The 121,388-nt window shown below is 41.9% G+C and overlaps 4 protein-coding genes across 13 annotated transcripts; 2 read left to right on the top strand and 2 right to left on the bottom strand.

The window, feature by feature from the left end:
* Positions 1-14,109: 14,109 nt before the first annotated feature.
* GUCA1B (guanylate cyclase activator 1B) lies at positions 14,110-37,384 on the bottom strand. Its single transcript, XM_048495861.1, has 4 exons — positions 36,973-37,384; positions 25,290-25,439; positions 15,327-15,441; positions 14,110-14,553 (listed from the first exon to the last, which is right to left on the bottom strand). Exons 1-4 carry the CDS (start codon positions 37,174-37,176, stop codon positions 14,426-14,428), a joined length of 597 nt encoding a protein of 198 aa, XP_048351818.1. The 5' UTR covers positions 37,177-37,384; the 3' UTR covers positions 14,110-14,425.
* An 8,228-nt stretch (positions 37,385-45,612) lies between these two features.
* On the top strand, positions 45,613-65,543 carry IRF6 (interferon regulatory factor 6). 6 transcript variants are annotated; one of them, XM_048498701.1, is made up of 9 exons: positions 48,352-48,500; positions 49,617-49,669; positions 53,940-54,116; positions 57,258-57,462; positions 58,424-58,546; positions 60,546-60,692; positions 61,324-61,716; positions 63,215-63,333; positions 64,715-65,543. In XM_048498701.1, the coding sequence occupies exons 3-9, from the start codon at positions 53,943-53,945 to the stop codon at positions 64,934-64,936; spliced, it is 1,383 nt and encodes a 460-aa protein (XP_048354658.1). In that variant the 5' UTR covers positions 48,352-48,500; positions 49,617-49,669; positions 53,940-53,942; the 3' UTR covers positions 64,937-65,543. The 6 variants fall into 6 exon arrangements, with proteins under 6 accessions (XP_048354661.1, XP_048354659.1, XP_048354658.1 ...); XM_048498700.1 differs by lacking the exon at positions 48,352-48,500 and adding an exon at positions 48,765-49,034; XM_048498704.1 differs by lacking the exons at positions 48,352-48,500; positions 49,617-49,669 and adding an exon at positions 45,613-45,766.
* Positions 65,544-71,429: 5,886 nt separating this feature from the next.
* LG05H1orf74 (linkage group 05 C1orf74 homolog) lies at positions 71,430-76,911 on the top strand. Its single transcript, XM_048498311.1, has 2 exons — positions 71,430-71,528; positions 74,139-76,911. The coding sequence occupies exon 2, from the start codon at positions 74,219-74,221 to the stop codon at positions 75,020-75,022; it is 804 nt and encodes a 267-aa protein (XP_048354268.1). The 5' UTR covers positions 71,430-71,528; positions 74,139-74,218; the 3' UTR covers positions 75,023-76,911.
* TRAF3IP3 (TRAF3 interacting protein 3) lies at positions 75,592-116,960 on the bottom strand. 5 transcript variants are annotated; one of them, XR_007244641.1, is made up of 15 exons: positions 116,704-116,960; positions 106,548-106,956; positions 103,957-104,089; positions 103,569-103,626; positions 102,885-102,909; positions 101,142-101,171; positions 98,370-98,465; positions 93,529-93,600; positions 88,929-89,069; positions 87,102-87,239; positions 85,167-85,302; positions 84,323-84,385; positions 78,689-78,840; positions 76,913-77,021; positions 75,592-75,831 (listed from the first exon to the last, which is right to left on the bottom strand). XR_007244641.1 is itself a non-coding variant. In XM_048498305.1 (15 exons), exons 2-15 carry the CDS (start codon positions 106,893-106,895, stop codon positions 75,742-75,744), a joined length of 1,596 nt encoding a protein of 531 aa, XP_048354262.1. In that variant the 5' UTR covers positions 106,896-106,956; positions 116,704-116,960; the 3' UTR covers positions 75,592-75,741. The 5 variants fall into 5 exon arrangements, 4 of the variants coding, with proteins under 4 accessions (XP_048354262.1, XP_048354263.1, XP_048354264.1 ...); XM_048498305.1 differs by having other exon boundaries at positions 76,913-77,026; XM_048498306.1 differs by having other exon boundaries at positions 76,913-77,026; positions 78,689-78,837.
* Positions 116,961-121,388: the final 4,428 nt, after the last annotated feature.

Genomic DNA, 121,388 nt, shown 5'->3' with positions numbered 1-121,388 from the left:
CAGTTGGGTTGCCAACCTCCAGGTGGTACCTCCTGCTATTAAAATTGATCTCCAGAAAACCAAGTTCTGTTCTCCTGGACAAAATCACTGCTTTAACAGGTGGACACTAATATCTAGAATCTAGAATAATTTATTTACAGTCAATGACCAGTATAAAATCCCATCTTACAATCAATCATCACCATCAATACAGTATTTACATTAATTGAACACTAATATCCTTGCTGACCTCTCTCCCTTCCTCACCTCTCCCCCACCTCAAGGTTCAACACCCCAAATCTCCAGGTGGAGCTCCCCAGTGATCAGTCTGAGACCAACAGAGAGGCTGTTCCACCTTAGTCTCATAGGTTCTTTTGCCCCATTCTGTCACTTCAAGTTGCTTTCTCCTCTGTATGGAAAAAATAATAACCCTATTCCTTCTCCTTCACCATTCCAGTTAAATTTGTAGCTTTTGCCTCCCATAGTGGTATTTCAGGAAGAGGAAGGCCACCAGCATTTTCCAGCTAGCATTTCAACCTTGAAAACTAGGTCCAAATCTTCAGAAACTGGCATGGAGGTCAGTCTTCAGAGATTTTGCTTCCTGACTGGGTCTTTTTTGGCAGCAGTCTTGGCTTCTAATTCAAAATTGCTTGCATTTACATACCTATGGACAGTTCCATCCAACAAGGGTCATTCTAGACTTTGCCCATGTCCATGGTGACATGGGCAGGGTTGAGGGCAGTAGGGTGGAGCCTGGGGGCATCAGGGGGCAGAGCCTGGGGTGGTGGGGGGGGGGGCGCCATTTACTCCTGGCATGCCTCTGCTTACTGTTTCAGTATTTTGGATCTAATTATGTTTTATACTGCATCCCACCTGTGCTTGAACCTTCATATGAGATACTATATGAATAAATGAATATATAGAATTTATTCATCATGGAGATTTGCAAAAGTGCAGAGAAGCCACAGAGAAATTACAGCGAAGAGAGTGAGGGAAGATGGAGGCTGATAAAGTTATAGATTGTGTAGAGAAAGTGGGCAGAGATCTTTTTCTATCTATTGTCTGAACACAGGATCATTCATCACCATATGCTGCTTGCCATACTTACTTTTTAATTGAAATTCATTTCATTTTTAATCTTCCCATAATAGGTCATCCAGTAAAATCTTTTTATTTGCCAAGGCCATCTAAGCTATTTTTAATCCTATTTTGTAATTACTAATATTAGATCAAATGTTACTGTTATTGATTTATTAGCAATAAAGCCTGTTGTGCAAAAACAACAACAACAATGGCCTCCTAGGTCAAGAGGTGTGGACAGGGACTCATCTACAGGAAATGCTGCCCAGGCCAAACACTGAACTTGTGCCCCACAAACATCCCAGTTTTGGCAGGGGAGCAGCAGGGTGTCTGTGAAGGTGGGGAAATTTTTCCCCATCCTTGTAGCCCTCCTCCATTTGGGAAAGCTGGATCCAGGCTTTGCAAAGGGAGGAAAGGAGCCAGCAGGATGACTATGAAGATGAGGTGAGTTCTCCCCATTTCCATAGGCATCCTCCCATTTGTAAAGCTGGATCATGGCTTTGCAAATGGGGGGGGGGGGCAGCAGGGTGCCTGTGAAGATGAATAGAGTTCTCCCCATCTCTCTGGGCACCCCAACTCCCATTGGCAAAGCTGAATCCCAGCTTTGCGAAGACAGGGGGAGCCAGCAGGGTGCCTGTGAAGATTAGGAGAGTTCCCCATCACATAAAGTGGCCAACTATGGTAAAATGCAGCTAGTACACAATTAAGTATAATTGCACATTAGAGTACTCAGTGGGTACTCTAATGTGTAATTATACTTAATTGTGTATTAAATCAATAGACTTCCAATATAATTAAAGGCAAGCAACACACTACAAAAGGCTGAAGAAGTGGACTTACTTCCTTGCAATGGGAGACATATTGACCTGCTTTCTTGTTCTTGGACTCATCTTGATCTCATATTTTCAATTCTTACTTGTTGAACTATTATGCATATTGTTTGGACTTCTGTTTATGGTCTTGTGTTATGCTTTGGCAATAGCATTTGCCTCTAGCTGGGTCTTCTTCTGGCTAGATTCTCATATGGTACATTGCTCTTTAGCCACGTTTGCGGCATTGGTACTCTCTGTGCAGAGTTGTTGTTTTTTAAAGTTCCCTATCTCCATAGGCACCCTTCCCATTTGCAAAGCTAGATCCTAGCTTTGAAGGGATGGGGAGGGGAGCCAGCAGAGTGCCTATGAAGGTAGGGAGAGTTCTTCATATCTCCACAGGCTGTCCTCCCATTTGCAGAACTGGATCATGGCTTTGCAAAGTGTGAAAATTGGCTCAGACAAGGAATAAGATAGTCTTGCAAGGATCCCTACTGGAGAGTTGGCTCAGGCAAGGAATAGGGCAGCCCTGCAAAGATCCCAGAGTTTTAAGAAATGTTACAGTTAAGTGAGAAGGATTGTGGGAGTTGTAGTCCAGTTTGCTCCTCTTTGCTTGAAAATGGTGCCCTCTGGAGTCCTTCACTTTAAGGAGTAGGTTGTCTGAAACATGCTAGCTTTTATATAGTAGGGTTTTAACTTATGTTTATACCTTCTGTAAAACAGTTTTGAACAAGTGCATTAGATGCAAACAAAAAAATTGTCACGCTTTTTGTGACAATTATAAGAATTAATGTTTTTATTCTCAAAAGGGGGGGGGATATGATTGAAGTCTATAAAATTATGCATGGGGTAGAAAATGTTGACAGAGAGAAATTTTTCTCTCTTTCTTACAATACTAGAACCAGGGGGCATTTATTGAAAATGCTGGGGGGAAGAATTAGGACTAATAAAAGGAAACACTTCTTCACGCAACGTGTGATTGGTGTTTGGAATATGCTACCACAGGAGGTGGTGATGGCCACTAACCTGGATAGCTTTAAAAAGGGGAGATTTATGGAGGAGAGGTCGATCTATGGCTACCAATCTTGATCCTCCTTGATCCGAGATTGCAAATGCCTTAGCAGACCAGGTGCTCAGGAGCAGCAGCAGCAGAAGACCATTGCTTTCACATCCTGCATGTGAGCTCCCAAACCCAAAGGCATCTGGTGGACCACTGCGAGTAGCAGAGCTGGACTAGATGGACTCTGGTCTGATCCAGCAGGCTAGTTCTTATGTTCTTATGTTCTTATAGTTACTGGTAGTTAAATCTGCTTCAGTCCAAACAAACTCAGGGCAAATAAATAATGTAAATGATTTATTAAAATTCAGAATGGTGACAAGGTCAAAGGATGCCACTGGTAATCAAAGTACGAGTTGTTGGATTCAGAATTTTGTTAGGTTAATCCAAAAACAAAGAAATTGGTGCCAAATTTTCTAAAAGCAGCAGACATTCCCAAACTGTGAAATTATTCAAGTGCCACTTCCTCCATGGAACCGTCAGAAAGCCTAACCTACTCCAAAGGAGTAGGTTAAAATAGAGGAAAGAAGAGCAATGTAAGCCACTTGGGTCAGGGTTACCAGGTATACCTGGCAACCAGTGTAAGACCATGGGGGACATGCTGGGACAGGCTTTGGCATGACATCACTTCTGCAGAAATCCAGAGATTAAGTCATACCTCTCTAGGAATCTCTAGAAACTCTATTGCCCATATTTCTTTTACTTTGGACTAATCTACCAGAATCCTGTATCCAATACTCAGACTTTGATTACAGATAAAATCCTTTGATCTTGTCACCACTCTGACAACTGAGAAAGCTTCCAATTTTCAGTATAGGTAGAAAAATTACTCTGTCTGGCTCAAAAGAACAGCAATAAAATCATGGCCTTCAGTAAAAATGATTAAAGGCACTATATCCAAAAGCCAAAATATCAACAATGGAAAATAATGCCATACATAGACAACATAAACACACATAAAAAGGGATCCCAAAACATAAAAGATAATGAATCTCTATATAAATAATATCCCTTCAATGCAATCCTTGCAACACAGTTGGAAGCAACAAGCAGACCTCCAGTAATTAATTCAGTCAAGATGAAATGAAACCTTGTCCTTCATCAAAACATCTGAATGTCCAAATAATATGCTGCTAGTTGCTCTGATGACAGAGGCTTGAAGTACTCCAGTTGCCAGATCTCACTTGGATACCATATCAAGAGATAAACTGGCCATATATAAGCATGAACAAATATCAGAAGTTGGAAGTACTCCATTTGCCAGATGTTCAGCTGGATGCCACATCAGGAGATAAGCTGGTCACATGTAAACATCAAATAGATGTAAACATTAAATAGAATAGTAGTGCTAACCCGGGTAAGTTAAAAACTTTGGACTGTAGTCTTCTTCAGCCACAACAAATTATATACAGAAGGTTAAAAGGCATCTAGCCAAAAGTATGACTTCAGAAGATTCCCAAGCCAAATGTATCTAAGGCGAATTCCACAGGGGCCAAAAACAGCGGTATGAAAATTGTGTGAAAACGGCGTAAAATGGTTTAAAGCAGTGTAAAAGGGTTTGCACCATTTTCACACTGCCGTTTTTGGCCCATGCGAAATCCACCATAGCATAATGGATGAAGCATCTCCAATAATTAGTACTAATCTAGCAGCATACTATTTGAACATTCAAATGTTTTGATGAAAGACAAGCTTTCATTTCATCTTGGTTGAACTAATTTCTGGAGGTCTGCTTGTTGCTTACAACTGTACTGTAAGGATTGCACTGAAGGGATATTATTTATATGAAGATTCATTATCTTTTATGTATGTTTTCCCTTTTCTGTGTGTTTATGTTGTCTGTGTATGTATTATTTTCCGTTGTTGATATTTTGGTTATTGGATACACTGCTTTCAGTCATTTCTATTAAAGCTCACGATTTTATTGCTGTTCTTTTGAGCCAGGCAGAGTAATTTTTCCTCTTATACAAAGCTTCCAATTTTCCCCAGAGGTGATGTCAGGAAGTGATAGCGAATTGCCCAGGTGAGAGGCGCAGTGACTGTCACAAAATAGTGAGTCACTAGGTGGTTGCTCCTGGGCCTCGGTACAAGTTTTGTGGTAGTGGTTGCTGTCGGGCCTGGCCACAACGAATTCACTCTCCAGAGTATGCAAGACAGGAGCAGGCAGACCAAAACAATCCTGGATATGAACTTGCCGCCTCTTGCCTGCCTTTAACTGACAGAAATCAGGACTCAAAGTTGGGCAATATTGTTGTGATTGTCTAGCAATCCCTACATGTCCACATTTGCCACAATATGGGTCAACAAGCAATAATGCTATCAATATTGGAGAATCAATGAGAATCAATATTGGAGATGCATCCAGAATTTTACAGTTTGAGTCCATGCCCTGTATTCAGTAAGGTTTTGCCCAGTCTCAGCAGAAAGGGTGAAATGTTAGCGATGGCCAAAATTTGGCAGAGAAACACTGCATTAATTTGTTCCATCTCTTGATTGAACCCTCTGATCCAAATTGGGATATTATATAATAATTGGGAAATTATTTTGGCCTGAATGATATGTAGGGCTTCTGGAATTGATTTGTTCCTGCTATGATTATGGAACCTAGGTTTAACGGCCATCTTACTCTTTGCTTCGAAGAGTGTTGACAATCTTTGTTTGAACCAGTTGAAGTTTTATTGGAATATGATCCCCAGTTATCTAAAACTTTTTAACCTGCTCAATTTCTTTGTTCTTTATTTCCCATTTCCTCTTCTCAAATGAGAAGCATTTCCCTTTCTCTCCCTTCCTTATTATGCCACTGGGTCATAAGAAACTTCAAGCACCATGGCAAATTTGGAGATTCTATGTTTCTTCTATAAAGTAAGCACGCCACCACCTGGCTGTTGTTGTAATTACTGTGTTTTAGCATTTTGTAGATCACATTTCCAGCTTTAATGCCTCTTCCAAACTCACTCTTACAACATATTTTTAAGAATATTAGCAGTTTACTATATGTTATCCATCGCTTATTCCAAGGAGTTTAGGACAGTGTACAAGTTTCTCCCTTTATTTTTTATACCAACAAAAATTCTGAGATCTAAAATCCTTTCTTGGTGAGGCAATGTTTTCAGAACGAAGGGTAGTTGAATTTCCCAGTAGTTATCTATCATAGTTTTGCTTGTAACTATAAAACCCATGGGGAAATATGATAGGACACCTGAACATGGCACCAACAGTGTACATGTGCCAATAATATGAGCTGGGACAGAACCCCTAGAAAATAGGTGATTCATTTCTTAAGAGGAGTAAAAGAACTCACAAAGAATACTTATAATCCCAAGCACAAACACAGTCTTTTTTTTTTTAATCTGGGAAGGCTATTCTAGACCAAATGAACAAAGGCAGGCCATTAACAATTTGTAACAGGGAACAGGTGAGTTTAGTAAAGATATCCTTCATATAAAAACAGGGGCTTTCCAAGCATCTCCCTATTATATCTTTGGGACCACCTCTCTCCACATACCCCTCAGACAGTACTATGCTCATCTCGTTCCAACCTGTTAGCAACCTCTGGCCTTAAGCATATCCGGCTGTCCTCAACCAGAGCCAGTGCTTTTTCAGCCCTGAGTCCAAACTGGTGGAACTCTCTGTCCAGTGATTCTAGAACCCTGTTAGATTTAGCTCAGTTCTATGAAGCCAGTAAGACAGAGATGTTCCATCAGGCAATAGCATAGCACTCACGGGGCGGGGGCCCAATGCCCCAGCCGGAGCAGCGGTGGAGGCATGGCTGGGCCATCAAGGGGGCATGGCGGGGGACGTGCAACGCTATGGTGGGGCGCAGGGCACGCACATGCCCAGGGTGCAGTTTCCCCTTGCTCTGCCTCTGCCAGCAGGTGTATGTTGAGGACAGAGACTGTTGAATACTATAAACTGGCCTCTCTTTTTCTCCCCCCTCCTCCCTCCTGTGTGGGAAATTGGATCCCCGTTGGTGTATATTGTAGTTTCCAGCTTGATTCCATCTCCCTGATTGAAGTTAGTAGGTGTGGCAATGGTTAGGAAGTGTATTGTTTTATTATATTTATGCTTTTGATTATTTTTATATGCATGCTATCCATTACTGTATAGCTGCCCTGAGCCTGTTGTACCAGGGTAGAGCAGGGTATAAATAAATTTTTTCCTCTCATTCATTCACTATCTGTAAAATGTTGGAAGATATGAAGTACCGTAATAGGGTTGGATCCAGTGCAGCGCTAGAGCTCTTCCATAAACAGGAATGCAATAAAGACCAAGGTAGCCACTTGAACTAAGTCACACTTGTTCAAACTTCACTTGTATTTCCACTAGTGCAAGATTTTTGTAACAAATTTCCAGGCACTATAATAATATATATAGAGGAAACAACTAAGTGTTGCGCAAGATCTTGTGAAAACAGAATTTTGTGAAGTTCATTCATGTTTCAGCTTGTGCATCAAGCCTTTGGCTTGACTCAGCCACTTACCCCATGACAAATAATGGGAGGAGCATTATTGTCTTCCTTCAGAACTCATTATTTTATCTTCATGTACATCTTATTTTAAGCACCATCACAAAGAGGAATTAGAATTTGCTTTGACTAAGCTGTTGATGCCCACCTCCAGGTTTACAAAATTAGCCTGATGAAAAATCAGCTCAAGGCAATCCTTTCTCAGGCTATAAGTCTAGAAAATGGATTACAGAAAACTTTTGACCTGGTCAGAAGTTACCAAATTGGTAGGCAGGTCAGTTTCCTTTTATAGATCTAATTGTAGGACTGGGAAAAAATCCTTATCTAGAATGTATATGTTTATTTTTTTTATCAAAATCCCTATGTCACAAATTTCAGCTGGGAGCTTTTGTTCTGTTCTAGTTTTACTCCTTTGAGAAAATTTCTTTTGGGAAACCAACCTTCAGTTTTGATGAACTTTAGCTCCTGTGGAAGTTGAAAAGTTTTTTGAGGTTCAAAGTTGAAAAACATTTTTTTAAAAAAATTATCTGAATTCTACCCAAAAGGGAAATTTACTTCCTGATCTTCAGCAAGATGGCTTGGATTGGAATTAGGAGAGAGCTAAAGGATACCAACAGCTATAGTCTTGATGCAAATTTTAGAAGATTTGAAAGTGGAATAGTGGTGGTGTATTCTTTTGTCCCAATGTAATATTCTGTGAGAAAAGATTTGCAAGTTTTTGAAACACTTTGAATATGAAGCCTATTAATAAAAACTTGAGGAATGAGTGTGGCTGGCATGAGGTATCATCATAATATTCAACTCTTTGAAAAGCAGTATAACAGGCAGTTGGTGAGGGGGATAATGGTGGGCACTGTGGCAAAGGAGTTAGATGAAATAGGTGAATTGAGAAAAAAATAATTTAATTCCTTCAAAACCGTCCTCCTGGCTATTTCTCCAGGTCCTCCCACATATTCTCGCTACCTTACGTGGGTCCAGTATTTAAAAATCATAAAACACTTTTTTCATGTGAGCATTCCTAAAACAATGTCTTTATATGAAGAGCCAGAGACGTCTTAGCCAATGAACAGCAGGGGCAGGTGCCCCAGGCTTCATTCTTTAGGGGAGTCTGCCCACACGGCCCCACCCCAGGGATGTAGGTATAGATTTTTATGGGGGGGTTCGGGGGTGGGGCCACACCCCCACCCGCCCCTAGGGCATGGCCATGCCTCCTCAAGCCCCGCCCATGGCCTAGCGCTTATAAAAGCAGCTCTCCGAGATCGGGGATGGCAGACTCTCCTGCCCTGCCCTCCCCTGCCCCTCCCCTCTGGGCAGAGGCATAGAGGGAAATCTGAGCCCCCCCCCCGGGAGCCGCTGTGTTGCTGGAATCCACCCCCAAACAGCATCACTTTCAATGGTGTTTAAACTAGAGAGCCCAAATTCTCCTTGTAAATCCACCTGAAAGGGAGAATCTGGGGTCCCTAGTTAAACGACATTGAAAATAATGCTGTTTGGGGGTGGATTATCCCCTGTCCTGAAACAGCATCACTTTCAATGTGGCATAGTGGTTAAGAGCAGGTGCATTCTAATCTGGAGGAACCGGGTTTGATTCCCTCCTCTGCCACTTGAGCTGTGGAGGCTTATCTGGGGAATTCAGATTAGCCTGTGCACTCCCACACACACCAGCTGGGTGACCTTGGGCTAGTCACAGCTTTTTGGAGCTCTCTCAGCCCCACCTACCTCACAGGGTGTTTGTTGTGAGGGAGCAAGGGCAAGGAGATTGTAAGCCCCTTTGAGTCTCCTACAGGAGATAAAGGGGGGATATAAATCCAAACTCTGCTTCTTCTTCTAAACTGAGGATCTCAGAAAAGGAGAATCTGGAGAAATTTGGGGTTGCCTGCTGTCAGGGGTGCAATTGTTAATCTAGAAGCACCAAACTTTCAGGGCATCTTTAGGAGTCTCTCCTACTGATACGACCCAGGTTTGGTGAAGTTTGGTTCGGGGGGTCCAAAATTATGGACCCTCAAAGGTGTAGCCCCATCTCCTATTACCTCCCATTGGAAACAATGGGGGATGGGGGCACCCCCTTTGTAAGTCCATAGCTTTGGACTCCCTGGACCAAACTTCACATAACCTGGGTGGTATCAATAAGAGACTCCCCTGATAGTAAATACCAGGTTTGGTGAAGTTTGGTTCAGGGAGTCCAAAGTTATGGACCCTCAAAGTTGTAGCCCCCATCTTCTATTGGCTCCCATTGGAAACAATGGAGGATGGGGCACCCCTTTTGGGAGTCCATAACTTTGGACCCCCTGAACCAAACTTCACCAAACCCGGGTAGTATCATCAGGAGAGTCTCCCAAACAATCCCTGAAAGTTAGGTGCTGCTAGCTCAAACAAAGCGCCCCCTGCAGGCCAAAAACCGAAAAAGCACTGAAATGTTTTAAAAACCCACAAACGGGTGGGCGGAGCTTCGGACATGAATGGGGGGTGTTCAAACCCGAGAACCTCCCCCCCACTACGTCCATGCCCCACCCCTCACACAAAAAGAAGAAAAACAAGCTCCTGCCTCTTGCATCTGTCACATCCAGGGCTGTGGGTGCTGACTTGCTAGAACAGCCACTCATGCCCACTCCATCCAGAACTCAAGAGCCCGCTGACTAGCAGCTGCTTGTGCAGGCTTTGTTAGAGCCCGGGCAGCTGACCTCTAGAGACAGCTTCCGCCCACTTCACACAGTGCTCTTGACTGGCCCTAGAAGGGAAGACCTGGAGGAGACGGTAATGACTTTTGGGTTTATCCTGGATCTCTCCCAGTTGCCCCAGAATTACTAAGACTGCCCCTGATGAAAAGCCATTCTTTCCTCTAAACAGTCTGTTAAATTCATTCTGACACTGTACTTTAATAAAATAGAAAAGATAGAACAGCATTTTAATTTTTTTATTATCCAAACTTTACAAAACTCTTCAGGTGATTTAATACAACATACAGCAGCATAGGAATTAGCAATATCATTCTTAACCCAGGAGCTGATGAACACTGGAAATTGCGTTGGTTTTTTCTAGCAGTGGAGCTATAAAGAAATACTATATAATCAACAATATGTAATTGCGAAAAAGAGAAGTGGAATAGTAAAGCAAAATGCAAACTTCATCCTTTGTGTTTATATTCTAAAGCTTGTGGCTTGTCGTATTTAAATGTGCATTCCTATTCTGCAGTCATGCCTGGACTGTGGCCAATATGGAATAAGATATTCAATCTACTATCTATTTAGTGAAAACCTTGAGCAGTAGGTTGGCTTCACTAAACTCTGGATTTAATGGATTTTTCCTAGTATAAATCAGGTGTAACTCAAAGAACTAAAGTAGTTTGATATCAGCAAAGTTTCAAATGTGGCCACTGTAAGTGATTAAGCAAAGCACAAGGCGGTGGAGAGCCAGCTCTTTGGTCTCTCCTTTACAGGACATGAATAGGACTAAGGCCATGTTTGCAAAGAGTGTTCTGTGATGCATAATTACAAGCCATTGACATCTACTCTGGGCATTCATGATGCTGTAGCTCTGTCAGGTTTAGGCATAGTATGAGCAAAGTCTATAGTAGTTGAAAGAGGTATTCATGCAGGACTGTTGTGTGAAGCAGGATGGATGAAGGAAACATTTGGTGCCACTTATATTCTTGTGGAACACAACTAACCTTTGGCGCACATGTGGCCTAAGGTAAGGCCAAATCACAACCACAAAAAGGCCAGGTAGGCATCATACAGTGATGAAGTGATTTTTGTTGTTCCATTTCAAGTACTGCATGAACCCACAATTGTAATTCCACTAGTATATTCTGTCTAATACGATATTTTAGAAACCCTTGCTTACAACTTCACACCTGCATGAGTTAATCAGGAGCTCTGATGTTCCACATTCCCCAAATAGGGCAAAGTTATTGTTATGGATAGTTCAAAATGTATTTGATTGTAAGTAGCTGAAAGTAAATAAAGTTGATATATCTGGGGTCACTCTCAAGCATCTCTCCTATTCTGTATCCTTTCCTCAAAACTGTGCTCACTGTAGCAGCATCAGTGCATTGAAATGTGGAGCTTTTACGTATTGAGTGGCTGCCGTCTGGACTTCAGGTATTGGTTTCCACTGAAAGTGGAAAATTTGGGAGTGAATGCCTCTGAATGTAATTTTTTTGCTAATTATATATAGAATAATGACAACTGTTCAAAATGTGAAAGTTCAGAATTTACACATGTGTGAAGTCACTGAAAACCCATATTCTTAAAACTAAGATGACAAAAAAGTGTTGCAAATAAAGTGTGGTATTTACTAAAGAAAAAGCTAAGTTTTACAATGAAAGGCCACGGGAGAAAAATTAAAGCAATTGTTGCAACCTCCTTTATAGGAGGTGTTTTTAAAAAGAAAATTGATTACACTTTACTATATTGTAATTTCAAGTTGGAAATATTTTCCTTCAGTAGACTGACTGCACACTATTGCAAATATAAACTATCTTTGCATTTGGCCCTTCTCCTTATGCAGGTACTTTGCTCTTCTAGTGTTTCCACATTGGCACCAAACTGTAGGTCATGTTGTGCAAAGGCTGAATACCGATGCCTAACTGACCCACAAGATTTATACCACGTTGCAAATGGGTGTTACAGCAAGCTGTGGCATGCAAACAGCTGACAAATGATCACTGGTGTGATAACTCCAAAGCCTACATGGGGCCACATCATTCCATGCTAGTTCTTTATCTTTACAATATCCAAAGGAACTTCCGCTTCTGCTGTATCAGAGATGTGCATGTGAAAGGTGCAGGCACTAGTCTTTTCCATGCACCCTTATATAATCAAATGTCAACAGAACACCCGTCCAATCTATCTTGATCTCATAAGCTTTGTTCTCACAAACAGCAGATTAAGTGGTAAACCTGTGCCTGGGCTATACTATATGAGACTGCAGAAGGCTCATATAATTGACAGTTCCTCCCTATTAAAAAAAAAAAAGAGCCCAGGCCCTTGCACACAGAAAACTAGATGGATTAGAAAGTTTTCTAGCATAGCATTACCTAGGGTTGCCAATCTCCAAGTGGGACCTGGGATCTCCCAGAATTACAAGTGATCTTCAGATGATGGAAATTTGTTTGCCTGGAGACAATGGCTACTTTGAAGAGTGGACTCTGTGGCGTTATGTCCTGCAGAGGTCCCTCCACCAAACTTTGCCCTTTCCAAGCTCCCTCCTCCCTGCCAGTCTCCAGGCAACCCTTACATGCTAGTTTTATCTTTGCAGGGATTGTTGGGTGGGGGGAGGGAATGGAATGTTCCATCATGTGTGTCTACATTTGCAGACTGAAGTAGTGTAGTCCAGTAATAGGTTCTATTGCCTTATTTACTATCTATAAGAATTAGGTCTTATTACTTGAATGTGCATCAGGCCATTCGAATAAAATGAGTTCTCCTGTATTGGAAGGGATTTAGTAACTATAATGATATATCTGAGGCTATACACTAAGAATTAACTGTTGGCTGTTCACCATTCACAAAATGTTTCAGGCTCAGCAACTGTGAAAGATCACCACACATTCATCTATAGCTATTATAAGTAACAATGACAAGACTATATTGAGGATTCACAAATACAGACCTTTGCCCCATAAAATTCTCATTACTGCCTCTTACTCAAGACACAGACCCAATTCAGATGCTACTTTCCAATATTCTAAATATGACAGGCATGTGCATTGGATTCTCTGAACATGACACCTGAACTTAGCAAACTATAGTTAGCTTTGAAACCACAATCTGAAATTTGTAACTCATGTGGGTTTGCAAACCAAGGTTTGGAGGCAACCACCATGAGCATCAACTATAGTTCGCTCAATTTTGACAGCATGGTAAGCTTCCAATTCCAGTACTGGGAGAGGGATCATTGTATGAGATGGGTGGAAGGTGTGTGTGATCATATGGCACATTCCTGATCTTCCAACCATAGTTTGAAGCACCATCTGAATTGTTCCAAAGTTTGCTCAGCTGCATTGGAACTTCTGCAAAGTGAATGGCTCCAACTGAATTCATTATGTGGGGGAAGCTCCCAAAGACAATGAATGAGTGGACAAAGAAAAAAAGTCAGAAATCATTAGTTGCATCCAACCTCAATATCTTGTACTTCATCTACCCAGGCTTTTCAGATTAATTAAATACAATATTTTGCTGTGACCATAATATTTTCAGTGGGACAATTACTGTACACATTTACTTTACACAGTAAACAGGACCATTAGAACACAACCTATATATCAAAACAGTCTAGTTCTCCTTTAAAGACTGTTACAAAAGCACTTCCTTTGTTTCAGTAGACTTATGTCTCTTGCAGTAAACTTACGCCTCCATACTGATCTTGTCACTCACCAGTCACTTTGTGTGTATCCAATGCCACTGAACTTTCAGGTGAAGACTCTTGTAGTTTCATTAATCAGGATGCAACCATAAGTGCAAGCCAATAAGCCAAACAGCAAGTATTCATATGTTCTCCAGTCTATCTGGAGCAGCAGTGGCGTAGTGGTTAAGAGCAGGTGCACTCTAACCTGGAGGAACCAGGTTTGATTCCCTGCTCTGCCGCCTGAGCTGTGGAGGCTTATCTGGGGAATTCAGATTAGCCTGTACACTCCAACACACGCCAGCTGGGTGACCTTGGGCTAGTCATGGTTCTTCAGAGCTCTCTCAGCCCCACCTACCTCACAGGGTGTTTGTTATGAGGGGGAAGGGGTAAGGAGTTTGCAAGCCCCTTTGAGTCTCCTTTAGGAGAGAGAGGGGGGATATAAATCCAACTCTTCTTCTTCTATCTAGTCAGCAGTGGTCTTCAGAAGTTAGCCCTCCACATTGCTTTCAGAATGCATGGGTGGATGCTTGGTTTGTATGGATGCTTGGTTTGTTAGAATTGCCTGAAGTATTGTTCTGGATACTCAGATGATTCTAACATGAAATGATGTGCTCACTTGACGATAACATCTGGAAATGCAGCACTCTGAACCTTTTTCTTGTTACACTTCCCAAGTTATGTAGGCAACTATTCAAACTCTGAATTTTTCTTTTGTGCAACAATCCATCCACCTGGATTCATATCCATATGTAACATCTTCATCACCCACTTGTCTTTCCGCGCTCCATCAATGAATTCATCCAGAGATAACTGCCCTAGAGAATCAATCCAAGAGAAAGGTGGTGTCAGTGTGTCAAAGATGCAAAAGAACAAATAAAATCCTGTATATTCTGAATGTGCACATCAGCGCTTATGCAATACTCTATTGCTGCCAATGCATTAATCAAGATCCTTTCCTCTGTCACCTATCTACATCATTTTCACTGGACAAGAGAGGAAAAGAAGGATGGAGGGTGAGAGTTGACCAAATTCATATGTTGGCAGCATCTACAGATGAAAATTCTTTCATTCTTCATTGGACAACAATTACCAAAATGTCAAGACTGAGTCATTTCAGGTTCTCATCAATCAGAATTGTGAGTACTGAGTGTGAAAAAGATCCAGTTTACTTTTTTATTTTCAGAATCATAACAGTGAACTTTTTGTTTGTTTTTGCACTCCTCTCAATGAGAGAGCTAAAGTGAACCTGAACAGGACAAGCCCAGTGAAGGCTCTACAATCTGAGCCAGAGGAACCACAAAGCACAACTTTTGGATTGATAATCAAAATGCTGTAACATTTGGCCCAGTTCCAAATTGAAAATAATGGATAAAACAAATTTGAAGAACGATATCAGATCATGGTTCAAAAATTTATATTTGGGAACATGCTAAAAATTTCAATGAATTGGTCCTTGCCAGTCTAGAGTTCTAAAATGGAAGAATATTACTTTGTTGATAACAAATTTCAGTGAACCCATTAAAAAATGTGCCAGGCTACAGTGTTCCAAGTAGGGGCACCAATCTCATTCTAACAGCATACAACTTACCATCTCCATTCTGATCCACTAACTGAAATATCCTGTCAACAACTTCCACTGGAGTGAGATGGGGACCCTCTGCTACTTCTTCAGGATGGCATATTTTTTTTAGTTTGTAAATAGCCTGGAAGGAAGAAGACCAGTTATGAAAGAAGTAATGTTAATGGAAAAGCAAACCTAAAAAACGACTGTGTGATTCTGAGGTAAAGCTGTAAAACATAATCAGAAGACTGTACATCACAGACAAAAAGCAACAGGAAAAAACATCCTAGTGTAATTTGTGGTTTCAAGAGAGAAAGGATCCCTACCATGATCAAGGTGGCTTTATACAGGCAAAATTAAGCTTATTTCTTTCTGTGCTATATTCTCTACTCCAGTGATTGGTGTAGAGGTGTATCTAGACAAACTGGAACCTGGGGACAAAATCTGAGTTTGGTGCCCCCCCCCCCCCCGGTATGGGTGGCCACCCTCCCCCACCACGACCAAACAATGATTTTTTGCACCAGCTCACAAAAACACCTCCCACCGCAAGAACATTCCCCATCAACTCTCTTTCCTAATTTTGTCCTCACACCAACGCTATGAGGTAGGTTGTTAGCCTAAGAAACAGCTCCAGGCCAGTGCAAGTGGGTATTAAGCATGTATATCTCTCACAAATCACCCCCAGCAAAACATTTACCAAACAAACATCAGCATCATCTTTCACAAATCATCCCCACCACAACAAAAGATACATGGCTCTCTCCCCACCAACTCTCTTTCCTAATTTTGTCCTCACACCAACCCTATGAGGTAGGTTGTTAGCCTGAGAAACAGCTCCAAGCCAGAGCAAGTGGATATTAAGCATATAAGTCTCTCACAAATCCCCCCAGCAAAACATTTACCAAACAAATGTCAGCATCATCTCTCACTAAACACCTCCAGTGGAATCCACCCCTAAACAGCATCACTTTCAATGGTGGTTAAACTAGGGACCCAGATTCTTCTTTTAAATCCACCTTAAAGGGATAATCTGGGGTTCCCAGTTAAAACAACATTGAACTGAGCTAAATCTAACAGGTTTCTAGCATCACTTTCAATGTTTAAACTGGGGACCTCAGATTCTCCCTTTAAATTCATGCTGAAGGGGTAGATTTAAAAGGAGAATCTGGGGAAATTTGGAGGGTACCTGCTGTCAGGGGTGCAATTGTTAAGCTAGCAGCACCAAGCTTTCAGAGTATCTTTAGGAGATTCTCCTGATGATACCACCCAGGTTTGGTGAAGTCTGGTTCAGGGGGTCCAAAGTTATGGACCCTCAAAAATGTAGCCCCCATCTCCTATTAGCTCCCATTGAAAACAATGGTGATGGGGGCACCCCCTTTGGGAGTCCATAACTTTGGACTCCCTGGACCAAACCTCACCAAACCTGGGTAGTATCATCAGAAGAGTCCTCTGAAAAATCCCTGAAATTCTGGTGCTGCTAGCCTAAAACCTGCGCCCCCTGCAGGCCAATAACTGAAAAAAAAACACTAAAAATACAAAAAACACAAACCTGAAATTTTTGCGCCCCCCTCCATGTGACCGGATGGGGGTGCCCAGGGACATTTGACGTCACATGTCCCCATGGCAGATACGACCCTGGTTTGGTGGGATATCTAAGGGAATTAAATGCTCCTGTTTCTGAGCATTCTGTTTAAGAATTTAGAGATGTGCACAGAAATTGTATTTAGATCATTTTCATTTCATTTCATTTCATTTTTTAGCATTTTTGTTTCTTTTATTATAGTTATTGCAATGGCCCAGATAGTAAGCTAATCAGGTGGGGTCTTCAGTTGCAAGATTACAAGTTCGATGTTGTTCACATCAAGAGAAAGGAAAACACGGGGGCTGACACTTTCTAGAAGGTACACCTAAGGTGTAGGTAACTGGAAAAGTCACATGAAATGTTTTATGAATTGCATATTGTATTAATTGCATATTGAATGTATTTATATATTGTTAATGGTATTTATAATGTGACTTGTTAAGGTAAAAACACACATACACTAGCAGTAAAGTCCACTGTACAAACAAATACAACAGGCTGTGAAAAGCTGCTGATGGGAACAATGCCCTCTGAGGGGAGCAACTTCTGCCTTTCTTTCCTCCCTGGCTCTATGTCACCAGCTCCCTCCTTTTCTTTCTGGAGAAACAGCCTGGCTTCCCTATTCCTCATCTTCACAGGCACCCTGCTGCTGGATCCCAGCATTGCAAAGGGGGTGAGGAACCAGCAGGGTGCCTGTGAATATGGGGAGAATTCTCCCCAAATCCATAAGAATCCCCCCCATTGCAAAGCTGGATCTAGCTGGTGGAGAGAGCCACCACATGGGCAATCCCCCTCTCTGAAGATGTTAGCTACAGATGCAGGTGAAACGTCAGAAGAAAAAGTCAGGAGAAAGGGACTTGATGGGCTTGTACCAGTCCAGGTGGGAGGACAGCTTGCTGCTGCTGCTGCCCCTCCTGGCCCTGCTTCTTCTTTGGGGGGAGGATGGGCAAGGTGAGCTGTGTCAGGCAGGGCAGGGCAAGTTGGTGGGCCAGGTGAGGCAGTGAGCAGTGCAAGGCGGCAAGCGGTGAGCCTGGCAAGGCAGTCTGAGCGAGGAGGCAAGCAGGAGGTAGATGTGGGCTGGTGTCAGGCCAGGCAGGAGGGTGCTTTGTTGCCCTGTGGAGCTCTGCTTGGTTTTTGGGGGGCGAGTGAGCAGGGGACTGGGACACCAGAACACGTGGAAGTGAGTTGTAACTATGCATTTTATCCTTAGCGAATTACGTCTTAGGATGAGGAGCAAACATAGGGTAAAAGAGGTGATAGGCCTGCTGTTGAGTGAAAATGGAGAAACTCTGACAGAGGACAGAGAGAAAACAAACAGGCTCACTGCCTATTTTGCCTCAGGTTTTCCCCCTGAAGAACAGAACAGGTCCATCTAGAGATGGCAGCAGGCAAGACATGATGTCTGGGCTGCTGGTTGGCATGGACAGAGAGGTTTGTTGAGGTTCTTGGCTGCACTGGATGAGTATAAATCTCCTGGTTCAAATGGTGTACACCCAAGAGTGCTCAAAGAACTTTCTAGAGAGCCAACAGAGTCTTTGTCCATCATCTTCAATGCCTCTTAAGGGATAGGAGACTGAAGGAGAGCAAATATTATCCCAACCTTCAAAAACAGGGGGCAAAGATGACCCAAAATTACAGCTGGAGAATAATAGTCTGACCTCTTTCCCCTGGAAAATATTGGAGCAGACTTTCAAGGTCTTTAAGCGTCTGAAGGACAATTTAAGGTCTTTAAGCGTCTGAAGGACAATTTGGTGACCCATGAAAATCAGCACAAATTTTTCCCCAACATGCCCCGCCAGACCAACCTCATTTCCTTTGATTGAGTGAGAGGACTACTGGGTTGTGTATATTCTGTAAACAATGTTTACATTGATTTCAGTAAGCTTTTGACAAGGTTCTCCATGATGTTCTGATAGGTAACCTGGAGGACTGTGGACTGGACTCTAAGGCCCCTTCTGCACACGCAAAATAATGCATTTTCAAACCACTTTCACAACTGTTTGCAAGTGGATTTTGCTATTCCGCACAGCTTCAAAGAGAACTGAAAGCAGTTTGAAAGTGCATTATTCTGCATGTGCGGAATGAGCCTCCAATAGTTAGGAGAAGAAAGTTGGATTTATAGCCCCCTTTCTCTCCTGCAAGGAGAGTCAAAGGGGTTTACAAACTCCTTTCCCTTCCCCCCTCACAACAATCACCCTGTGAGGTAGGTGGGGCTGAGAGAGCTCAGAAGAACTGTGACTAGCCCAAGCTCACCCAGCTGGCATGTGTTGGGAGTGCACAGGCTAATCTGAATTCCAGATAAGCCTCCACAGTTCAAGTGGCAGAGTGAGGAATCAATCCCGGTTCCTCCAGATTCTAGAGTACACCTGCTCTTAGCCACTAAGCCACTGCTGCTTATGTGGACAGGGAACTGATTGGAGTAGCACACTCAAAGAGTAGTTGTCAACGACATTTTATCTGCTAGAGGGAAATATCCAGTGGAGTGCCACAAGACTCAATTCTGGATCTAGTACTTTTCAATTATTTTTAAATGTTCTGAATAAAGGGATGGAAGATTTGCAGATGACACCAAACTGGGAGGAACATCCCCGAATGGAGATAGAATTCAATGAGATCGGAACATACTAGAAAAGTGGGTAGATGTGAACAAGATACAATTCAACAAGAATAAGTGCAGAGTTTTATATCTGAATAACAAAAATGAGTTTCCTTGAGCAGGTCTCTGGAGGGGCAACATATAAATTCCCTAAACAAATAAAATAAATCAGTGTCAACAACAGCTAGACAGATGACTCCAGCAAATCCACAAGCAGAACAATATCCCTTCTTTTTTGTTTTCAGCACATGATATTCCGAGGTACCTCCGTGCTCTACTGAGTTAATAGCCACTGCAAATAGAAGATTGTACACTGATCAATTGTTTAAATCTGTTTCAATTTTTATATTTGCAGAAATTTTCTATTACTTTATTTAATTATTTAATTTAATTATTGATTTATTATTTATTTAAAGCATTTTTATGCCACTTCCCTCCTGCTCTGCTCAGGGCCCACAAGGCAACAAACATAAAAAACGTGGAAACATTTAAAGATACAGTTAAAATTACAAAAAAGTTCAATTAAAACACATAAACAACACTAGAAGGAGGGTCAATAGCCATTATTGGGTATATGCTTGATGAAACAAAAAAGTCTTCACCGTCTAGTGAAAAAGATTGATAAATGAAGACAGATAACTCTCCTCGAGGAAAGAGTTTCAAAGTTCTGGAACCAGACTAATCAAAGGTATATTTCTAAAACTAAATTGGAACTTGCCTCAAGTTCTTTCAGGGAGAAAGGTAGGGAAACATGCTTTTAATTGATTGCTAAAAACCCTAAATACACTTTTTCCTTATAAGTTAATATAATTTAGTCATTGATAGTTGCAATTTCCCTTTTGACCATAAAATCTACTTTATTTTTACTTTCTTTACTATTACATACAAATGACAGTAATCTCTGCATCAAAAGTTTGAGGGATAGATGTGTTTAAAATTAAAAGAGATGAATCCTAGAAGATTAGAATCCAGGTACCAGTATTTCTCTATCTGGGACAGAGAATGGCATAGCAAAATAGAAGACACTAGGTGGAAGAAGCTGCACCCCAAAATACCCACTTTAGGTGAGTTTTGTTTGTGATAATCCTGTCAACAATATCATATTCAGGGCTGGGATAGAAATGTCTCCCTTAGTTCTGTTGGTGTCCTGCTTGCTTAAAACAATTTTTTTGGGGCGTGGCATAAGCACACACGTTTGGAACACTATACTAATGGAAGCTATTAATGTGGGATGGGTGTATGGAGAAGAAAATCAGTGGAAAGTTAGCCATCCTCCCCTTTGCGACTGCTTCTGTCCAAGTCATTCCTCCTTTATTTACTTTTCTAATTTAAACGGTCAATTGGGCTACTGCCTACTGTTACATAAATGTACCTACAGCTTGGGTCATAATGCAATGTGAATTGAGTAGACTGATCTGTGGGAGCATGATGAATGGCTGGGCCTGCTCTTTGACAACAGGTTAGCGTCAATGGCCTCTGAGCTCTTACCCTTCTTAATCCTTCCTACTCCATCACCCACCCATTCTTCAGATACACTTCTCTCTCTCTTGCTTTCTGATCAATACTTCTTACCAGCCTTTTACTAAGTTCCTTGAATAAATTTTTTAGTTAGCATCACGACCATTCAAAGACTTCTGAATTCATCACTTCCCGCTCTCCGCAGGTATGAGGATTCTGTGTCACAGTCTCTTGTTTCCTTTCCTTTCTTCCTTTTGATCGTCTGCTGCTCATAGCAACAGCTATGTTTGGATGTATGTCCCTTTAGCAGACTGTGGGTTGATTCTGCCATGGATAAATCCCTACTGACCTTAAAACTAGGGTTAAATTTACATATAAGCCTGATTATATAGGTCATCAGCTTCTTACACTCCTGATGCTTATGACTCACCCTAAGATGACAGGCTAGCTCAGTAAAGACATTAAGATTTAATTTTAGCTCTGCAGGTGTCTAGGTCAATTTGGGGACAAAGAGAGGGAGGTTGGGTTTGAACATTACAGCTAATTTTGGTGCTCTTTCTAGAGGATGGTTAAACTTAATAATTCTGCTTTTGCCAAGCGTAATCCTTTCTCCTAGGCTTTTAAAAATAATAACTGGGGTAGCAATCTTTGTGAGATATTTTCAGTTGCTTCTTTACACAGTTTGCTGTCTTCACTGAATGTAGGGGCTCTCAAATCACACAGCATTGCTCTTCAAGGCAAACATGTGGCATTGGGCATTGATCTGACAGTCCAGGATTAAGGATGGCTGGGGCAGCCTTCACATGGCAGATGGCTGCAGATGCTTGGATGGTGGCAGCAAAGACTGGGTGGTAGCCACCTAGGCTGGTCTTGAGAAACTTTCCACTGAGGTTCAATGGCATGCTGAACGGGGTAGGAAGTGACTGTCAAGGGATAAATACAGCAGGGCCCAATATCTCATTGGTGATATGCTGGCAGGATAATATTGGTGGTGGGTTCCATTTTGGGGTGAAGTTATTGCTGGTAAGGGTGGAATCAGCACAAGGTAAGCCAATCAGAGTTATAAAAATCCAACCAGCCTGGATCAAGATTCCGCCCTTCCCAAAACCTGCAACCTCCACAAGGGAGGAGGAAGAGGATTTGGTAGAGGATGTTATCAATCTTTTCCTTTTGTGGCTTGAGGTCCCTTCTGAAGGGGCATGGGAGACTTGGCCAGTAGAAGTTCACAAAAAAATAGGATAAGTAACAGCATGCATATGAACACTTCTGCTCTTACAAAATACCCTTGTTCACTTGTGAATACTGGTATCTATCTACAGCATGGACTTTCCAGCATTAGCACAGTTCTAGTGTTTTGGTAGTAGTGCTCATCATCAGGCACTAATTAGTTAAAACCTGTGATGACAACATTATCATTCCTTTTACATTCTATTAAAACCAGTCATTCCCTAAAGATGTTTTGTCTGAGTCTCATTCTTCAGCAGCACTCGACGGCTGGGATCTCTGCACGACCACCTAAGAATCCCACTCAAGGGTGTATCTACAGAAAATGGTGCCTGAGGCAAGCTCTCAACCTTCCCACCCCCCGCCCCACAACCAACCTCCTGAGATCTGAATAGTAGGCACCTATTGATACATACCAAGACTGCATCAGCCTTTTTTGTTGCTATATCACATTGGATGCTCATATTTTACTTACTGTCCACCCACACCCCAAGATCCTAATCATTCACACTGTCACTCAGTAGTATATTCCCCAACCAGAGAAAAAATTGGGGGGGGGGGGAAGGGGGAAAGAGAAAAAAGGGGAAAGAGAGAGATTGGAGGGAAGAGGGAGATTGCCCACATTCCCCTCTGCCACTGTGCACACCGCAAAAAAAAAAGCCTTGAGTTTAAAATTACGCTTAACTTACTTCCAGGAGAGTAGCTTTGTGTCTGGGAAGAGACTGGCGGTAACAGGCCCAGGACAGCATTATTTTTCTAGCCTTGTTTTTGCCCTCACTCTTCTGAGCTCTTGCTTGCCTAGAAGTAGGCTAATTTTAACTAGAGATTTTGGGGTGGGGGGGTGGGAGTGGCAGCAGGGGAAGGAATGAAGGCCATTTTTCTCTTCCCCACCTCAGCCAAAAAAAACCCCCTCTGGTTGCTTTAAGATTAGCATATTTCTAGACAACTAAGCCAGGCTAGATCAATCAGGGTGGGGGCTCTTCCTGCACCCTCCAAGCAGTGTTTGAGGTTCAAGCCCCCTGTCCCCCGATATGCATCTGATCCCACTCCGCTGGCCCAGCCAAGATCAATTCATGTTTCTTAAGGCTATTATGGAAGCAGGGGAGTGCATTCTGATACAACCAAGCAGAAAGGATACCTGAAAAATATGTTATTGGTATTTTGGGGTACATTCAGAATCCCAAAAAATACCAGGGATTTTTTCAGGGTACTAAAAAAAATGGTCCCCAAAATCCCAGAAATATTCAGGATTAATTGGGAAGTTTGGGAACCAGCATTTGCAGGCTCCCAAGCAGGGTTTTTCTCCCTCTCCCTATTTTTCTTTGTTTTTCTTTGTTTCTGTGTTTCCTTGCATTTTTATCAGCTTGCCAAGCTGCCTCCCTGTATTTCTATATTTTGTTTTCTTTGCTAGAGCTGCCTTGTGTCTCCCCCCCCACCTCCCGCTTGGACTTGTTCTGCTATGATTCTCCAGTTTGATATTACTTTTGCACTTCCAGAGTGGCACTGTGTTCTGCTGGACTTGTGCACATTGCCATTGTGTCTGGTGGGCTTGCAAAAGTGCCTCCCCTCACCTGGATTTTCCACTGAAAAGATTATCTGGTTTGATTTTGATTCTGTTTGGATAGGCCCATTGGTTTGTGGTTCTACTAGTTCTACTACTGTATCCTGCAATGGTTCTGGTGGGACTATTGTGCTGGTTCTTCCATAGGAGAAATTTGACCAGTAATTACTGTTTCCAGCTGTAGCTTTGCCCTGAATACAACTTGGAGGTTTTCCCCCTCTCTATAGGAAATAATGGAGGATGGCTGGAAGCACCCTGAGTCCATAGAATTTGGGGGGTTATTTAAATGATAGGCACAAGCAGCATAGCTGCAATTTTGGTGCTTGTACCTTTAAAAACAACCATCACTTACCCAGAAAGTTTTCTCATAGAGAATAATAAACTGAAAAATTTGGAAACTCAAAAAAATAAATAATCTGAATACTATGCCAATATTGGAATTTGGGCAAACTGATTTTTTGTGTGTGTCTAATATACCTAAATCCAAAAATTACATTTTTTGCAAGCCTCTAGTTCTTTCCTCTAGCCAAACCATGTCATCAAACTGTCTAACACTAGAAGAAAACCAGACTACTGCATCATCTGTGTCATACCTATAAACTTTTGGAAAGTGAGGCAATAAAGAAAGATATTTAGGATTACATCCTTTATGTTGAAGCCTCACTGTCACTACTATATAAGTTATGATTCATATAAACCTACTAATAACAGTGCGTGCGTGCGCTCAAGCATGTGTAGATTAAACCATTTACATACTATCATGAAATCAATGTTACTGAGTGAATACAAGCAAAAATATTAAAATTATTCTCATCAAAGTTCATATTTTTATAATAATGTAATTTCAGAAACCTTGGGTGAAATGATCAGAGCAAAGGCATAGTTAAGATATATTTTCAAAAAGGAGGAATGAATTATTTACTTTATGTGCATGCTTTTCTCATTAAAAGCTAAAGAATTAACATGTCTGCTGTACTAAGATCTCATGCCTTCCCATAATTAGATCTTCCATGTCTTTATAAACAGAATACATTTTGCACATTTACTCCAAGCCAAAATGGTTTATATCAGTGGTTCTCAACCTTCCAAACACCGCGACCCTTTAATACAGTTCCTCATGTTGTGATGACTCCCAACCCTAACATTTATCCATTTTACAGATGGAGAACACTGATGCAGAGAGTCTTAGGCGACCCCTGTGAAAGGGTCGTTCAACCACCAAAGGGTTCGTGACCTACAGGTTGAGAACCACTGGTTTATATGCAAACTACCACCCTGGAGCTATGGAACTAGGTGGCATATCCTTATACATAATTGGCTAAGGGATGGAACATCTGATGACGAAACCCCAGCCAATGGGTGTGCAGGACTCATGACATTCCATCCTGTCCCCGCCCACCTTCCCCCAACCCAGGAGCCTCCCCTACCCCAAACAATATGGGCTGCTTTCCTGGAGGGACGAGGAGTGGGGTCCTCCACCCTCCCTCTCCTTCTTCTTGAGCCCACTTTATTTTAATTTCAAATGGGCTTCAGCACTAGTCTAGTAATAAATGATATATTTCTACTTACCTCAACTATTTCTAAAAGTTCAGTTTTGTCTATGCAACCATTCCCATCTTTGTCGTACACTTTGAAGGTCCATCTTAGTTTGTGTTCCAATTTTCCTCGCAAAACAAGATTCAAGGCAGCCACATATTCTAGGAAGTCAATGGTGTTATCCTATGGAGACAAAATAGAAATTTAATTTTGAAAAGCTCAAGTAATTTCTATTTCCTTTAAATGGCATATAGACCAGTGTCCATTTATGGCTTTGATAACCCCATAGAATAAACAATTTGACTATTTTTTTTCTTGGAGAGGAGACAAACTGGTTTTTTTTTATATTCTGTGTTTTTAAAAATTTCTAAAATGATAAACTAACTTGAGCCACAAGTGAAAAAGAATACCTATATTATAATAAGTTAATAAAAAGACTAGTCATAACTAGTTCAGACATTTGTAAATGCTGAATACAATTTACAAATATCTCTGGGGATCAAGCATAGGCAGAGCTGCAATGGGGCGGGGGTGCCACGCCCCAGGCATGTGCCATTGGGGTCATGTCTGCTATACCCCTCCCCCTTCCTGCCCCCCACTTACCTCAGTTTGAGTTTGCTGCTGCCTTAGAAAAAGCACCCTGCTGGGAACTACACTTCCCAGGAGACCTTGCAAGCCCCACAGGAGTTTGGGCTCGCAAGGTCTCCTGGGAAGTGTAGTTCCCACCAGGCTGCTTTTTCTAAGGTAGCAGCAAACTCTTAGCAGCAAACTCATGAATTGCTAGGACATCTAAAGTATTAAGGTGAGTGGGGGGCGGGGCCAGGTGCCATTTTGCCCCAGGCACCATCCCCCCCCCACGGCACTGGGATCAAGCCACAAGAAATCATTCCCAAGTCAACCTTCAATTTGTGAGAGTGCTGCATGTTGTTTGAGCCTCACAAATCACTACTCAGAACAGTGGCAGCATCCATGGAAATGCTAGATCATCTTACATTCTCAATGCAAGTAACTCCTCAAACACACTTGGGAAATGTAATGTATACAGATAGTTAGGCACATTTAGGCAGTAGAATGTTCAGTGCCCACAGGGTTAATCTGGAACTCGCCATGATTGGCTGAGAAAACTGCACAGCATTCTTTAGCATTCATGATTGGTTGAGAAAACTGCACACCAGAGGACAGAGAGTTTTGAAGAAATAACTGAATTGAGATCCAGAGAGAACAGTTATTCTGTTATAGCTCTGTTCTCTGATAACTGAGGGCCAGTTCAAAGTGAGCTGTGCTACTTCAATTAAGGGCCAGGAAGGACAGATTTAAGATATGGAAGGTCCTAGAGTTCACCATAACACTGATTAATCACACTGGAGGCTTGGAAGTTTTCTATGAGGAGAACCCCATTCAGATATAGAGCAAGGAAGCTCCTGAAGGAGGAGTTTTATAGAGAGAGTATTGGAGCTTCCTGAGGGAGACCAGCCATCCTTCTATGAGAAGCACTGTGTGAGAGAGACATTCTAGTAGAGAGACTGTCTTAGAGTTAGTGTTTAAGGAACTGTGTGAGTTACACTTACCTGAGGGTAGAAATTGAGGTTTTTAAATAAAGGGCTAGAAAGCATAACAGAACATTGTAACACCTATATGGCAGTACCTAAATGTTTTTATCTAGAGTTCAAGTGACTGTAACGATAGGAAGGCACTAAGATGGTGACCTCTATGAAAGTTATACCATTTGGAAAAACAGTTATGGAAACAACTTGTAAACAGTAACCTCTCAGCAACCAGCATTCCTTTACCAGTAAAGCTCTTTCACTTGGTTCCTATACTTAAAATCTTCTAATTTAATGGTTCAGCATTACAAGCCTCTGGTGCCAATTTATTATTTCTTATCAGAAACAAAATGGGTTATTTTGGGGTTCATTCAGAGCAGCTCCTATGCCTAACTGAAAAGCGCCATTGATGCACAGCTAAAGAATATTTTGACTGCTTAAGAGAATTATAAATGCGGGAAAACTTAAAAAGTAATCCAAACTGTCAAATACCCTCTCCATATTACTAAAAGTCTGTTCTGACAGAAGGAAAGAGAAAAAAGCAAGCAAGCTGCTCAGTCAGAGCTGTATCGTTCATTACAGTTCTTCTTTCTCTTCTCATTTTTGGAGGGAAAATTCCCTTAAGGCACTGGGCAGGCACTTGAGGGTACCCCTTTTCATATGGGTGTATATGTGATAGAATTCCTCACATATAACAATTTCTTACCATTCAAATAAGCTATAGGACATTGAAAGTCAATGCGATTTACTGTAGCAGTTCGAGTTGCTGGCTTGTTTTATGAATTTGTTTTTACTGCCTGTACACAGGTGTTGTGCAACTTTATGTGCTCAGAATTTGCTGGTAACCGTCCAAAAGGTGGGAAACCATCTAAAAGCAACATTCTGAAGAACTAGCAAGTTTGCTTAACACTTGGCAACATTTAACTTAGTCCTAATAAAAGTTGTTACACTACTGTTGCTTTGGGATTTTTATGTGTCAGTGGGATATCAAAAAGTGAACTCTAGTCCCTGAAGGAATTTCCAAGCAAGGCAGTAATTTCTGGCTAGGCTCAGGAATTCTTGACTCACCTCTCATCTCAGCTTGTGACCTTGTATGGAAGGATGTTGAGTATATTGGGTGGAGATCGTAATTCCACAGAGAAGTATAGGTTTGTGGTTGAAACAGTATTTGATTACTTTCATTGTTCATGCAGACAAAACTCATTTGCCTGGGACAATGCTCCTGGTATAACTGCTTCTGAATCTTGATTGTGTAAGTAAGCTACAGGTTTTTCTTAAATGATCTAAAACATTTCTATCCAGTCTCTCAATAAAATGTCTTGAGATAGTTGACAAAAGCCTCATAAAAATACACATGATTATCAGATCATCAGTTTGAGAAAGGAATACACCCAAGCCACAACAAAAGTAGTTACAGCGACAGATGACAGAATAAAATCCAAAATAATAATTACTTATCATAGAATCTACGAGTTGGAAGCAGCCAAACAGGCCATCTGGTCCAATGCCCTGTTCAACACAGGATTAGCCTAGAGCATTCCTGACAAGTGTTTGTCCAGTCATAAGAACATAAGAAAGAGCCTGCTGGATCAGACCAGAGTCCATCTAGTTCAGCACTCTGCTACTTGCAGTGGCCCACCAGGTGCCTTTGGGAGCTCACATGCACGATGTGAAAGCAATGGCCTTCTGCTGCTGCTGCTCCTGAGCACCTGGTCTGCTAAGGTATTTGCAATCTCAGATCAAAGAGGATCAAGATTGGTAGCCATAGATCGACCTCTCCTCCATAAATCTGTACAAGCCTTTTTTAAAGCTATCCAGATTAGTGGCCATCACCATCTCCTGTGGCATCATATTCCGAACACCAATCACATGTTGCGTGAAGAAGCGTTTCCTTTTATTAGTCCTTATTCTCCCCCCCCCCCCCCCCGCATTTTCAATGTATGCCCCCTGGTTCTAGTATTGTGAGAAAGAGAGAAAAATTTCTCTCTGTCAACATTTTCTACCCCATACATAATTTTAGAGACTTCAATCATATCCCCCCTCAGACGTCTCTTCTCCAAACTATAGTCACTGTAATGGATATAAATTATGGGCAAGATGCTGAGGGGGAACTCACCACTTCACTTGACAGCCGATTCCACTGCTGAGTTACTTTTACTGTAAAAAAATTATTCTTGGAATCCAGTTAGTACCATCCCACCCATAATTTATACCCACTAGTGTGAGTCCTGTCCTCTGCTGTCTACAGAAACAGTTCCCTGCCCTCCTCTAATTGGCAGCCTTTCAAATATTTAAAGAGAGAAATCATGTTCCTCCTCAGTCTTCTCTTTTCCAGACTGAACATTCCCAAGTTATTCAACCGTTCCTTGTGGGCCTTGGTCTTCAGGTCCCTGATCATTCTCATCACTCTCTTCTGCATCAGCTGCATTTTATCCACATCCTCTTTGAAGTGAGGCCTCCAGAACTGAACACAGTACTCTAGTGGGGCCTGATCAATGCAGTATGCAGCACGACTATCTTGAGATTTAGACGTTATGCCTCTGTTGATACACCCTAACGCCCTGTATTAGCCTTTTTTGCCACGTCATCACACTGAATGCTCATATTCAGCTTACAGTCCACCCATACCCTTAGATCTTGTTTACACACACTGCTACCTAGAAGTAGATCCCTCACCCAATATGCATACTTCTCATTTTTATTACCTAAATGTGGAACTATACATGTGTCCTTGTCAAACTGCATCTTGTTCACATCTGACCACTTTTCCAGCATCTTTAGATCTCATTTAATTCTATCTTTATCTTTCAGGGTATTCGCTATTCCTCTCAAATTGTTGTCATCTGCAATTTAATGAGCAGTCCCTCCACCCCATCATTTTAAAAAAATATTAGCAGCATTGCCCATTGTGGGGGGAAATGCAGTGGGTTCTAGAAAAGCAAGGGCAAGCAAGCATTGACTCCCCCAAAATAGGCTTTACTGGTGCATCACCTGCCCCTCGCTCTTCCCTGGGCCAGTCACTTTCCACCTACTTGGGTGTTGAAGGTGGTGAAGGGTGGTGAAGGGTGGTGCTGGAGGGTTGAATGGGGCTGTTTTGTGTGATGGGAGTGTGGCTGGGAATGGGGCTATTTGGGGCTGTTGAAGGGGGGGAATGTTGTTGTTTGTGGGGTATGGAAAGGGGAGGCTTGGGGCAGGGAAAGGGCGGAATGGGAAGGCTTGGTGCAGCGGGAGGGTGGAACAGAGAGGCTTTAGATAAGGAGAGGGTGGAATGGGTTGTCGTAGGGAAGGGTAGAATTGGGAAGTTTGGGCCTGGCTGAGGGAATGCTTCTTGGGGGCTGGGAGATTACAAGTGGGGGAGTGAAAAGCCTAGGGCTTTGGGAGGGGGCAGTGAGTGACAAGGTGGTGCTGGTCACCTCATCATTTGTGTCAGTGGGTGGGGACAGAGAGGCCTTCTGGAACCCCCACGGAGCATCAGCAGATTACCACTGGTGCTCTGAAGGGCCTGGTTTGGTTGTTGGGTGAGCAGGCAGGGGAACAGGGCTTCTGCCCAGGACCTGTGGAGCATCGTCAGTTTACTGCAATTACCATACAGGGGCCAGCTTGGTGGGAGGGAAAATGGTGGGGCTTCTGGCGGGCCCATGGAGCATCGGAGGGTTTCTGCCAGTGCTCTGCAGGGCATGGTTTGGTCATTGGAGGGTGAGAGTGGGTTTGAGATGGAGGGCTTCCACTGGGGCTTGTGGGGTATTGGTGGCTTACTGCCAGTGCTCCACATTGCCTGGATTGTTGTGTTGGGAGGTGCTTGGAGGACAGGTGGAACAACAGGGAGATTGTTGGGGTTGGGGCAACAGGCCCTTAGTTGGAGAGTGGTTGGAGAGCGAGTAGGTCAACATGGAAGTTGTTGTAGGGTGGGGCAGCAAGCCACAAGGAGCCACTTTCCTGTCATGGCTGCTTGGTGTTGGGAGGGGCACTGGAGGGCAAGCAAGGCAACAGGGAGGCTGTTCAGGGGGCAGCAGGGAAGCAGTCCACAAACTGTCGCCTCCCTACCATGGCCACTTGGTTGGGAGGGAGGGTTGGAGGGCAGATGGGGCAACGAGGAGGCTGGCAGGGTGAAGGCCCACAAGGCATTGCTTCCCCACTGCAGCGACTCGTTTTTGAATGTGACGACAAACCCTCAACCAAAGGGTGTTCACTCTGCATGTTACTGAATTATATAGGTAAAAATGGAAACGTAGTAGGCCTAGAACTGAGCCCTGTGGCACCCTACTAGATGAAATGCCATTGAAGATCAGTGCAATTTTATGAGAAGCTATCTTATATTTTAATACCCAAGTTGGGCAAATCTTTGGATACTTCAATCTGGTGACTAGAGCTGAAAACAGGCGAGACATATATCTCTACAAACCTGAAAAGGGATGCAGATTTTCAGAAAAAAACATGAAATCTTTAAAAATGATTTTTAAAGTACTAGTAGCTTTAAGCAATAGATTCTGTCAGTGGCTGTTGCTTGGCAACCACATCAATCCAGCTTTCAGCTGGTATAAGTAAAAGGCATGGGGAGTCCTATTCTAGCCTTGCAGGGAGGAATTACTGGGGCTGGGAAAAGAGTTACCAGCTCCATGTTCAGAATTTTTTTAAAAAAATTTTGTGGTGAAATCTGAAGACAGGGTTTGGGGGAGGAAACAGGCCTCAGCATGGTATAAAACCAGAGAGACCATCTGAAGGCTGGCAACCCTAGGTCCCCTGAGGAAAAAAATGGTTGCTTTGGAGGGTGGAGACTATACTTTTATCCCGCTCTGAAGTCCCTCCCCTCCTCAAACCTCACCCTCCCCAGGTTGTACCCCCCATCTCCAGGTATTTCCTAACCTGGAGTTGGCAACCCTAACTCTTTCCTATTTAACAACCAATCAAATTTAATCTGTTCTTCTCCTCCATTTCTGGCAGCCTCTGCTTAAGAAAACTGTGGCTTAGTTGTGTGGTTCCAGCTACTACGGCAGGCCCACTTGCATTGAGGGAATCTCCAAGGATTTGTGGGGTGGCACCTCACTTCCCCTGTATCACCTTCCCTACCCTATTTCCTGTTTATGGCCTCTCGCTTTTCCTTGCATTATTCTCTTCTCAGCTGTTCACCAACCTACCTTTCATGTGCCACCCATCTTCAACTATAATTTTTGGAAGGATCAGCAATCTTCTTGCAACTTGGCAACCCCAACGATGCCCACCAAACACAGAACACAGTCTCATGAGATCTCACTTACATTTATCGCTTAAACCTACAGATATTTATCCTATTATTTGGGGGGGGGGGGTTCTCCCCTTTCCTTATCTCCTTACCTTTTTCTGTCCCTCCCGCCCCCCTCTTCAGCTTTTTCCTCCTGGCAGCCCCTCCTCTTTTTCTATTCCAGCCCCTCCATTTTTACCCTTCCTCCCTTCTATCATTGACCATTTTTCTTTGTCAGCCCTATGCAGATATTGAAGCTAGGAATCCTCAGCAATGATGGTTGCAGGTTGCTCAGCAATCCAAAAAATGGCCACCAAGATTTCACGAAGTAGTCTCACAGGATTTCAATGGCGCACTTTTCTTGAAGAAACAGACATTACTTTTTGACTTTTGGGATTTTCTACCCCTCCCCCCCAAGTATTTTTTTCATTTATATTTTTCTGCAAATCCCGAGCTTTCCCTTAGGTTTATAAACCACCACCACCCCATATACACACACCATCTGTCCCTGGGCCCATTGGGTGAATTTTTTTATCCACATTTTATGGCCTGGCTCAGAATTATATCTGATTATTATATTTTAGTGACTAGGGATTTCTTCCCAAGTATTAACACACATCTGTTTGTTGATTCTCCTGTCCTTGATACAGAGCACAGCTTCATTGCTTCTTATTTTTGTAATCATTTTTAAAATCCAGAAAGTGTCATTGTACCACCTCTCTTCCTCTCAGCATTCAGTTCTCCTGGCATGTTTTAGAATCTTTGCTGGCTCTCTCAAGTGCAATTGCTACAATGGAATAGGCAAGTAATAGAGGAGGAAGGAGGAGGAGTTTGGATTTATACCCCCCCCCCTTCTTTCCTGTAAGGAGACTCAAAGGGGCTTACAAACTCTTTTCCCTTCCTCTTCCCATAACAGACATCTTATGAGGTAGGTGGGGCTGAGAAAGTTCACAAAGAAATGTGACTAGCCAAGGTCACCCAGCAGGAATGTAGGAGTGGGGAAACAAATCTGGTTTACCGGGAGTGGGAAATCAAATTCATTCCTCCATATTACCGTCCACGTGCTCTTAACCACTACATCATGATGGCTCCCAGGTTGGAAGGTAGTAGTTAAAATCAGAGGCGTAGCTCCAAGGGAATGGGGGGGCGACACACTGGGTGCATGACCCTGTGGGGGTGTGGCGAGGGCATTCTGGGGGGAGGTTGCACCAGTACACCGGACACTTTCCCCCCTTGCTACGCCTCTGGTTAGAATGCTGAACTAGGATCTGAGATCCCCTGATTAAAATTACCACTTTACTCCTGATTCATGACTCACTCTCGCACCATCACTTATTTCATTAGAAAAGATTGGGCAAATAGAACCACGTGCACCACTTTGATTTCCTAGGGGAAAGGGCAACATTCAACGTGATTACATAGACAGCTACAGGATGCTAGACATCTACATGAAACTGCTGGGAGAGATCATTGGGGAGTATAGAATAATGTGCCACTAACGTGCAAATTACACACAGCTCTACTTCTCTTTATCAGCTAAGTCAGATAGGGCTGTGAAAGTCCTGAACAGGTGCCTGGAGATGGTAATGGGTTAAATGAGAGCCAATAAACTGAATCTCAATCCAGACAAGGCTGAGGTTCTGTTGGTTAATGACAAAAAGTGCTTGAGGACTGAGGAGCCAGCCTGACCCAGAGAAGGCTGCACTCCCCTTGCAGGAACATGTTTGTAGGTTGGGGATACTGCTAGATCCTAGCCTAAAGTTGAAGCCCTGCTGGGGGGGTGGGCAGGGCAGTCTGCTGTCCCTGGCCTCAGAGAGCTGCTTTTATAAGCACTGAGGCTGGGGGGGGAGCTTGGGGAGGCGTGGCCACACCCCCAGAGGCGGGTGGGGGTGTGGTCCCACCCCCCGAACCCACCCCATAAAAAATCTATACCTACGTCCCTGGTTTCCAGGCATAATTCAAAATGCTAGTCAGCTTTAAAGCTCTAAATTACTCAGGGTCAGGGGCATTGAAGGTTTTCCTCCCCCCATATTATCCAGCATGTCAGTTAAGAACTGTCTCATGTGCTCTGCTCTCTGTACCCATCTTTTCAGAGGTTAAACAGATGACAATCAGAAGTGGCCTTTTCAGCTGAAGCACCTTGCTTACTGCTTTATTTAAGGCTCTAGGCTAAAACATTTCTGTTCACCTTGTAATTATCAGGGTTAGTCTTTTGATATTATTTTGGTCTGGAAATGGTTATTTTAAATTGTGTTCTCTTTTTATGGTCTACATTTTTAAGCTGGACTGAGTTTTAAATGCAGGATTTTGAGAAATATCTTTAAATGTTATGTATTTGTTATCTTGTAAGCCACCTCAGGCAGGTTGCTGGAAAGGTTGCAAAAATTTTTTTCTAACAAAACGCATGATAGATAGATAAGCAAAGCAGGTTGCATAAAACAGTAATGATTAAACAGTGAAGAGAGAATTATACATACTGCTTCCAAGGAGAAAGGGAGGGACAAAAATACACTAGACAGATAGAAAAACAAAAACTGATAGCATATAATTAAGTTGAAAATTAATTGGCGAAGGCGAGTCTATTTAATTTTTTTCTGTCACTACCTATTAGACTGTGACCACAAGCATCCTAAAATTAGTCAGTGGCTTATTTTGCAATAGCTGTCACAAAACTTGTCAAACAGAACCAAAAACAATCTTGTTGCCATTGTTTCATTTTTCAATACAGCCTTAATATTTCATGTTATGCTTTGCTTTCTTCTTCAGCAATTTGTATTACTTATGTCATGGGTCCCAAGTGTGATGTCCGTGGGTGGCAGGTGCCCACCAGTCGTTTTTCTAGCACTAGCCCAGTGTTTTTACAACGCGAGTGGGACCAAGGAGGGCTTTTCCCCAGCAGGGCTTCGATTGGCTATGGAGATTTGACAGGCTATGCAGATTTTTTTTAAACATTGCTTTGGCAACAGAAGCCACCACTGTACAAGGATCTTTACTGTGTGGCTGAAGGTAAGCTGCAGAAGCCATTTTGTGGCTGGCTGAGCCTCCTGCGGTAGACATATCGTGGTAACCATTTTGAGAATGTACACACCACACTGCGTCAGAATTCCAAAGCTGCCCATGGGCTGAAAATGATTGGAGGCTCTGACTTATACTGCACACATTATGAACTTCTGTTTCCTGCTATAGCTTTTAATTGGTGCAGCTGCCAAATGTCATCTTAAATCTATTTGGTCATTAGTACTAACTAGATATGTACCTGGTCACATGACCTCTGTGAAATATAATGAAATGTCTCCACTACCTTTCTTTTTCTTTGCCATCAAGATACAACTGACATATGGCAACCCTCAGTGGGGTTTTCAAGGCAAGAGACATACAGAGGTGGTTTGCCATTGCCTGCCTCTGCATCATGGCCCTGGTATTCCTTGGAGGTCTCTCATCTGAATACTTGTCAGGGTCAACCCTGTTTAGTTTCTGAGATTTGATGACATTGGACTCCGATAGATATTCTCTTACTTTTTTCCTCATTTTTCTCAAATACTCTTCTAAATAAGTATACTCTGTAACACTCATAGTTGATTGGTGTTCTTTCCAAATTAAATGCCATATTCTCATTACAATCCTGCAGAGACTATCCCTGCAGTAGAAGTTCAAAGTAGGCAGTGCATCACAGACTCCTCTTGGAATTCTCACCAGAAAACTAGCCCAGGAAACCCTCCTACTTACTTGCCTCCCTCCCCCTCTTCCCATTTTCAGCAGGCTTTCAATTGATGAGGACAGCATTTCAGTGAATTTCTGGTGGCTTTCTAATCTATTTCAGACAGCCTCCTGGAATTCTATCCATTGCTGCTACTTCACCATTACACACCTTTGCACTTGAAAGCCCCTCCCTCCTTGGAATTTGCAGCTTAAGGTTTCACAACTAGCCCTTTCTGAAATCATTTTTTTGTTATTCCCATTATTTGCTGTTAGTTTATGGCACACTTAAAAAAAAGAAAATATCTACATTGCAAGTAATAGACATACAACATTAGGAACACATGCTTCTACCGTCTTTTTTATTGTGATCAGTCTTTGAACATAAGAACATAAGAACAAGCCCGCTGGATCAGACCAGAGTCCATCTAGTCCAGCATTCCGCTACTCGCAGTGGCCGACCAGGTGCCATTGGGAGCTCGCATGCAGGATGTTTGAATTAAACATGCCTTGATTTCAGTCAGCTACTTAAAAATAATGACGGGATTGCATTGTATAACATTTTAAAACAATCGAGCACCCAGAAAATCAGAGTCATTATCCTTCTGTGAGTAAGCCCCACTAACTAACATATTTCTAATACACTGGTTTAAGATTCTCTCCACCTTCTGGTAATGATAGGATGTTTCATCAGACAATTAATTGTTGCCCAGTTAGACTATTATATTACTATTACTGTCTGTGATTCACTTTTAGGTGTGTGCACCAAGGCATTACCATTTGTTTTCTTTCAGAATTTCTTTTTGCTGTGGGAACACTATGCATGAAGTTCCCAGAGAAGTTCACTGGGGTTCATGAAAGCTGCTTTTGAAGTGGTGGGGGTGCATAGATGTTTTGGACTGAAGCCATAATGACTTGTGTTCATAAATATTATTGAATCAGATCTACAATTCACAGATCTTTGGTAAAATATCGATTCTTAATATTTGGTAGGCAAATCAGAGGGAAATATTTAGAGGGAAAAAGCTGGCCTCTGCAGGAAAGTTTAACTAAACAACAGCTACTCATTTAGATCTCTCTCCCATTGTATGAAGTACTGGGTAATGTAATCTGTCTCCTGTGACTCGGGAACATTTGTCACTTCTGTTACATAAGAGATCTAATAACATGTTGATCAAAAGGGAAACATCACATTTAGAAGATAAACTGAGCCTTCTACATTAGACACAAGTACTGCTTTAATCTTTTGGATACTTACCCCATTCTTATCAAAAGCTCTGAACATATTCTCCACATACTGCTCAGCCTCGTGATTGTTCTGAACCCCGAAGAAGCGTTTGAATTCATGCATGAAGAGAGTACCACTTGGACACTCCACCACAAACTTTTTGTACCATTCTTGCAGTTCAGCCACATCAATCTCAGTTTGTTCCCCATCTTCATTAGTAAAGTGTTGTCCCATGCTTCCTTTGAAATTGGAAGAGACAGAATGATTTTTTTATTTCAGCTTTGCCTTTTCTTCTTAAGTCACTTTTTCTTCTTTCAGTGAATATTATACATTTATGCTGCGTTATTCCACCACCCCTTTCTTCTTCTTTCTGCCTTTCTGGGCTAAAGCTTCTGCTTACCATCCCAATCTCATACTAGCACAGCCTGTAATGGATTCCCTGGCTTACCCCACAAAGGTTAAGAAAAGCTAAAATCATTAGGAGATTCCCTTGTACACGTCACTGAGACTATCATGTCTCAAAGGATTGCCTCACTTAGAAGTGCTCCTGGAGCGGGGTCAATGGAGTTTCTAATGTAAGTCCAAGAAACTGAAATCCCCTCTTAAGAGCTATCTATAACTGTTTTCTCACTGATTCTGTGTCTGAACCACAATTGAACCCATACCTATTGCTCCAGATTGCCATCAGCAATCCATGTTAAAGGACCTCTTGTCACTGTCCTGTTGCTTGCCACAAATCATGTGTGACAATTGCAGATAAAATTCTAGAGAAAGGGTACATGACACAAAGGGCCAAAGACAAGAATAAATATTGTTACCTCAATTGCTAACACAGGTCTGTTTAGAATCCTTATAAGCACTCCACCTTAGTGTCAGATTGGATCCTCCAGTCTTCCAACTGGGGAGACAAGAATAGTGCAATCCACACAGGCAAGCAAAGGCAAGGCTCCTCAGCCTCAGATGTTCATTGATGCAACCGCCCCCCTCCCCACAAACATGTGCCTACTTATATCATCTTAACAACTCTTCCTTCCTTCTTCAACATTTTCTATCTCCCCAATACAGGGGATGTAAGGTAATAGTGTACAGTCCAGAAGGGGGTGGGGCATCTTGGTGTTATGATGGGACAGTTGTGTACCGCTAATGGGGACATGGGGTATCCCAAGTCCCCAGGCATACACCACTGAACCCTGCCCCAGCCTGGCCTGCAGGGAGGATGGGGGGCGGGGCTCAGCAGCAGGTGGCCCAGGAGCCTAGAAGCTGGCCTGCTGCTGCAGCAACTGTCCGAGCCGTCCCAAGCACCGACCTCCCTGTTAGCTGCCATAAATGGGGCACCGGGGGTGGGGGGCACAGGGAGGTGGTCATGCCTCTGGGTGCCATTTGGGCCTGGTAGACCACTGTGATGGGAGTATATCACCATGATGTCAGTATAATGTCAAGCTGGTGTAATTCACCATTCATGTGCAGGGAGCACAACCATGTTCCCTTTCCAACCATTACCACTCCTGGCCAAACACTGATGACCTCTTTTGCCTTGCAGGATCTGAGCCCCAGAGCTGCCCAAACAGAACCTTCAGACAGAGTTCTGAAGCAAATTCCCACAAAGGGTGGTTTATATTTGGCCCAATTACTACATTATCTTCTCCAACCTGTGGGGAAAATCAAGAGAGTATAAGAATTGGAACATCATACAGGTGCTGCCACTTTCTCAAATCTGTTGCTCACACTATGTGCAGAGTGCTTGAGCCCTCATGCTCTTTTGTTTTGCTACCACTGAACATTACTCATTGCTGTCCATGTATCTCTTTGGCTGTTTCCAGGGAGCCCTCTAACAGATAATCTGACTATGGAATCCACTGTAGTTGCCAGGTTCTATGCTCCTTGGAAGTTGGGTCTTCTTTGGCATTTGTCTTCTCAACAGGATACTAACTAGTTATGTGGGCACTATGCAGCATCCAGATCTTAGGACTGTACTTTGAAAGATACAACATGACTCAAAACAGAATTTGCCAGACATATATGATTATCATTCTATGTTGTGTGAACTTTTACAATAAAGGATAGATCTTTGGTATGTAATGCAGTACAGAGTCATGTCACATTAAAAAAAGAAAGAAAGACAGGACTCCCAGGTTTGTATGTGTTCCAGTTTCTATAGGTCCAAACCAACTGGAAATAAATGACCTGTTGCTATAAATGTGCCTGAGAAATCCTTATACACAGACAGGATTCCATTCTAAGAGGATTAGTGTGGAGTTAGTAAAAACAATAGACCAAATGTTGTAATTATAGAAAAGTGCTAAGGATTAAAATGGGTTTGATTTGCAAGAAGACCATTTTACAAAAGCAAACTGATGGTAACAATTCTAGGTAATACTATACGCTACACAATCATTTGTCCAATCAGATCAAATTTCCACCTAGTGGAGTTTTTCTGGGTTGTGAAACACTTTTATTTCAAACCCCAGAGGATTTTGACCCAGAAAACATTTTGGCCTACTGTGATAAAATGACTCACATTCACATTGCAGATAAAATGACTCACATTCACTCTCAGACACTACAGTAGGACTGGTCCGATCTCAGAATGTTTTCTCCTTAGCAGTTAAGCCCGATGGACCTGTGCAAATCCTTAATAGGTGCCTGAAGATGGTAATGTGGTGGGTGACGACTAGTAAAAGTTCAGTCCAGACAAGTCTGAGGTGCTGCTGCCTGCTGGCCAATAGAGATGCTCCTTAGAGATTGTGGAAACAGCCTGTCTTGAAGGAGACTGCACTCCCCCTGAATGAGCGATTTCATAGATTGGGGGCACTACAAGATGCTGTCCTATGGTTGGAGGCTCAGGTCTTTTCTATGACATGTAGTATCTTCTATCAGTTTTTGCTCGTTCATCAGTTACAACTATTCCCCAAGAAGCGAAGATGTAATGAAAAATGTTAACTTGTAGAGACACATAGAGATATAATACGCATTCAAGAAGAAATTAAATTGGCAAAAAATAGAGGAAAAAGGAAAAGCATCCAATGGCTATTATCCTTTCAAATACTTTAAAGACTAACAGCAGTGGCGTAGGAGGTTAAGAGCTCGTGTATCTAATCTGGAGGAACCGGGTTTGATTCCCAGCTCTGCTGCCTGAGCTGTGGAGGCTTATCTGGGGAATTCAGATTAGCCTGTGCACTCCCACACACGCCAGCTGGGTGACCTTGGGCTAGTCACAGCTTCTCGGAGCTCTCTCAGCCCCACCTACCTCACAGGGTGTTTGTTGTGAGGGGGGAAGGGCAAGGAGATTGTAAGCCCCTTTGAGTCTCCTGCAGGAGAGAAAGGGGGGATATAAATCCAAACTCTTCTTCTTCTTCCAAAAAATTAATACAGCAAGAGGTACAATAAGGGAACTGATAGAATTCAAAAAGGAGATTATGCAACAAAAAGAGATTTTAGACAAATTGATAAACTATTCCTTCAATATGATATGGAAACAAAACAATTGAAAATATCCAGCTTCCCAGTTCATTTACAATATATCTGCCCTTCAAGCCCTGCTATCCATGTCCCCAACTTCCTAATTGAGGCAGGTGGCAACTACAGACTGGGCATGTTCTGTGGTGGAACCTCACCTTTGAATACCTTCATTTGAAGCTTGCCTGGACCCTATTTTTCTTTCTTTTAGGTGCCAGGCTTAAATGCATCTTTTTACCCAGACTTTTAATTAGGGGGTTAACTTGTCAGCTTTTTAATGGTGTGCTGTGTCTGATGGGTAGTTTTTATGCTGCTTACATATAAACAACTGTTTATTCTAATGGCTTACATTTATGGTTTTAAATTGTAAGCTGCCTTGGACAGGACTTTGCAGAGGAGGCATAGAAATATTCTAAATAAATGAATAAGTGTGTGATATTAGGCTTTACGTTTTGGACATATGGGCTCATCCCCCATTCAGAATAATGCACTTTCAAAAACTGCTTTCACTGCTCTTTGAAGCTGTGCGGAATGGCAAAATCCACTTGCAAACAGTTGTGAAAGTGGTTTGAAAATGCATTATTTTGCATGTGCGGAAGGGGCCATGGTGAAAAGGCAGGTGGTATAGAAATCCTCAAATAAATTTAAAAACCAAAGCCAAAGTTGTGTATTTATGGTGTTACTGTATTTATCTTTGGCTCTTTCCCCACAACTTTCTCTTTCCCTGAAAAGATTCTAAATCATGTTTAATAACTCATACCCTTGAAACGATTCCTGGCTGCCATTACATGATTTTTCCCTCTTTTTTGAATTTTGTGTTGAATTGAGACTTCAATGCTTCACAGCCTCATGCTGCATACTACACTCATTGTATACTTGATGCTTTGAAGATTGCCCGCCAAAATAAAAGAACAAACAGAGAAATGCTGCAAATAAACAGGCTGAACTGAGTGAGCTCAGAAAATGATGCTGAGTAGGAAGCTTAGGGAAGCAGAGAAGGGTGAACAAGTGAAGGGTGTTTGATGCAGCAGAGAAATAAACCCTGTTTCAAGATGATCCACATGCTAAAGTGAAGCTGACTTGGAAATGGATCAAAAAACACTGCGGTAGAAATGCTTATGAAAACAACAGAAGAAACATGAAGGGAAAACGTTTCTGGAAACAGGAAAAATATGTGGAACTAAAAGAGGGGGGAAAGTAGCATTTGGCAACAAGAGGGTTATTGCGGACATTGTTTGTTACTGATCGCTGCGTCTTAAATTGTTTTAATGTATTTAAGGGTTATTGTATATATGTGATTTATGTTGTTCACCGCCCAGAGCCCTTCGGGGGTAGGACGGTATACAAAACCCAATAATAAATAAATAAATAAATAAATAAATAAATAAATAAATAAATAAATAAATAAATAAATAAATAAATAAATAATACATACATACATACATACATACATACATACATACATAGTAAATGAACTGTGTGGGAAAGGCCAGTTTTGCCGTAAACACAGCAACTGAAGATGTTTTCAAAATATTTCAGCCAGAGAATTGTCTTAAAAGGGAATGTATTCTAAATGTTTTGAGACTGTAAATAAAACATTTAGGGCAAAAACCATTTGGAACTCCATGGAGGAAACACTTTATTTCCTGCCTCTAAACATTTTAAAAGGTTTATGTGGAAAGGGCCTTCATCTACTTAAAGTAATATTGCCATACAAACTTTCCTCAAGGAAAGGAAAGAAACCATTTTCTCATTGCCACCAGCAATCCATTCCAGAAGGGTGGAGTAATAACACACAAAACATACTCTTGAACAGTGTTATAGTAGATTAAAACTCCTTGTGAGAAGGGACAGAAAGAAGGAGCTGCTGATTAGAATATAGCTGGCATACTGGCTCATACAGGCAAAGAAGGCTTTCAGATAAGTACTACCTACAGAGAGAGAACTTCAGACTTTCTTTTCTTCTCCATGTGTGTGTGTATAAAATGATTTCATGTTGCAACCAAATTATGGTGACTCTGTCGGGTTTTCAAGGCAAGAGACTTGGGTGGTTTGTCACTGCTTTCCTCTGCATAGTAACCCTGGTATTCCTTGGTACTCTCCCATCCAAGAACTAACCAGGACTGACCCTGTTTAGCTTTTGAGATATGACCAGATCAAGCTAGCCTGGACCATCCAGGTTCAGGTCTTTCTTTTCTCTCTATATATATATGCATAACCCTAAGAATGACACAATATATACTTATACTGGTTTTATTCTAGTTTACCATGATTTACCCCAAGAAATTCTGGGAACTGTAGCTTCATTAGAGTGCTGAGAATTCTTCTGGCACTCCTAGTTTCCCTCATAGAACACTGGATTATTTGAAGTTTCTCTGCTGTATTAATAATATTACAGCAGCACTACAGTATTCATCATGGTTTTACAAAACAGCAGTTGTATCAATTGTTAATTTTATGGTGGATGGATAGCAAATTGGGGACAGGCTGTAGCATTCTGAGAGGTGTTGTTTGTTGCTTTTTGGTTGTGTACAAAGATGCAGTATTTTGAAATTCTACAGCTAAACATGTGAACAAGATTCCACACGCCTGGATCATTATTACATCATATGTTTTGCAGCTCTGGATTCCAGAGATTTGTTCCCATGAAGAAAAAAATAGCTCTGTTGTCTTTATTTTGGAAAAAAAGATACCATAACTTGGGTGGTATAATTAATTGCGCTTGCTGATGCCAATTCAACACCTGTCTGGGATTAAAAGCCAATGTAGCTTTTAGACTGAATAGTGTTACAGTTACTCTTCAGGTCTTTCACCCTGTAGATATGACCATGTATATCCCCCTTTCACAGCTTGTAATCATTATGATACAACTAGGGTTTATGAATGGCAGGTGATCTCCTGAATGCAGAGAAGAGCTCCCTGGAGAAAATGACTGCTTTGGAAGGTGGACTGTATGGCATTAGACCTGCTGAAGTCATTCCATTCTCTGAAACCCACCCTCTTCAGGCTCTACCTCCCCCCTCCCCCCCCCCAAACATCCAGTTGTTTCTCAACCCAGAGTTGACAACCTGGTCTGCTGCCCTGTCATTTCATATACTAGATGAATATTGTAAAAAAAAAAAGAAATCCCTTGAGTGGTGCACATATCATTGTCCACTCTGTCTCATTGTGGTCATCAAGGCAAAACGGATTAAAAGAATATAAGACTGCTAACAACAACAAAAAAATGGCAGTTCTGAGTTGACTTTCTCATGTACCCTCTGCAGTGTCTAGAAATCTACTTATCCCATGTCATGATATGCATATGTCCAAATAACAGTTTTTGAGTAGCACTGTCCTCACAGTTACCTGGTCTTAGAAATGATGGGAAACTAAGAAAGTCCTCCTTGCTGGGAAAATATGTAGTTTTCCCACTGTGCTACAAGATGCGAACAAATCAAGATATGAACAAAACTGTTTTGTTACTTACGCTTAACCATAACTTGTTGTAGAAGCAATGTTTTAAACAATGCAGTTTATCACAGCTGAGTTGAATGCACCTTAGGTCAACTCTGTTCATGATACAGGAATTCTGGCTATATTTGCTTGGAAACAGGTTACAATAATACAATGGGATTTACTTCCACCACAAATGTACATATGATTGCAACTTTCCATCTTTCTGTCTGGCACACTTCACGTGAATTTAGTACATATATGGTTGTTGCCTAATTATCTCTTGCAGGTTGGTGAAACAAAATATATTGGCTAAACAGTATGAGAGGACCACATCCATGTAGCATCTGTCTAGTATGATTGTTAACTCCTGGGCAACCAAAGAACAAAGAAACAGATGGCATATATTCACATGCATCTCTAGATGAATCATGCATACTATTATTGCTGATGGAAGTTAAGAAATTTCCCAGCTCAGAGCCTGGGAGGATTCAACAAGGCAGCTTATTCATTTTCCTTGAAACTGCTCACAGAACATGTTCGAACTTGTTAGCTACACGGACATCTGAAAGAAGTGATTGTAACAGGGACAGACTAATCTGTTTGGTATTCTGCATTAACAAGTAAGTTTGTCATTGCGGAGCACAAAAAAGCAATGAACAGGATACTACTGAGAACCATCTCTCTCAGGTCTAGCAATGGAAGGATGAAACGTAGTGGAGCAATCAGGTGACTGATTTTCATATTGGACATATGTGGAATTTTAAAGCTTTTTTACCACTATATATGTACATGCAAAAATGTAATTTTAAATGTACTTTTACCATGCTTTGATCAGCAGAAGGCCATCTAAGATAAATCTGCAGCTGTTCTTCTACATTATCTTTTTAATGTACATCTGGACACATTTGGCAAGGTTTTGTTTACATTTTTATTCCTCTGCTATATATGGAAGTCTATTTGGTCACATAGGAAACAGAGGAGAATGGAAGACACAGTGGAAGGTGTGGAAGACAGGTGACACATACATTGTAAATTCTGCAAAGAAAAAGGAGACAGAACAGAAAGACAGAACAGCTTCTGCAAGGCTTTCAAGTGCTGGCTTTGCCTTTTAGCGGACACCCGTTCCCTACTTGCAGTTCTTCCTAAAGAAACTATAATTATTATTTTTTTAAAAGAACAGAAGTATGAAACCTCCACAGCACTGCTTTAATTCCCACAGCAAGGCTGAAGTTTATCATGATGGGGCACTGTACCTACAGATATTCAATCAAGGCCAGCAACAAAAAGCCATGGCAGAGGGGGTGGGGGGTGGGGAGGGATCCAGGTTTTATAATACTCCAGAAAGACTTTCCAAGTACAGTGTGGACTTGTGTTCAGCTAAAAATTGTTCATGTTTCACCTCTGACTCTTTTCAGTGTTGTAACAATGGAGCATGATTGTTAAGGCTCAAGAGAAATCTAGCATGCACTGCTCAAATGTTTAGAAACACCAACCAATTAAAATACTTTGAGAATTGACACTGGGCATAAAAATCAGGCTTTCTAAAGTAAGCAACACTGTCAGATGCTTGGCATCAGCCTACACTACAGTCTGTGGGAGAAGAAGAAATAAAAGGGGATGTCTTCCCTTTTCTGATTCATTTACATAAAATTACAGAACATAACTTGCTCTCTCGAAACCAAGATTCACAGTTGAGTCATCATTCCCCACCTTACAAGAAGGTAACAATATGCTAGGACTCACACAACACAGACACACTGAATACAGCTTGTCAGTTAATGTGTTGGAAAGAGGAATAAGCTGTGAGGCAGTTACAAGTAAAGGTATGCTTCTGGAGTACTGATAGGAAGAAAGCAAGAGTGGATGAAGAGCTTTGATATTCTTTGGAAGGATCTGGACTCTATTTAATCATATTTCATGGTGCTTCAAGGTTGGTACAAAAGAATATGCTAGCATAACAAATCATTTTGAAATGAGGGATTTGTCCTACTGTTACTAATGCTGTCCTAATATTATTATGGGTTTCCAACAAGACACTGTAGATAAAGAAGTAAAATAAAGCTTAATATAAACTAGCATACTGTCTATAAATTGTCTAAACTGGAGTAGTTAAAAACTCTTTCCTAATAATTTTGCAAGTAAGACAATGAATCCACATGGGACTGTTCCAGTATCCTCTGTAATGATCACTGTTAATCCAAATGGACTAGCACATTGGCACTGTGGTGTGGCATAGTACCTATTGCATCAAAATAGTAATGGGAAGTCCAATCATTTTACTTCTGGAAGTACCCTTAAGCTCAAGTCTGTGATAGCTAGTTTGGTATTGTAGTTATAGTGTCTGACTAAGATCTGAGAGACATCGGTTTGAATATCCCCTCTGCCATGGAAGCTTGCTGCAGGACACTCTGTCTAACCTGGTTCACAAAGTTGTTGTCAGGATGAAAAGGAGGAGAGGAGAACAACACCTGACACTCTGGGTCCCATTTGGGCAAAAGGTGGGCTTTACAAAAAAACATTTTGTTAATTAATTTTTCTAGTGTTATGTATTCCTAATAACATATAGGATTGCAGGCATTACTTTGAAAATGCAATTTCAGGCAAAAAATAAAATAAAATTGATGTTGTGGGTTTTCCAGGTTGTGTGGCTGTGGTCTGACAGTTTTTGCTCCAAACATTTTACTGGCATCTATGGCTGGCATCTTCAGAGGTATGTCATGGTGAGATTTCTCCAAGTGGACTCCACACTGTATCATGGAGAAAAACAGGCAACTGGATATGGAAAAAGAATGTACTGACTAGACCAGCTGTATAAAAAATATATCTGCTCTACCCCTGGAAAGTGAATGAATACATTTTTTTTAAAGTTAGCTGTAAATATCCCAGACTCTTAAAATGAGAGGAGTTTCAAGTGGCTGCAGCCTCTATGGAAGTATCCAACTATGACTAAAATAAAACAAAATAAAGACTGATCAAATGTATTTCGGGATAAACCTCATCTGTTTGTGACATGAGCTTTGACTGGAGAAACTTCCTGCTAGAAGACATTCAGTTAGCCTTTAAAGTGGCACCTGACACCTCCTTTGTTGTACAGTTGCAAAGCTACTCAGGGAGAATCATACTCTGGCCTAAACGCCTTTGCTCTAGACGTGGACTCTCTGGGGTCGCACGGTAATGAAGGAAAAGCACCCCACGAGCCCACTGCCAGATCCCACACCTGGCAAAGCATCTTAGACTTCTTGCGCTCTGACAATCACCTCCCCACACTGGCATAGCTCCAACGGGGACATCCGGGGCGGTCCGCCCCGGGCGGACTCCTGCCAGGTCCCGTGGGGGGCGGCAGCGTCGACTGCCGGCTGCCGGTTGTAGCTGGGCTGCTGGGCGTGCCTGGCCTTGCTGGGGCGGACCTGCAGCAAAAGCAGGCCTCCTCGTGGGCGTGCTGAGGCTGGCTGAGGGGCAGGGAGTTTGAGGGGGCAGGCCGACAGCTTGAACAGGCACCACATGTGACCTGAGGCTAGCATACGGCCTGAAGAGGAGCAACAGAAAGGCTGCTGTAACGGGTGCCCTTTCCACTTCTGTGAGCCACCAGAAGTCCCCAAGCGCCTGCCTGCCGGAGCCTGAAAACGAACAACAGGTCAGGTAAGCAGTAGGCACTGGCTGGCAGGCAGCCAGATGGCTGCTCTGGGGGTGTTTGGCACGCTCCCTGGCCGACAGGGCCTTTTGCAAGGATTTTTCTCCTGTAAAAGAGCCTGCAAGAAAGTCTCCAGCTCTCCTACAGGAGAAAAATCCTTGCAAAAGGCCCTGCCAGCCAGGGAGCGCCCCAAACACCCCCAGAGCAGCCAAGGGCAGCCCCAGCCAGGTCTTGATCCGAGGGGGGGGGGCGGGCGAGCCGCTGTTTGGGAGGGTGGGGGGTGGCCTGGGCGACTTTCTTCCTCCCCTCGGCTGCTCTGGGGGTGTTTGGCGCGCTCCCTGGCCGGCAGGGCCTTTTGCAAGGATTTTTCTCCTGTAAGAGAGCTGGAGACTTTCTTGCAGGCTCTTTTACAGGAGAAAAATCCTTGCAAAAGGCCCTGCCTGCCATGGAGCGCGCCAAAAACACCCCAGAGCAGCCGAGGGCAGCCCCAGCCAGGTCTTGATCCAAGAGGTGGGGGGGGGGGGGCGGCGAGCCGCCGCTTGGGAGGGGGTGACTGGGCAGCTGTCTTCCCTGCCCCAGCTGTTCTGGGGGGGTGTTTGGCTTTTGAAAGCATTTTGAAAGCATTTTGAGAATGTTTTCAACATTTTTTATTTCTGCCGTGTGGCATGGCCCATTGCTGTGTTCTGTTCAGATTTGTGAGTTAGGGCATGTTCTATAATGAAATGGTGACTTTGAGATGACCTGGTGCAAAAAATCATTCATTGGAAGTAGTGGTGGAGGGCAGCTGCGGGGGGGGGGGGGGGGGGGGGGGCAAAACTCAGATTTCGTCCCGGGCTACATTTTCTCTAGCTACGCCCCTGCCTACCCACCCACTCCGGCATACCTTCCCGTCCTACTAGCTCGTTTCCGTCCGCACCCCTTGGGGGATCGGGCCGCCTTTCCCTTACGCGGCCTCGTGGGGCGGAGCGAAGCCGGCAGCACCTGGCCCAGGTGAGCAAGTGAGGTAGCAGCCCAGCTGAGGAGCGCCGGAGCGGTGAGTATGGCGACAGACTGGAAAACGATATGGAGGAAGAGCCCAGCCCCCCGGCCTGCGAGCTCTGGGTCAAGAGAACAGCGCCCCAAACTTGGTGGGGTTAGGGTTGGCCTCTTCGAGTGGAGGGCGGTTTCCTTTTACGATCGTGTGTCTCTCCCCGCCCCAGTCTTTGGCATTGGTAGCCTTCTCACCCGGGCCCCAGCTGGACCTTTTGTGAGGAGAGCTCCCCCACCCTTCCCATTTCTCCCTCTGCCTGAACTTCTGAGGGGTTTCCAGCGTTTGACTCCTGAAGTTCATGTCACACAGTGCTTGTGCGCCCCGTTCCCCCGTTTCCGGCCCTAAACCCCCCTCTCCCGCTACCCTTTGCCTTGGGGTGTTAGAAGAACTTGGCGTGAGCAGGAATTAACTTTGGGGCTGGTTGGACAACGATAGCGTCTGTTTACTTCAGGCCTATGTGCCTCTTCTGCGCAGCACGAGCTAGTGGAGCATGTTTACTACGAAGTAAAAGAGCTACTCCCAAGTATAGGCGTACAGGTACGCAGCCCTAAAGTAGTTGGGGGGTTGGTTGCAGCCTTCAGTTTGCAAATTGCGTGCGTTACCGTTTACTAGGGCTATCCGAAAAAACACACCACAGTGTAAAAGCTTTGATGTTGTTCAGCGCCGTTCTGGTCATTGTGATTAAAAGGCATCATTTTTTTGGTGTTGGTTTGTTTTGGAGTAACATGGCTGCTTGCGTGTCCCAGAAACAGCATAGCTGGGTCCACTTGGTTCTGTGAAGCAGATTACCTTGGCATTGATAAGGGCTGTAGACTGTGCATTCAAACGGAGGCCTAAGAAATGGTCTACACTTAACAAATAGGGGTTGCTAACTTCCAGGTGGTGGCTGGAAATCTATAGCTATTACAAAAGGTGACAGAAATCAATGTCCCTGGAAAAATCCCCAGCCCCTTTAGAAAATAGACTTTAAGACATTTTACCTCATTGAAATCCAAACCCTGCCCTCCTTCAGGCTTCCCCCCAAAATCTGCAGGTATTTCTCAACCTAGAGCTGGACAACCCTATTAACAATAATAATAATAAGAGTTTGGATTTATATCCCCCCTTTCTCTCCTATAGGAGACTCAAAGGGGCTTACAATCTCTCCGCCCTCACAACAAACATCCTGTGAGGTAGGTGGGGCTGTATCTTATCATTCTGTGTATCTTATTCTGTGTTAAAATAGATTTTAGCTGAAGATTGTGTTCTATGTTGTTTAGAGTTACTTAGCTTTATTATGCAAATCATTCTCAAGCAAACAGACGAATTTTAAATCTTTAACTAAGCCTCTTTCCTTATCAGGCCCTATGCAGCTGCACCAAGGAGGAAACAGTGGCCTGATGTAAACATTTAATTTATCTGAATATGTATGCTTATAAAATGATAGTTTTGTTGTTTAAGGCGGTTTGTAACAGTTTAATGCAGTTTGAAAGAGTGGCAGCATAAAAAAATCAATTCTGGTGAACTGAGTATCCCCTCAATTCTGCTCAAACTTTTCAGAGGGGTCGTTTGAGAACATGAGTGACTGTGTATGTTTGGTTTTTATCTATAGCATTTATTAAAAATAGTTAAAAGTTCTTAAAAATGTTAAAACCATATGCAAAATCAGAATTCCGAATCTTAATACTCCAAAATCTGTGCTGAGGAAAACTGAGTTCTGTGATCTAATTGCATTTTGTATTATATAAAATAAGGCTAATAATTTTTTTAAATTCTACTTCTGTTAGTCTGGGTAGAATGAAATTAGTTACAAGGGGTACGCAAGCACATGTTGCTTAGTTTTTGCCATCTGACACTGTTGCAGACATGCCCTGAATATTTAGGACTATGGACATTCTGTTTAAACTTGTGCCCAATTACATGAGCCTTCTGGAAAACCTTTGTTCCACCCAAAGGAGAGATGTTCATCATGAACATGTTCTCATGACAGAAAAAAAATAATTGGGCCCTTAGGCAACCATGTATTTCTAAATTTTATTAAGACAAGGAATGACAGAAAATTAAGTATAGTTAGAGCCATAGACTTGAATCCAGTGTTGGGATTCAGATAATTTAACAACCGGTTCTGGTGGTGAGATTCAAATAATTCAACAACTGGGTGTTTACAAGCACCATTTTAACAACCGGTTCTGCCGAAGTGCTGTGAACCTGCTGAATCCCACCACTGCTTGAATCATTTACTTTCAAGCAAGACCATTCCAGATAGGAATTTCAAAACTGACCAAATTTTGACTTGCAACTTGACGCCTTGCCAGAGGAAATTTAAAACAAACAAGTTCTGCTGGGTAGGTAGGTCTGGGTTGCCAATATATTTTTTTTTACTGAAATGGTCACCACGCTGAAAAAAGTGTATCAGTGTTAACTTTGGAAAGTTCTGATGGAAGCCTGTCTGTCCCGAGAGTTGGGGGGGGGGGGGGGGGGGTGACTGTGGAAAACATGAGCAAAAGTAAGTTTAGGTAGTAAATAAAATGTATTATTTGAACAAAAACAGGATCAGTGGGATCGTAGTCACAGGAAAACTAGTAGAACATTTGATATAGAATTAAACTTTGTAACATTGAACTTCTTCAGTAGTTTATCATCATCATACCTGTTATAGCATATTAACTATGGATCGAATCAGTGACATTTAAGCAATAAACATACCCTTGAAAAAGTGAGGGGAAAGAAAAGTGTCATGCTTGGCCAAACTAACTGTGAGCAAGTCTGTTCCAGTGGTTTTGCAGGTCCTGAAGGTGACAGTGGTTGTAATCCATACCTGTTACCTTCTCCATGCCCCAGATTCCAGTAGTGCCGCTATCGCCTCAAGCTCATTTTATCTGTGTGGATGCAAAACTGACTGAATGCTGAGTGTCACTGCTTGGCACGTGTGGTGAGGGGAACTGCCTACACCAACCTATATTGACAGCCCTAGGAGGTGACGGGAGGGATTGTATTAAACCTCTTAATTAATTCTAGTTTAGCAGTTTAGGTTATGTTGTTGCTTTTATAGATCATCTCTGGCAACTAGAGAAGAGGTGTTTGGCTAGTACTGGCTATGGATAAAGTGCCTTGTTCTATTTTATCCTAACCTATAGGACTGAAAATAACAGCAACATGTATGTTATCTTCATGGACATGTTGCTTATGATGACCTCTTTGAGTTTTAAAGGAATGGTCATTTGTTGCCTGTCATCTACATCTCATAATGAGATATTTGACTTTGCATCTATTCTTGACTGTAGTAATAACAGTGGGTGTAAATGGGCAGTCTTCAGACTGGAACTTGTAGAGAAACAGAGAAGACAAATGTGATACAGCTACCCTTGTTCCTTAACATATTGTTATGGCTCTTGAATGTTGGGTATTTGTGCTCACGCTTTCCTCCATGTATTGTAATTTGTGCTTCATCTTTATGTTATATCAACTATTCCTTCTTTCCCAGTCATGCTCTTAGATGTTAACGGTTGGTTTCCTATTGGAGCATTAGTATTGGTTTGGACTCTGATAGATGTTGTATGAATTCTGATAGAATTTGTATGAATTCTGCTCCCTCGGTTCTGCTTATGTATGCCTTGGTTGCAGTATTTCACACTATTGCCCAAATGATGACATACCAGCGTAGTTCCAGTGCGCTGGCTCATTACTGTAGTGCAAAGCACATGTGTTGAGTAGCAAGGCTTCCTTGCAAAGGGTTAGGGCAGGGGTCTGCAACCTGCAGCTCTCCAGATGTTCATGGACTACAATTCCCATCAGCCCCTGCCTCCATGGCCAATTGGCCATGCTGGCAGGGGCTGATGGGAATTGTAGTCATGAACACCTGGAGAGCCGCAGGTTGCAGACCCCTGGGTTAGGGTCATCATTGCTAATGTCCTTGCTCATGGGGATGGCCTGGGATTGAAGTCCCCTAGGGTAGATGGCGTTCAATAGATGCCTGATTGTTTTGTAAATATTTAGGGCTTCCCTTTTGTATGTTTTTGTAGGGCTTCTCTGCTTGGAATCCTATATCTGCTTTGGTGCCATTTTTTTTTTCTGCCAAGTGCTTTTGCTTATTAGTGTAATTGGCTGTATGCCGGTGGTTCTACAGCTGTAGCAATCTGAAGATTCCAAATTGGATTTCAGATTTATCATGGACCGCTGAGCTGTGTCCATCTGCCTTAGCAGCACATACCAGTCATCCCTTTTTCATAGTGCATGTGGCAAGTTGAGCATGCCTTACAGAGACTTCAGTTGTCTCATGACTTCAAAACAATACAGTGAGAACTATATCAGCTACACTTTAGTGGGGGTGGGGTAGAAGGTGTAGGTAAAATGTTAATAGACACTGATTAATCTATGCTTTAGATATGCATCTTGTACAAAATTATGGGGAAATCAATTATTTAATTCTTCAGTTTATTTATTATATTATTTAATTCTATAACATTTTATTATATTATTTAATTCTATAACAATTATTTAATTCTATAACATTATTTCTCCATAACATATGTGCTCCTGTTTGTTGTTGTTCTTCAACTGGCATGTGAAATGTTTTTTATCTGCGACAAGATTCATCTTTTGTTTTGAAAGTTGTGTCTAGTAGGAGGAATTCAGGTGAAATTATTACTAGGTAACCTGTGTGGAGCTCACTTTGCTTCTGAGTGCAATGAAATCACTGCAGTATAGTTGGAGTACTATAGTTTCGTTCAGTAAAGATAGAATACAATGCAGACTGCAGGCAAAAATAGTATTTTCCTCCTTGTGCTTAAGTGTACTTTATGAGTTGTTAACATTTTTAAAGAACCTAACGATCAATTAGAACTTTAATTTTTAAACCGTTTAGGTCAAAATTTCTCCTTGTTTCAGAAACAGAATTATATGGGGACTAGATGTTACTATATTGATCTGCTGCCAAAAGATGGACTCTTTTTTCCTGATTAAAACATGGTGCTTTTGCCTGATTATGGCAGGAAAATGCACAAGTCTGTGATGTAAGGATATAAATAAGTTACCTTAGATGTTATAGAGAGAGGTGGTGGTCATGCTTAAAATAGCTGTTTGGGGCAATGGTCTCTTCTATATTGCAACCTCTAGTTCTGTCCTCACTGTATACGATGGAACTTTAACCACTTTGTGTGGCTTTTGAATTAGTAGCTTTAGTTGTCCATAGTGATAAAGGGTGCTAAATATTGTGAGGTTTTTTTTAAATTTGAGTTCTTGCTTGCATTGTTAGTCTAAACCTGCCTTAGCTTTAGCTCATATCAGCAGCTAAATTGGCTGGATTTTTTTAATGAGACCTTCAAGGAAGTGGAAGGAGTTGCAATCAAGATGTTGACAGCAGAGACAGTTGGTTTCTATTGCTTCAATCTTAGAAAATGAAAGTTTCTTCAAGATTCCTGATAGTTTGTTTGCTCTGTGTTTTGTGTGTGTGTTTTCATCCAGATAATGGCATTACACCCACGCAGAGTTCGATTGAAACCCTGGCTGGTAGCTCAGGTAGACAGTGGTATGTACCCAGGCCTTATATGGCTTAACAGGGAAGCAAAGCGATTTCAGATCCCATGGAAGCATGCAACTCGGCACAGCCCTCAGCATGAAGAAGAGAATACCATTTTCAAGGTAAGCAAAACTATACATGCATAAACCTAAAATCCCATGTTGGAAAGCCACTGTGATATCATACCTAGAGAGGCACATGAACCTCTGAAATTGAGTCAAATTCATGCTTGGTCAGGAAATACTTTTGGGCTATCTTGGCTTGTTAGGTTAGCCTATTGCACTGAATGGTTCTGAAGGTAAATAAGAAACCCCCCTGTGTATGCCTCCTGGAACTCCGTTGGGAAAGGAGAGATACAGAAAGTCTAAATAATAGTTCTAAAGGCAACATCCAACTACTAAGGCCATTGTTATGAAGGCCTTTCAGTGCAAAGAACGATGGAATATAACATTGCACATCAATGCTGCATGGACTATATGCAGCACATATATATATATATGTGAATATATATATTCACATGCATAAACACAATTCACCCATATATGAAAGTGTTCTTTGCACTGATCTTCTCCGTTGGACATTGATACAGTATGCTTACATGAAGGCTACTTTGCCTTTTGTTTGCCTGGAGTTCTGTTTATACTTCCCAGTTCTGGTGCTCAGTTTGCAGTGACTGGCATGTCTAGCAGGCAAATTTTTGCAAGTGATTTGTGGGAAGTCCAGTTTGTAGGATAGCAGTTGCTGCAAACATGGACTTTGTGGAATCCAGCACTAAAGAATGAGGAATTGGTTAGGTTTTTTTAAAAAAAAGTTACTGTTGTTTTAAAAAGAAAAGCAGCTGTTAACCTAGAAGCTAGGAAAACTAGTTGCGGCTTGGGTTTGATCAACTAGCTGATTATCATGTGATTTATACGTATATGTGATTTATCATGTGATTATCATGGATTACGTATATGTGATTTATCATGTGATTATCATGTGATTTATACGTATATGTTGGCATATAAGTTGAAATTTTCAGCACATTTTTTTGTGCTGAAAAAGCCCCCCTCGACTTATACGCGAGTGAGGTGTATTTTTAAAAATATTTTAGGGTTTTTAATTTGTCAGCCACCAGGGGGCGCAGTTTTTAGGCTAGTGGCACCAAAATTTCAGGGATTTTTCAAGAGACTCTCCTGATGATACCACCCAAGTTTGGTAAAGTTTGGTTCAGGGGGTCCAAAGTTATGGACTCCCAAAGGGGAGGCCCATCCCCCATTGTTTCCAATGGGAGCTAATAGTAGATGGGGCTACATTTTGAGGGTCCATAACTTTGGACCCCTTGAACCAACCTTCACCAAGCCTGGGTGGTATCATCAGGAGGGTCTCCTAAAGGTACTCTGAAATGTTGGTACTGCTAATAATAAACAATCCTCCCTTGACCAAAAATCCAGTTTTGAAGGATTTTAACTTTTGTGTTTTAGCTTGGTTGCTGGTTGAGCTAAGGTTTTTGTACTTTTAAAGTTATTGTTGATACCATATTGTTTTTGTTGACCCTCTTTTCCACTTACAGAGCTAGTTTACTGTTTTTCTTTGAAATAAATATTCAAAAACATTTAACTTACTGATGCCTCAATTAATGTAATTTTATTGGTATCTATTTTTATTTTTGAAATTTACCAGTAGCTGCTGCATTTCCCACCCTCAATTTATATTTCCCACCCTCAATTTAAATCAATAAGTTTTCCCCAGTTTTGTGAGTAAAAATTAGGTGCCTCGAACTCTATATGTGGAGTTTCGAAGCTTATACACCGAAAGTATATATGGAGTAATGCATGAGAATAGTATGAATGGCTTGTGCCATTCATGTCGCTGTCTTGCATGGTTAGAAGTGCACTTGCAGATTTCTTTTTGTGAAAATTAGTAACTTCTTAAACAGTGCTTTCAACTGTATCCCTTACTGGGGTTCGGACCGTTGTCTCACTGAGAGTCTCATCCTGGGCCCACCAGTCCTTTTTAATACTGCAACCTTTCTTTAACCTTGTAATTTCCATCAGTTCACAATGGACACCTTGTTAATCTTCTGAAGGGGAGAAGAGGAAAGGCATAAGGGTTGCTACTTACTTTAACTAATCCAGATATTTGTCAGAATCTCACGATTTTTTGTTAAATGGATTAAAATTGTGTTACGTATGTACAATCCTGGTAAAATGAAGACTTCAAATATATGAGGGGAAACTGGGAGAAAAAGCAACAAGTCGATACAATCTCTTTGAAGTACTTGTCATATATTCAGTGCTTTATCTCCATTCTGTGTATCCTGTGTTGCCACACAACTAATCTTTTTGTGCTTTGTCTGGCTGTTGACTGTTTCTCTGTTTGAGATAACGTTCCTTCTAAGAGTCTAATTATCTCCATCTGCACTCTTCTCTGTTTCTCCTGTTTGGATCATAATATATTCCTTTTCAGTTATCCATCTTAAAGACTTGTTCATTTTAGGATATGTTTTTGACAGATTGAACACATGGTTCTTACTTTTGTTTTCATGAACCGTTTAGACATGTATTTTCAGACTGAAATAATTCCAGGGGTGTGTTTTATTTCTAGTTGTATGGAAAGTAACAGAGACATTACTATTATTTTTTTAATTATTTGAGCATAAGCCTGTGTGTTAGCAATTAATGGTATTTTATTATCAATTTAATTTCCTTTTCCAGCTACAAAAGTTTTCTCTGTAACAGCACTCTTGTTTTTTTGTTTGAAGATCTTGGATTACATTAATATAATGTGTGTGTGTTTTCAAGTTGCTTCCCTCTTATGCAACTCTATGAATCAATGTTCTCCAAAACACCTTGTCAATAACAGCTTTGCTCAGGTCTTGCTGTGGCTTCCTTTATATAGTCTTCAACTGCTGCCTTAAACTGTTCCTAGCATTTCTGATATTTCATGTCTTCTCATAATGTGATTGTTTATGTTGTCTGGGTATATGTGGAACCTTAGTTTCACATATAAGTTTAGTTTGTCATTGGGTTGGCTTCTTTGAGTCAAACCAAGTGACCCACATAGGGTTTCTGCATCCTGTTGATTGAGAATAACATTGATTAGAAAAATACTAACATGCACTGTGATTTTTTTTGTATTGATGGAGTCTCCATTGACCAGCAATCACTAGCTACTGCAAAATGTGTTTATTAGATCTCTGTGACAGATGGTGGTTTGTTTGGCAGAAACAGATGCTGTCATAATGCCAGCTCTTAACTAGGTGTAGTGCACTTTGCTCTCAGGCTTGGGCTGTGGAAACAGGAAAATACCAAGAAGGAGTTGATGATCCTGACCCTGCAAAATGGAAAGCTCAACTCCGATGTGCTCTGAACAAAAGCCGAGAATTTAACCTGATGTATGATGGTACCAAAGAGGTGCCAATGAATCCCATTAAAATTTATGAAGTATGTGATATACCACAATCCCAGGGAGCAATCATTAATCCAGGTAAGGCACAAAATTGTTCTGCTGTTTAAAGAAGCACACAACTTCTGCTATATTAATACTGGTCTATCTTTACAACTGAGATTGCAGGTGCTTGGGAGGAAACATCCTACTAGGTTACTAACTGTGTGAATTCTGCTGGGCTACTGAGTAAGCAGGTCACCTTACTCTTGGCACTATCTAATTGATTCAGAGGGAAACTTAAATATTCATTCTTTCTGTTGAAGAATGCATTCTGTATATCACATTTGTGGCGCATTGCTCATATTTTTGTTTTTAAAATACATTAAAAAGGCAACAAGGGCCACCCATGTAACTAAACAAATAAGGGCAAAAAACCAATGTTGCAAGAACGAGAATAATTATTGTGTTTCTTTATATCTTGCCTGTATATTCTGTTAAGTAGATTAGCCTTTTAAAAAAGACTTAAGGCTTCCAGATGTGAACCATGAGATTCCCAGGGAGTGAATTTCATTCAAAGCATGAAGAATGCAGGTCAGAAATGTATTTGGGTTGAAAGTAGGCATGTGTACATGTTTATGTATCTGGAAGAAACATCATGAAGGTTAGCTGTTGGGTGTAGGAGACTAGCAGGTAATGGGATCAGATAAACATTTGTCTGGGCATCTGTTATCTGCCTATGGACAAGTTGAAAGGATAGCAAGGCAGGCGATGCTTCTGTGATTGGATTATATGAACTTTGGGACCTATATCAAGGCAGTAGAATCCATTGTAAACTGAGAAGAATAAAAGAAGGTGGGAAGGCTTGGCTGTAGAAGGGTTATAATGCCTCGGGTCTGGAGCTATGAAGACAATCAGTCACTAGTTGGAATAAAAATTGGCAGTGTCTGTGAAGTGCAACTGGAAAGAATTCTTCCATGCAATATTTCAGATTCATCCTAATTACATGTCTTTGCTCTTGTCTGTTAATATCATTCCACTCTTACTTGTGCCTTTCCTATAGGCTCCACTGGTTCAGCTCCATGGGACGAGAAAGATAATGATCTTGATGACGAGGAGGAGGAGGATTTAAACCAATCTCAGCATGTACCCATACAGGATACCTTTCCTTTTCTTAATATTAATGGTTAGTACATAGATTATAGCAAAGAATAGAACATAAACCATTTTAATTATTGTTTGTCTTTTTACTGTGTCACTGTATCTAATAATTAGAAGCTAGTCCTTGTAGCCAAATCTATGTAGTGCAACCAGTCGCAGTTTCTATTTAGAGAATCCTCACATTTGTAGAAATATCTCACTTAAAGTAATAATTGGGCTTAAAAATGGGATTTCAATTTCCTAAGTCATTTCCATTTCCTATGTCGCTGACATATTAAGGGTAATATAAATAGCTTCATTAACTGCCATTTTTAGGTCTGGTGCTGTTAGGCTAATGATTTATTTACCAGTGTGCTAACAGAAAATTGCACAAAAAGCAGACAGTGTCTACATCACGTGTAAAGAACAAGCTTTTGCATAGTGAGTCTGGACAACGATCTTCTAGTACTATTATTCTTGGTCATTGGCCATTTTGAATGAAAGGAAATGATGGGACTTGCACATCTTTGGTTCATTTCTTTTAGCAGCCACTAAACATGCTTGGTTCGCAATCCCAGAACTTTGACTATTTGCTTTTTTTTTTCAAGACTTTTGCAGTCACACCATCTTCTGTCACTGTTGTGTTTAGGTAGTCTACGGCAAAGTAGATGCAGAGAGAAAGGCTGCTGCCGGGAACCCTGTTTCCCTGTCTGTTGTATTGCTGGCAGTGGATGTTTCTTCACTAAAAAAGAAAAGGGGAGTGTGCATTTCCACCATCTGTAGAGCTGCCATTAGAAGTGTATCTAAAGAAATGTGTGCTGTAAAAGCTGTTGCAGAAAAACAGCCTGCTCCCAGCCACTGGGGTGGCAGCTATTAATAAAAGTGTAGATTCCCATACTGCAGCAAAAGCAGAAGAATGCACCTGTTTGCCAAACCAATATGTAGCCTATAATGATGGCACAGGCAGCCTTAAAAGTTTCTTCGGTGGAGTTCCCCTAGAGCCAAGTTCAGGTTTAACAGGTTTTACCTAACCTTGTCTCAGCAATCAGAAACTTCTAAATTAATTTCCCACGCACCAGAACATGTTACATTTTGTTTTGTTTTAAAAAGCATTTTGCTAATCTACAAATGGCCTTCTGTACATTTCTCTCCAAGCTATTATGGTTCTTTCCCCCCACCCCCCTCTTTCTATATGATAGATGTAGTGAGTCTATCATATAGAAAGTCTATCACTAACTATCTGTTGTCTTCATCCTGGGGGCTTTAATACAGTAATTTGATCCAGGTAATTTATTAAGTAATGATGTTATCCTTTGTGAAGTTTTAAGAGTCTATAAACTTATCTTTCTTTCCTTTTGCATTCTTTGAGACACACTGAGTCAGGTTGCAGCATGTTGTTCTTGATGAAAGAATTCATAGATATTAACTGTTGTCCTCCATATAGAAATGTGTTTTGACCATGCTTGGTAGATATTACAAGGATGCCTTTAGATACGTATTCTGAAAGTAGGGTTGGCTCTAGGTATTTTGCTGCCTCCTCCCACATTACCACTGGCTGGGACCACCACAAGCTACTGGATTTTGCAGCACTTCTGGCACTTGCCTTGGGCCTAGATTACAAAGTCACAAGTCTGGGAGGCAGCAGGAAACATGGGTTATGCACATCGGCTGCTCCCATTCTGCCCCATGTCCAAGACAAGCTCCAGAGTTGGTTCTAGTGCATCTGGTACAGTTCAACAAGGACAAGTGCAAAGTTCAATATCTGGGTAACAAAAATGTGAAACATGCGTACTGAATGGGGAATACACTTTTGAGTAGCAGACAGTGTACCTGAACACTATCTTGGGGTACAGGTGGACCGTAAGCTGAACATGAGCAACCAATGTGATGCAGCGGCAAAAAGGCTAATGTGATCTTGAGTCATTGCAACAGAGGCATAACATCCAAATTGCAAGATGTCATAATTCCGCTCTACACCACAGTGCTGTTATAGTCATTTTAGATGAAATGCTGCAAGACTTTTAAAACACTTCTCTTTGGCTCAGATTCCCCAATGGCACCAGCCAGTGTGGAAGCCTGTAGTCCTGAAGCTGTTTGGCCGAAGAATGAGCCTCTGGATATGGAGATGCCACCACCAGCCCTTCAGCATGACATATTTAGCTCTCCTGAGCTCTGGATTAGCTCTCTTCCAAGTACGTTTGTGTGGAGTCTATGGCACTATGATAAAAATACAGTAGAACTATACAGTATAGCTAAGGGAATTTTTTGTACATAGTGAGTACATGTTATATTTGAATGTATAGCAAGCGTTTGATTGGCCTGCAGATTTTTCCTGCAATTATTCTTGTTTGGGTTAGTATGATTCAGGCAGTGTTCTGTGTTTTGCAAATGTATACAGTTGCTCAGGTCAGCCTATGTTGAATGAGTTGTAAACTTCTGTTGATTTTGGATTGCTGCATGTGGCCTGGCTTGTGTTTTTAGTTGAAGTGATGGAAATTATTCTAATCAATTACTACTGTTGATAAGTGCAACATTCATTTGTATGATGATTAAGCTTAATCAGGATAATGCATATCTTAATTACATATGAAGCAAGTTCCAGTTATTTATTACAAAGTAACAGCAAGCATAGTACCTGAATTGGCCTTTGGTTACTTTGTGCCTTATATTTCCTCCCTTATTATAAGAATCTGGCAGTTCTGTTTTAGAGTGCCAGACAAGGTAACCTAACGGGGATATGAAGTGATAGTAAATTCAAAATTTTGCAACTCTCAGTCTTATTGCAGTATCTGTTGTTCTAATAATGTATCCTTCTAAATCAAGTGACAGACCTAGAAATCAAATTTGAATATCGAGGCAAAGAGTTTGGGCAGACGATGACTGTGAGCAACCCCCAGGGCTGCAGACTTTTCTATGGAGAGCTGGGTCCTATGCCTGATCAAGAAGAACTCTTTGGTCCTATTAGTTTGGAACAAGTCAAGTTTCCAGGGCCAGAACAGATAACCAATGAAAAGCAAAAGCTCTTCACAAGTCGACTGCTTGATGTCATGGACCGGGGTCTGATCTTGGAGGTCAGTGGCCATGCCATTTATGCCATCAGGCTCTGCCAGTGCAAAGTCTATTGGTCTGGACCATGTGCACCTTCTTCTACAACACCAAACGTGATTGAAAGACAAAAGAAAGTCAAACTCTTCTGTCTGGAAACATTCCTCAGTGGTGAGTTAATTATATGGTTCTTTTGGGGCACCATTCTAGAATAGTTAATAATCTGAACTCACAAAGCACACAAACACACAATTGAAACATTTGTGCAGTTTCTTCCAGGCCAGTGTCTCTTTTCAAGAAGTAAATAACTAAGGTTGTATCTAACGTTATCAGTGTAGTGCAGGTTGGTTCTGATTTTAATTTGCTGGCTCCCACACATCCCTGTGTACCTTGTCATATTATTTACAATCAGGCTTTGATGGATTATTGCTGCTGCAGTGTATTACTATACTTCATTGTATTTAAGAAAAAACAACTTTCATTTCACCTTTTCTTCCTTATTGGCCAGATTAATCTCAGTTGATGCCAGACGATGTACAATTAATTCTAATTTTTGTTATGTGTCTGTCTGTGCAGTCATACACTGTCACTTACAGAAAAGCATTACCAAGTAGCTATTCCACTTGCTATGATACTGATCTGGTATGGGGCCAAAAGAAATAATAGCATTGATAGTTTACGGTACTGGGATGTTAATCTTCAGGTAGAAAGATTATGGAGGGGGACAGAATGAAGTGTTAAAGTGAGCCTGAAAAAAGTCTGCTCTAGAAGCTTATTGAGTGGTCTTGGGCCAGAAACTTTCTGTCAGCCTAATTTGTCTCACAGGATGGTGGGTGTGACTGTTGTAACTCACTCTACATTGGGCTCCCCTTAAGACTGACCCAGAAACTCCAACTGGTGCAGAATGCAGCTTCTTGGATCCTTACAGGGACTCTGTTGTGGGAGCATATATGCCCAGTGCCCTGCCAGCTGCATTGGCTACCAGTAGAGTATTGAGTCAGGTGCAAGGCTTTGGTTCTAACCTTTAAAGCCCTATGCAGTTTTGGACATTCATATCTGCAGGACCCCCTCTCCAAATACACCTCGAAGAGAGCACTGTGCTCTATGGATAACAGCTTGTTGGTGGTTCTTGGCCTGAAAAATTTGCAGTTGTCCTTGACCAGGGCCAGAGCATTTTCAGGTCTGGTCCTAGCCGGGTGGAACGCTCTGCCAAATGACACCAAGGCCCTGCGGGATCTGTCACAGTTCCACAGGGCTTGTAAGACAGAGCTATTATGTCACATCTATGGTTGAGGGCAGCAACAGTAATTCCAACAGAGCTGGCCTCCCTGCTCCCTGTCTCTGGCCTGACTTTATTCCTTGGTTCCATTCCCCCTTGATTCCTTTCAGATAGTTTTTAGTGCCTTAGGTTGACACACCAGAAATTGGTTGTATTTTATTTTTATGTAACTGTAAACTGCCCTGATCCCGTAAGGGGAAGGGTGGCCTATAAATCCATAAATAAAAAATACCGTAAAAGAGAAGTTGCTTTGAATTCCCATGGGGCCAAAGCAAAGTATAAATATAGAAATAAATAAAAGCATTCAGTTTTGAGCTGGGTAGGTGTGTCTTTTTCAGATGTGTGAATCTCACTGGATATCAGGAACCTTTGCTTTTCTCCTACTTTTAGAACTGATTGCACACCAGAAAGGACAAATTTCTAAACAGCCACCGTATGAGATCTACTTTTGTTTTGGAGAAGAATGGCCAGATGGAAAATCAAGAGAAAGAAAGTTGATTGTTGTTCAGGTAAGAGAACAATGAATCTTGAAAGAAATGTTAACTTTGAATTGCTAGAACCATAGCTGACTTCCACACAAAGGATATGCCTGCTTTCCAATCAGTAACAAATTCTTTGGCACAAAAAACTGAATTCATGGATTAGCGAATTGGTATCTGTTCTGCTTTTGTTGGTCACAGGAAGGCTCAAGAAGCTCAGTGTGACTCTAGAGTCCTAACTGCTGGAACTCTATTATCAGATTCCAAATTGCGATTCTCAGCTGAAATCTGTGCCTGGCACTTTTTCTCCACTTACACTGTTGCAGCATGGCATAGAAAGATATTACCATCCATATGCTTTACTGTGAATGCTTGTTAATAGTGCATCTATTATGTCATGTTTTAATTATTAAGAGTATGTAATCAAAGCATTCTTGGTTGTTGCACCAGGTTTGTCTGAGTCTTTTGTCTTGGAGGTTTGCCAGAACCTCAACCTTGAACAAATCTAGGAAGCATACCTTTGTATTTTGACAGGTATGTCATGGCTAGTGTGTCACCAAGCTTATTAGCATTTTATTGAGTTCACAGTATTGTGTTGAATCTTCAGAATAGTTGGTATTTAGTATCAATGGCTCTGCTGATGAGATTAGCTATGTCCCAGTTTATTCAAATAAAACCATACTACACATTTTAAATCTGGACTTCAGTAGCTCCGTAGCCTATATTTGATGGGGTCTTCTGTAATCTGTAAGTTTCTGTCCATATGATCCAGGTCAAGAAACCATCAGTAAATGTGCAGGAGACTCTCTTGTGTTAGAGTAGCAGCAGATTCCATATCCTACACATCAGTAATCAGACTTGTTATCAAACAGATGTTATGTCCAGAAGACCGTAGAGTTGTGAGAGCCTGCAGTTAGTATCTATGTGGTATGCCAATATTAAGGACTTGTTGACAAGTTACCCTTGGCTTTGAAAAGTCCCCCCCCCCCAATCAACCAACAGACAGTGATTAGTAGGCATTCTAAGCAGGTGCGTGTCTTTTACTAGTTACAATAAAGAATATTGTAAAAAAAAAATCCAAATTGAGTTCAGCTTGAAGTAATCAAAGTTGGAATTCACTTTTGTATGATAACAGGTTTTATTTTTTGGGCTTCCTGTGGGGCAGCAGCACTGGAGGGGTAGCATCTCTGCACACCTGACAGCGCTGGATTGGGCTGATAAGCAGTTCAGAATGGAGTCTGGATAATTCATGCAAGGAAAGACTTGCAATGGAAGTATTAAAAAATAAAAACAATTGGTTTTGGACGACAAATGCATTTTCTCACTTTTCTCATAATCTAGTTTTTAGATTAGTATGTGTGTTGCAATTTATAATTGCATCTGGAGTAATGCTGTGGGATTTTTCAAACAGGTAATTCCCGTTGTAGCTCGGATGATCTATGAGATGTTCTCAGGTGATTTCACCCGTTCCTTTGATAGCGGCAGTGTGCGGCTTCAGATCTCTACCCCTGATATCAAGGACAACATTGTTGCTCAGCTGAAACAGCTCTACCGCCTGCTGCAGAATCATCAGGAAGGTTGGCCAATGCAGCCACCAAACATGCAAATGCCTCCAACCCTCACAGCACAGTGATGATCAGGCTTTGCCTGAACAAGGAACTGCCTAGGTTGGTCAACTGTGTGGATACTGTGATCCTGATCAAGAATAGCTTTATTTTAATTAATTTTAAACTATCCTCAAGTGAGTTAAATAGAAAGAAAAAATAATAATGTATATTGTAATAAGCTTGCATTAATGCAGAACCTGCTTTTATGTAGACAAGAATTTCTGTGGCATTTTACCAGTTGTTACTTGGATGTAAATAAATCACATGACATTCTTATATTGTGCCTTACTTCAATGTAACATGGCAAGATTTTCCTCATATGTGATTAGATCTCACATGTTGTTTTTGCACAGGAACCTGGCATAGGTCTGGGAGGGTGGGATATTAAATCAAATCAAATAAACATTAGAGGCCTTTAATAGAAACACTAAACCTTCGTTACTTGAAACTAAGTTTAACTAAACTGATCCCTGTGGCTTGAGGAAAGTAGCCGTGTCTTACATAAGTTGCAGGTTTCTACTTTAAAGCAATTTTTTTTCAACTCAGGATCTGATGTATGTATGAAATATTTGATCAGTGTAAACCAAATGCTCAAGGTCCATAAAGTCTTCAATAAAATTGCTTTGCTAAATAGTCACGTGAGAATTAAGTGCAGTCTGGATTTTCCTTGAGTAAGCCACTACCACTTGATAATGTTGTACGTTTTTTTCAGTTGATCCAGATCTCTAAGAACAGCAGCTATTCAGTCAACGCTAGGTGTAAATACTGGCTATGATACAGTGGGACTAATAGTCATGATCAGCAGATTTCAACTTGATTACAAATGTAAATGATGCTTTCTGCTGAAGTGTACTGGTGAGGGTGTGTCCAAGTGCCTCACAAAACTGCAGTTCATTGTGAAACATTAGCTATACTCCAGCATTTGTCAGATGATACAAAAAGGTACAGGGAAGAGAAAGCACTACCAGTGTAGCTTTATTTAAGCAGTTTCTAAAACCAAGCTGCTGGAATATTGCTACAAGTGCAGTTTAGAGAATTGTAAATATAGCTGGATGTTTTGGTTGCTAAGCTTTTTGCTGCTATTGTTCTAAACTAGTTAAGAGCTACATCCTTGCATGTTAGCTCTTCGTACTGGTAACTACATTAGAATGTACCCATGTGGTTAAGGCCTTATCATGTCTACCTGGCTTCATGCTCTACTAGCGGTGAGTATGCATGATCAAAGCACATTGAAGGGGCACACACTAAAGTTCACTGGAACATAACATGGTGCTAAGAGGAGGTTGAAAACATCTTAATTTTGAAAGGGTGAAAGGTAGTTTGTGCGCTTTCAGTATTTTTCGTAATGGAAACTTGTAGTGGCTTCCACACAGTAACAACTCTTTGTGGAGCTCTTGCTGCTAATCAGAGGCATTTACAGCAGCAATGGAGCATCCAAAAGGCAGCTTTCTCTACAATTTGCTGCACTCAACTGCCCCCTCTGCCCACTTAGTGGAGAGCTTTTAAATTAAAAAAAAACCCCAGTAGTTGACATTTTGCCATAGCATTAAGCTAGAGTGAGATGTCAATTACTGGTTTTAATCTATAGTGATATGTTAATTATGTTTGATGATTGGCATATTGCTATAGATTTAAATTGGTAATTGATGTATTGCTGTAGTTTAACGCTAGAGAAATTATGTAAATTACTACCTTTTAAATAAGTCCTCCGGTGGTGGACAGTCAACCCAGGAGGAATGGGAACTGAAAACCATTCTGTACCTGTAGGCATGGAACTGAAAAAGAATTATGTGCTGCTAATTACTTCAGGCATGACAAGAGTAAGGTTGACCTTGGCACTAAAGTCATTGTTTAAAGCAAGGGGGAACGTAATGCTGAGGGTTTTAGTTTTAGACCAGCTCCAAGTAAGAATGTGGCTCTGAGAAGGACAGTGACCATTCCTGATAAAAGAAATACTTATAATCATCAGAAGAGTTGGTTTTTATAGCCTGCTTTCCTGTACCACAAGGAATCTCAAAAAAATTGCCTCCCCTTCCCCCAGCAGGCACCATGTGAGGTAGGTGAAGCTGAGAGAGTTGTGAGAGAACTGTGACTAGCCCAAGGTCACCCAGCAGGCTTCATGGGGAATCAAACCTGCTTCTCCAGATCATAGTCTGCTGCTCTAACCACAACACGACACAAACTCTCAACACCATTTACAGCAATATCTCACTTTTCCCGCTTGTTTTCATAGCTGCCAAATTACTCGATATTTCCTCTAAATAGTTTCAGTGGGGCTTGATGTACTGGGATTGCAATAAATTGAAAATGCTGGTGTCATGCTGGAGTATCTCCAACTTCCCCAGTACCCATAAGCAGGAATGTTCCCTAATTCTTCTGTAATTCTCTTCTTCTGATAATCTCTGATCAGTTTTACTATATATAACCTTCTGGGTTTTTTATTGAATTGTCCCAATCTGTACCTCACTAAAGTAAATCTATAATAACTGGCTTAGGGAACTGGAGTGATTCCCCTTCCTTCTCTCCTGTATTTGAACTCAGAGATTACCTCTCTAGAGCAGGGGTGTCCAACCTATGGTGCTCCAGATGCTTATGGACTACAATTCCCATCAGCCCCTGCCAGCATGGCCAATTAAAAAGGAGACCTCCAAGGAAGACTGCAGAGGAAGGCAATGGCAAACCACCTCTGCTAAATCATTTGCCTTGAAAGACCCTTGCTAAAATGCCCATGAGTCACCTGTGATTTGACAGCCCTTTATACATGCAGAAGACATAGGGCTGGTTTTGTTTGTTTCCAAAAAGATAAAGGGGTGACCTTCACTGGATAATACTGTCTGAAGAACCAACAGAGAGAAAGAGCATGGAAAAGAGAAGGGAAAGATCAATTCATATGTTGGACTGAAAAATGTATTTCCTGTAGCCTGCAATACAAACTGTGATGTAAGTACAGTTAGGTTCAAGTCCAGTAGGACTCAAGAAACCAAGAAGATTTAGAAGAAGAAGAGTTTGGATGTATATCCCCCCTTTCTCTCCCGTAGGAGACTCAAAGGGGCTTACAATCTCCTTGCCCTTCCCCCCTCACAACAAACACCCTGTGAGGTAGGTGGGGCTGAGAGAGCTCCGAGAAGCTGTGACTAGCCCAAGGTCACCCAGCTGGTGTGTGTGGGAGTGTACAGGCTAATCTGAATTCCCCAGATAAGTCTCCACAGCTTAGGCAGCAGAGCTGAGAATCAAACCCGGTTCCTCCAGATTAGATACACGAGCTCTTAACCTCCTACGCCACTGCTGCTCCTTTAGGGATATTTAGGGATATAAGGGAGATTTAGGGATATTTAGGGATATAAGATTTTGAGAATCAAAACTCACTTTAACAATGGGAGAACACTGACTTTCAAAATCTTACACCTCCAAAATCTTGTTGGTCTATAAAGTGCTACTGGACTTGAATCTAGCTGTTCTAGTGGTGGTGAACCTTTGGCACTCCAGATGTTATGGACTACAATTCCCATCAGCCCCTGCCAGCATGGCCAATTGGCCATGCTGGTAGGGGCTGATGGGAATTGTAGTCCATAATATCTGGAGTGCCAAAGGTTTGCCCAGGACTAATATGGCTACCCTCTGAAAGCATTTGATACATCAAGATAATTGTGACTTGCCTCCAATACTAATAATTGCATTCTTACTGTGATCTGGTGGCCCAACCTTAGAGAAAGGAATAGTTCCATATCCATTTTATCTTTAGCTATGAGTGTGGGGGAGTGGTACCGAAGACTCCCTCTGCCCCTTGATGTGTGCTGTCTGATCTGATTACAGCTTGGTAAATCTGCCTTGCCAGCTATGTTAAGCACTACCATTGCTTTTGGAGAAGGTGAGGTCATGGTTCTCCTTAAGTTATGTTAAAGAGTAGTCAAAACCTTGGGCCAAAGACTGATTCACTGATGGGACATATGCATGCATACCTCCTGCCGCTGGGGCTTGCCCACCTTGGTCTATCAATAGTTTTATCAGTGAATGCAGTTCTTCCGGAGTGTAAAATCTAATTTACTATCAAGCTGCCAAGTGAAAGGATTACCTTTTGTTGACTTTCTCTGCATGGCTCCTAGACTATCACTATGCTCCAAGCATGGGGCAAGCCTTCACCCTGCACGGCCTTTTATCTAGCATGCCTGAATGCAGTCTACTTTTGTCGGCTTTCTGGGAAGCCCCTCCCTGTTCCTTAATTCAGTCAGAGCTACGAAATCCATAGATTGTTATCCTGGACTCACCCTGAATTCCTGGATCTTATTTCTTTGACCTTTTTTGTGCCAGGTCCAGCTCTGCCTGGTGCAGGCAGGGTATAAATCTAATCTGCCTCCTGTAACTGTAGCTGCCCTGCCAACTAGAACTGTGTAGTCTTATTCTCTCTACTTGTACTGCCAACTCTGTTTCCCCTGTCCCTATCCTGGATTTTGGGACACTCACTTACCACTCAGGAACACTGCCTTACCTTATTTTCCTCTTGTGATATTTGGAAGTTCTGCCCAAAGCTCTCAATCTGTGGGCCACTGAAACAGACTAAAGTTAAAGTGATTTTGGTATCCTGGAACTTGCAGCATTAGAGAAAAAGAAATGGGAATATTTATCTCAGTCATTTTATTTGTCTCCATGCATCTGCACATGGTTGGGGAGTGATAAAGCTGGTTTCCCAAATACGGAAAGTGAGGTGATTCTGCTATCTTGAACCGAACTTCAACCAGACAAATGGTCCCATATTTTTAGGTGAGCATATCTGAGAAACCCTTATTTACTGTGGATTTTGAGAAGCATTTGGAGTTTTGTATTGAGTATCCAGTATGTGAGTGGTGTAGTTGGTCTAAGACTGGGAAGCCCAAATAGGTTTGTCATATCCTTCCTGGCAACTGGTAGGAGATTTTGATGGGTGGGTACAGGGAATGGCAGTGTGTGTGGGGGGGGTGGGGGGGTGGGAATGACGTCATTTCTGGTGTGAAGTGGAAGCAGTGGCATTATACTGGGGAGATGTTCTGTGTTTTCCACAGAATTTTGGGGAGAATGATAGAGCACCCCTCCAGTATGATGTTGGTCCTTTGGCATCATGCTGGAAGTGATGTCATCATGTGCACCAATCACTTCCCTTCCTTTCAGCCAGCTTTCTTCCCTAGCAAAACAGACAAATGTTGGTGGACAGCAGCAGGAATTGGAAGGAGAATGCTGTCATTAATTGTTGATGTTTTAAATTATGTTTTTATGCCTGTTTTAAAACTGTTGTTCACTGCCCTGAGCCCCTAGGGCCGGGGTGGCGAACCTTTGGCACTCCAGATGTTATGGACTACAATTCCCATCAGCCCCTGGCAGCATGGCGATTGGCCATGCTGGCAGGGGCTGATGGGAGTTGTAGTCCATAACATCTGGAGTGCCAAAGGTTCGCCACCACTGCCCTAGGGGGAGGGTAGTATACAAAACCAATAAAATAAAAATTAAGAGACACTTGAGAACCCTAAGACAGTAGTTCGAATGTCCACTTAGTAACAGATCAGGCTATGTGACTTCAGCTCAGTCACACACTCAGCCTAAGTTGCAATAAAAAGGGGGGGGGGAGTAGTTCTTTACATACATGCACAAAATATTTACTCAGATTGTCTCAATGAAGGAGTTAAAAACATCTTTTCTTCCCTCTTTCTTTGAGTGAGATTTAGGCCATTACGAGTGAAAACCCTTCCCCATATTTTTAAAGCTACAGCAGTAATTGTTGATGGCATATTAGGAAATTTAAATAATTTTATATTGAAAGAATTTTATGTAGATCACGATATATGGGCCTGCATCTCTTGCACAGACACATCCATTGACAAATCTACGCCCTGGTAACTGTGGTGTCATCTTTTGAGAAGAAAATGACAACTGCAAATGCAGTTTTATTCTTTTAAGAATCTTTTAAGAAAGATTTCAGCTTTTCTCAGAATAAACAACAGCCTCTTCGACTATACACATCCTATGTATTCTGCTGCGTGTGCAAAATGTAAAATGTTTTTCCTGTTGGCTGAAGTGCTTCTGGGTAAAAGTATTAACTTGTATAATGCTTTATTTACAGCTAAATGTGCCAGCCATTCGTAATGACTGACTACTTCAGTAGTAGGCATCTCCTCTCATATAGACTAAGATGTAGCTTCCCCACCCCCCATATTATTTTTAATAGATATTAGAAAATAAATAGACTTTAAATGGGTCTTAAACAATAATGTCTAAGTTTTAAACTGAACTACTCTTAGTTGTCAGGGGACAGCGTGCAGCCCTGCAGCGGAGTTTCTAGTCCAATCCGAAGCAGGGTTCGGCTCTGCTGTTTCAGTTGCTCTCCCTTGCCCTGTGCAACACATCGGATTGTTTTCGTACCGAGACAAACTCTCCGGTACTGACTGGCAGCTGTCACGCAACCTGCTTCCTCCCAGCAGCAAGCCACCCTCGCCCAGGTTGTCCCTTGAAGGGCCGGGGGGGGGGGGGGGGGGGGGGGCATCTAGTTCCTATTAGCGTTTCTGCGCTCCTCTGGCTGGGAAAGCGGAACTGCGTAATCTCCTCGCAATAGCAACTAGCGCGCATGCCCGTAGTAGAACTGGAGGCCGAGAGGTGAGGTTTACGACGAGGCTGGGTGGGGTAGAAAAAGATTCTGGGCGCAGCGTTTGGCCCATGAGGCGGGTCGCGTTGCCTTTTGCGTGCTGTATTTTTTTTTCCAGGCGTAGCGCTGCTTCTGTGCCCTTCGGTGCAAGGTTGTTTCTGCGCCCAGTGCAGCCTGTCTTATCAAACTAATGCTATATTCCATTACTGCGAAGTGCAGCGCCAAGAGGGCTGGTATTTCTCTACTGTGTGTGTGGACACTGCAGAATGGGTTGGTACCATGGACGTAGGTAAGGGGGGGGGGGGTTCTCGGGTTTGAACCCCCCCCCCCATTCATGTCCGAAGCTCCGCCCCTCCGTTTGTGGGTTTTTAAAACATTTTAGTGCTTTTTTGGTTTTTGGCCTGCAGGGGGCGCATTGTTTGGGCTAGCAGCACCAAACTTTCAGGGATTGTTTGGGGGACTCTCCTGATGATACTACCCAGGTTTGGTGAGGTTTGGTTCAGGGGGTCCAAAGTTATGGACTTCCAAAATGGGTGCCCCATCCTCCATTGTTTCCAATGGGAGCTAATAGAAGATGGGGGCTACACCTTTGAGGGTCCATAACTTTGGACCCCCTGAACCAAACTTCACCACACCTGGGATGTATTATCAGGAGAGTCTCTTATTGATACCACCTGGGTTTGGTGAAATTTGGTTCAGGGGGTCCAAAGTTATGGACTCCCAAAGGGGTTGCCCCATCCTCCATAGTTTCCAGTGAGAGCTAATAGAAGATGAAGGCTACATCTTTGAGGATCCATAACTTTGGACACCCTGAACCAATCTTCACCAAACCTGGGATGTTCTATCAGGAGAGTCTCTTATTGATACCACCCAGGTTTTGTAAAGTTTGGTCCAGGGAGTCCAAAACTATGGACTCCCAAAGGGGGTGCCCCATCCCCCATTGTTTCCAATGGGAGCTAATCGGAGATGGGGGCTACACCTTTGAGGGTCCATAACTTTGGACCCCTAAACCAAACTTCACCAAACCTGGGTGGTATCATTAGGAGAGACTCCTAAAGATACCCTGAAAGTTTAGTGCTTCTAGCTTAACAATTGCACCCCTGACAGCAGGCAACCCCAAATTTCCCAATTCTCCTTTTAAACCCAACCCCTTCGGCATGGATTTAAAGGGAGAAACTTAGGTCGTCAGTTTAGAAGAAGAAGAAGAGTTTGGATTTATATCCCCCCTTTCTCTCCTGTAGGAGACTCAAAGGGGCTTACAATCTCCTTGCCCTTGCTCCCTCACAACAAACACCCTGCTAGGTGAGTGGGGCTGAGAGCTCCGAAAAGCTGTGACTAGCCCAAGGTCACCCAGCTGGTGTGTGTGGGAGCGCACAGGCTAATCTGAATTCCCCAGATAAGCCTCCACAGCTCAAGTGGTGGAGCAGGGAATCAAACCCGGTTCCTCCAGATTAGAATGCACCTGCTCTTAACCACTACGCCACATTGAAAGTGATGCTGTTTCAGGGTGGGGGATAATCCACCCCAAAACAGCATCACTTTCAATGTTGTTTAACTAGGGACCCCAGATTCTCCCTTAAGGTGGATTTTAAAGGAGAATTTAGGCTCTCCAGTTTAAACAGCATTGAAAGTGATGCTGTTTGGGGATGGATTCCAGCATCACAGCGGCTGCCCGTGTGTGTGTGTGTGTGTGTGCAAAACTCAGATTTTGCACCAGGCTCCATTTTCCCTCTATGCCTCTACCCAGAGGGCAGGGCAGGGGAGTCTGCCATCCCCGACCCCGGAGAGCTGCTTTTATAAGCCCTAGGACAGGAGCGGGGCTTGGGGAGGCGTGGCCATGCCCTAGGGGCGGGTGGGAGTGTGGCCCCACCCCCAACCCCCCCTAAAAAATCTATACCTACATCCCTGGGTGGTACCCCACCTCCCTGGTTGTACCAGCGTCTGTTACAAGCTGTGGCTGTGTTCCCGGCCCCTTTCTGGGTGGTCGGCTGGCCAGAGAGGAGCCCCGAAGCTGCTGTATCGTTCCAACTGGTCCAGCTTAGGGTGGGTGGTGCCCTCCAAGCAAGGAGGCCCCAGCCTCGAACATTAGGTAACCCAGCATTTTGCTTTTTTGACCTGGTGCCAGGTCAAATTTGGGAAACGCTGCTGCAGAAGAAAGGTTCCACTGCTTCTGCAACAAAGTCCCTGTAACTCCTTGAATTTCAGAACCTCCTGATGCGTTCAGGGCCAGAGCTGCAAAAAGAGCTATGTGTCAGTAGGACATGTTGTGTTACTCTAGTTCTGTGAAAGAAAAACTGTTCTGTTCTGGAACTTTGCCTTATTCTGTTCTCTGGGTGTTCAGTACATCGCTTCATTGCTCTGTGCTTAATGACTGGCCACTCTAGGATCTAGCTCTATGACTTATTTGAAAACATTTCTGTCCCACCTCTCTTCCTAAGGATGTGTATGTAGTTTGTCTTTTACAAAGTACATGCATATGCACAACTGATCTGGATGAACACCTTCCCTCAAGATAGATGCTCTTCATACCTGAATTTCACTTGGTGTATCCGAGTTTCCTAAATGTGAAAAAGTGTATTGGATGTCTGTGCTTTATTAATTGCTGTTATTGTATACCTTAGGAACCTAACTGAAGTAGAATATTGTTAAACTCCTAATTTGAAAACAGGAGTTCTTCAGGTCCCGCCAGTCTGACTGAAGGATGAGAATGGCCAAACCACTCGCTCAACTACTCATTGCTGCAGCTCAGCATCATCTCAGTGCAGGGAAAAAAGGTTTATCCCGGTCTGCCTCTTTGCACCTGGCTGGAGAGATACTGGCTGTAGCTGCCAGCTTAAAGCCTGCTTTCCTATATGATTACAATTTGGCTGGATGCTCTCAGATCCTGAGCTACGTTCACCAGCTTCAGACAATCAGTGAGCTTGGATGCCGGCTACACATTTTGAGCATTGCTGACAATGTTCTGATAATCAACTTGGGCATGACGGTGCATTGGCTGGAGACACTCTTGCTTGAGAACAAAATTTCCTTCATTGATGTTTCTGCTGCTAGGACAAGTCCTGGCTTCTGTGACACGGCAGATATAGATTCCATAAAAGGACACATATATGAGATACTGAATCATCTTAAAGCACTGGCAGCAGACACATCCCAGGTCCTTTCCTCCAGTGCAGTCTTTTCTGCTGAATGGAATCTGTGTACCCTCTTTGGTGTATTGCTAGGCTACCCGGCAGCCTACAGTTTCCCAGCCGCAAAGACCTTTGGCAACTGCCTTTCTCTGGCACCGCTGAGGGTGTTCACTGTCCAAGCCATATTTTGCAGGATAAGTAATGATCTCAGAGTCCGACTTTATTCTTTCAGTGTCCCTGAAGACTTATACTCTGTTGTGAAAACTGGTATTAATGAGTGGTGTGAAAATCTACAGGATGCTTCTAGATCTCAGAAAGACTTTTCAGATCTTTCCATTACTACTGAGGTTGTAACTTTGGAGGCAGTGGCTTTGTAATGAACGATGGACTCTGATCCAGAGGCATGGACCAGTTTTCCTCTGAACATCTTTTTAATTAGCTCATCTAGTTGAATCTCCAAACTTATTTTGGAACTTCCTCACACTGAAGAAACTTGGGAATGTGATGTGAAGCTCCCAAATGAAATTAGGAACAAAATTGCACTCCTTTTCATAACCCTTATATTCTCCAAAATTGTTGCAGGATCCACACCCAGATTTTTATAGTGCAATCCGCTTTCCTTTGAATACACTAGAGCAGACTCTAAATACACTATCTTAGGGCTGCTTTCTTACTGTGAATCATTTACAGCCGTCCTAAGATGTGTTCTCGTTCAATACAATATTAATAGCCCCAATCCAAAAGGAACCATCTCCCTTTCTCCAGCCAGGATTGACACAGATTTCAATTCCTAAATGCCAAGTAACATATATAGTAGATTGTGGGATTTAATATTTCCAAAGCAGCAAGAGTGAAAATTGTGTTGACTGATACAGAAGCCTGTGGCTCAGACAGACATACACCCTTGGTAACATAACTTTTAATTAAAAACATCCACCACTAAAGCTGAGCAATAGCAGTATTTAATATTGGATTTCTTTTAGACCAACAAGCACAAAGAACAGTTCAAAATGCTGCAAGAAATATTCTTAGGATGTTTAGGACAAAACCAGCTAACTTAGAACAGCATAATGCAAAGTCAGTATCACAAGCAAAACTAGGCCAAGGATATATAGTTGGCTAAATAAGCTACTGTAGCTGTTGCCATCACCACCATTAGAAGGGGGATCCAGTGATCATGCCGTCTCTGAAAGAAAGGCGCAAATTAATCAGATCATAAGGGTCAACCCAATAATTTATCTGACAAAAACATATAGTCCCTCATATTTGAGCTACAGCGATTCTCTACTTTTATTTTGCATTTTAGTCACAAAAATCTGATCATTTTTATCCTGGTAGTGTTTGTCTGTGGGTGCGGTGATAGTTGGAGAATAGCATAAGAGGCAGCCATCATTTCTTAAAAGGCATCACACATATGGGGCTTTGGTTAAGGCCAGGTTGTATCTATACAAGCCAGTTCTATGACAAATTCAATGCCATAGTTCTCTATCCATCTGCCCTTCAGTAGTGTTTGGGAGCTGTAGACTGAAGAATACAGCTGCTCATTTTTTTAACTAGATGCAAGAATGTGTGTTTAATCCTGTGTTAGCTGTTCTTGTTGCCTGCTAACATCTGGACAAATTCATAGTATAGATTTTGAGTCCTCTTACGAAGAGCAAGTATCCAGAATCTTAAGCACCCCTTTCGTCAGCTCATGAAAGCAATAAAATTCCAGCTGCCTTCTACTAGACAGATTAGAATCCCAGGCAGGGCCTTGTTGGTAGTAGCACTGTAGTGTGGAATTGTGTCTTCCCCCAAATGCCCACCAAAGCCTGTTAGTAGTTGTTTTTAGAAGTTAATGCAAAGCTTCCCTGTTTGAACGGGTATTATGTGAATTATTTTTAAAAAGTTGGTAGAAGAAAATGCAAATAAATATTTTCAACCTCAAGTGCCAGTATCAAGTTTTCAAATATTGGTCCTGAACTGAGTTTTAAGTTCTAGCAAAAAAAGTTCTGCTTTTGGATAAGCAGATGTGCAAGATTTTCCTCCCTATAATGGTATTTTTATGTATTTTTGAATGATAAATTCCCAGGTTGTGCAACCCAGGTTTAAAGCTACTGTATCATGACTCATTATATTAAGAGGTGTGTTTAGTTTTTGAAATATCTTTGCTCAGGCTTTTGTTTGGACTTTGTTTAGAATATTGAGATTCTGGAAATTGTACGTTAATTGCAGACTAAAACAATTGTGGCAGCTTAAAATAAACATTTAAAAAGAACATCTCCTACTTGAGCCCGTTTCCTCTGAGAGTTATTGAGCTCATCTCGACATTGCTGTAACTTGGTCAGGCAGCTGCGATACTCATGAGTCAAGACTTCCAGTTCACAACGGAGATCTCTGCACTGGGCAACAAAACAAATTGGTGTGTTTTTTCTTTTGTTTGAAAAATGCATTGTTTTTGCGGGGAAGGTTGAATGGGAGGGAGATAGTTACTAACTGGCAAAGTACATAGGTACTTGGAACATCATTTATCCTGTTTCTGTGAAGGAGATCAGAGAATTCCTTTTTTCTAACCCTCTTTCCCATTGGTCACAAACATAAAATATTGTGTTGTTTTCCATTTAAGTGTACAGAGTTGGAGATTTATATTAATGCAAAACATTCTACAGCTAGGAATGGATAGACATATTATTAAAAGATTCTTGAATTTCTTAAAAGTCATAAGGTTTTATGCACCACTTCCTGGAAATACAGGTATACACCTGGTTCAAAACTCAAACCCTGTACCAATAGACAAAGTATCTATAATATCTTTAGGGACAAGCTAGAAGTGACTATAAGAACAAACAGGCAGGAAATGAGTGATAAGCCCTCTCTCAGTCCACTGTTCAGTCTTATAATCTGCCCTCCATGTCATGTTTCTCCTCAGTAGGGATGCCTTCTCCAGCCTGAGAAATTCTTGGGAGAGTTCGGGAGGGCAGAGCTTGGGGAAGGAAGGGAGAATGGGGGTAATGTGGTTCCATAGAGTTCTCCAAAGCTGCAGAGTCCTCTAGAGGAGTTGATCTCGGAAGTCTGGAGAACAGCTGCAATTCTGGGAGAACTCTGGCCTCACCTGCAGATTGGCAATCCTATATCTCAGTTGATATTAGAAGTACATTTGACAAGCATTTGTGGAGAGGGACTGTGGGAATGAAAGCAATGTGTAGAGAGAAAAGGCGTTTCTCATCATGTGTGTGCTCCCTTGGATGTTAAAATTAGACCAGCTATGTGACTGGGGCATATCTGAGTTTAAGCTCTAGGATATGTCATTGTCACATTTAATTGGAACCTTGGTTCATCATGCTGAAATCCTAACACAGTTTGCAGTCACTGAGCTCTCTTGGCATGTAGTTTGTGTTCTTAAACATGTTTTGTAAGAAGGCTCTGCTGAAATCTTGGGTGCAGAGGTCTCAGAAACATCTGAGCAGAGAACACACTTGAAAACATGTAGTTTCTTTGATGTGGCAACAGCTGGGGTTCAAAGGCGGTCCTAATGGTAGAAAGTGGGATGGAAGAGAACAATATTTCAGTCTGACACAGACTTAGATTGGGGTTCAGCAAGTCACTGTTTCACAGCATTTGTTTCCCATACGTTATGTGGGATCAACAGTGATCCATCTCATAGGGTTAAAGCCCTTGTGTTTGTTGGTGGACAGCACAAGGACTTTCTGTTGGGCATGTGGTGGGAATTTTGTTCCTGCAGACATCAGTGACATGATTTTTGCATTAAGATCCAGTAGTGGCTACATGGGGCACAGAGGACGAGGGAGGGGCTGAACCTGCAGAAAAGAGTCAGCATGCATCTGGGAGGCGCAAAACTCCCATTACTTGTCTGATACTTGTGTTGTTCACCAACAAACGTGACTTTGTAACGTGTCGGAAGTTTGCAGCATGGCTCCAAGATGTGTATTGCAACGCTAAATATCCACCCAGTGTTTCCATTTCTGGTTGGAAGGCATGTGGAAATAGCAATTAATCCCTAATGAAGCCCTTAATCTCATTAACTGCTTGAGTCACCTTCTCACCTCTTCTTCCTTAACTGTAAACTGGGTCGTCCTCTCTTGCAGCTGGTCTTGCAGACTGTTCTCTTTCGCCCTCTTGTGGTCCTTTGACAAGTCACTCAGTCTGACTCTGGCAGGGCTGGGGACTTGACTGTTCATGGATATAGCCTGGTCTACTTAAAACAAAACAAAAAAACCACAAGCGAACAGAATTCCATCCTTTCATTTCAGCATATCCCGCTGTAAAACTCTCATTACACGTGATACAAAGTCCTGACTGAATGAATTAAATATGGTGAGTCATAATGGCATCTAAGAAACTCTGAAAACATTGGCTACATTTGATCCTCTGAAGATGCCAGCCACAGACGCAGGCGAAACGTCAGGAGAGAATACAGCCATACAGCCCGGAAACCACACAGCACCCAATTGGCTTTATTTGTTTTGTTTCAGACATGAAACCAGAGTTTAACTATGTCTAGTTTGCGAAACCCGGATTCAGTTTGCATAAGATCAGCCAAATCTTGGTTTGCCTCAACAAATACTACTTTTCTCACCTTTGCTTTGTAACAGTAACTTTTCTCACCTTTGCTTTGTAACGGTGACAGAACAAACACTACTTTCATGCATCATGTGAAACCATAGTTAAAGCTGTTTTTAATAAGCCACTTTCAAACCATGGTTTTAGATCCTGGTTTGACAGACACTAACCACAGTTAGCAGGGTGACCTGCATTCTGCCAATTGCATTAACCATAGCTGAACTAACCTCAGTTTTGTGTGATGTCTCAACTGATTCAATCAGATCTAATATTGGTTCAGTTCCACACTGAAATTGTGTAAATATATGATGTGCTGTCTCTCAGCCTGTGATATTTTAGACCACTTTGGGTTCCCACTGGAGAGAAAAATGGCTATCTAAATAAGTAAATATATCAAATTTCCTTATAGGAAATCAGGCAAATTATCCGACTCATGATAACATCATCAGGTCACCAAACCCAGTTTTGTAGCAGACTCCCTTTTTAGTATTTTACTTACTTAATTGAGATGCAGGGGAACAAAACAGTACAATTTTTGTATAATACCACTGGCTCTCCAAGGTTGTGAGTGGTTCTCTTAAGATCAATAAACAGATTCTGCTACTGTGTTCTTGGCTTACCTGACTGGGTACCAAAGTGCACTGCTTTGTCTAGTAAGAATTATTTTGTTAGTCAGGACATCTGTTTTAACCTTTATTTCTTACCCTTCATGAACCTAGGACATGATGCCAGTGGCCAACAACATTTGGGGCAAACTGAAATCTAGATGATCAACTGGTAGGGAGGCAAGATCAAAGATTTTAACCTCAGACCTCATTTCAAAATGCAGAAGAATGAAATGACAGAATGCTGAGATAATGAAATGTACTGGGCCATTTCAAACTACAGGTAAGTACGTTACCCTAAGTGAGTATGTTACCCTAAGTAGCCTAAGTAGTAGAAGGAATTACCTGGAGACAGTGTGAGGGGGTAACTGGGAATCAATAACCTATGTATATCAGGATAGTCCTGGATAAAAACTCTCAAATGAGCAGGTGGATTACATAATTAAAATTGATTTGTATTAAAGAATAAAAACAGTAACACAAGAAATACATTTTAAGCAATGAACACATGCACCAAAGCATACAAGAGCTAAGAGAAAAGGAAGTTGAATAGGGTTTCAGGAAGAGGTGATAGTTACCAGTATTGAAGGGACGTCCAGGGAAAGCAGCGCTGAAGAGGAAAATGACCAGCGATTCCAGGAGCAAAACAAAGACCCCACATACAAGCAGGGGCACACAAATGGATCCAACACATTATGAATGGCCAAAGGGCCAATATGTATACCCCAAAATGAGTCCTTATGTGGTCTCAGGTAAGCTGGCAGGAAAGCCAGAAACAAAGTATTGATTGCTCTTCCAGAGTTCCAACAATAAGATAGGAGAGCTTTGATTACTAGGACCCAAGAGAATGCCTGGAGCATTCTCTTGAATACTGATTGAATGCTGGGATGATTACACAATGGGGATTACCGAGCCCCCTTGTCCAGCCAGGGACACTTTAGGGCCAGAGAAAAGTTCAGTGGCCAGCTGCCTTTCTGCCCAGGCTTGACATACAAGATAAATCCCAAAACTCTGAGAGGCATTCATTCTGTGTGGAGCACTATGTTGCTCCACTGCCAATCTTTGGCCCTTGTGCCTTTAGTTGGAAGAGGGATCTGACTGCTTACAGGTGGTTCCATTTTTGAGTGCACATCCATGTTAAAAACAAGCTCAAGAGACAGAATGTGGTTCTAACCTAACTTGCTCACTATGTGCTGCTTTTGTCAACTTGCAGGAAGGCTTTTTCTTAGAGTGTAGTAAAAAAAAATGTGATTTTGCCCTCTACAGCCTGAAGTGGAACATCCAATCAACTATTTGTCAACTGCTGTCACCCCATTCCCACTTTATTCTGCTGCATGTGTAGTTCAAAAATATGGGTAGATCATTTGACTTGCAAATGTCTTTTAGCTTTTCTGTTTTATGGCTCTAAGAGAAATACATTGGTAGAATGGCGGGAGAAGACGTATGGGGGTTTCTGTTTGCATTTTTTGTGTAAAGTAATAGTCAATTGAGTGGAGACCCTCACACTTTCTTTCCCCATCCCCAGCTCTTCCAGTGTATAATATATCAAGAAAGCAATACACAGTCATTTAAAAATTGCACTCAAACCTCAAATAGAAATACTTATGTAGAATCCAAAATTTGTGAGACTAATCCACAGGATTGTTGTTTTTCAAAATTGGTAGAGAGTGGTGGATGAAGTTTGTACAGGTTTAGACTATAGAAATGGAAAACCACACATTTAGGTGCTACAAACACATCCATGGGACAGGCCTAATCCTGTCCCTTTCCCATTATGTGTACAATGTACACATAGGTGAAGCTTGTGTGAATTGGCCTTGTGTCAAGCCATTTTCAGAGTGCTTTCATGCATCAACTCATGCTTTTTTTTACTGCAGCCCTCACATTTACCAATTTGGATGCCAGGTCTTCATTTCTAATAAGTCATGGATAGTGGTGGCCTTCAGGTGGAGAATTCCTTAGATGGATTTTCAGTAAAATGAGAATTTTATGTCTGTAAAGTCCAAGCCTCTTAAACACTGAATGAGATGAATGAGTAAAGGTACCCCCCACTCCCCCCCAAAAAGATAGTGATTTAGATTTTCTGTGAATTCCCACAGGAATCACAGGAATGTCAGAGCTATTCTTTTATGCATGGCTTCTGTTTCAACAACAACAACAAAATCATCAATGCCACTGACATGAACATTGAAATAGCACTTTATTGTTTAAGAAACTAGCTCCAACAAATACAGAGTTTCATGCTTAAGTAGAACAGGTAACATCCTAGCTGTCTAGGATATATTCTGGCAGGCTTTTGCAGAAAAGCAGAATTTCTTCCTGTTTGATAAAACAACTATACATTTGACCGGCACGTGCAAAACAGTGAGACCTATCTGGAGGGCAGTGAAATTTTTGAACTACCCATTAGGGAATTCCAGAAGTTCAAGAGGCCTGTTACCAGTTAAGTTGCCCTGCCTTTTGCATATCGTCTTGCTGAGCCTTCAGTTCTCTGGACTGATTTTTGTCACATCTGAAAATGAACAAATCAGAACAGGTAACCAGCCTCAGTAACTGCATGCAGCATTGGCTTTATTGTCCCATCGCAACTATTAGATTTAGACCTTCATAATTTATTCAAATGGTGATTTGGAACATGTTCTATGCCAGGGGTAGGGAACCTGCGGCTCTCCAGATGTTCAGGAACTACAATTTCCATCAGCCTCTGTCAGCATGGCCAATTGGCCATGCTGGTAGGGGCTGATGGGAATTGTAATTCCTGAACATCTGGAGAGCCGCAGGTTCCCTACCCCTGTTCTATGCCCTTGCCTCTGCTGCAGCCTTCAGAAACCAATAGCTTCTCTTCATGGTACCTTTCCACATACCTAGTATGGTAAAGAAAGGGGAAGCTGGCATATTTTACTGATCCATAATACATTTTATTAGCCTCATGGGTGCACAGGGAACAGGAACATTGAACCACCCAGGGCAAGTACTGTGGGGGGGGGGGGGGCAGATGCACTTTCTTTTACTAACTTTTTACTTCATACGAATCTCCTAGTTGGTCTACTCTGACAGGCAGAAGTTCCTCACAGATTCAGGTACAAGACCTGCAGAAATCAGGGCTGGAATACCTGAGCAGAGCAATGTTTCTTCTTCAGAAAATCAGGCAGCCATACAGTTTAGTTGAGAGTGGTCTGTTTTCTCTCAGCATGACTTCAGCTGAGTACACATATTATGCTTTGGAGAAGCTGGCTCATTGGTACGTATGAAAACAACAAAATGTGTGGTCTGATGTTGTACCTGTCTTCAGTATAGATAATGAATACAAGAGTATTTTCCTACCTTGAACCACCTTCATGTAGATGCCACCATGATTGCTACCAGCTATTTTGTCTCCTACTGGAAAGTGAGTCTTTTCCCCACTTCTACAGTCAGAAGGGTTCCCATAACACATGTTTGACCACATAACTATGCACCTTTAGACTTCTTTGAATTGATTCCAAAACCCTGCTTTACTATGATCTTTTGGGAAAAATCATACCAAATCCAAGGGTAGCTGCCATGTGGACAAGAAAATCCAGATTTTTCCTGGTTCCTCCCATGCCCTAGTGCCACTGTGCAGCTTTGGGTTTTTGTTTTGTTGTTGTTAATTAACAACTGCTGAATCACTATATTGTTATAACTATTTATCTACTAGGTCAGGGGTAGGGAACCTGCAGCTCTCCAGATGTTCAGGAACTGCAATTCCCATCAGCCTCTGACAGCATGGCCAATTGGCCATGCTGGTAGGGGCTGATGGGAATTGTAGTTCCTGAACATCTGGAGAGCCGCAGGTTCCCTACCCCTGTACTAGGTCCTTTAAAAAAAGTATTTTTCCTCTTTCATGTGAGATATCAGGGGACGTGCATAACTATTATTATTTTAGGGATCCAGATCAATTATTATAATCTTATTATGATCTAGCAATGATCTATAATTCCAAAAGCCCACTAGTGATGTGGGGGAGGGAGTGACTAACAATTGCTGGGGACTGACAGGAAAAATGTGGGAAAACACACCATATGCAAGTCCTGTAAGTAAAAAAAACAACCCCCAAACAAGTAACTGAAGTGTGGAAGACTCCTAGGTAAAAAGTACACAATTTTGTGTATTTGTGGGGCATATTCAGTTGGGCTACATAAAAATGATATCTGTATACAAAAAAGTCTTATTTGCACAGCAGTCCTAATTGCCATTTTTATTAGGTGTTCACCTGGAACCACCCAGTGATATTAGCAGTGAAAATTACCATAACTAAAAAATCACTGCCATATTTTGTGGTGTTTCGGGTTTTTTTCTCATCCATGTGTAGTGGCAGAGGATAGTAGCTGTGAAGATAGGAATGTACAATAATTGTCCCTGTACAACACTGTTAATGAATCTTGTTCTGAAAGATTTGTACAGTATTGGACCACAAAGCATAACATGTGAGTGCTGCTTTCATAGACCTGCATGCTCAGTGCATGCTTTATTGAGTCACAGTTTACTTACTGTGCAAACATTTAGTTGCTTCCTCCAGTGCTAGCTTCTGTCTTTCTTCAATTTTCAGCCTGCCTGAAAGCATAAGGAACTTTCTTTAGAAACAGAAGGACTTTTCTTTCCCCCGATCTACACTATTTGGCCCACAATTGCAGAGGTTTTTTAATTATCTTATCAAGGCACCCCTGTATTTTTGAAGAAATTAATTAATCTTTACTTATTTAAGATCCAAATGCAAAGAATGCATGGCGGATTGGGTCACGTACACATTACTTGTTTGAAGACACTTCCATTCCTGCTATGGAAACCTAACAGCTAAGAGAGTTTTCTCAATGACTTCAGTGATCATTGTTTACAGACATTTTGGCAAGGGAACTTGTCCTAATGAGTATGCTGGTTCAGTCTCAGAATTCTGTTTTATTTATTTACACATATACTCTGCCTTTCTTCTCTGAAACCAATGTACCATGTATAAGACTCCCAGGTGGTCATCTATTCAGACATCTTGCTTAGCTACAGTACTGCTATCAGATAACATCATTTGGAAGGGACCATAGCTCAGTGGCAGAGCATCTGCTTGGCATGCAGAAGGTCCCTGGTTAAATCCCCGGCATCTCCAACTGAAGGATCCAGTACTAGGTGATCTGAAATACCATTATCTGAGACCCTGAAGAGATGCTGCCAGTCTGCCTAGACAGTACTAATTGTGATGAACCAGGAGTCTCATTCAGTATAAGGCAGCTTCATGTATGACAACATTCCTTCAGATCATGCCCTTGGGTTAAATGGAAAGATTATCCCATGCTTCTTCCAGCTGACATTTAAATTAGTTCTTAATCCTGTACACATTTCTTACCTTCCACTGCAGGAACATGCTCCATTGTGAGCCTGCTGTCTTCTTGTAAGGCTTCAGTCTTAGAACAGAGAGTAACACGTTCACTCTCCAAGTTCTGCAGGGCCTGGTGCAGCTGAGAGTTCTGAGTGTCTGACCACTGCGGGTAGGAAACAGCCACAACAACAATGTACTGGTTGGCAAAGCAATAACTGAAATAAGAGCTTGGAGGGTCCCCCTAAGGAATGTTTGGCCACAGTACATACATCAAAGAACAGAACTAAGCAATCAGTTCCTTCATTAAAAATGGGGCTGCCCAGTATTTTAGCAGAGGAAAAATTATAGCTGAAACAATAGCAGACATAATGATGGGGTACTGCTGAAAGGCAACCATCTGCTCTGATTTCTAAATATTTTTGATGGACGCATTTTATCAAAAGCCACTTGCTAAGACAGCTTTGCAAGAGAAAGAGGTATTAGGGGGAATTTCACTGTATTAATGTCAGTTATTGTGAGCTGTTTCATGTAGAACACAAACTAGATGAAAATGGATTTTATAGGAAAATGCATCACTTCTGCTTGATAGACACCTGATGTTTTCCAGTTCTCTCTGTTGCTGCTTCAGCCCTGGATTAATCATTAACCAAAATAAGCATGTGCTTAGGGCCTCAAGTAAAGAGGGCCCCTAAGAGGTTTTTTCCCCTCCTTATCTCTGCTAAGTATAGAAGCAGATTTGTTACATCAGATTAATTTTTAGGATATGATCAAAGACTTTGCAATTAAAAATGCAGGGGAAAATTTTTGTATAAATACAGTTGTAAGACAGCAACAGTAAACATTATTTTGCATCTTTACTTTGTGTAAATTAAAATGCTATGTAACTTTAAGGCAAGAAAGCAATGGAAAAATAGGTGTTTTGTTCCATACTAATAATGATATCTATTCATTAAAATGTATATAAGTTTACTATTGTTTTTATTTTGAACTACATGTACAATATATGGGGGCACCATAATCTTTTCAGGGTTTAGGGCCTCTAAAGGTTTTAATCTGGTGCTGTCCGGCTTTCACATAGGAATTTTTCATGGAATGTAGGAGACTCCTGATTCAAACAGGAACTTACTATGAGTCTCCTAGACCTCTTTCCTCTGATCTGGGTCAAAGAATAAATTGAGGGGTAACAGTAGGTGGAGTGTCCATGTGGTGCACCATCCACAGCCAATTCAGGGAGGGCAACAGAGCTAAGATCCGTGTTCAGAATGGCAGAGCAAAGCTCTGTATTTTCACCCTCACTTTGGCCCTTTAAAGGGAAAAGGGGAAGTTGCTGGACTGGAGCGGGGGTACAATACAATCTCCATGGAGTCTGAGCTTATGTGCAGATGCTATGGAGGGAAAGGATGATGGGTGAGAGCTAGCAGCAATAGGTGGCTTGGAACAGGGCATATGTTTCTGCCTGGTCCCATGCTACCTGTTGCAGCTGCCAGAGGGAGTGCATCTTTGCACCCCCATGTGAAAACAGCCTAAAAGACAAGTTTTACAGAATTTTCAAAACACTACACTTGCTGCTATATTTGCTCAGGGCCAAACTATACGCTGTGTCTACCATGAGTCATGTCAGGGTTTCCCAAACCATTTTACAGACAGATGACACTTCTGAGAATTAATGTTCCCAACTGCTCTGGGGAACAATTCTGGCAACACAGTGCGGTAACAGGAGGAACTTTTGTGTGATACAGCTGTGTCATCAAAAAGTAGTGCTAGGATATGTTGATCAGATAAAATTCACTATCTTCTGCACACCAGTGTCAGATTGGACTGTAGGGTTCAGGATGGGAACTAATATTGGATCAGTTACTCTTCCAGTGGCTCTATGATATTAGTGACTATTACTCCCACTTTTAGGTCTGTCTCTCAAAGCTGGCCTGAATATATGGCTGGATTTCAGCTTTACAAAAGTACCTGCAGTTTGTTCTCCAGGACATGGAGCTTGTTTTCTAGTTCAATGTACTTGTCAATCAGCTGGCTCCAATCTTTTTTTAATGTGTTGTAGTGTTCTTTCCAGAGGGTGGAGTCTTCCTCTGCAACTGCTAATGCTCTCTAGGAGAAACATTGGAAGTGAGAGAATTAACAAACATGCCTTCTTCATACATTCCTGCAAACAACAAAAAAAGAACAATTAGATGGCTGTCTATAGTAGATGGAACAATTTTCCTATTATGCCTATTAACAACAATGGCAACTCAAGAAAATATAGCAGAAAAATTGTTTACAGTGCACTTCAATTATATCACTTTCCTTTAACATACACATTTTATTTATGCCTGTGTTTACATGTTCAGTTCAGCAAACGTAAATGGGTTGGACTTTGAGGCATGCAAAAAGGCTTTTGTGAAGTGTAATATCCAGAAATACTTTCTCACATCCTCTGGGACAACAGACCATTAATTAATTTTTCTGTGACAAAGCAGCAACAGATGCCATTTCTGCTTGACTGTACTGAGACCCTGAAAAGTTCATCCAATATATAAGAAATCTTCTCTACTGCATATCTTTCCATATGGTGCCATCTGGTGGAAAAATAAAGGAATGAGCTGTTCCAGTCTTATGAATTTACAAGTACCATGTCTATTTCAGTTCTTCACTTGTAGGTGGTTTGTATATTAGAAAAACAAAAGGCAGCTCTAAATGAGTAGTATCAGGCTTCCAAGATGTTAAAAATACAAATAGTTTTAAAAATGGTTGTACTGAGTTTCTGAGCTGATTAATGTTCATTAAGCAAGGGTGATGGACAACTGGACTCTATGCACAGGTTTGGTCTTATGGCTCTGCTTTGCCATTCCCCAACTGTACTTTAGGTATGAGTTAAGCCCAATAGTTGCAGCTTAGGGACAAGAGCTCTATCCATCCCATTGCACTGAGCTAGATATGAAGTATTAGCACATTTGTGAATATACAGCAGACTTATGGTGACTCCACAGGGTTTTCAAGGCAAGAGACTTTGGAAATGGTTTTCCATGCCTGGTTCTGCATCACAACCCTGGTACTTCTGGAAGGTTACCCATCCAAATACTAACCAGGACTGCCTCTGCTTAGCTTCTTAGATCTGACAAGATCAGGCCAGCCTGGGACATTCAGTCCAAGGCAAAGATACACATACACAAGTGAGAAGGGATAGTGTTGTTGTAACAGAATACCTCTTCCACTGCTTGCCATTTTTGTGCGCTAGTGCCTGAAAGAGGTTGTTGTAGCCAATCTGCAAAGAAAGCTATAAAATAATGCAAAAGGTACCAGTGATTGTGTTTCTATAGAAAGTTATTGCCAGAAATGTGTAATACATTAATTTATTAAGCTCATATAAATAATTTTTCCTCTATTGTATGAGGCTATTTACTGCTGTTAGCCTGGTTACAATTAATAACAACAACAACAATAACAACAACAATAATGTTGGTTTGAGAACAAGAAACAAGGCAAGTGCCTTGCCCAAGACAACTGAGTTTTCATGGCAGAGGTGAAATTCAAAATAATTTATAACTCAGTCTATTAGGGTTCCGATACAGATGACTTTGGTTCTACAGACAGACCTCTCAGGATGTTTAAAAAAGAAATTCATTTTTAAGACGTGTGGGGTCCTGATTCAGATTAGAAGAATGGGGTGTTGTGTGTGTGTGTGTGTGTTGCTTCTGCACCATTTTCCTGATTTGAAATGCAAACCTTTATGTGCCCATTGGAGTAAACATATCAGTATTTATATTTATCCATCTCAGGCTGACATCCTCTGCTTACCTGGGCATTCTGGAGTTTCCTTTCTGCTTGCAGTTTCTCCTCAAGTAATTTCTGAAGAGATGTTTTTGCTTTTTGCTCATAGTTCTGCTTTTGGGCCTCCATCTCCACCAGAATTTTATTCAAACTCATTTTTGAGTAACTCTACAGAAAACAACCAAGAAAAAAAAGAAAAGAGCAAAAGAGCAATTTCTGGTTTAAAGATACAAGAACATATTAGAGCTGATCAGACTGAATAAGATCGCAAATGCAACAACAAATATAACTGTAAATGAACTCAACCCAGACACATGCAAATGTGCCTCACCCGCCTCTGTGTTGCACAAAACATATACTCCACCATGCAATCACCCCACACTGTGCCATAGAAACACATCTTACTGTGAAATGTCTCTGAATATACCAGATGTGGGTGAAATGTTTGGAATAAAAACATCAGCCCCATCTTTTTTGGGGGGGGAGGGGGTGAATCCCCCTTTGGAACTGGTGTGCCCTTGCACCAGCAGAAATGGCCGTTCTGTTAGTGCAAGGGGCAAATGTGCCAGTGGAGTCCACAGCTCCCAACCCAGGAGCAGTGTCTGTTGCCCAGGCCTGCAGATGCAAAAAGGTGCGCTGGCCTTGCCAGGGGCATTCTGGGGGCAGGCTAGGGGTGGGGTGGATCATAGCCTCCAGACCCCATTTGGCCCCATTGTGCTGGTGGAGCTGCTGGCCAAGCTGCTCTATTCTGTGCTATGGGGGAGTGTAAGGTGAAATCTTAAAAAAAAAAACTCTTTGGGCTTCCCGCACCAAAGGGCTTTCCCATCGCAAACCAATAACTTCCAAATCAGCTGATATCCACATCAAAATTCTAATTTAAATGTGACAAAACTAATTTCTGATAGCTTTACAGGGCCCCATCACATTTACTTCACATAAATATTACTGCATTACTATCTCATATGAATTCTAGAAAGACAAGGCAGTACTACTTCACATATGAACTTTCATGAATGGTACACCTAAACATATGTGCTCCTATGAAGTAGCATATTTTAGCGATTTCACCATTATTAGAGAACCTAAACTTCCTTGGAAGAGTTCAACTGATCAAGTTTTGGCATTAATATCTGGAGAACAGAGAATTTCCCAAGAACATAGAATCTGACAACTTTTGGTATGACATAAGATGGTTGGACTCGAGCTTGCTCAGGAATCCGGAACTCCAGTTAACAGCTCAAAGGGAGAAGCATGCCTCCACATATTAAGGGGAGAGCCAAAGGAAGCCACATAGACTCTTAATATGTTTCCCCTGCCTTGGATCACACAGGAGGGACTCTTACTGTAGTGATTCACTGGGGTAGAGAAGTCGTGGTATCGCCATCATTCCCTGCCAGAGATTTCACCTTCTCTATGGGAGACTACATCCAAGTCATGTACCATTCATTAAGAAATGAAGATGAAACAGAGGTCAATAAAGAGAAGTCCAAAATTTGTTACAGATGAGTCCAGCAAAAACCAGAAGATCTCTCTAGAAGGTATGGACTTATAGTAAACAAAACTTTAAAAAACCCAAAAAACAAATGAAACCATTTTAAAGGAGAAGAGGAGGAGCTTGGAAATAATGGTGTTAGAGAGTAATAGCTGCTTTGTGGCTATAAAAATAAGACTGAGCTGACTTTTCTTTGTTCTTTGGAGCTAGTGGGATGCCAGGTTAAGACTGTTAAGACTGGAAAAGAAATGCCATAAAGGAAGGAAGTTTTACTGAATCACAGGAAATTACATGACTGGAAGATAGTTTCAGTGATACTCTACTATTAATGTGGATGCTTGGTGCACAGTGACATCTAGTGGTTTGAAATGGCTCCAGGAAAAGGTTCTGTACAATTGGAATATCAAGAGCTGTCAAACAATGTCACATCCATGGTTACAAATACATGTCTTCAATCAGAAATGGACTCTATAAAAAGCCTACGGCCATACCACCCTGAACACGCCCGATCTCGTCTGATCTCGGAAGCTAAGCAGGGTCGGGCCTGGTTAGTACTTGGATGGGAGACTCTATAAAAAGTAATTCAAAATATACCAGCAACAATTAGCTGAATTATTGAAGGTCATTAAAGTATAGAAGGATCTTAAAAGAATTGGCCAGTTGGAGGAGGATGTAAAGGTGGTAAAGGAAACAATTAAAGGTTTGAAAAAAGGAGTTGACTCAGTTCAAACGGAATCTAAAGTACATGAATAAGCCATACTTCAGCTGGAATATCAGACTAGAGAAAAGGCCCCAAGACTGCAAAAAGTTGCACATAAACAAAATCCCTTGAAAGCTTGCCTTGGCCTTGGCTAAATTTATGATGATATAAGATGAAGAGATGGCTGGAAAGATTGAAAAAAATATACCAAGTAAATTCCAAAAATTCAAAATCATGCGACTGTGTAGCAGCATTGTCATATTTTATGCAAAAGTCACTGCAGATCATATCATAGAGGCCCATCGAAAATCAGCATTTAAGATGGATGACAAAGACATCATCATGAAGGAAATTCCCTTGAGGGTCCTGCAGAAGCTAAATGACTATACTTTTCTAGTGGATGCTCTAACAAAGAAACAAATAAGGTGAACTTGTCTTAAATGGAAATGAGTTCTTTTTACATACAAAGGACAGACACAGAGAATCACCTCTGCAGCAAATGCCAAATAATTTTATATGAAAAACATCAGAGTTAACTTAAAAACATCTAGTGAAACTGTTGAAATGTAGATCAGTAACTGAGTAGAATGCTAAATATTTTTAAAAAGAGGATTGCCACATAACAGCCTTAAGTATTTCACTAGTAGGTCCGAATGATCAGGAAGGATTGCAGAATTTACATGTAAATTACTTTTAAGTCCAAGAAATAAGTTAGAGAGATATGGTTATTTATATATATAAAAAGCTAACCATTCATTTGTTGGTCCTGCCCTAATGTTGAAACAGCTGGACGGATCGCCCCCAAATTTTCACATGATGTCCCTCCCTGTTGCGGGCAAGTAATCGGACCTTCAAATTGCCAAAAGTCCATACCTGAGCCAGGTAAAACGTCTTTGTCCTGGCGCATCAGGCCATGAAGCTGGCTCTGTTTAACTGTCACCCCTAGAATGTTCGTGCAGCCTGTCTGTGGCCTGAGGCCTTGGTATGCCCTTAGAATGTTCGCACAGATGGCCAGAGATGAGCAGTGAAAACAGTAAATAGGTAATACTGGTAGGTAATACGAGTGGAAGTGAAACACATACACACTTTGCCGTGTGAGACGTCAGGTGGGGTTCCCCCCTACACACACATGCAGGTAACTTTCACTCTCTGTGCCTCACCCAGTACTACCACACAACACACATACTCTCGTACACATCCACTTCATCCCCACACACCTCACTCTGCCCTCCCTCACATCCAATCACCACTTACCCACTTCTTCACCCATATTCGCCACAGCTCTCTTTTACTAAAAGCAAGCTGGAGTTTGCCTTTTTCTTCTAAGAAAATCAGCGGGGTGGGGGCGAACAAACACTACTGGCTCTGCTTCTTTTGCACGTGGCCCTTTAAAAACCCAGGGAGCTGGCCTCGATCTGAGCACCTCACCACCCTGCCTCTGCTGCCTGACTGGGATAGCCTCCTTGCCCCAGTTCTGCCTTACCCAAGCCAGGACTATGCATGTCAACCAGCCTCATGGACAGCAGGATTCGCACTCTGGAGAGTTCCGTTGTGAAATGGAAAGGGTTACCTTATTCTAAAAACCAAGACAGCACCATATAATAATGTGAACTGAAAAGGGAAAGAGGGATTCCATTTGACCACCCCAAAAGAAGAAGAAGAAGAAGAAGTAGTAGTAGTAGTAGTTTGGATTTATATCCCCCCTTTCTCTCCTGTAGGAGACTCAAAGGGGCTTACAACCTCCTTGCCCTTCACCCCTCACAACAAACACCCTGTGACGTGGGTGGGGCTGAGAGAGCTTCGAAAAGCTGTGACTAGCCCAAGGTCACACAGCTGGTGTGTGTGGGAGTGCACAGGCTAATCTGAATTCCCCAGATAAGCCTCCACAACTCAAGCTGCAGAGCTGGGAATCAAACCTGGTTCCTCCAGATCAGAGTGCACCTGCTCTTAGCCACTACGCCACTGCTGCTCCCAAAAGGCTATGCTGGGGATCATTGGACCTGCATGGACATCTGTGTGGGTTGTGGACTGTGATGAGAAGGACAATTGCCACAGCAACGCGTGGCCGGGCCCCGCTAGTATTATATATGTTTTCTACATGAAATGGGATAGAAATTTAAATTGTTTCGTTTCCCTTTTTAAAACGTTGGTCTAGATATTAATGGTAACAGTACAATATTAAAGGTAAATTCAGCAAAGGGTTTTGGGTGGGGTCAAGTAGTCTTTTCAGTTATTTTTCATTATTTAAGTAGTTTTTAATGTAAGGGTGACTGGTTCACTGTAGAGTCACATGTACTGTTTTAATTAGGGAGTATCTCTGTCAAAAAATTCAATTAAAATCATTATTTTTTTAAAAAAGAATATAAAACTTACAATACCTAAAGTAGGTATCGAAATTACTGAAACGGGCTTTAACTTTTCAGTCAAGACATTACCTGGGTAGAAGTCTGCAGCTGATTCTCCAACACACTCACTCTGCTCTTGAGTTCATCTTCATTTATCTGACCCTATCAGAAAAAAAATACATAATGTACGAAATATTGAATCACCAAATGGCAACAATTTGTCAAAAGCAACAAAAGACCCATGGCTACTTTGCTTTATTCACTTATGTTTTCAGTAGGTTCCCCATCCCCACCCTATGGGTGCAGTCCAGTCAAAGTGAAGCATTTCTAAGTTCCATTTATTTCAATGGTACATAAGTATATGCTGATATCGGTGACAATTTAAAGTGCTGAATCTTGGTGCAGTCCTGCTACACTGTGCTACTTTTAGGAAGGAATGATCAAATAATTCATTATTTGAAAGAGTTTCAAAATATCAAAGGACAACAAGAAGGGATTTATCTACTTAGTCCGTCTAAGAGTTGAAGAACCATTCATTAAAAAGAAATGTAAAAGTGAAAGGGAGGAAATTGGTTTTTGCACACTGGCTTTGGACCTAACTATGTTATATTTTCCTTGCAAGCACTTTATGAGCTGCAAGTTCTGGCCTCAGGAGCCCAATTTTGACTAGGACCATGACATTCAGGGAGTTCCCAACAGACATTATTTCCTGATCTGAAAGGCCTTGGGGAGTTATTATTTTCCTCACTGGGGAGCACCATGTGTTCTGATGGCTACAGGCATGGGGCTCAAATAGACCTCAAGAAAGAACGTGTAAAATTACATTCAGATTCCATGATGTCACTTGGCAAACAGCAGAAGGAAAAAAGAAACGAAGAAATGCTTAAGAACTTCCTGACCAGAAGATATGAAGTAACTTCTTATGCTTCCAATGCCACCTGTAAGAAATTAAAGCTGCTTTGAATTAAAAAATGAACCATTAAGACTTTCATTAATGTTTCCCTGAGTGAACTACATCAAGCAAGGGATGTTTTCTAAAATATTCTTGTAGATATGGGTAGTGAGAGAAGAGTGGAGACCACCCTAGGATGACATCCAATGGCTATTCAGTCTGCCTTTCAAACTTCAAGCAGTCAAAACAAATAGCTATGGCTGAATAAAAGAACCCCAGTGAAATAGGAAATTAGTTGGCAAGGATGTTTGCCAGAGATGAAGGATCTCCCTGCAGAGAGCTTTCCATTTTGATAGGTTGGCTGGTGCCACTGTAATCATTACCTTATGGTGAGAGATCCCTGATTAAGCTTGCTTCTTCTGGTCTATAAAGGTAAGGATGCACACCTCATGAGGAAACTGTCAGCCATAAGATCATCCGATCTTAAAAATTCAGGAGATTCTGAAATCTCGGGTGGTGTGGAGTGCAGATGAGCCTAAAGGCACTTCACACCATTTCTATGATACAGCTTCCTGCTAGGGCTTCAGCAGAGGTTGGTTGGGTTGGTCTCCTAGGTCCTTTGTCCAATAAAGGCAAATACCATCCTTTGCACCAAAACATTTACTTTGGCCATGGTGCTTGGCTGCTTTGAAGTGCTGGTATCCTAGCCTGAATTAGAGGTCTGTGGTGGTCTTTGTGATATGATAGAGCACATGAAAGTTAGTAATCCAGGTTGTGGCCTACTAAGCCAGGTCATATCAACATAGCAAGAATGAACAACGTGCCAGTAGGGATGAAACAGTCAGTTTCTGGCATTTGCTGGTTTAGTAGAATAGGCTTTCATTCCCCCCACTCTTTTTTTGTGCTTTGGAGCTTCCTCTTATCACAGAGAGAAAAACAGACTGGACATTGGTTAGAGGAAGAGGCTTTTAGGCCTGCCTTTAAGATCCCTCAAGACAAACTAGCAAGAAACGTTCCCTTATCTATGAGGGGAGCACAGAACAGACTAGCCAGATTAAATCTAAGTATAATAATATTTGCAGGTCAACATCAGGATCAGTGGTCTGGTTCTGCAAAATGACACACAGCTATAAAAGCCTTTTCCATTCTTTGTTCATGCTGCTGGTTTAACTCTCATCTACTGATAAAAGCAAAAATTTAATCCTGGAACAAGCAGAAAAAAGGGAATTTATCCTGATGTGGGTGAAGGTTTTAAATTGGATATAAATACAAACCTGCAATTGCAGGTCTCCGGATTTTTTTTTTAAAAAACACAACAATAACAAATGCAGTTTAAATTTTTAAACATGAAAAAGGATTTCTTTAACCAAACAAACCTGAATCCAATGCCTAAGCCCTGGCCTCAACACGACATTTGTGTTTTTCCAAGGCATTCTGAGACACTGAAAATATGAGATGACATCTGTGATGTTCAAGAGGTTCTTTTAAAAAAAATTCATCTCTCTCCCTGTATTTCCAAGGACTGAACACCAACTCTCAAAGCTTCTGATCTACATTCTGTTTTGAAATCCCAGCAGTGGGCTGATCATTCTTTCCCTGAAGGTAAGCAAAAAAGCAAAAGCTGCAGAGAAATCTATTTTCTCTCACAGAGGCACTCAGAGATAAAGTGCATTCCCCCACCTGTTGCTAAGCTGAGGTTTCACAGCTATTTCCTGCCAAGATGGGTGTCAAGCTGCTTTTCTCTGCACTTGGTAAATCTGACAGAAATGTTTCACAGAGGAAGTCTCAAACCACAGTGCATCAAACAGTGCGTATTGCTTAGCTATTCAGACCTGACAAGAGCTCTTGCTGGTCTTATTTTTCAGTTATTTTTCCCCTCTGGCAAGCTATTTTGAATTACAGTTTTTCTGCATGAAAAGGCTAAATGTTCAAAACTGTTCAAGCCTGATTTTGAAAAGCCATCTTGATTTTTTTCTAGGGCTTGGGTGCCACTTGATCGCAGCATCACCACAGCAATTCATGAGGCAATTTCTACTACCTGTGGATTTAAGCTACAAAAAGAAGCTACAGAGAACCTGATACAGACTGGAGCTATGGCACATGGGCTACTTCTTTACAACTTTCCCCAGATGTAAATGCCCCTACTTCTGGAGCCCTAGAAAAGGGGGGGGGGGGGAAACAGGCACAAAACCCATACCAGTCTTTCTTCCCTCATGGGGGTTAAAGTAGTTGGGGGGTGGCTGTGGATTTCCAACTGGGGGAATAGCATGGGGTTGTGGATAGATTATTGTATTTCATTTATACAGCTTTCTCTCCAATGGGGGTGGCTTACATCAGTCTCCTCTCCACCATTTTATCTTCACAATAACCCTGTGATGTAGCCTAGGCCAATCATATGGGAATGGCCCAGGGTCACCCATGGCACAGTGGGGATCCAAACCTAGGTCTCCCAGATGCTAATCTGTAACCTTTATGCCACACTGGCTCTCAACTTTCCCATTCCCAGTGCCACAGCTCCCATGTATATTTCCTTCTAAACTACTATTCAGCTATTGTTTGCTACTAAAACATACAGCTGGAGATCTAATCACTGGGACTAACGAAGATGAATGTAACTCAAGTAGCAAGGGGGAAAATTACTCTGAGAATGTTTCATCTGGCCTTGATCTCACATCACTGAAGACTTGCTAAAAAGCAGCATGTCTTTCAACCCAATCCATCAACAACATAGAGGTTCCTCTTTGTGGCTGTTTCCCACACAGTAGTTGTTCTGAAGTGGCTGCACATAAAGCACTTGTATAGATATTTTTTAAGAGACTCAAGCACTTGAAATCCACTTGTGCCTTTCAGCTGCTCTGGCACCAGCTCCAGTCTCACATCCAGCATTTTTCATGTGCATCAGATACATCTTTTTGCACCTAGGAACATGGAGAACCAGCAGAGGCAATGCACATCCCGACTAGAGATTGAGGCATGATTTGCAGGTCTGCATACCTATGGCTACAGTCCCAAACTTAGTTATTACTATACTTGTGGATAAGTCAAGTTTTTCAGCCCTTTTTTAAGGCTGAAAAATGCCCCCCTCGACTTATATGCAAGTCAATGATTCCTCCCCCGCGGCCCCCCCCCCCCCCCTTACTTTAACAAACGCAGCAGGCTTGAGAAGAGGCCATGCCTGTGTTCCCTTCCAGGCTGAAACGACCTGCTGGGAACTACATATCCCAGGAGACCCTGGGAAATGTAGTTCCCACCAAGTCCAAACGACTTCCTGGAAGGGAACACAGGCAGCAGGCCTCTTCTTAAGCCTGCTCTGTTTGTTAAAGTAACTGGGGGGGCGCTGTGGGGGGGCGGGGGGCGCTGAGCAGGGAACCCCCTCTGCTCCAGGGGAAAGGCGGCTGCCTTCTCCGTGGGGCAGAGAGGGAATGGCAGCGGTGCCCTGCTCTGTGCCGCTGGCTGCTGCATTTCCCACCCTTGACTTACACAAGTCAATAAGTTTTCCCAGTTTTTTTGGGTAAAACTAGGTGCCTCGACTTATACTCGGGTTGACTTATACACGAATATATTCGGTACGCAGTAAGTCCCTTGAAGGATTGGGATCCTATCTTTTCTTTTAATATTTATAGTTGCCTAAAGAAGAGCCATCATGGTGTATTGGTTAAGGTGTCAGACTAGGATCTGGGAAACCATGGAAACTTGTTGGGCAACCCTGGGATAGTCACATACTCTCAGCCCAGACCCTAACAAGTAATTGGATGGGAAATCTCCAAGGAATACCAGGGGCATGCAGCAGAGGCAGACATTGGCAAACCACCTCCAAATATCCCTTGCCTTGAAAACCCTATGGAGTTGCCATGTCAGTGTGACTTGACAAAACAAAAAGAGAGAGAGATGGGGGGGGGGGGGGGGGTGTTGGCAGGTGCAGCCTGTCATGATAGAATACTAAAATAGCAAACAAAGTTGCTCTCTCATGCATTCAGACACCCCAAAGAAGACAGAGGCATGATATTTAGGTACAGAAGTTAGAATGCCCATCATATACCTTCCAAGATTTTTCTGCTGCCTGTAGCAACATGGCTAGAAGTTCCTGTAAGATCATCAACTTCTTCTTCAGCAGTAGCTCTCGATGCAGGGCCTCCTGAAGAGATTAGGAGAAATCAGACACGGCAAAAAATACAAGAGATAAACACTGTTTTCCCCCAGCCATTGAGATAGGATGAAGCAGCCCAACCATTGTAACGCTGACCTGAATGAACCAGGCCAACTGATCTTGTCAGATCTCAAAATCTAAGCAGAGCCAGTCCTGGTTACTTTTTGGATGGGAGACTACCAAGGAATCCCAAGGTTGCTGTGCTGAAGAAGGCATAAATAAACCTTTTCTGAATGTTTCTTGCCTTGAAAACTCTATGGAGTTGCCATAATTTGACTGTGGCTTGATGGCATCATACACACAACATCTTAAATAGCAAGTTCTATACAATTCTGACCTAACCTAAAATGCTGTAGAATGCCCTCAAGGACAGTGGCCCACCCAAGGCATGAACTCACAGCCTTAGCATGGCACTGACCCTCTGCACCAGTGCTGTACATAACAACCTAGAAGACTTTACTCATATGCTCCAATAGGCTTGCCAACTGCTTGGCACAAAAAATGGCCTGTCCCTGAATGGGATTTTATTTATCATATGACCTTCATCGTATGAAATGCTTTGGCTGCCCAATTCACAGATTAAGCCTCCGTTACAGGGACAGGACACTTTGCTTCAGGCCTGTTGGCAACCAACCCTATCATCTACCAAGTCTCTACAATAAAGGTTTAGATTCAGCAGCAGTTCTGGGACCAGCTCTCATGAGCCCATCCTCACATTGGGTTCAGCTGATAAATTTTCCTCACAATCAACAATCTCAGCTGTGACGTTTCTACTTCGTACAAAATACTTCCTCTTGCCTGATCAGTGTTATTGTCAGAGCTACATTCTCTTGTTGAAAAAAACCATAACTTTACAAGTGCGATTTTACAAGTGCAAAGAGTTTTGGACTAGCATCTGGAGACCCAGGTCTGAACCGCCACTCTGCCAAGGACACTTGCTCCAGAAAACCAAGATGGATGCGTTGGAAGGTGGATTCTGTGACACTATACCCAGACGAGATCCCTCCTTTCTTCTCCAAACCCTGCCCTCCTCTGGCTCCTCCATCCTGCCTCCTGAGATCTCCAAGCATGTCCCAAGCCAGAGGTGGCAACCCTACTGCTAGGCACAGTTTTGAACAGACTTGATTTTAAAATAGTCTATTTAGAGGGATTTTTTTTTCTGGAGAGGAATTGAGCTCTCTCGTGCACTGGATCAGTGGATGAGATGCCCACACAACACTTGCACTGATAATAGTTAGCAGATAATAGTAAGCTAAAGAAACTACAAAATCTATGCAAGTATAGAAATACATGCAAAGGTCCCATGCTATGTGCTACTCTCCCCCTTATGATAAATACTGCTTCCTGTACTTCAAGGTTCCTGTATTTCAAGCTAGGTGATAAGGCACGCTGAACAGAGAAAACTCAGAACCAAATGAGGGTAAACTCTTGGAGTAATGGGTTGTAAATTAGGTTTACAATAAAACTTGTCCATGAAAACACTCAGAAGTAATTTTCCTAGTGCTCTAACACTACCAGGATCCCCATGGCACAGAATAGCCAGTGTCAGTAAGTGTATTTATTTATTTATTTATTGGATTTTAAACCGCCCACCCCCGAAGGGCTCTGGGCGTGTACAGAAGGCCAAAACAATATTACAAACAGTAGGCCATTATATTACACACCATAAAATACATTAGGTAAATTAAAACACAATTCCCACAAATGGTTCAACTTACAAAGACTCTAGCAGCACTCAGACAAACATTGGCATAAGTGCCCATTATAAAAGTGTGAAGCTGATCCGGATCCTAAGGCCCGGTGGGCAGCAGTGCAATTTAGAAGTTATATTGGGCATGCCAAGTGTGGAACAGCACGCAACACAGGGGCATCCTGGAGGAGGAATCCGCGACCGGCCTCACCAAAAGCCCGGTGGAACAAAACCATTTTACATGCCCTGCGGAATTCACCAAGGTCTCGCAGGGCCCCCACATCTGATGGAAGGGTGTTCCATTAGGCAGGGGCCAGTGCCGTAAATGCCCTGGCCCAGGTAGAGGCCAGCCGCGTCATGGAGGGGCCAGGGACCACCAGTAAATTGGCCTCAGCTGATCGGAGAGGAGAGGCCCTGCCACCTGGAGACATGTAAAGGGTGGAGATGGTGCGCCAAAGAGATGAGGGGCCCCAAGGTCCACAAAGAGCCTTTAAAGGTTAACACCAACACCTTGAAAGTGATCTGGAATTCCACTGGAAGCCAGTGTAGAAGCTGATTGAACCTGCGGGGGTGATATACTCTCGAGAGGAGCCACCCACCAAGAGCCGTGCCGCCACATTCTGGACCAGTTTCAGTTTCCGGATCAGTCGTAAGGGAAGGCCCGCATAGAGCAAGTTACAATAGTCCAGCCTGGAGGTAACCATTGCATGGATCACAGTGGCTAGGTCGGCCTGTTGTAGTCAAAACTCTGCTCCCAACCTGAGTTTTACCCCTACAGAAGTTGGCTTTGGAAGCCAAGGTTGACTCAGCCTTCCATTCTTCCAAGGCTGGTAAAATGAGTACCCAGCTTGCTGGGGGTAAAGTGTAGGTGACTGGAAAGGCAGTGGCAAACTACCCCATAAATATAGTCTGCCTAGTAGAAGATTTGTTGAGCAGTATTATTAATAAACAATTCTATTTGTTTAATTGCTCACCTTGAGGTAGTTAGAAAGTTGAATTATTTCCTGAAATAGAAATAAATTGCATTTAGGATTTTAATTGAATTTAACATGAGATTGTAATACTTGCCAAGGATATGCAACTCCTGTGAGCACTAAGCATCAATCTGTGAGCCTTTGAACATCTCATTTACAGGGAAGAAGCACATTTTACACTGACGATCCTAAGAACACTTTCCTTAAAATAAGACCTGTTAAATGGAGCAGGATTCTGAGTAGATTTAGTTAGGATTGCTCTTTTCCATGACCTTTTGTAGTTTAACTGTGAAATCCTAAGCATATCTACCTGCATGTAAGCGCTAGTGAATACAGTAGAACTTCTGAGTTAAACCACATAGGGTACTACTGTAAATCTAGGATACCTGACACAGTAATTAAAGTCAAAGACTTCTTGCTTAGTAAAATTATTAGTTTAGGGAATAATCCAGAATTTTCTTGCAATTTTAATGTACGTTCCCCAAGCACATCTGGGACCAAGATACCACATGGCTCAGCAGCCTTGAAATACCACTTAAGCTGCAGAGTCTGTTTTGTGGTCCCAGTTAGATAGCAGAAATAGGCTCCTACTGCACTACTATCCACCATCAAACTCATGCTGAATAAGAGCATAAGATTTCTTAATTTGTGCTCATATAACCCTGATTATATGTACGATTTACACATATAGGAAGGTACATTTTCTTGCAAACATGTTCATGCTATCATGTGGTAAAACAGCGAAGTAGGTGGTTTTTGCAACCCAATCTAGATGAGGGAAAGGGAACACAGTGGCCAGGGAAGGCACATTCCCAAGTGGCACACGTAGCAGGAAAACTGTAAAATCTTTCTGCCTCTGGGAAGCCCCTCAGGCAAAAGGAACTTACACAATGAAAATCATGGCACAAGTTTGTGTACAAGGGCTAAAAGCCAGGTGGAAGCTGTTTGCAATGAGCTCCACCCCTGGATCCGCCCCCGAATACCCCTCCCCCATCAGAACACAATTCCATGCCAGATTGGTGCTGCAGCCACCTGCACTTTTGAGTGTGGGCACCACTGAGCTACATGACATGCCTCCGGAAGTGTGGATGCCCTCACCATTGGTGAGGGTACCCTTCTGCCACTTGGTGGGCATCCCCGTCAACAGGCGCCCTCACTGTGTCCAGTGAGGGATTCCACCCATCCCCCACTGAGGTTCATGGCACTTTAAAGACTAACAGTTTACTTACTTCATAATTTGTGGTTCACCTTTTGTTCTGAGACTCCAGGTGTACTATACAATTAAGGGGGTTCATACAATGCACTGATCTAACTTATAAATACTTGCATTTATTGACCCTTTTTGGTTATGGTTTATGTCAGTTGTTGATGACTTATGAAACAGGACTCCCACCAGTGAGGACTGGTCATTTAACATACAAACAGATTTCCCAGTGAGCCACAGCCTTAGAAGGCTGCTGCTGGCTGGGAGCAAGCAGAGCCAATGCCCAGGGGCTAATTGGCTTAGAACCCTCATCAACTAGGGTAGCTGATGTTAGGTCACTACTGTCTCTTCCTGCATTTCTTCTGGTTTGGGGAACGATGCAATGGGTCAGCTAATGCCCATTGTTAGCTCCACTGAACTGAGCAGCCCTGCAGTGCTCGCTTGTAACACTACAAGTCACTTAGCATGACTTGCTCCATTGCTATATTCACTTTCTAGTCCGCTCTTGACTTCCAATTCCATTTTCTAGTTTTTCTTACCTTATCTAAAACTGTTATTCCACAGCTGAAAACAAGAAAGAGAACAGGACTTGGTCAAGACAGAGAAGACATTATCAGTATTTAACTACATCAATAAGATCTAGATAATAATAGCACATATATAGAGCAACAAACAGATCCCAAACAATTATTTTGACTATTGGTCTAACGTCTGAACCAGCCAATGAGTCCACACACTATCTGGCTATTATCTATCAAGCTGCTTTTTTTAGTTAACATATTTTCCCAAATCAAACAAAAGTGTTAAAGAAAACCAATTTATATTAGGTTTCTAGTAGAAGGATTCCTAGTGTATCTATAAAAAGGATCTCTGTGTTTGACGGAGAAAACACAGGTGACCCCAACTCAATTCAAGGCCCTAACACAAAAGGGACATGTTCCTATCACCTGCTGGTTTCAGAAATGAAGGAATATTCATCCCTCACTGTTCCTTTTCCTGGCCATGGCAGTCTGTAATAATTCTCTGAAGCCAGGGGTGGGGACTATTTCTGCAGGAAAAATAGAAGTAATAAAGATCCAAAAATAAGGGAAGAATGGCTCAGGCTTTGGCATCAAATAAATTCGGTACACAGTTCTATCCAGCAATACACAAATATCCAGTGGGATATTACATTTGTGTGAATGACACAAGGCTCCAAGAAAGAATGGAATATGCTTGCTTACTCTGTCTGTTGGCCTGAATTTTTCTTCAGTACTTTGGACTCATTTATGGTTTGTGTACCTGTGGAAACACAACAATGAAGACATTCCAGTAAATTCATTTGAATGATGGACATTTAGGATGAAATTAAATATGACTTGATATTTCAAATGAAATTATTATTTCCATTACAAACTGCTGCAACTTTTTAAAAAGGCTTCAGTGATTTATGCTCTGCTCACGGAAACTCCAAAGAACAACCATTATCCCCATTTTAAAGTCTTCTAAAATGCAAGCCCTTGCATCTGAAACATTTTAAAACCAATGAAAGGACATTAAATGATTGATTCCAGAACCAGGTTGTTAATTTGTTTGCTAAATAGAAGAGTGATTTTATGCTTCTCTGCTTACCTTTGCAGCTTATAGAAACCTTCACAGTGGCCTTGTGTTCTGAAGAGACCTCCCAGGAATTGAACTTGCCATGTACAAACACATCACTGGAACTCTGCTCCACAGACTTGCTGAGAGAAAGGTGGGAAGATACCTGAAATAAAAATGGTCCTTTGTTTGGCTTAAGCACACTAGCCCTTATCCAGAGTAAAGTTAATGAACTGAGTCACAACTGTATTGCCCCGCCCACTTCCACGGAAAACTTACTTTCTTTCTCTGAGTGACTTTCTCTGAACTGGGCCTATTATACGCAATCTGTTTCTGCTTATTCATTGAAGACCATGTGACTGAAAGCTAATAATGGCAATGAGAATTTACTATACAGCTCACTTTTATATAGCATCTGCCTAACCATTCATTCTGCACGATAATAAAGATGCCTGGTGTACCCGGTGTATCATTTCTGTTGGCAGGAAAGGACCTGTGGAATGTGTTCAAAACTTACAATTGGTGCAAAATGATGCTGCCAGGTTTCTAACAGGTGCTACCTGCACTAATCTTTGACAGATCTACAGTGTTTATTTTAGACTTTAAACTTCTAAATTATCTGGTCACATACTATCTGAAAGCATGCTTCTTCTCATTTATATTTGTCCCAAAGGTTCTTCAGTTGCTAAAAGTCGCCTTGTTATGGTTTCCCTCTTTATAGAGGTTTAAGTGCAAATAATCAGGTTTGATTGTGCTGCAGATCAGGAAATAATTATAAACATGTTGCTCATACTTCCTCATTGCTCAGAGACTGTGGAGGCAGACTTCGTGTTCAGTGTGAAGCAATGGATGGTGACTTTCTATTTTACAGACATAATACTGATATTATTCTCTCTTTTTTGCACATTTCCATGGACATGCCCCAGATTTTTATGGGCAGGGGCATACATTGGATATATTCTCCTTTGCTCCATTTTATTCTCACAATAACCCTATGAATTAGATTAGGCTGGGAGTGTGTGACTTGCCTAAGATTACTCAGCAAGTTGTCATGGCAGGCGGGGATTTAAACCTGGGTCTTCCAGATCTACCAGCTACACCACACTAGCTTATCATGATATACTATGGAAGCAAGTGCAGAATGAGGCACATAATTGAATGTATATGGAATACATATAAAATGTACACTGAAATGTACATCATATACTCCTCCACAAACATGTAGTTCACAGAAATTTGCAGTGGATCACAAGGAAGATGTGAACCAGTACATCTTACATCCTAAAATTACGGAACAGAATGAACTACATTCATCCAATTCTAGAATGAGTTGATGGTTCATAGACTGAGTTTTGGTGTCCATTGATGTAATCAAATGATTACTTCTCCATGATAATATTCCAGATTTGTGTAGGCATGCACAATAAGTGTAGACATTTTCCTATACTACAACTGGCCACTGAACTATGTACAGTAAAATATGTTCTAAAATTGATTCTTGGGTACACAATCAACTAACCATATGATTGCATCACTGTAAGAACATGAAAATTCTCTGTCTATATACTACCAGTTTACATTTTGGTATGCAAATTCAAAGTCATGTGAAACAGGGTTCAGAACAAGGATAAAACATTAATGCTGACTTGCAACATCTTATGTTAACACAGTGGTTGTAAATAACCTACATATCTTACCGATAACCAATCCACTGTACCTCAGTCATCATTACTGCAGACTCCTGTGGCTGCTTTTATAAAGGATTGTGCCCTGGATCTTGTGGAATTTGGAGGTTAAAAACCTACCGAATAACAAATGCCTGTATGGATAATGTGCTACAGCTGCTAAAATAAGCTGTTTTCATAACTGGACGGGCTATGGGATCAGGTACTTCATAGAATCATAGATTCAGAAGTCTGGAAGTATGTTCTCTACCCTTCACTCAAAGCGGGATTTTATGCTATGCTGATGATAGGGCTCTGCCAATTGGCCATGCTGGCAGGGGTTGATGGGAATTGTAGTCCATAACATCTGGAGTGCCAAAGGTTCACCACCACTGTCCTAGGTACTAAGCAGTGCTTTGCAGTGGCGAAGCCACTAGGGGATGAAGTGCAGCGCTAACCGCATGGCGCACTGATTTTAGTCCGCGATGGGGCCGGGGCAGAAAGTAATTCCTGACCAGCGGCGCAGCTACCACCACTGCCCCCTGACTTCCTTTTAGGAATGGAACATCCCAGAGAAGAAGCCTTCCATGCGTTGCCTGGGCCTGGTGGGAACTACATTTCCCAGGGGCTCCTGGGAAATGTAGTTCCCACCAGGCCCAGGCAACGCAGGCAGGCTTCTTCGGCCTGCTCCTTTCCTAAAAGTAAGTGGAATGAAGTGCCGCGGGGGGGGGGGGCGCCGCGGGGGGGCCTTGGGGGGGAAAGCCAGAGTGTGCACACGGCGTACTCTGACCTAGCTACGCCTCTGGTGCTTTGCATATGCTGTTGCCTAACAATATTCAGATAGACATAAGAATTGGACAAGAGTAATGGAATCCTAATATATTTACTAGGAAATAATTATCACTGTACTCAACATGTCAAGTTTGGACTATAAACCCTGTTTCCTGTCTGAATTACTACCTGAATTGTAGGAGATGATCTCTGAAACATTCCAGTTGATACCTCTGCAAAATCTTCCATTTTGTTCTCAAGAACTAGAGATGCTTCTGTGGCAGGAGGTGACCTCACTTGTTTCTTTCCTTGCTCTTCCGCTATTAAATTTCTTCTCCTGAAGAACTCTTTTTGTCGTGGGCTTTGGAGTGTTTCCTTGGGATTTCTGCTCTTGCGTTTAGCCACCAGGCGGCACATGGTTATGTTGTTCCTTCTGCGCAAGTTTTCATGCTTCTCTTGTCTGCGCTCATATTTGACTTCATAACTTTCACGTACGGGAACATGGCGGAAATAGTATTCACAAGATTCAGTTGTCATACTGACTGTACAAGCCACACAAGTGCATAATGCCTTCCAAATATACTGGATAGAAACTTTCCTAGTAAAATAGGAGACAAAGTCAGCTGGATGTAGGATACTGATGGCTCCATTATGAATTCTTAAATCAGTAGGACAGAAAAATTATCTGAGATCCCATACAACAAGGTTGTTTGCTAGAATATATTATACTGTTCTGTTTCACTCACATGTCAAATTATGGGATCCCCACTCTTAACTTAGCAGGGCCGCTTCAAGAATTATAGAACATATTTTTCAAACATTTCCTACTGTTGTTACTGGACCTTTTAAGACAGCAGCGTCTCTACTCATCCTGCCAACTGTTGGGTGTCCAGCAGTGCAGTGCCAGAATGTGGAGCCCATTCTCTGCATTGGCTAGTGCACCCACAAGGACACAGAAAAACCTGTCTGGATATGTCCTCGCCTATATCTGCCATGCAAAACACCTATTTCACACCCTTCCTAAAGGGAGTAAGAGAGCATAATGACCCCTCCCCTGGAGACTGTTCCTATTTCCAGGCTGGACTATACCCCCCTGCAGAGACAAATGACTTGTTAATGTGTTTGCCCCTAGTATTCCGGCCAAGCATTGTGTTAACCCCAAAATTTCTTCCTCTGACTAATCTCTCTAATGACTTACATTGCCATTGTTATAGAAAATGTCATTTCATCAGATTCCCCCCACCATCAGGCATTCCCAAGCTTGGTCCATCAAGCTAATGCCTCACAATTAGACTAATGACTCAAACCATTAGGGTTGATGCCTGTCTTTTGTCTTTCCGTGGAAAGGCAGGACTCCTCTTTGTCCTGGGAAATTAAGAGCCACTCTGCATAACCTGAGGGTCCCTTTTTCCCTATAAGAAGCCCCCTCTCCCAGTAGCCATTGTTCAATATATTTGGACATTTATCTATCAGTTGATATTGTTCCACAATGCATTGATCTTCTACCAGAGCTAAACGCAGGCTGCTCAGCTCTGTTCATCAGACCATTTCACTTCAAGATCAGGTGACTATAACCCTTACTTCCTAATCCCCTTCATCTATTCACCTACCCACTCAACACTGTTTAGGACTGTGTGTGTCTTCTGCTGCTTTGATCAGTGTGTGCTTGTGGACCCCCATTATCCCTAAATAAATTTGTTAAAGTTTATATGCTCTCCTGCAGATTTTTTTTGCAAAAGTTGATCTCTGTATACATAGGCAACAAAGACTCCAAGTTTGCCCAACCTTTTGCTAAGCCAAAAGTCTGCTCTCACCAATTCCCCATTTGAAAAGGGAGAGATTTCCACCATTTTGGGTCATCCTGTTCAGATAGGAAATTCATTCCTCCAATTTAAAAAATTGCATAAAACGTATACATCATTATTTATTTCAAACAAAACCTTTAAAAAGTTAATTTTTAAAAATGTTTTCTAACATATACCAGAATTAAAGAGAAATTTGGGGGTCTGGCACTCCAAATATTGATTAAAAACATCCCTAAAGCATTGGAAAGTTTTGGAACAAGAACAACTGGTATTAAATACATAGTAGCATTATTATTAGTAGTGATTTTTTTTAAAAAAATGTGGCCTTGTGCCATTTTATCTTTTGCATATATAAGAACTACCCTGTTTCCCCTAATATAAGACATCCCCGAAAAATAAGACATAGTAGAGGTTTTGCTGAAGTGCTAAATATAAGGCATCCCCCGAAAGTAAGACATAGCAAAGTTTTTGTTTGGAAGCATGCCCGACGAACAGAACACAGGAAAAATAAGACATCCCCTGAAAATAAGACATAGCACATCTTTGGGAGCAAAAATTAATATAAGACACTGTCTTATATTCGGGGAAACACGGTATACTTGCCATTAAGCTTGGGAGTCCTGAATAAAACCTCTAGAGAAAATCCCTGGTCACATATCTCAGAATCAGATTAGACGGATAATTTCAGAAGGCAAAGTCAACCCTAACAGTGTGTAGGTACTCTATGGTTTCTGCAATTCCACCTTTGCTCAATCCACAAACACTTACCTCCGTCAGTAGCTTTATTTTCTGTTCCACACTTTTTTATCCTTCCAAACTCTACAATTTAGACAGCATGTGTTGTATTACTGTTGTATTACAACCCTAACCCTAGATTTATGACCATTTGAGAAAAGCACTGAGTCCTAAAAAGTGCAGCTCCAAGCTATGCTTCTGCTTCAGCATCTTTGTGCCAGTGTTTGTGTGTGTATCTGATTGTAGTCCAAGTGTCACTGGCAGGTTGCACCAGAACTCAATCAGAAGAATGAGCATCTTTGTTTGAGCATTACCTCGCTACTCAGCGCCTATATGAAAAGTGGGTTATTAACCTCTTCCTTCTTCCAATCAAGTTTGATATTTTGTAGTTGCAGGATTGCTAGTCCTAGCAGGGAACTGCACCAAGGGGTTTCCCCCACATTTTTGCTTTTCCATCAGAATATGAAAAAGGGGGACAAATTCAAGAAACATTGAAAAATCCTCATCCAATTTCCTTCCCCTCAGCTGCTGGTTGTGAGACCTGATGTGCCTTGAACCAGAGGATAATCCTTATGCATATTCTAAGAATGCTGCTTTAAAAGAGGGTCATGTGAGCATGAAAGGCATCCAAGAAAGAAAGCTGGCATGTGATTGGTCATAAAGTGACGAGGGGCTTTAGTTCCGCCTGTACTTACTACTGTTTAACACTTATCTAGTGAAACTGTGCATAACAGTGACTGTGCACAGCAAGGAAGGAGGAGACAGAGGAAGGGAAGGGCAGTGGCAGTTCATATAATGCTGGAGCTCAACACCTGCTTTCTTTGGCCAATCTCCTCTGCCCAGGAAAGACCAGTGTTCACTCAGCACCCACTTTCCCTGCCTGTCTTTGCCTTTTCCCTTCTAGCAGTCTTTTCTGACAACCCTATATAAGAACAGGAAGAAAATTTACACCAGTAGTCACTGTAATAATGCTGTATTTATTCCAGTGCAAGATTAGTTTTTTTCAAAATATGTGACCAAAAATAAATAAATAAAATGGGTTCATCTTAACATTTGCCTACAAGTACAGTTCTAGTCAATTTCTTAATATATGAATTTTTAAGTGGCTCTTCTTCCATTCAGGGTTGCCTTTTTTATGGTATGACTGGCTTGGCTGCTATAATTATTTTCCACTTCTTCTCTCTGGCTACCAAGGAGGCTTTACCTCACGATGGAACTCACTTGCTGTGTGGCTAGCAAAAGGGGTGCTTGGAGAATGTTGATCTTATACATGTGAATGTGCTGGTGGCAGAGGAATCAAAAACACTGTAGCAGAGGAAAGCCTTCACAGAGGCAAGGGGAACAATATCACAGGATCCAAAACACTATTTTTCCAACCATGATATTTTAAACACCTGTCCTAACTGAGATTTACAGTCTCAATTAAATCTCAACTGAATAGAAGCAAGTTTGCTGATAAATTCCAGCTAATGATGGAACTTCTCTTTGAAGTCTTCTCTATAGATGTATAATTATACCAAATGAAACAAATATATTTCAGTCTCTCAGGATAATTTGCCAAGCATACGCAGCAGTAAGGTAGAAGGCACAATCAGAGAGTAGGGGAAAGGAGATGTTCATTAAAAACAGATGGACTCTGATAACATGCCAAGAGGAAGACGAATATATAATTAGGAAAACAATGCAAAGAAGTAAGGCCACTAACTCAGACAAGTCTGTACTTCATCAGAAAGAGGCATACATTTTCCATCTAATGCTCTCCTCCAGCATATTTTTTCAGAGACGGTATGGAGCTCTTCCTCTCTGAAGTCATTTTAATAGTCTTGTACAGGGCTGTCATGTACTAGCTGGCAGCGGGAGTTTTTCTGCTTCCACCTGGCCATGCTCACAGGCACTTCAGAGGCTGACAGGAGAAGGAACATTTTTTAAAAAATCACCATAAACGGTAGTGTGATGTCACTTCAGGGAAATCCCAGAAGTGATGTCATACTTCTCAATCACCAGAAACTCTATGGTAACAATATATAGTTTCAGCATAGAGTTTTTGGCAATTTCTAGAGAGATGTAATATCACTTCTGGATTTTCCCAGAAACAATATCACACTATCACCATGTCCACATTCCATCTGTTCTCCCAATGGTCGCCAGGCCAGACCTAGCAACCTTATTCTTGAATCACAGGGCTCTTTAAAGATCATATTCTGCTGAGCCCAAATTGTGGTTTGTCACTGCTGTTTTATTGTTTAATCCTGTTTTTATTTTGGACTGTATACATTAAATAACATTTCTACACTGCCTTGAATTCATGGAAAGCATGGGATATAGATTTTAAAAAGCAAACCAGTCAGTCAATTAATGTCTGAAGGATCCAACTGACATTTCTCTCTGCTTTAGTATATAGTATAGGGACCAACTAAACTTCAGTAAGGCTGCTGTAAGAGTTGCCAACAGTGGGTTGGTAAATTCCTGGAGATTTGAGAGTGGGGCCTGGGGAGGGCAGGGTTTGGGAACAGGAGGGTCCTTCGCAGAGTATCACACTATATAGTCCACCCTCCAAAGTAGCCATTTTTTCCAGAGGAACTGATACTCCAAGAATGTTGTTGGCCTCTAAGGTGCTACTGGACTTGAATCTAGTATGAATGAATTTATTTTGGGTTGTGGCCATAGGCTGTAACAACATACACCATACAACAACAGACAACAAAAAACATACAGCATTTCACAAGTTTGATGGAGTAATAATGCAATGACCCTATAAATAATACCCAAAACCTGTTGGATATCAAATCAAAGCAGAGTTTTGAATGATCAAGTGATTCCCTTCTCACTTTCAAAAAAATTAAAAAGACATGATGTAGGCCTGCTCTGCATGAGACCAATGCATGGTAGTCTGGACTATGTCATTTTAGGCTACAAGTAAATGCTTTCCTGTAGCAGCCTCCTTAAAACACTATAGGAACGAATGGTTTCACCTCAATTTTCTATTTTTTCAGCTTTTTAATATGAAAAAACAATTAAAATGTGACATCCCCCACAATCAGACTACTATCTCAGGGCTTTTATTCCACCATCTAATTCTGCATATGAGGATGAAACAGGTCATGGGAGATAAACTCTTTCTCCAATCAGTTAGTTAGTTAGTTAGTTAGTTAGCTATTTATTTATTTATTTATTGATTGATTGATTGATTGATTGATTGATTGTTGCATTTTTATACCGCCCTCCCCCGGAGGGCTCAGGGTGGTGTACAACACTAACCAACAAACAATAAAACAAGATAAAAATAAATTAAGATTTAAAATGCAGCATTCCATATCAAACCTTATTTAAATTTTAAAATAGGTGGCATCCGACTATTTAAAACCTCCTCTTAAGAGAGGGACAGTGGGTCTAGGATATTTCTCAGCATGTTTGTTTCGGGCACCCACATCAGCGGCTGGTCTCCCCAAAGGCCCGGTGGAAAAGCTCAGTCTTACAGGCCCTGCGGAACTCATTGAGGTCCCGCAGGGCCCGGACAGCTGGAGGAAGAGCATTCCACCAGGCAGGGGCCAGGGCCGTAAAAGCCACTGGCCCTGGTGGAGGCCAGCAGCATCATAGAGGCGGGGATCACCAGCAGATTGGCCTCCGCCCATGAGCGCCCAGAATGAGACCAGTGGGACATATGGGGCCAGGCGGTCGTAGAGTGCAGGGGTCCCAAGCAGCATAGGAGACCTTAAAGGTTAAAACCAATGACCTGTAGCAGAGGCGATCGAGATTCAACTGGGAGCCAGTGCAGGCGACGCAACACAGGCATGATGTGGTCTCTAAAGGCACCGCCCATGAGCAGACGTGCCGCCGCATGCTGGACCAATTGTAATTTCCGGATCAGCCGCAAGGGGAGGCCCGCGTAGAGCGAGTTGCAATATGGAGTTTCTTGTTAATTTTTTGCTTGAGTTTCTTGGTAATATTACTTTTTTGGTTTTACAAACTACAAGCTAGAACAGAGAAAACATTTAGTTCTGTTTGCTTCTGTCATTTCACATCTATGTTGCTAATCCTTCGTGATTGTTATCAACTTTCTGAATTATGGTGACACACAGACCCTCTCTTTAATTGTTGCTTTTCAGGGATTTGCCCATGCTTGCCTCATTCAATAGTTGGCACAGATGTACAACTATTAGAGATGCAGTGAACAGTGGAGTGTGTATTCTAGTTAACTAATATTATTCAAAACAAGTTTAGTTCCTTGGCACTTTTGTCCAGAAAGGGAAAAGTTGCTGCAGGACTTAATAACCACAAACAACTCCTCACATTGGGTCAAATAGTCAAACCACTCTTGGTCAGAGCCAGTGAAACTTTATATTAAACATCTGTTCTTGTATGGTGGTTACCTTGAGAAAAAGAAAGGCACTCTTTTATCCAATTATATCCAATTATGAGTGTATAACACAATTTCTGCTCAAAAAAATTTAATGATTTCTTCATGGGTAGAATATAGGATTTCTGCTATGAGTGGATTATAAACTTAAATTGCCATCTAACCAGCCACAGAAATGCCACTTTTCAAGGGTAACATTCAAATGAGTCAATTTTTAAAATACAAAGGATTTACAAGATTTTTGTTTTGTTTTGAGATTTTTATATTTAAATTGGAACACATAGAACAAGATTCTTTCACTTGCTGAACCTTGTGCCAATTGCTAATAGCCCAAAGAGACAGCAGGACCAGTATGGAAAGGAAGATAATACAAGAAGATAATGCACTGAAGACTCACACTGAACAGCATCTCGCCCTTGAATTTATTATTATTAATTTTTGCCACTTCCTGCCTCATGATATCATTGCTTGGGTACTCCGTTATCTGCTGGGATCAAGGTAAAGAAGCATACCTTACTGTGCCTAAATTATTTCCTAAAGTCTTTATACATGAATGTACCCAACAAAATCCACATGAAAAGCAAAGTTTGCAGTATGAGACCTTCCTAATTTCTCCTCCTAAAATGGGCTCTGCAGTGGGATTTGGAGTGGGCAATCAGCAGAAATAACCCTTCCTTTGAATACAGAAGTGGCTCCTTAAATCTTTGGAACTGAGTGAATGGATGCCAGCCACCATCTTTATAACATACTAAATTGAAGTTGCTTTTTGCATTCAGCCCATTGGTTTAGATGTCTAGAGATCAAAGACCCTGGAAGTAACACTGAAGAAGTGGAAGACAAGAAATGCCACCTCAGTGTCTGCTGTATTAAGGCAGAGAGAGCCACCCAACAGAACAGTGGGATCTCTGGGTTGTTGTCCTGGGAAGAAGAAGCTTGAGGGTGCCTTAGCCTCAATGCCCAAGGAGACTTAATGGACTGCAAGGGTGTTGTTAAAGATTCCTAGGCTGGGTGACCTGGGGGACTACAACAGTAGCAGGGTAGGCTTGAAGAGTGGCTCAGGGTTTTCTGGCCTCCATGACAATCATGGGCCTGTCTCAGATAATGACTGATCCTACACATTGGGCACTTCAAACTCTTTTTGTTCTTGTTAATATGGTGGATGCTCCTGTCAATACCTTTGTTGACCCCTGTACCCTCTCTCAGAGGCCAGATAGCCTCCTGATTTACTGAGGGGCTTTGGGCAATGAAGAGACAAGGGAGATGGGTAGAGCAAACATGCCGGAATACTTGGGATGAATCAGATAAAACACAGGCTAAAGCTCACTTTGAAATGTTCTCTGTGGAGGTGGTGGCAAATAAACAATATTTTCCCATTGCCATTGTATTTGCATAGGAGCTATTCTGGGTAGTCACTTGCCTGTTGAAATTTAGTCCGCAGGAGGACATGGTCTGTTTGGTGGCCTGCTGTTACTGGTTTGCTCAAAACTTTGCAGGTAAAATCTCTTGCATCCCTACTGACTTGGACACTATATTCACAAGGAAATGGTCCGATGGTGCCAGGGTGCCAACTTGAGTACCCTGGGCTCAGGAGATTTCAGTAATTACTGACCAGCCAATCCCCACTCCCAAACCATGAGTCCTTGCCTCTCTTATTTCCTGCCTCTTGGCAATCCTACACTCTGCACTGAATATCTTCTCATAGGTCCTTTCAGTCCATGGTTTCAATTTTTAAACTGAAAATATTTTTCCCCAACATGCTCTGTTGCATCTTGCTGTGAGCACATTGAGCATGTGAACCCGCCTTGTACTGAGTCAGGCCATTGGTGCATTCAGCTCACTACTGACTACCCTGAATGGCAGAAGAGTTCCAGGATCTCAGGCAGAGAAAAGTATTTCTCAACAGCTGCTCCCTTTTAAACCAGAGATGCCAGAACCTGGATAAAAGCTTCTATATTCAAAGATTCTACCTAACCATTAATGTGCAGCACCTGCCCATTTTCAATCACATGAACAGAAAAAAATTGCTTAGACTTATTTTCTCATGTGTAAAATTTTTGCATTCTTGTTTGTTTTTTGGTGTGTAAATGATTGGGCCTGAAATTGGTTTATTTATATTGGTCTGGAATTTAAATGGGGTTTTTTTCTTTGCTATTTATCTGATGAAGTAGGCTCTAGTTTATTAAAGCTTATGTTAAATCAGGCGTATGTCAGTCCTTCAAACTCACAAGACTCCCCCCTTCCCCCCCGCGTCTGATCTTTGCAGATGTGATCCTGTGAGTTCCTGAATGAGGTCCCAAATATTTTTAAAAAATAAATTCAAAAGTAGGTCCGAAGGATCCTGATTCAAATCATAAATGTCAAACCTGGTTTGGGCCTAACTCCTGTGGAATGGAATTTAGCTAGGATTTTTAAATAAAGTAGATAATGATAATCCAGGTGGTTTATGAAGCACTTCCTGAAAGATGGCCAGGTTAAGAGGACATGATAGTCATGAGAATGTATTCCTTGGATTATAAATCCAGATATTCTTTTCCATTCCTTCTCCCTGTTTTCCAAAACATTTCCTACATTTTCTACCTTCCTACATTTTTTTTAACCTTACTGTTCTCAAGGCCAGCACAAATCACCACCCCAAATTAAGACTGATGGTGCAGCAGCATAAATAATTGCTATTTCTGCTTGTGTGAACAAGCTTAACAAGTGATGTGCCTCGAGGACTTTAGGGTCCTTGGCAAACAGAAAAAAGTGGCCACCACAAATATGGTGCTCACTCTCTCTTAATGTCGGCTGGGAAATTCACGCTGCTGGTAGAGCTTTGGCAGTCAGTTTGTTTCTTTGTTTTAAAAAGTCAAAATGAGTATATTTCACACATTTCTTTCACATTAAAAGCAAGTGCATTTTAATTCAAGTATTACTTTGAAAGCCCCATACCAGGCAATGCTTAAGCATGGTAGGCTGCCTTCTAGCCGGCCTGGCATGTGAATAATTTGTGAAGCAAAAGAGCTTAATGAACCAACACTTCTCTACTCATCACTCAGTAATTAACTACATACCTTGTTTTCATGCCATAAAGAGCCTTATGTGCACCTGACTGAAATTACCTTTGCTTAAACTCAAGCTATTGTTGAACACCCCAGGAAATAAATGTTTGCTCACTTTATGTAACCTACCAAACAAGTCAAACTTCTGAGGTTTATTTTTTCCTCTCTGCAGCAAACAATTATCTTTACCTAACACAAAAGTAATTTATGTTTCTCTGGCAGTATAGCATTCCTTACTTTCAGGTGGGGTGGGGGGAGAATGCTAGTTAACAATCTAACTTCCCCCTGTCAAGCAAGCAAGCACAAGCCCCAAAGGGAAAGTTCCCTTTCAGATGACAAATGCTTGCCTTCTTGTCACCAAGAACTAAAATGGCAGGCTGTTACTTATGAACAAGGGAGGGCCTTACCTTTGCTTTTGTGTAGCAGACCTGAAGGGAGTTCATCAAGGATCAGACAAGACTGGGTTCTGTTGTTACCGAGGCACAAATGAGAAGATGCCGGCTCACTTATCAAGTACTAACATGCTGTAGCTGACATCTTCATTCAGAGGACTTCAGTTTGCTGCTCTCTCTCTCTCCCTCTTTAAACAGGAAGTGCTGTATGCCACAACACTTTGTCCTGGTTCCTCTCTTCTTTCTCACACCCCTCTTGCTATGCTATGACAAGGAATGTGACAGGAAACCCAGAGTTCTGCAAACATGCTCATAAATATGGTACTTTAACTGTGTTGTGGTGGAGTGGTCTATATTTCTTTCATTATCATTGTGTCTCCAGCCACAGTTCCTGCAGCCTTTCTGTTATCATTCTTGGCACCTTAAGTTGCGCTGTTCCAAGAAATTGTGGTTAGCACCCTGTGACTGAATCAACTACAGTGCCTTTGGCAATGAGAACTCCTGGACTTACAAGAAAGTGAACATTACCTGTTCTTGACCATTGTGATAGTCCTGGTTTAAAGGAAGCTGATGCTAGACTACAATGTACTAGCAAAACTGTGAGGAAGCAGGAAGTCCCTGGTTTAAATTTCATTTCTTGTCATTAGTTCAATAGATTAATTATTTAGGCAAGACATTCTTCATCAGTGCTTTTCACAGTATACCCTGCCTTATCTCTGCAAACAAAACAGTAATAGCTGCATGGCATGGACATCTTAATTGTCCAAAAAGCTAAAACCGTTACACAATCAAATACAGTTAAAACAATTTAAAGAAGATACAATATGGAGATAAGAATTTTGGTCTGCCTTACATCATTTTTTAAAAGTGATGCACACATAAAAACATGAAAACACTAAATAGTATCAACTACCAGTCTGAGCAATGGCATTGCAGAAATTAAACATTTTAAATCATATGCAGGTGAGTGTAGGCACATCCTATCAAGATGCATCTGTGCTTACTCATGTGTTACAATAGAGAAGGCCCAGATAATGTAAAAATGTCTTGCTTGTTTTCTCTTTTTTGCCACCTAGTGGCCGAGATAGCAGGTGCTTCTCTTTAGAAAGGCAATTTGAGCCTGTTCCTCAAGAGAAGGAGGGTTTGTGAACTGAGCCACGAATGAAAAAGAGTTATGCCATTGCTTGGTTTGTGTGGTCTCCAAATATTAATTTCTTCCTGTGATCTAACACTCACCATTCTCCAACAAAAGAGCTTTAAAAGCTGATTCCAGGGTGAAACTGCTGAGTTTCAAAAAGTCTGATAGCATGTCACAAGGTTCTGGGATTTCTTTGTCATTGCTGGTGCTAATCCAGGTGCATTATGATCCATTAACTCTGTAGTTTGGGGATAAATTGTAACTCCAGGAGATTTCCAGGCTGCACCTGAAAGCTGATACTTTATTTGGAATAGTTCCTAAATCTTTTTTCCCCTATAAAGGGTATTTTTGAGAAGACAAGTCCTTTACTATAGAAGATTTCATAATCACTCATGAGGGCAAAATGCATATGCCATTCTTTTTTAGTAGATATTGTTTAACTGAACATTTGTTTATTGTTTAACTGAACATTACAAGTTACCTTTATCTTCCAGGTTTATAAATCTAGAATAAGTATTTCATTACTCTATGGAGCATAGTTTGCTTTTTAAATATAGTTTCATCAGTACAATTAAAAGATTATGTGGAGACAAGTTTTCAGATTCATACCAATCAGAACCCGGCTCCTTTTCCAAAGCAATACACTCAGTTGGTCCCACTGTGTGAGTCGCCTTAAGAAAACCACAAAGCTGCAGAGCAGCTAAGCTGTTTTGAAAACAGAGATAAATACTGAACATGTTTGAAGAGCTGACTAGACAAGGACCTTAAAAACCCAGTTCCTTCAGTATGAAGAAAGACACATAAGCTCAGAACAGAAATGCAAGTGTTAGAAAATGCCATACTAAGGTAAATATTTAATGTGGTGGCACAAATTGATGTTAGAAGAGAAGTGAGATCTTTCCCAGCATAATTTTCTTTGTTTTGATGGAACCCATTTATGACTTTCCCAACAGGACAACAAATAACTCATCTACACGCTTCTTGTACCTCTCTTTATTTCTGATGCTGGAGAGCAATGAAGCAGCCTCAGAGATTCCTCCCATCATAAGGTTTCTGTCATTATATCATGGGTTCACATGGTATTTCTCTGTCTCTTTTGCTTTTCTCTAGCAGACCACCTGCCTCTGAACACCGAAAAACTTGTTGCAACAATTTGTGTTCATTTTGTTCTAGTCACAGTTGGGGAAGCTCAAATAATAGGGTTGATTGCCATGACGAAGTCTGCGGGCCTATGCTTTGATACAAATAAACCTGAAGATGTGGGCTTTCAAAACAATAACTGCACTGCTTTGAATAGTACGATACTTTCTGATAAAGCTGATTTAGATATTAGCTTGACGTGCTAATTCCATTTGTCCAACATATTTAGGAAAAAATCATATGTAATAAACTGAAATGGTTGGTCCTTGATTGACAATGAGAGAACAATAGAAGTTGAGCACACACTGTTCCTAACAATCCAAACAACTTCAAAAAGAAATCTACAGTTCCTCTGGATAGAGAAGCAGTGTGCCTGGAAATGAAGCACAAAGGAACAGATATTACATGTTCTGCTCATATATAATTAGGGTTGACAGATCAGGATGGGACATTCCTTCGAAATTTTGGGGCTGGAGCCTGAGGAGGACAGGGTTGGGGAAAGGGTTTCAATGGGGCATAATGGCACAGAGGCCACCTTCCAAAGTGGCCATTTTCCCCAGGTTAACTGATCTGTTTCCTGGAGATCAGTTGTAATCCCAGGAGATCTTCAGCCATCACATGGAGGATGGCAACCCTATATATAATGAAGTAATATAATGAACCAATTTTCAGGATTGTTGTAGATGTAGGCCACCGGGGTGGATGCGGGGGCAGAACTAAATGTTTACAGGCAGTAAAATACCCTATGTTTAATTTCCCTCACACAATTGTTGTGAGGACAAAGTGGAGGGGAGGAGAATGATATCAGCTGTTTTGAATCTCTTTTGGGAAAATGTCAGAGTTTAATAGAATAGAATGAATAGAAAGCTTCACCTATTGCCCAATAATGTTATAAAATTATACCTTTCCTTATAGTGTACTACCTGGAAGGGTAGAACAACTTGAGATCAAAGGTCTTATGTGTGAATTTGGCATGCTGCTCTCTGGCAGATATTTGACATGGCTGAGTATCAATCTAGACAAAACTAGACTACTACAAAGATGATGTTAATGAAAAACATCTTTAAAGCTATACCAAGCAGATGGTTGTCCTTATTGGTATGGATGCTTGAATGGTGTAGGCCCTGGGACAATGCTAGGGCAAAGTTGAAAAAAGTTTCTTATATATACAATTAGATTCAGGGGGATATCTATAGAAAATGGGGCCAGGGAAACTCTCAAACTGTGCCCAGCAAATGTCTTGTGATCTGGATTTTACACCCCAAGATCACTTTAGCCTTTTTTTGTTGCTACATCACACTGACTGCTCATATTTAACTTACTGTCCACTCGTTCCCCCAGATCTTGTTCTAAGAAACTCCATCCAGTAAATACTCCATTCAGAGAAAAAGGGGTGGAAGAGAGAAAAAGAGTGAGGAAAAGAGAGAAAGGGGGGGGGGGGAAGGGAGAGAAAGGGGAGAGAAAACCACCACAAAAGCTATGCTTGTTTCAAAATTAAGCTAAGTTTAATTCTAGGTGAGCATCCCTGTGCCTGGGAGGAGACTGGGGCAGGGACAGGCCAGGTAGGACACTCTTTCCCTGACCTTGTCCCCACCTCCAGTCTCTTCCCAGCTGCCCCTTGCCTAGAAGCACAGGTGGAACTACCACGGGGTAGGGGGCCAAACGGCCCGGGTGCAACCGTGTGGGGGAGGCGGAGAATCGCTCCCCCTCCCTCTCCCCTCAGGTCGCCTCAGGCTGCCTCCACGGCCTGGAGCAGCCCCCACAGACCGGAGCAGGCTGCTCTTTTAACTTTAAAAAAGTGAGGCGGGTTGGGGGTGGGGGCAGGTGTGCGGCCGCCATTTTGCCCCAGGCACAATTTCCCCTTCCTACAGCACTGACTGAAAGTAAATTAAGCTTAATTTTAAAGCAGCCATGGGCTTTTGTGGTGGCAGCAGTGGTGGGGTGGCATTAGGGAGAAAAGTGGCCCATGTTGCCTCCCCCCCACTGCCACTGAAAAAAAAATCCTATGTTTGCTTTAAAATTAAGATAACTCAATTCCAGGCAAGCTGTGGCTGGAAGGAGACTGGGGGAGGGAACAGGAAACAGCATCCTCCCTGGCCGGTCCTACCCCTAGTCAACTCCCAGCTGCAGCGCTGCTTGCCTATAAGCAGTTTAATATTAATTTTAAAATAACTATAGACTTCTTTTTTGCGGCAGTTAGGGCGTGACAGGGGGAAGGGTATTAGGCCGGGGTAATTTTTTTTTTTTTTTTTTTTTTTTTTTTTTTTTTTTTTTTTTTTTTTTTTTTTTTTTTTTTTTTTTTTTTTTTTTTTTTTTTTTTTTTTTTTTTTTTTTTTTTTTTTTTTTTTTTGAGGCAGCTGGTATCACTAGGGCAAGAAGCCCTCCCTTGCCCACCATGCCTCATTATGCCCATGGTTAGATC

This window comes from Sphaerodactylus townsendi, linkage group LG05 (assembly GCF_021028975.2).
Source record: "Sphaerodactylus townsendi isolate TG3544 linkage group LG05, MPM_Stown_v2.3, whole genome shotgun sequence".
Classification (NCBI taxonomy): Eukaryota; Metazoa; Chordata; class Lepidosauria; order Squamata; family Sphaerodactylidae; genus Sphaerodactylus; species Sphaerodactylus townsendi.
This window is presented reverse-complemented; position numbering and strand designations above follow the sequence as displayed.

Bases quoted from the DNA above. Each gene is read 5' to 3' on its own strand.
- TRAF3IP3 (XM_048498305.1), bottom strand. From the start codon at position 106,895: ATGACAACTGAATCTTGTGAATACTATTTCCGCCATGTTCCCGTACGT. The intron at 93,601-98,369 runs GTATATGATGGG...TTTTTCTGATAG, and splicing joins CAGCAGAAAAATCTTGGAAG to GGTCAGATAAATGAAGATGA. The intron at 75,832-76,912 runs GTAGGAGATGTT...CCTTTCTTTCAG, and splicing joins CTCAGAGGAAACGGGCTCAA to AGACGGCATGATCACTGGAT.
- GUCA1B (XM_048495861.1), bottom strand. From the start codon at position 37,176: ATGGGACAACACTTTACTAATGAAGATGGGGAACAAACTGAGATTGAT. The intron at 25,440-36,972 runs GTAAGTATCCAA...TTGTCTCCATAG, and splicing joins GAGCTTTTGATAAGAATGGG to GATAACACCATTGACTTCCT. The intron at 15,442-25,289 runs GTAAGTAGAAAT...TCTTCCTTCCAG, and splicing joins AACTTTTAGAAATAGTTGAG to GCTATTTACAAACTAAAAAA.
- LG05H1orf74 (XM_048498311.1), top strand. From the start codon at position 74,219: ATGAGAATGGCCAAACCACTCGCTCAACTACTCATTGCTGCAGCTCAG.
- IRF6 (XM_048498700.1), top strand. From the start codon at position 48,953: ATGTGCCTCTTCTGCGCAGCACGAGCTAGTGGAGCATGTTTACTACGA. The intron at 58,547-60,545 runs GTTAGTACATAG...TCTTTGGCTCAG, and splicing joins TCCTTTTCTTAATATTAATG to ATTCCCCAATGGCACCAGCC. The intron at 60,693-61,323 runs GTACGTTTGTGT...TTCTAAATCAAG, and splicing joins CTGGATTAGCTCTCTTCCAA to TGACAGACCTAGAAATCAAA.